The sequence below is a fragment of the Centruroides vittatus genome, unplaced genomic scaffold (genome assembly GCF_030686945.1).
Source record: "Centruroides vittatus isolate TY-2023 unplaced genomic scaffold, ASM3068694v2 contig_595, whole genome shotgun sequence".
Classification (NCBI taxonomy): Eukaryota; Metazoa; Arthropoda; class Arachnida; order Scorpiones; family Buthidae; genus Centruroides; species Centruroides vittatus.
In genome coordinates, this window is record NW_027122359.1 from 138 (window position 1) to 134,845 (window position 134,708).

The 134,708-nt window shown below is 31.1% G+C and overlaps 5 protein-coding genes and 1 long non-coding RNA gene across 6 annotated transcripts; 4 read left to right on the top strand and 2 right to left on the bottom strand.

The window, feature by feature from the left end:
- The first annotated feature begins 7,120 nt into the window (after positions 1-7,120).
- LOC136979171 (patched domain-containing protein 3-like) lies at positions 7,121-47,844 on the top strand. The gene is made up of 5 exons (XM_067275099.1): positions 7,121-7,171; positions 11,376-11,891; positions 25,170-25,651; positions 44,593-44,922; positions 46,620-47,844. Exons 2-5 carry the CDS (start codon positions 11,383-11,385, stop codon positions 47,840-47,842), a joined length of 2,544 nt encoding a protein of 847 aa, XP_067131200.1. The 5' UTR covers positions 7,121-7,171; positions 11,376-11,382; the 3' UTR covers positions 47,843-47,844.
- Positions 47,845-51,097: 3,253 nt separating this feature from the next.
- On the bottom strand, positions 51,098-51,566 carry LOC136979148 (uncharacterized). The gene is made up of 3 exons (XR_010881347.1): positions 51,487-51,566; positions 51,275-51,371; positions 51,098-51,208 (listed from the first exon to the last, which is right to left on the bottom strand). It is a non-coding gene; the product is annotated as an uncharacterized lncRNA (long non-coding RNA).
- Positions 51,567-54,525: 2,959 nt separating this feature from the next.
- Positions 54,526-55,229, top strand: LOC136979149 (toxin CSTX-20-like). Its single transcript, XM_067275076.1, has 4 exons — positions 54,526-54,615; positions 54,689-54,785; positions 54,953-55,071; positions 55,149-55,229. The coding sequence occupies exons 1-4, from the start codon at positions 54,559-54,561 to the stop codon at positions 55,185-55,187; spliced, it is 312 nt and encodes a 103-aa protein (XP_067131177.1). The 5' UTR covers positions 54,526-54,558; the 3' UTR covers positions 55,188-55,229.
- Positions 55,230-58,024: 2,795 nt separating this feature from the next.
- On the top strand, positions 58,025-65,438 carry LOC136979180 (zwei Ig domain protein zig-8-like). The gene is made up of 7 exons (XM_067275112.1): positions 58,025-58,121; positions 60,937-61,025; positions 61,139-61,346; positions 62,327-62,638; positions 64,624-64,784; positions 65,132-65,336; positions 65,434-65,438. The coding sequence occupies exons 1-7, from the start codon at positions 58,067-58,069 to the stop codon at positions 65,436-65,438; spliced, it is 1,035 nt and encodes a 344-aa protein (XP_067131213.1). The 5' UTR covers positions 58,025-58,066.
- A 35,519-nt stretch (positions 65,439-100,957) lies between these two features.
- On the bottom strand, positions 100,958-101,858 carry LOC136979181 (nucleosome assembly protein 1-like 4). The gene is made up of 3 exons (XM_067275113.1): positions 101,566-101,858; positions 101,404-101,472; positions 100,958-101,333 (listed from the first exon to the last, which is right to left on the bottom strand). The coding sequence occupies exons 1-3, from the start codon at positions 101,856-101,858 to the stop codon at positions 100,958-100,960; spliced, it is 738 nt and encodes a 245-aa protein (XP_067131214.1).
- Positions 101,859-122,493: 20,635 nt separating this feature from the next.
- On the top strand, positions 122,494-124,199 carry LOC136979183 (patched domain-containing protein 3-like). The gene is made up of 2 exons (XM_067275114.1): positions 122,494-123,223; positions 124,072-124,199. The coding sequence occupies exons 1-2, from the start codon at positions 122,494-122,496 to the stop codon at positions 124,197-124,199; spliced, it is 858 nt and encodes a 285-aa protein (XP_067131215.1).
- Positions 124,200-134,708: the final 10,509 nt, after the last annotated feature.

A 134,708-nucleotide genomic window follows, 5' to 3' on the forward strand; every position in this document is an offset into this window, starting at 1 on the left:
ATATTAATGCATTAAGAGATTAATAGATTAGAATAAAGAATAGATTTTGACAATATTTGCGTGACGTGTTTAAGTGTTTAACTTAAGTTAATAATTTAGATTAAATGATAAATTTATATATATATATATATGAATAACATCTGTCCATCAGTCTGTTTCTTATATCATTCTGCACCCATTGACCGATCTGAATCAAATTTAATCCTTCAAAAGATATAGGCTATTTAAAACCTGAATACTCTGATTTCTTCCCCTTCACACATTGTGAAAATTTAAGTCTATTTCATTAATATATATGTAAGCGCTGCGTAATAATGACGCCACCCAATGCCTTCCAGAGGATATATGAAGCCCAGCTTGCTTCACATAACCTCAGAGCTTGCTTGTTTTGCCAATTAGAGAGGGTTTTCTTTGCTATTTTTGTCTTTTGTTTTGAACAAGTGAAATATTTAGAATGTTGTTTTATTAAATTAATAAAAACAGACTTAAAGATTTTGTTTTTTTTTTAGCAAACGTAACATGATATTTTAAGACTAGGAACCACTACGAGTTCTAAAATTTCTGTATGCTCGGGAAAAATTTTTACTTCTTTGGTCTCGACGGTTCTGAAGGCTCCATACGGTGCATGAACCATAATTATTCTTAGTGATAATTTCAAAGTATACAATTTCTTATAATACCATTCAAAGTTTAATGAGAATATTAAAATCTTTTTGAGCTTTTAGATTTACTTTACTTTCATAAGTTTAGGTATAAAGAGGACTTCAGCATAAAGACAATTCGCCAAAAAGAAATGCGTCATAGGTTGACTTTTTATGGAAAACTCCGCGTGATCAGCCCATTTTTCAGACCTACGATCAATGATTAATGTTTTTGTCATTGAACTCTTATCAGTATGGGGTTGCAGGAAGTCATTTGGGCTTTTAAATTAATTATTTAAATCTGAGGTGTGCTAAGTAAGCAAACCAATAATATACACCGTTGGTTTGCTCACTTAGCAGCTTGTTCCTTTCCTTAGATGTATCTTTGAAGGTACTAAGCTCCCGATCAATTCTGACGTACTACAGTAGCTTAGAAACTTCCGTAATTGATGCTATTAGAAAGACAACGATCACGTTATTTCTTTGCATTTTATAGCCAAATATCTGTTTATATTCTTGTATTTATAAAAATATTTAATAAATATAATCCACATATGCTCTTTATTAAAAAAAACAATAGGTTTTGTTTTGATATTTTAGAAAGAAAAGAAAATGTTTAAGTTTTCAAACGGAAATTTATAAATGAATTATAAAAATATATCAATAAAATGTTTATATTTATCATATTATATAACTTAATAATTATAGAAATATTATATATGTTTTATGGATGACTTTTATGCAGTTGATATTTTAATTATTATTATTATTTTTTTTTTATTAAACTACAGGTATGAGCCGAATAACGAGCGCCCCCAAAAAGTTTACGTTTTTGGACTTAGGACCCTTTATAACGTCGAGAAACAAAAATAATAATAATAATTATTATTCGGGGATAATTTCCGTATGTATGAATGTTAGTGTTGTATTGGGTGGGGGGATTTTGTTTATCTTTTAAAGCTTAACGCATGTTCATTCTGTTTCGTCTAAAATTATATTTAATTCGAAAAATCATTATACAAATAACGTTGAAAAGTCCTTTCATGTTTATGTTGATATTTACATCTGAGGCAAAGCAAATTAATTGTATATAATTTTTTAGTGTTTCAGTTTAACACTCTAAAGTCAACACTGTTGTTTTCAGAATTTTAGTGTATTGTGAATAGAATACTAATGACAACTTGATTACTTCCGTTATAAGACAATTTTTTCGTTAAGGCAGGACACGAACGTGAAATACAGAATCTGAATCGTAAATAAATACTAAGTAATTTAGCAGTAGATTCAAAAAAAAGAAACTATACTACAAAACAAAAAAAAATCGAAATAGCAAAATTATATTCTTATCTAAGTTTTCAGCACTCGTTTCGTTTTTTAACGTATTTTCTTGTTTTTTTAAGAATTACAAGAATTTTTAAAGTTTCAGACAACAATGATTTAAATGTCTCAAATACATAGTGTTTCAAATACTTAAACACTTAGTTGAAATTTGTATTCGTTATTTCCATTGCTACAGGCAGCTACCGTAGCCAGTCTTGTTTTTCCCGTGTACTTTTGTACAGATAAATAAAAATTTGACTTGTAAATCAGGTTTAAACAACCGACCTGTTTAGCAACGTCCCAATAGTTAATTATACAACAATGACAATTGGCAAATACGAGTAGCAATTCATTAGATATTTACGTGACAGGTGTTCATCATAGTTTCTATTAAATAAAAAAATGTGTACATAATAAACTAAACTATGTTACTTATACGAATTTTAAAGTTTTACATTTTTGAACCTATTATTTTATAATATTTTTTACACTGAAATATAAATATCCAAACCATATACTGTAGTTATATATTAACGCCAAACGCTTATCGGATATACAACCCCTACTATTATCATTAACCAAATTTACACTCTTCTCAAACAACAGTGAAATAATAATCAAACCTCGACAAAAAAAACCATTAAAAATTCCGCTTTTATTAACTTTTACAAACGTTTTCGGCCATTTGAATGACCTTGATTTCTAGAAAACGAAATTTGTTCGGAACGATATTGAACGCTCGAATTCTCAAAAAGTTAATAAAAAGCTGCATTTTTAAAGGTTTGCTGTCGAGGTTTGATTATTAACCAAATACTAGGTAATTTGGCGGTAGAGGCAGGTGTTACGCGCTATCTCTTCCTAAATTTAAAAATTATCGTTAAATTAATATTCGAATAATTAATTTACAAAATTCTGAAAGAAAGAAATCGGCCCGAAGCGGGACTACAACTCCTTCTTACCGTACAATCACGTCGGCAGTTACATTAACAAGATCTTTATAACTATACTAATAAGCACTGGAAAGAGATTAGACAGATCCGGATAGCGTAATTAGAAAACAAAAGGCCATGATGCCTTGCCATACAACAATGGAAAATAACAAATAAAAATTACAACTTTTTACTTTCTGTTTACATAATACGTGGCATTTGAGTTCTTTTCGTTTAAAAGTTTACAAATTCTTACAGTTATTAAAGCAACAATAACAACAAAACAAATAAAAATAAAACATAAAATATAAGTGCAAACAACATAAATATGAATATAGGTTTACTTTTAAGATTAACATTTCTGAACTGCAGTTTAAAAATTGTGGACTTATAAATTTCTATATTCGTATGTGTCAATTCGTCCGTCCGATGTCATTCCTAACTCTAGTAAACAGAGATAGGGAATGAAAAAACGAGACTAGATACAGAAACCGTAGAATTAGGAGATCCCGATTAACTATACAAGAATGTTTAATGCAAAACGTGAAGTCGCGGTATTTCAATAAAAAATTTTTTGCTGAAAGCAATTAATTGATAAACGGAACGACTCCTTTGCTAGCGAAAAGGTATGATGTACCCGGGCAAGCACTAATAATTTAGGGGAAAGAGCATATATTTGAAATTAAATAAATGAAAACTATGATTAAAAATTGCAGCCCGGCATTGTGACGACGTCACAATAAATAATTGCTCGTTTGTTTATAGTATGCATATAACTTGTAGGGAACCCGTTCTGAATCAACGGATTCCGCCCCGTCGGTTCGTCACACAAAATTAAAACAGTCAGATATTTCTACACAAAAACTTTATTCTATACTCAAGGACCACCACTTCGCCCTTCCTCTCTCTCCCGTGTCCGGAACTCCTCTCACTGTCCCTGTTCCTGCCTTTTTCTTCCTCCTTTTTTTATCGTTCTTTGTCTATATTTATTATTTCTTTTTACAACCCGTTATTACCGTGTGCAAGTGGATTTCACCCGTTCCAATAAAACCGCAAGTGAGGGAGGACGAGGAGGTCCGATATCACTACATAATTATTAATTATATTTATTTTAATTTCGTTGTTTGTTCCGAATAAATCTACACGCATGGTTTAAATATAACGAAAGTAAAAATATTTTGATTTTATATTATCATATTTTTATGAAATAAGACAATTTGTAAACCAACGAAGTAAGTTAAAAATGTTTGTTACTCGCACATGACGTCAGGATATGTTTCAAGGATGTTGTACCTGAAGCCAAGACAAACCGGTCTTAGTGTTTTCAAAATCAAATTTTACGAATATAAAAATTCGAAAAAAATTAAAGAATCCGATTTTAAAACTTCTGAACTGTGCCTTAACAAAACAATAAAATACGATTCTAAAGCAGAAAACTGCTTGAACTACCTTATTTTTGGAAAAGGGTTTTTCATAAAAAAGCATTTTTTTTAGCGTCATGTGCTGGAGATCGCATGCATAATCAAAGAGGAAACCATCAGTCTTTAACTCAAACACAATTAGTTCGATAATTATGACTTAAAACGCAAACCGAGAAGAAATGTATGTAATTTTATTAAATACTAGCTGTTACCCGCGACTTCGCTCGCGCGGATTTTGCAAGCAAACCCTATTTACATTCAGAATTTCAACAACCATAGTAATTGTTATTTAACACCTACCGCTGAGAATGATGATAATTGTTGAGAATCAAACGAACTGTTTTTAATTTGATAAATTTTCTGGACCGTTTACAATCGTTCTATAATCGAATCAATATGCAAAAACAAATTCGAATTTAAAACCGTTCGAACATTTGGTTAAAACATCGAAATATATAAAAATATTTATAACAATGTCTGAAATGTTATCAATTTTATACCCCTAAGTAGGCCCTACTCAATGAAAACTAAACGTAATTAAAAACAAAAAATCGCATCTAAAATAGTACAGCAGAAGCAGTTTTTCAAGTTAGGACTTAATGCTCTCCCCTCTCTATCCCCCGCGGGGGGAATTTCGAAAAATCCCTTCTTAGTGTGGGTTTTCACGGCATACCCTAACTGTGTACTAAATTTTACCTCTTTAGGTTCAGCGTGCACTATGGGGGTTGCGTCAGATAATGTGTTATCGGAAACGTCCAAAAGCTTCTAAAATAATATAGAATATTATGGAACATTCTTAAAGGATCTAAAAATTATTAAAGTAATCCAAAACTTTTCAGAATATTCGTTGTTTGTTTTTGTCATTTAATTTTTTTTAAATTTGATTATTTTAAAAATTGTACTATAATGTAATATTAATTTAAAAAGAAATGAGAGGGAGGAGGTTGTAGGGTTGAAGAATGAGAGCGAGGACAGAAAATATGTGTTAGAATTCTACGATATTCCAGAAAATTCTGGAACTTTCCAGAAAAAATTGGAACATTTTCATTGAAGCGTCACGCATTTTCGAAGTCAACCACTTTCAACCCCCATATATATCTCTCACACCCTCATAGCTATCGAGACGCAACTACCATAGTGCACGATGGGAGACTTGAGACTACTAACCACACACAAACACCATTCATGTGAGATGTGTAGTTTTGGCTGCAGAGTTAAATATAGGCAAAAAACACGTCCATTTATATATTATATATATATAGATAAAAATAAAGTTTAATTTATTCACAACGCACAACGGAGTTAAATCGTTTATAGCACAGAAAAAATGGCAAGCGCAAAGGAAACGAACATAAAACAATGAAGAAATCATGACAGTGAACACAAAGAAAAATTATTACGTTAAGATAGATTTAATTAATGTTTAATTATAAACATTTATAAATAAATATTTAGTCGTAAATATCAAAATTCTTTATACAGTATCAGTAGCCATCCTGTGCCGAATGCATCCTCAGTATCTATAAATATATATTTAATATTTAAAAAAAACTAATACATATTTCGCAAACTCGAAAGTGTTTTTATAACACTCCTAAATTACTAAGTTAAATAATATTTTTATTGTTATTGCATAACTAAAATTTATAAAATGTAAACATACACGTATTCAAAGATTATTAGTTGATTTAGCCTTGAAGAATTCTAGGACATTGGTAATTATAAAACTTGCATACATTTTTTATATTTTAAAAGTTGAAAATTTTTCATCTGTTTAAAATATGAAATATTTCAGTATAAAATTTATTAAAAATATTCTAAATTTTCTCATGTCAGTAAATCACCCAACGATATAAATATTTTTTATTACAGGTATACCTCGCCTTACGTAGGTAATTGGTTCCAGGAGAGGCGACGTAAGTCAAATTTACTTGTGTAGTTACGACTTATAAAACGCCAATAATGAGCATTTAAAGACCGCTAAATAAGACAACACAGAAACACAGATTTTTTTTTTCATGTTTCGTTCTCTAGGATTTATGATAATTATATTAACATTTACTGTGAATGTACATATTTTAATATGATTTTATGTGCTTATAACGCTTTTCTAGTGATATTACGAGTTTAATATTTGTGGCGGACGGATGTAAAGTCGAATAAAATGACTTAAACTTGATTTTTATTTTTCCATATACTTTTTTGACAAACGACGTATAATCGAGAACGACGTAACTCGAGGTATACCTGTATTTATAGTCTTTGCCATGATTTACGTGAGGGATTTTATAAAATAATGCAAATTTTGCAAAAAATTGTTCACTTTTAAATCTTAAAAAATATTTTGTTTTTTAAACATTACACAAATTACAAAATTATTAACAGATTTCAAAAATCATGAAAAGATTTTACGATTACAGAAAGCGTTGAACGAGTGAAGTCCAATAATGTAAAAACTTTAGGACGGACATTTTTATATATAATAGCGGGAAAGTAACAATCAAATATAAGTAATTAATATCGTATAAATGATTAAAATGTTTCTACATAAATTTTCCTTCAATTTTTAACTTATTTCTTAAATTATTTAATTATTAAGATTTGATGTAAAAATAAAAATTTGATACGTGTATGTAAAAGTAATAAACTTCCGCGTTCTAACTGATAAATAGGCTACTTTCCAAGATGCGTAATTTCTGATAAACGTTCACAGAATTTTAATTAAAACAAAAAAGTTCCAATAACCGGTTGAATATAGAATTTTAAAAACCGATTAGCGATGACATTGAAACTCAATTGTTGTTGAGCGACATTAGAATTAATACATTTTAGAAACTCTGCTGTGTAAAAGTATTATCAGGTAAGAATCGTGAAGTTTTCTTAGACATGAGATTATAGAAGATTCGGGAAATGTTATAATAATCTATAATATACTTAGCAAATTAATAAGTAAGTTTATTTATTTAGTTAAGGATAATTAAGTTTTCATTTAGTTAGTTTTTTCTATATACAATACAACTTCTGTAGCAGTTTTCAAAAGCCACAACTAACATAAGCGACTCTTTCATAAAACGATATGCATTTCGAGGTTTTATTCCTTTTCTTTCATTGTCATTTCTTAACAAGTTTCTATATAACATTGTTTTCAATATATTATTATATAACAGTGAAATTATTTTATATGAAATATTATGAAAGAGTACGTGTTGTTGATTGCTGCGACTGAAAATACTGCTATATGAGTTTTATTTTTACAAAATTTCCTACGGATGTACTCTAAAAGTGAGAGAAGGGACAGCAAGGAAGAAGGACATATTTACAGTTCGTTAACAAGAAATTTTGTATTTTTATCAAATTTATAATTGTTGTCCAGGCAGTAAATATTATTTAAAGTATATTTTATGATCTCGGTCTGAAATTAGTTGTGTCTTGCACCCTATACATTATACTTTTCAATGAAAACAACTGGGTTATGCGAGTTATCTGTTCTGTAATTCTGTTCTGGAAAAATTTCTGAATTGAAATTATTTGATTTCCGGTCGAGACCGGAAGTTTGTATTAGTTAATCGGGCCTCTTGCCCTTAGTATCTGTTCGAGGATATCGTTCTCGAGTTTAAGGAATGACAGACAGGCAACAGACAGGGGACAAACGACAGTGGAAATTTATAGGTCTACGATATTTTTCAATTTGAAGCCGAATTGATTAAATTTAATAAAAGTGAACAAATAGTAATAATGGAATTGTAATAATAGTACTAGTCGAGACGTTAAAGAATGATATGTATGAAAAAGTTAGTAATAACTCGTTACAAAACTTAAAAAATAGCGTTAAGTCTGAAATTGAGAAGTCAAACATAAATAATATACTTATTAACTTAGTTAACAGATGACGCCTTACTCTAGTTGCAAATTACTTACTATTAATCGTTAAATTAACAGAGGTATAGCCCGATTATTTAAGGCGATCGTTTCGTTATATTTCTATATAGCCCACATTTCAAGCTTCCCGACGTTTGATATACTTTTTGTATAATTTAAAATTATTTCTTAGGGATAAATTGAATTCATGTGATAATTCTTAGTACAATCAGTACAGATCTATTAGTGAAGTTGCGGCCGAAGATTTCTTTTCTGAAACGTGAACGTCGATCGTCGAGCGCCGCTATCGTGTAAGCGGCGCTCGACAATCGACGTTCACGTTTCAGAGAAGAAAACTTCAGCCGCAACCTCGCTATTATTTCAAATATTGTAGACTATAAAAAACATTACATGAATTTATTTCGTTACGGCAACGGGACACGTGAGAAACGTCTACAAAAACTGAATCTTACCGAGTGGTCTAGCCCCTATTTAGGTGTTACTAAAGTGAAGAAAATTCAGAAAACTCCACGTGACTTGCCCGTTCGACAGGCAAAGATCCACGATTAACTGCCAGTGTTCTGTAGTTTTATTTACTCCGCCAATGGTGGGATTCTGCTGTAAGGAGATGGATCATTATAATAAGAGCTAGATATGGCATTTTTTGAAAATTACGAAAGTATAAAAATTTCTGCAAAAATTTTATTACATTTTAAAAGTTATGTATTGTTAATTATTGTGTTAAGAAAGAAGCACATAGATTAATATATAATGTTTTTTTTTATTTTAAATCGTATAGGCCTATTTCTACATAACTGAATTTTTAATATTCATTTTATGCATTAAGAACATTAATGCGAGAAGGGGCCCTTAAATATAAAGTTAAGAACTCACGTTTTAGGACACAGCCGTTGGAGTGCTTTGCTGATATTTACTGATTAAAAAAAAACAAGTTGTTTTATAGTTGTGAATTTTTTTAGTGGTGACAGATTAGCAAAATGTCTACAATACAGAATAAGTACAAGAAATATCAGGATATTTATAAAAAAATTAACTAATAGCGATTTTTTAAATACAAAATTACAAAATATAAAAATAAGAAAAGTTTCACCAAAATATTTAAAACAAGTTGTATTTATACTTTACGATTTAGTTGTGTTTTACGGTATTTATACTTGAAAAATAAACCAACAAGGAGTTGCTCAAGTTTCCCGGCAACAATCAATATTTTGGTGGCGCCATCTTTTATCATATTTTATTAAAACTATATTTATATTTTTAACTGTTACAAAATGGAAAAAAGCTTCATTTTGAGGCAAGGGATGAGTTAAAAAAAAAAAAAAAACTAGAAATGGTAATAACGAGTGAAATCCTCGTTAAGTCTGACCCTACTGGAGATAAACACTACCCCATTATCTTTCCACTCCTAGATTTTTATCACCAAAATATAGTACCAAAAATCCCCCTAATAATCAAACCTCCCTGCAAAATTTCAGAAATTTTCGACAAAAAGCACGTGAGTTACTAAGCTTCAAACAGGGTCAAAAAATCGTTTCCCCTACATAAACACGCACTAACATCCATACATAAAGAAATTATTCCCGAACTGTTTTGCATTTCTCGACGTTCCACGCTTTCCTAAGTCCAAAAATGCAAAAATCTTGAAGTCGTTATTTGACCGATTGCCACACTTTTCCTCTCTTTTAACAGCAGGGAAAATAATATCACAAAAGGAAAAGTATTAGAATTTTTGAAATCATATCTTACTCTTGGAATATTAAGCTTATATTATTACTATATTATACTAATAAAATAATAAATTATGTAACAAAAAATATCAATGCAAAAATTAGCTGTAAGTATTTTGAGGTAAAAGTCATAAAATGGCCCGCCAGTGGCCAAGCGGTTTTGTACTCTGAACACTCTGCGCCTTGCCCGTATGTTTTCCGAGTTTTCTCTACATCTGTAACGCCTGAATAAAGATCAGTTATCCTTACAAGACCTCTACGAATGCATTATGTTTTGCGTAACGACCATTGTAAACGCATACAACTACTATTACATAACAATTACGTCGCACTTTACCACGGGACGATATAACCTAGATGTTCATGCCCAATTAGCTAATACAAGACAAGAAATGAAATATCGCAAAATATTTCACTGACTTAAAATTATAAAAAAATCCTGTAATTTTCGTAATTAATCTAATTGTTTTTTTACTCCTTAATCATCGACATAAAGACTTTAGTCTAAAGTATTTTTTATTAAATTTCAATTGATTAAACGATCGAACAATATTGTTCAACTGCGGTATCAAATGGCTGTAAATTACGAAGAAACAAACTGTGTTAGCCCAAGATATTGTGTAAGCCCGAGCTTCATAGGTCCATATAAGTTGACGCCGTCGGCGTATGCTCAAGAACTACTTACATTTTGAAATAAGATTGTTAACAATATTCAACCGTTGTCATTACTTTTTCTTGCCTTAAAATAATGTTTCATTAAATTTGCATACTCGAGTGATTCTTTAGTAATACTCAACTGTAAAGTTAGATTCTAAAAATATAAATATATATAAAATTTTCACACTTACTGATTTAATATTTTTGTGTAGTTACGTGTACATATTTCGATATTTTTAAAATGCATTTTATGTTATGATCCATTCACATAATTCGAAGAATCCACGCAAATATTATTAAGCTATTCGTGAATATTTTGATGACCTTCGGTAACGTTTAAAATCTCGTGGTATACTTAGTTTTCATTGTTACTTTTAAATGGTGAACAGCGAAAGAAATAAATCAATGCGTTAAAATGCTCCAATTCATACGAAATAGAAGAATTATTTTGCTTACTTTGCTGTTTGTCACTTTGAAACACTTCACATTTGATAGTGTTGAAAATTTGTCGCTATGTCTCATCGCGTTTTGTTTATAAGCAAAAAATTATTCTAATTTGTTGCGGTGTTGACCTTTTAAGGTAATTAAATAAACTGAATTTAAGTTGTAGATGGAAATTTCATTTATAATTACAAAATTGCGATTTAAGCTATAAAGCGTTCAATCACTATGGAAAATGACAATTTGCAATTCTTACTATTTCAAATATTTTACAATTATTTTTATTATTATTATTATTGAACACAAAATCGTTTTTTATATTCATATCAATAAATGTTAATTTGTAATATTTTGTTACAGAATAACGATGAAGAAGAATATTAAAAACAGCTTCACCTGTTGGTTTTCTCGAATAGGATATCATATCGGGTCCCATCCTCAATTATATGTTTACATTTTCTTATCGATAACGATTGTGCTGGCAACTGGATTTTTCAAATTACACATTGTGAAGAAATCCGAATATCTGTATACTCCGATTAATGGAAGAGGAAAATTGGAAAGGAATTCTGTCAAATCAATGTTTTCTTTGAATGCCAGTGGTAATTTAGGCATCTCTAGACATACTAGAAATAGTAATAGAGCATATTTTATTGCAATATCGAAAAACAACGATTCTCTTTTGCATAATAATGCTATATTAGATTTGGTAAAATTAGACCAAATTATTCGAAATATCAGCATATTTTGGGATAATAGTTTCTTTTGCTATGAAGATCTCTGTCTTCGGAATAAACAGAATCGATGTCCTAGCAATTTCCTTGCTTATTTATTAAGAAAATACGAAGATTTTAAACGTGGAAGAAATTTTATAAAGTAAGTATTATTTATTTTTCTATCCTATACAAAAGTTTGTTTAAGCGGAGTTTTTTAAATAAATATATATATATATATATATATATATATATATATATAATAACCGTGATGTACAGTACAATTAAATTAAATGTCAGGGTGATACAAAAAATCTGGATTGTTTTTACAGCATAATATTTTATCAAAATATTAATGTAACTATTAAATATTATATATAATTTTAAAAGAAATTTTATTTACAATAGTATAAAAGTGATAAACGCGATCATATGGCCCATGGTTGGCGACGTCGTAAGTTTGTTTTTACAAGAATCGGGGGTTAAGCGACGAGGCTTATCCGGTTTCCAGCAATGGGAAGGTGAGTCCCGCTCACGTGGTCAGTAGATGGCAATTTAGTAGGGCAAAAATCGAGTGGGAGGTCGCGGATAAGTCGATAAAGTGTTAGCCGTGTTCGAGTAATCACACATATTTAAGACTCTAAACATATTTAATAAGGATATTATATAACAAAGATACATATATTAGTAATAATGATAATAATGAAAATAACAGTAAATAATAATAAAGGCGCTAGAGATGACACTAATCCTTAACAGAGTTATTACTAAGGCGGTTAATGGGGTTTAGCGCTCATGTTCGCGATCAGAGAGAGGCTTTTAAGCCCTTTTCTCTATCTATTCTTAACTAAACCTCGACCAACTGAGGGAAGAGAGAGATTTCTATATAATAAGTCAAGAATTACCTCGCTATCTGTTGTCATCGGCTTCAATTAGAGTCGAAGGCAAGTTGAGGAAGGCAGTTGCTTAGTCCTGGTCTCGTATCTTTGACGTCACTGTCCTTAATGGGGGTGCGAGCCCTTTTTATACCAAATTCAAGGGGTGTGAACTGTCATATAGTCAGGATTTATACACACACCTGTTGGTGTGTTCATGTCTGGATCTGGCTAGTACGGATGCCGGGAATTGAGATGTTTGTTTAAATTACAGACTTAAGTGCTTCGCAGAAGTGACTTAAAATATAAATTTCTATAGACATGACAGTTCTCACCCATCAATTAGCATGTATCTGACAATAACTATTGCAATTTTGTCTACAATTTCAATATTGTTTATGTCCAATGTCGGGTTCAACGACGATCTATGTGATTTATTGCTGTGGCCACGTGTCACGTGCAACAAAAGGGGGGATGAAAACATCGCTTATTCCCGTCTTGTTGATTCTATCGTTTACCGAGTTACTGTAATAGAAACGATTATTTCCTTCTTGTTGATATATATTTTTAACAATTATTTCGTAAAGATCGTGCGGTCGTAACCTTGGAAGGCCTCTTTAAAATTCTTACTTCAAATTCTTCCATAAAATTAAAAAGTTTATAAAAGGAACGATACTATTCAAAAACGGAAAGGGGGGTTTCAGACCCTCTCATTTTGATAGACTCGCAACTTCTCTGAAGTGAAAGTTTAATTCTTCGATCGATTGTGCGATCCTTGCAGCTGCATCTACCTGGCTAACTGCATGTTTGTTGTCAAGTTTTTTCGTTATTCTCTTTGCTTTTTAACATTTTTAAATGTCGTTTTTTAAACCATTTTTCTAAACTGACTAACAAATGTTCGAAAACTTTACGTGCTGAATCTCGACTTTTAAACGAGGTCTTGCACTTTTCATATTTTAAATATATTTAGTATTATTTTTCTTCAGATTCATTTAGTTAGTTTATATGTGGGCGTAAACGGCATATCCCCCTCTTAACTGTACTTTACTGATAAAAAAAATCATATTCTGTCAGTTTTCTTCTGTAAAGGTGATCAACTTTGGTATTGCTTTTGTTAAATAAATCGAAGACTTTGCAATCTTCCTATAAATATAAAATATGGCGTGAAACATTAAATAGAACAAATTATATTAGAGAAACATTTTGATTATACGATAATTCCAGAAAAATAACAATTAGGTTAGAATAAAATTACTTCAGTGCATAAATACACAGGTCCTATTACAATCGAACTCTTTTTGAACAAAATCGAAAAGTTACAACACCACGCAAGAATTTTCAAAAATTTTATATAATGCATTACTAGCTGCAAGTATTTTTTATTAGGAGTCACGGAAGTAACTCTCTCTCTCTCTCTGGTAAAACGTCACTGACTGACTATACAGGAATCAGAGTTGTCGATTTTCGAGTTTCTTGGAGTCGATCACTACGACCCCAAGCAACTTAAAATCGACAACTCTGATTCCTGTATAATAATTTCCTGTATAGTAATTTAGAACTTAAGTAATTTCGAATATGTCGTTCGAAGGTTCTTAGGTAGTTTGCAAAATTTCCAGATTTTTGTATAATGCAGTTACCGAACTATAAGCAATTAAAAAGTACATACAAATATCGCCGAATAAGTTGTATTTCCTTTTTTTCATCCGGCATTGCAAACGCTAATAGAGAAAAGAACTACTTGGGCTAAAAAACTCAAATTTTAAATTTACACCTTTCATGTTATCAGTGAGGTGCTCGTGTAACTTTCGTGTCGATAGGTCAAAGTTTACGGTAGTTTCCCCACAGAACTATTTCAGTTTTATTGCTTAATTTCATGATTACATAGATAAGATTGCATGGAAATACGTCGGACGTTCAGCGCCGCTTTCCTGTAAGCCTAGAAGTTTGATAATGGCGTTTGGAATGTCAAGTATGATTCCACTGACTTTCCAAACGCCATTGTCTCTCAAAAACATCGATGTAGAGAAAAGAACTGCTGCAGATGAGCGAAGTCGGTGGTTTTTTCTATTAGACTAAAAATAGTATCTATATAGCTTCTGGTAAAGAAGCAAAAAATATGAAAATTCGTAAAAAGTAATGCATATTGGCTATTAATTAATAAAAAAATATTGCAGAAACTAGAGAGGTTGAGGCGCAAGTCAAACGTTAAATTTGTACGGCTAGCAGAAGTACACGTTTGACCTCGGGGCGCTCGTTCACAACATCACGTGATTCAGTGAACACAAAAAATTTCTTGTGAGTCAATACTCACGAGAAATTTCTTGAAAAAATGGCGAATACATTTAACATTGAGGGTTACCAGCGAAGATAAATAAACAAATTAAACTATTTTAAAGTATTTATAGGATGTTTAATAACACTAAATAATTATTTTTAATTAGCGTCGTGTCTCCTACCGGACGATCGGACGATAGAACTACCTCATACTTTTGTCCAGGGAAGAAGCGACTTATATAAATTCGAAAGCAGCTCGGAAAATTAACTTTTAGAAAATTTACAAACGTATTACGCTGTTAGTGATAGAAGATGCCGTGGAAGAACAAACCTACCTTAAGATCAGCTTATTATGAAGACAAATATATGTAAATTCTATAGGCACTTCACATCACTTGCTAAAAAATTGAATAATTAAATAATTTCCGGATTAAAATCATCTGTTTCTTTACAATATTAGAGAGGTTGCAGCCGTTGTATTCAGCCCAAAACGTGAACGGCGGACCGTCGAGCGCCGCCATCTGGCAATTCTATACGGTCGATAATCAAGGTCCTACAAGAATACAAGGTTACCTCATACCAAGGTCCTAGAATAAAAGGTTAGCTCATAGAGAAGAAACGCTTCTCATTGGTTGCTTATTTGACGTCATTCCTAGTCGAAAACGAAATATCTTACTATGTCCTTATGATAAAAACATTACCGATCAGAGGCTTGCTAGCTTTAATTACACGCTATTATTTCATTAATTACGATTTATATTTTATTAAATGTAAATAAAAATGGATTATAAATAAGAAAAATCCGGAATATTGAGCAAATCTTCGTAATTTTTACGTGTAAAGTTGAAATTAAAATGCGTTTTTCTAATTTGTAAATGAAATCAATTTTATCTATTTTATGATATTATAACAATAATAGTTTCTTAAAAGATTAATTTTGGTAAATCCTACGTAGGTGATTTATATATAAATGAATTAATTTAATTTATATCATCAAACGACTTCTTTTTTAAAACTAAAAATTATATTGGTCTATTTTTTAATTTTTAATATTCATGTACCAAAAACGATATTATTTACTCATACATATACAAAAATAACTTTATAAAAAGAACAATTTTTTATGTTATAAACATATTATTGATATCAATATATACAAATTAAGTGTTATGTAAAAACAATTAAATCAGGTACAAAATTTTTTTAATATTTTAAATATTTTTTTTTTTTTTTGTATTTTCTCACAATCCATCCTGCTAAATATTGTAATCCATCATTTTTTAATTCTACATTTTCCTGAGATATCTCACATAAATCATCATCATTTACATTGCATAAATTTTCAGATATTCCTTGTTCTTTAGAACTAGACATATCTGAAACTTCTTGCAGTAAATCTGCCTCTTCAAACATTTCATTTATTAAATAATTTTTAACTATCTGATCTTCTGTGTTTAATTTATTTTGCAATATTCCTGGTGATTTGCCTAAAATTATCATTCTTACTCTATATATTACTTCGAGTGGACTAGGATGATCATATAAACCACCTCTAGTTTGAATCTGTGAAAATAGGTTTTCTAAAGAATCCTGATTTACTTTACATGTTAAGATATAATGGTATTTAGGAAATTTTGAACTAAGGTTGAAAAATAAATCTTTGATAGATTTAATAGATATAAGCATTCCTTTTTGAAATGTTTGAAGTGATTGTTTAGATACACATCTCATACTTTCAATTATTCTGTAAGTATTATCAAGTATATTATTTTGTTCAGTTATGTTAATGCCATAAGCACATTTGGAGGGATAATCAATTTTGTAATGAAAATTGGGTGTTGAACTATTCATAACATCAAACCATGCATTAACTGATGATATAAATTCGTAAGCTGCTAAGGCATTTTCAGTTTTAATATATCTTTTAATAGCAATAACTGTAGAGTTAGAAAATAGTATATATTATTTCCATTAGATGGATGTATAAATTTAGTATTAAATATATTTATCCCTAATTCCTTCCATAATCCTATATTTTGTCCACCACAGTCACTAACAACAGCAACAACAGTATATCCTGCATCAAAAAGTTTTGAAATAACAGTAAATAACAGTTTTTTTTTTCATTTTAACATCAAAATCCAAGTAAACTGGTTGTTTCCATGATGCAAATAGTCCTCTTGCCATCATTACTAAAACTTGATTATTGGGTCAAATAAATTTATTATAATTGATTTCTTAAGTATAAATATGATCTTATGCTTAAATATCTCAAAATAAATGCCAAATTCATATCTTTTTCTTCCATTTAATTTTCTTTTTTCTCTCCAGCAGATTATATATTGTGTTTCTGTAAAGGTACCTTTCAATATTGATATAACAAAATCTTTTTTCATTTTTTTTCAATTTTTCATGTTCTTTTTGAATGATGACAGTTTTACTTTTCAACAATTTCAGATTTTTTTGGATTGCTTGCATTCTTATATCAATATGTTTAATCTTCATTTTTAAAATAGAATTTTCATGTTTAAATTTAAAATTAAGATCTTCTAAAGTTTTACAATCGTTACATTAGTTAAGATATTCTTCTGGTTTATCCTGTTTATTTACATCTAAAAGTTTTTCTATCAGGCTTTTTCCATTTTTTCTTTTTAATAAACGATTCTTTCTTTCATTTGACTGCTTAATATTTTTATTTTCTATATTTCCTAAATTTACTGTCGGTAAAGAAGTTTTCTTTAGTTTAGGTCTTGCCAATAAACCTAATAATTCGGCTTTTAAATTTCTCTCATAATCATTTTCTGTGAAATGATCGGAGCAAACATGACAAGAATCTGGATTAAATTTATCTTTTCTTTTACAATTATGGATCCATTTTCTCCTTATTATTGGATCTTTCAAAAATGTAAAATAACTAACTTTCCTGTTTAATAACTTTGTTTTACAATAGGTTTTATTACAAGTTGCAACAGCACATGTTCTTGGCATCTAAAAAAAATAATAATAAAATTTAGGTATTTTTTTATTTTTCCAAATAAGTCTAATCAAGATATAATATTCTGAAGTGGTAAAAAGGAGTATTAACATTTCTTACATAAAAATTATTATACGAATAAATAACACTACAATAAATTTATACTGAATATATAAAACATTTTTATATTTCATTTTCAAGCATTTTACGTAAATATGCATATTTTAAAAAGTTATATTAATTAATAATAAACAATATTTCTTTTTTACACCTCGAATTATCTTAAAAGTGTCACCACCCTGTTACGGGGCCAGCTTATTATCTGTAGTCGTCGTTTCATCGTGCAGATACTATTTTTATACATGCAGAAAACTATTCTTAGTATTTTTAAGTATTTTAGTAATAAATATATTATATCCGTAACCATATTCTGCAATTTCTACAGAACGAAGAGTAAAGACAACAACAGATTATCAAACGGTTCTAGGAACACTTTTGTTACTTCCGTACAATTTTTATCGACATAATTATGTTTAATAATAGTAATAACGATAGATATATTTACCTTCGAAGATTATGAGTCTAAAAACGCTGAACAAAGTAACAAAAATAGTGAAATTCCAAAATTTTCTTCCCTCGCTTACTGTGGTGAAACAGTCGCTCGACCACGGATCGACTAGGGATGACGTATATCCGGAATCTGGCAGGAAGTGGCTAAATCGGCTGTATGAGCTAACCTTATATTCTAGGACAGTGTTTCCCAACGTGGGGCCCACGCCCCACAGAGGGGCAATTTGATTGTTAAGGGGGGCAATTCGAAAATGGACTCATCCAGAGTTTAAGTTAACGTATAGCCGCTGTATGCCATATTTATTGTAAATATTGATTTAAGTTAGTTTTAATTTTCTTTGTTCTTTGTTTCCCTTTCCTTCTAGAACTTCCCTTTATAACCCTTTTCCCTTGGGGTGGGATTAACAATTCTGGGAACCACCGAGAACAAAGAGATGAACAAGGCCCTGAGGCCGGTGAAAGGACATTCTTTGCCCAGACCTCGAGGTGGACAAACGTGAGTTGTGGTGTTCCAGGTTGCGTTTGGCAATGACTGGAAAGTGCAAAAGACTATGATGAAAGGATTGGATTTTATCGTGGTTACAATAAAACAGTGTGGCAATTAAGTGCAAGAAAAACTTCAAAGAACACGACAATGAGAGACCTTCCAAAAGACTTCAACGTATATGTTGGGGGCATAAGAATTTTAGAAAGGCTTAGGTGGGGCATAGCACAAAAAAGGTTGGGAAACACTGTTCTAGGACCTTGACCTCATACAGCCGGTTTAGCCACTTCCTGTCTAGGTGCCGGAAATACGTCATCCGTAGTCGAGCCGTGATCGAGAGATCGCTTTACAACAGCTAGCGAGGAAAAAAAATTTTGGAATTTCACTATTTTTATTACTTTGTTGAGAGTTTTTAGACTCTTGATCTTCGAAGGTAAATATATCTATCGTTATTACTATTATTAAACATAATTATGTTGATAATTATATTGATAAAAATTTACAGAAGTAACAAAAGTGCTCCTAGAACCGCTTGATATTCTGTTGTAGTCTTTACACAGAAGCTGTAAGCTTTACTTGTCGTTCTTTAGAAATTACAGAATATGATTACGGATAAAATATGTTTTTTACTAAAATACTTTACTAAAATATTTTTTACTATTTTAAAATACTAAGAATAGTTTTCTGCGTGTATAAATCTAGTAACTGCACGATAAATGACGACTACAAATAAGCTGGCCCATAACAGGATGATAACACTTTTAAGATAACTTGAGATGTAAAAAAGAAATATTGTTAATTATTAATTAATATAACTTTTTTAAAATATGCATATTTACGTAAAATGCAAAATATAAAAATGTTTTATATAGCCTAGGCCTATAGTATAAATTTATTGTAGTGTTATTTATTCGTATAGTAATTTTTATGTAAGAAATGTTAATAGGCCTATTACTTTCTCCATTTCAGAGTATTATATCTTGATTAGATTTATTTGGAAAAATTTTAAAAAATAGCTAAATTTTATTATTATTTTTATTTTTAGATGCCAAGAGCATCATGTGCTATTGCAACTTGTAATAACAGCTATCATAAGACAAAGTTATTAAACAGGAAAGTTAGTTATTTTAGACTTCCTAAAGGCGGCCGGATGGCCGAGCGGTCAAGGTTAGCAGCCTGTCGCCCTGGGGGACCCGGGATCGAATCCGGACGGGTCGAAAAATCCCCAGGAATTTTTCGGGGGGTGGTCCGTCCGGATATGTCCGTCCCCGTCCCCGTCCCTCACCACCCGGCCGCCCCATTGTGGGCCTGGCCGAACCCATAATGGGCTTGCTGTAAGAGGCCCTCTTAGTGCCCACTGGGCGGAAAGAGTTACAAAAAAAAAAGACTTCCTAAAGATCCAATAATAATAAGAAGAAAATGGATTCATAATTGTAAAAGAAAAGATAAATTCAATCCTGATTCTTGTCATGTTCGCTCTGATCACAGAAAATGATTGTGAGAGAAATTTAAAAGCCCAATTAGTAGGTTTATTGGCAAAACCTAAACTAAAGAAAACTTTACTACCGGCAGTAAATTTAGGAAATATGGAAAATGAAAATATTAATCGATCGAATCAAAGAAAGAATCGTTTATTCAAAAGGGTTAATGTTACCTTAGGTATACAAAATGGCGGCTCGTCTCTGACTCCAGCATACAGACGCGAGGAAACAGTGGGGACACACGTTTTCTAAACCTAACCTATTCTAATAATTTAGTTGCTAATAATTATAATAATTTATTAGAATAGGTTAGGCTTAGAAAACGTGCGTTCCCACTGTTTCCTCGCTTCTGTATGCTGGAGTCAGAGACTAGCCGCCATTTTGTATACATAGGATAATATTAACCTAAAAAAAAAATAGAAAAAAACTGACAGGACAACTTTTAGATCTAAATAAACGGGATAAATCAGAAGAATCTCTTAAATGTAACGATTGTAAAACTTTAGAGCTTAGTTTTAAATTAAAATGAAAATTCTATTTTCATTTTAATTTAAAACTGTAATAACAATAGAAACTTTTAAAAAGTTTGTACCTGATTTCTTTTAATTCTGTTTCTATGTAACACTTAGAAACATGAATATTAAAAATTAAAAAATAGACCAATATAACTTTTAGTTTTAAAAAGAAGTCGTTTGATGATATAAATTAAATTAATTTATTTATATATAAATCACCTATATAGAATTTACTAAAATTAATCTTTTAAGAAACTATTGTTGTTATAATATCATAAAATAGATAAAATCGATTTCATTTACAAAGTAGAAAAACGCATTTTAATTTCAACTTTACACGTAGAAATTACGAAGATTTGCTCAATATTCCTGGATTTTTCTTATTTATAATCTATTTTTATTTATATTTATTTAAGTAAAAATCGTAATTAATGAAATATTAGCGTGTAATTAAAGCTACGAGCCTCTGATCGGTAATATTTTTACCATAAGGACATAAAAAGATGTTTCGTTTCGACTATGAGTGACGTCAAATAAGCAACCAATGAGAAGCGTTTCTTCTCTATGAGGGAACCTTATAATCTAGGTCCTTGGTCGATAATAGTGTTTGCTACGTCTAGAATAGCGAGTAGACGATCGGTTTAAACTTTTTTTTTGTGTGTGTGTGTGTGTGTGTTTGAGGTTAAAATTACGACTAGTTAAGCATTTACAAATAATATTCTTTTTCTAATTTACTAACTAATCCTTTTCCACTAATTTTAAATGATTGCGAAGAAGATTTTAAAACTTTCAATTTTTCTCCATAAAGTTTAAATAAATTTAATTCGTCCTGATACAATTTTAACTCCCCTCATATGCTTTTCTTAGTAATTCATCTTTTTTAATTTCTTTCTTCTTTAATTTTGTGTTTACTTTTCCTTTTAACGAACCTAATGATTTAGTTCTTGTTTCTACTCTTTCGAGCATTTCATCTATTTCATCTGGTTTATTTACTAATTGTGATGGTAGAATAAAGCTATTTTGCTCTAAATACGAAGCATCTAATCCTTCATCTAAGTTTTCTGCAGTATATCTGTACTTCTTTTTCGGCGTGGATTCGGCTACAGCTTCAAAACGTTGAGGGAAATCAATGGTAGAAGGAATTGTTATATTATGAATAGCATCTTCAATAGCTTTTAAATCTTGTCTAACATCTCGTATAGGAACGCCTAATTTTTGTGTAACTGGCTTATGAAACTCTGAAAGATTTTTTTTTCGTATTTTGCTTTACCTAATAATTGTTCTTCCTTCTTCTTTCTTAATGCTCTGTTCTGCTTAGCTAAGGTAAGTAATGCTTTCTTTGTTCTTTCATCTATTTACTAAACTAAAATATCATTTAGCTCAAGCTGAAATTTTTAAACAAATAAATGATTAAGATAAAAGATTATACAGAACCTGATGAATCCGAAGATCCTAACCAGAATCCTTTATTACCTAAACATTCATTCAGACTCTTAATCGTTGGTTCATCACGATGTGGAAAAACAAATCTCTTATTAAATCTAATTTATGATCAACTAAATTTTGATGCTTTACATGTATGTGCTAAAGATGTTAATGAACCAAAATATGAAAAACTTCGAGAAAACTATGCTCAATTTGATGACTTGGAAGAAGAAGGTATATTGAGTGTTAAAAATGAAAAGTTATTATAGTTATTTAAAAAATTTAAAAAGGAATCGTTATTTTGTTCGAGCATAGAGGATATGATTGACATCGATAGTTTAGATCCACCAATAAAAAAATCTGGTTGTTTTCGACGATTGTATTACAGAAGAGATCAATCTAAAATTGTAGATTTCTTCAGAAGGAAGAAAAACGCTTCAATTATTTACGTATCTCAGTCCTATTATTCGACTCCAATTAACATCAGAAAGAACTATAATTATTTTATATTCTTTGAACTTCAAAACAGAGAAAATCGACAAATAATTCAAGAAATTGATGGTCAATTTAAAAAAATATATACAAAACACACAGAGAGAGCATACGATTTTCTGTTGCTAGATCTTAAGACGATAAATCCGAAGATGCGATATAGAAAGAATTTTTTACCTCTATAAATGGAAGAATACTTGGAAAAGAAAATATACGTTTACAGAAAGAGTTTTAAATTCTACAGCGATATTGGTTTATCGTTAACAATAGGGAAGTTTGTATTTAGCGCTTCTGGTTTAAGTGAATTCATCTTACTTCCTTTAGCAGCCTTATCTACTGTAGCTGGAGTAATCGAAGTCATTGATAAATCGTTAAAGTTATCAGAGAGAAAAGAAGAATATAAACAAGCTCTATGTATCTTCTGTTTTTGATCCACCACTAGAGGACCAGACCAGTTATAAGGTCTTGATGGTATGGTGAGAAGATTGTATCTTTGTTTTAATGTGAAAACGTCATATCCTCCATAAAAAGACTGACGTTTGATATCGTTTTTAACTTTCTGAACTTTTTCTAATTATTATTTGTCTTTTTATGAAGCTTTTCTTCGTGTTATTGTAACTGTTACTTCTGTGGTTGGTGAAAAATGGATAAAAAATAGATTTGAAAATGTATATATTTTCTTCATTGTCTTAACTTCAAAAATAAAACTGCTATATCAAGACACCGATTCTTACATTTATCATATAAAATCTGATGATTTCTACCAAGATATGAGAGAAATAATTAATTGCTTTGATACATCAGATTATAAAGAAGATAATGAATATGGAATTCCTAGAGCAAACAAGAAAGTTTTAGGTAAAATGAAAGATGAGAATAATGGTAAGATAATGACTGAATTTGTTGGATTAAGAGCAAAAATGTATGCCTTGAAAGTTGAGAATAAAGTTGAAAAGAAAGCAAAAGATATTAAGAAATGTGTTGTAAATGAGAGAATATCATTTGAGGATTATAAGGACTGTTTATGTAATAAAAGGGAGCAATATAGAACAATGAATCTAATTAGAAGTAAAAAGCATGAACTTTATTCTGTTAAGGTAAACAAGTTAGCATTATCACCGCATGATAAGAGGCATATATTAGAAGATGGCATTCATACATTTGCATTAGGTCATTCTTATATAAATGTACTCTAGAGGGATAATTTTTCAAAACGAGACAATTTAACAGAAGATCTAATAAGAGAATTGAAAGATGAAGTTAACTGGGATTTGATTTCAATATTTCAAAAGTTATCTGAAGTTTTATAAGAGAATTTAAGAATAAAGTTAATTGGGATTCAATACCTCAAACACAAAAAATTGTCTGAATATTTTATTAATGAATTTAAAGATAGTGAACTGGAAAAAAAAAATATCAGCACACCAAAGTCTCTCTGAAAATTTTATAAGACAACATGCTGAAAAGATTAATTGGCAACTCATTTCTACACATCAAACATTATCTTCGGAGTTTATTCTAGAATATGCAAATAAAGTGGATTGGGATGCTATATCTCGATTTAAAAATTTAGATAATGACTTTATTAGGTAAAATGCTCTAAAATTAAATTTAAAATCACTTATAAGATATCAAACCATATCAGAACAATTACTCGAAGACTTGGATCGATTAAATGTATTAGACTGGAAAATAGTTGTTAAAATATCAAGAATTATCCAAAGATTTTATTATAAAACATAAAAATAAAATTGATTGGTGTGATGTTATTTTAAAGAAAAGGTTCTCCGGCTAATTTATTGAAAATAATTATAAAAATATAGTTGTTTCATTGTTAGCTAGAATTTGTAATAAGTGATACTGTATGAATTTTCTCCTATATAAATGGGGACTCCAGTACGTAATTTTAATCGGTATTAACCCGCTACGGGTATTATTTTTGAAAGGACGGAAGCGGGTATACACATATGGATTTTGTTGATACACCTCATGGTAGATTTTTACATATTGATAGATAATATAGCATGCGATTTTTGAGGCTTGATAAATTTATAGGTGGGCCAGAAACGTGAATGAGTCTGTTTTTTTACTTTTGAAATTTTCCGATTTTTAAATTTTCTGATTTTGAGTTATTCACCTTTTGGTGAGCCAGAATCGGTAAATATGCACTACTCAAATAAAAACATATTTCATATTAAGTTGTTAATAATATTTTATATCGTATTGTTAAAATTATTAATAAGACTACTCGAAAAATTACATATTTGTTGTCGATTGAAACGTTTATAATGCATGACATTTTTGTTGCATTTTAATATTTTAACATTATAGTTTCAATTGTTTTCCGTTAGATACCCATACGAAAAAGATGGTTTTCAACTACGAATATCTGCCCAGCATATCGGAGGAGTATCAACAACCGACGATGGTTATGTCGTTGATTTTAAAGTATTCCGTCTATTTTACTACTTGGATCATAATTTAATAGAAAACAAACAATTAGGTTTGCAATGGGAAAGCGCATTTTTGAACACGTTATCAAGTGTAAACTTTCAACATATTGAAGTTTATATGTCCGCTGGACAAACTCACGACGTAGAACCGAACAGAAATACCGAGTTAAGTCTTCCACTTTTATTTATTTCTGGAGTAATCATGACATCATTCTCTTTTGTATCTTGTCTAACGTTCGATGCTGTAAGTAGTAAACCGTTGATTGGACTTGCTGCCTATTTCAGTCCCTTGCTGGGAACAGCAGCTGCCTTCGGATTACTATTACACTGTAAAGTAGAGTACATTGATATAAACGTTGCTGTTGCTTTCCTGACCATAGGTAAGTGCTCCATTTTAATCTTCATAAATGCAAATTTCCTATTTATCCTATATAATGTGTAATTATATATAAACTTTTACGAGTACAGATTTTATTAATAACGTATTAAATGCAAAATCTAAAATACTGAGGAAATGATTGTGAAATAATAACATACTGTATAATACAATCGCAAATTCAATAATTTATTGCATTCGTAATACAGTCAAACCTGTTTTTATGCGGTGGATAGAGACCGCATAAAAAACGCATAAAAAAATTGCACGAAACTTCACGAGTGGCTATAAAAAATACTTTTCGCAACACAATTTAAAAAATAATTTTTATGCTGTCAATAGGGACCGCATAAAAAGAGTCTCACGTAGAAAATAACTCAAAACCATACAAAATAGAATTTATTGACAACAGATGTCAGCACTTGATTGCATCGTCTCGTCTATCGTCTGTTTTACACATTTTTGTCCAGGTGGTGTTTTGTTGACTTAAAAATTAAATTATTTTATTTTTCACATATTCATGCAATAATATTACTATAATAAGTTTATTTAGCTATAATAAGTCAACGTGAGACATGACAAATCGCACGAGACTAGTCGCCAACTATACTGCACAAAAAAAATCGCATAAAAAATCGCACAAATAAAAAATCGCACAAAAAAAGACCGCATAAAAACAGGTTTGACTGTATACAATTTTAATATACATAGATATGAATGTAAATCATAACCTCAAGATATGAATGTAAATCATAACCAGTTATCAAAAAACCTATATACATGAGTAGAGCTACATCAGTTATTACAAGAACAGCATATATTAGTAGCCGAAATTATCCAAACAAAGAGGAACGTTTATGTATATTGATTAATTATAATAAATTTTTCTAAAATTTTAATGAAATAATTAAATTTTTACAAAATCTATTTCTTATTAAGATTACTTAGACTTCTTTTGAAATCAAGTGAAGAGTTGTAATTACATATTTGGAGTATTTTATAGTGGTCCCGTAGACTAGTAAGTTCTTGACAGACATAAATTATGGTGAGAAGTTTGTGGAGTAACAGAAGTAGCAATGAGGACTTGTAAAATTGATGTAAATATTATTGATTAAAAGAGAGTATTTATTTCATCGTAATTGTATTATTAGACGTTTCACATTTAAACCAATTACTTGCAATATCCTCTTAACAGTGGAACAGTCGGACGCCGAAAATTCTTAAAAATTTTCCCACGGTTTACCTCCACAACTAACTGGTAGCGCGTTTTTCTCGTTTCCGTTTAGGAAAAAAAATTTTAAACAGTTACGTCTTGTAAAGAAAAAATCGTTCTTTATTGTCACATAATTTTTTTATATGTGAATTTTTTTCGCGGTAATTTTTTGCTAAATTTTTTTTTCAAATTTATATTAAATTCTTTTTTGATTTTCTATCCGATACGATTTTTTCAAAAGTTTTTAATTTATTTTCAATTTTATATAATTTTTTAAAGTTTTAGGCATTTAAGTCATGACGATTTTTTTCAACCTTCGAATCAAATTCAAGAAAATGTAATTGACAGTTAACGAATTTCATCCACAACAATAGATGACGTAAAAGTTGTTACGTTTACAACTACGACGCCTGGCGGCCTTTCCCCCCAGACTGAAATGTGGGTGAAGGTCGTCTCGTGTTCTACTTTCTGTAGAAGTGACGTAATCATTGTAAATAAAAGAAAATTTCAGTATATCGTTTATTTAAAATTTTAAAATTCCTTGTTCAAATTTACACCGAAATATTAAAGCGAATTAAAATATTAGCATTTTGTAAATAAACTTACTTGACATATAATAAATTTAAATAAATTAATCTTTAAGAAACAACAAAACAATAAAAAAATGTAGAAATATTTTTATATTCATCTTCACATTTATAACATATGTTATCGTCATTGACCGATATTTAATTTTAAAAACAATTTTCACAATTGGCATGCATCAGAAAAAGAAAGCATAACTTCCCTAAAACACACTTCATTGAGAAGGTCCGCTTCACTCTGAAAAAGCCGACAGTTTTATGTCAGAAATCCAATGTGTGACCTACTTTCTCTAACGTAGTAAAACAAAGTAAGTTGCAGTACAACAATACACATAAACACAAATAAATTAGTAGCTCAATAATACATACTTTCATTTATATCCATATGTTATATCCAAAAGTCAGTTCTCCCAAATTGTCGAAAAATAAATTATTTTCAACTTTTCTTTTTGTAAAGTAGCATATTCTGAAAAACAAGTTCTATATTCAGCGTAAAATTTCCACCTTTTATCCGTTAAAAACAACGCAAAATGTATGGATCCACGTAATAAAAAATTATCGCAGTGAACTTCGAAAAAACCAGAAACACAGATACACCAGACTGCACTGTACAAAATTTTGCCACGAACTGATTCATATTTTAATGCACCTGTGAATAATTTCATCACATGACGAAAAGTTTTTGAATAAAAGCTAAAAGTTTTTAAAAATTCTTTCATAAAATCCGATGAATTTAATTAATACACAATAACTAGATCTGTTTAATAAAGATTAATAATTTTCCATTATAATTATGCAAATTAGATATAAAAAGATCATCGCGCAAATTCTCCCGCGAACCATGGATGACTCTTACGTCATCTGGATTGAAGTTTCCTGCAAAATAGTGAAAATTTTTATATAATTATTTTACTAATCCAGCCAAATTTAAATAATATAAAATGTCTAGATCTGTTTAATAAAGATTAGTAATGTACTATCATTAATATGCAAATTAGATATGACAAAGATCACTGTGGGAAAATTCCCGCCAAGATAAAAATAGCTTTCGGTCACGTGATCACCAAGAAATACGCCTTAAATTTAATGTTTGTGTACAAATTAATACATTTTAACTAATGTCATCGTTTAAAATTTAATGTTTCTGTAAAAATTAGTAAATTGTAACAAATTTCATCAAAGACAACAGAATAATTTTCAGCTCATAAAAACTCTACAATAAATGATTATTTCTTCGAAAGACGTCGATATGCACGAATAAATAATAAATATACAATAATGCTTTTATCCATTTTAAGTGGATATTGTAAAAATTAAGCTATTTAATTTGTTTGGCTTTTATAATTTAGTTTCCGAATATTTTACTGTGAAATTCCATTTAGTAAACAGAAACAAAGACAAGCTATTAATTATAAACAGGACAATAGAATAATTTTTACGTAAATTGAGTGAAAATACAGAAAAAAACAAATTATATCAAAGATGGGGACAAACAAGCTTACATCCCCAGAACAGAGCTTATAATTTGTTGTCAATTTCAGCCTGTTCCTACTTCGACTGTTTTATGTTGGTAAAAAGTTAATGTTTTAAGATGTTCTTAGTGAAGAAACATAAAAGTATCGAAATATAATATTCACACACACAAAAATATTTATGTATGTCGACATTAGAAATTTAAAATCAATTATAGAATGTCCTGGATAGAGATATCGTGTGATTGTCTGTTTCTTCTGTCTTATTTTGTTTTTCTACGTGAAAATAAGATATCTTTTATAACTATTGATAATATAAACATTTTGTTTCTTTATATATTACCTTCAATTACAGCTGCAAACTTTAACACATGGAGCATGTGAGAAAGTATTATTGTATAGATTATTATATTTTTATGAATACAACTGAGACTCGTGACAATATATATTAACCTACTTTAAGTGTCAATATTTTATTTAGAATCATTTTAAACGTTATTATTACATCAAATTATGAAATGGAATGTTCCAAGTATAGGAGTAAGAGGGAGGGGAAAGAAGCCATGCGTGGGGAAAAAATGAGTTTTTATCTAAATTATAATAAAATTTACTTATATTTACGATAAATATCGATAATTTTCTTTTGGAGAAATGTATCTTGATAAAATTAATTATCTATATGAATGAAACTTTCAATAATACATTAGATACAATGACTGACGTTCCTTTCTTACCCTTTTCTGTAGTATGTCTTATTATTAAACATAGTTTCCTAGATTATAGCATAATAATGTGTAAAAAAAAAAATGGAAAATTCTGTTAATTTGTAAACGCAGATACTATCACATAACAAGCATACTGTATCCTCTGTATATTTAAAGTCAGTTATTCGCGATTGAATTTTTCTAAATAAGCCTGTTTAATCCGTAATTTATTTGACAGAAAGAAATTGTTTATGGCCGTATTTTATTTATATAATGTTTTTCTCGTGATATTATTTCTAATATCGGAAAAAAATATACATTTCTAATATGGACATACATCAATATTTTTAATTCTGAATATTATATTTCGATACTTTTATCTTTCTTCACTAACAACAAAGTACTTTTATTTAAAAAAAATAAGTTTTTACCAACAGAAAACAGTCGAAGTAGGAACAGGCTGAAATTGACAACAAATTATAAGCTCTGTTCTGGGGATGTAAGCTTGTTTGTCCCCATCTTTGATATAATTTGTTTTTTTCTGTATTTTCACTCAATTTACGTAAAAATTATTCTATTGTCCTGTTTATAATTAATAGCTTGTCTTTGTTTCTGTTTACTAAATGGAATTTCACAGTAAAATATTCGGAAACTAAATTATAAAAGCCAAACAAATTAAATAGCTTAATTTTTACAATATCCACTTAAAATGGATAAAAGCATTATTGTATATTTATTATTTATTCGTGCATATCGACGTCTTTCGAAGAAATAATCATTTATTGTAGAGTTTTTATGAGCTGAAAATTATTCTGTTGTCTTTGATGAAATTTGTTACAATTTACTAATTTTTACAGAAACATTAAATTTTAAACGATGACATTAGTTAAAATGTATTAATTTGTACACAAACATTAAATTTAAGGCGTATTTCTTGGTGATCACGTGACCGAAAGCTATTTTTATCTTGGCGGGAATTTTCCCACAGTGATCTTTGTCATATCTAATTTGCATATTAATGATAGTACATTACTAATCTTTATTAAACAGATCTAGACATTTTATATTATTTAAATTTGGCTGGATTAGTAAAATAATTATATAAAAATTTTCACTATTTTGCAGGAAACTTCAATCCAGATGACGTAAGAGTCATCCATGGTTCGCGGGAGAATTTGCGCGATGATCTTTTGTATATCTAATTTGCATAATTATAATGGAAAATTATTAATCTTTATTAAACAGATCTAGTTATTGTGTATTAATTAAATTCATCGGATTTTATGAAAGAATTTTTAAAAACTTTTAGCTTTTATTCAAAAACTTTTCGTCATGTGATGAAATTATTCACAGGTGCATTAAAATATGAATCAGTTCGTGGCAAAATTTTGTACAGTGCAGTCTGGTGTATCTGTGTTTCTGGTTTTTTCGAAGTTCACTGCGATAATTTTTTATTACGTGGATCCATACATTTTGCGTTGTTTTTAACGGATAAAAGGTGGAAATTTTACGCTGAATATAGAACTTGTTTTTCAGAATATGCTACTTTACAAAAAGAAAAGTTGAAAATAATTTATTTTTCGACAATTTGGGAGAACTGACTTTTGGATATAACATATGGATATAAATGAAAGTATGTATTATTGAGCTACTAATTTATTTGTGTTTATGTGTATTGTTGTACTGCAACTTACTTTGTTTTACTACGTTAGAGAAAGTAGGTAACACATTGGATCGCTGACATTTATACAGAAAAATTTATACTTAAAGAATTTTGTTTTGATAATTATTGCTTAGGGTTTATGTCGAAAATATTTTTCATTTATATTTGTAATTACAGTTAATTCGAATAGTAATGGCGCTTAAATATTTATAGGATTAATTGAAGTTTTCGAATTTTGTTTGAGGAAACTGAGGAAGGCAAGAGTATCGACAGTTGTATAATGAACTGAATTTAAGTAAATTAGGTGACTTTGTATGTTTCGATGTAGTTTTTTATAATATTACGATATACGAACTTTCGATTTTGTAAATTGTATTATACTAAAAAATAAAGTTTTTCGTTATTCTCCTACTTAATGATGTATTTATAATGTTTCTGAATTAAATAATACTTATTAAATTGAAATCCAAGCTTTACAAAGTACTATGAATATTAGAGAAGACCGTTTTACTATAAACTACTACGTTTTACTACAGCTTACTCTAATGTTGATTCTACGAAAAGTAGGTCAGACAAGGACCGTTAGACTAATGACGTAGGCTGTTTACTTTTTCCGGTTGCATCGGTGCTCTCCCGATAGCGTCATTTACAGAAGTCACACCTACTTTTTTCTGACGCGAGCCAATTAGGAATATTAATTTTTTTAACCAATCAGATGACGGCGGGAAATTTAAATTCGATTTATGTCGATAGATGGCCGTCTAAAATTTCATATTTATTTTAATTTTCTCTCTTTTATTGTAATTTCTCGAGAACTAAAGGATATTCCAAAACAAAGTTGGAGAACCCAACTACTCGTGAAAATTCTACGACTTCACGAAATGGTCCAGGTATTTTATAAGAATTTTTTAACGACTATAGTCGTCCTTCACCACTGCCACTCGATCGTCTTGGACGACTATTCTCGTTCTTCACTGTTAAGAGGATATATAAGATTGAACAAACGGTAATTGTAGCAGATCGGTATACCACGAATGACAAGTACTTTGGTTTAATAAATTTTGATCTTTATTTATTGCTTGAGAGATTGCAGAATTTATTAAAAGTGTATATCCAAATTTCTGGTCTTGAATATTATCTTGAAATAAAAGCTCTAATACTCCAAATGTATTTAGAATTTTAATTAATTTATATTGGCATAATTGATTAAATTTACAATTTTTGCTCTGGTTAATATTTTCATGATGTAAATAAGATAAATTTACGAATGACAATGTATTATGTTTATAAAAAAATTTAATTGAACGTTTCAAAAGGAAAGGGAATAGCCAAATACGATTAACTTCCTGTCGCAGGGCATAGCCTGGAATTGTTCTTTCTAGTTGAAATAGTTTGCGTAAATAGTAAATATGAAAGTACTCCAATTTATAAATGTAGTCTAGAGTCCAAATCTGACTTGCGTACCATATAATAGACATAATAGTAGAATTAAATAATTTTATATGGATATTCAAATTGGAAGTTTTCAGTTTAGAACATACAAATAGTAAGTTATCAATGGCCTGCTTTCCTTTGGCTTTCATTTTGTTAAAATGTGCTTTGAAAGTTAAATCTCAGTCAAACTTGATTCTCAAGTAATCTATTTCATTTACAATTTGTAGTAACGAGTTTTCATGGTATATTTTAGTATTTTTTCAGATATTTTGCAATTATTTCGGAATATCAGGACCTTTGTTTTCGTCGGATTTATTGTAAGATATAACGAATGAAAAAATTTATTGAGTTGATTGATTTTTTGTTGTAATGAAAGTTTTGTTGGGTCCAGAAGAAGATCGTCAGCAAAAAGAATGTAATGAAATACCCTAATACCAATTATTATTCCGTCAGTCGACTCAGAGAAAAGATGATCGATGCCTATGAGGTAAAAATTGAATAAATACGGAAAAAGAGGATCTCCCTGAGGAATACTACGGAACAGAGACAATGATTGAGAGATATTGTTGCCTTGTTTTATTCTGATATTATAGTTTGAATATGGTTTTCGAACTGCAGAAGTAAAACGGTCACCCGCTCTACTGGCTTTCAAGCTGTGTATTAATAGTGGAACATATATTGAACAAATGCTTTCTGAATGTCAACAAAGGAGGCATAAACTTTTCTGTTTTTTTTAAAAGATGAAGTTGAACTATCATTAATAAAGTGAAAATTGCTAATTCGGTTCCTTTATTTGTAATAAATGCGTAATGAAATTCGACTTCTAGTTCCATAGTTTTAGTCCATAATTGAAATTTGCTTGCGAGGATTATGGTAAATCATTTCCTAATAGTGGATAACAATGTTATAGGTCTGTAGTTTTCAGGGGAGGATTGATCGCCTTTTTTTATAAATCCTTGTAAGAGTGGCTGAGTTCCAGGATTCAGGGTGGTAACTAAATTTATACATGCTGTTAAGTAAGTTTAGTAATTGTGCGATAGCGATTTTAAAAATTCGGTTGGAATGTTATCGTTGCCCGGTGTTGTTTTGCTTTTTATTTTATTAATAGCTTTGTTCAATTCTGTAATATTAAATTCAGATTCTAAAATGTTGTTGTAGACTTCCGTACTTATAATTAAAGGTGACTCTATATGAATTTGTGGAAATCTCTCAAAAAAGTGCTTCCAAGTATCGTAGTCTATTTTAACAGAACTTCCAGTTGGGTTTAATTTTTGACGAAATCTCCGTACAACATTCCAAAATGATTTACCATCATTATTATTTTTAATTAAGTTTAGTTCAATTTTTCGATATAATTCGAAAATAATTTGACTTTTTGGTGTTCAATAAATTATTGTACGACCGCTTGGCTTTTTTTTGTAGTTTTCAAAATTAAGATAATTAGGATTTTGCCTAAATTTATTTAATTCCTCTTGTTTTTTCGTTCTCATTTTGTAACAAGAGTCAAACCACATTTATTTGGCTTTATTTAGAAAGTTTCTTTTATTTTTATTAAGGCATATGTAGTCGTTTAAAATTGTCACCATTATCTTATATATTATTACATTATTAGTATCCGTTATTTTCGGGATGGTAAGCATACGATTATCAATCTCTGTTCGATATTTTGACACTTTATATTTTATTCTAGGGCTATTTTTAAATTGATTATTATTATTCTTTGTGGAGGTTAATAAAAATTTTGTTATTGTGAGAAAGTGGTCTGATATATCAAATGAAGTTATCATGAATTCCGTAGAGCAGTCCAGCAGTACATATTGTATAATCAATTGTGGATTTACCAGTATGGGTTGAGCAGGTGTATTCCGCAGGAAAATCTGGTTTAATGCGTCCGTTCAATATAAATAGTTTGTATTCAGTTATTAATTCTATTAATCTTTTCCCCATATTGTTAGTCTGTTTGTCCTTGGATTTTCGGTAATTATGAATTAAATGATTAGAACCCTTATACTTAGTGTCCATCGTTTCACCAATTCTGGAGTTGAAGTCTCTTAGAACAATAATGTACGGGGTTATATGGTACCATGTATCGATCTTTTTGAAGATTTCATTAATTGCAGTTAGATCACCAGGTGGCACATAAGTTAGCATTATTATCAATAAATTACTATTCTTATTTAAAAATTTGTTTTCGTTTATAGAAATGAGAAGTGGAATATAATTAATAGATTTTTTTACTTGGATTATTTTACAATAGTCTTTTTCTATCAAGATGCAAAGAACTCTTCTTGGGCGACCTGGACCTGCTGATTTACTTGCTAAAGTGATTACCACCGTAAATTTATTGAAGAAGTTAGATAAATAAAATTTTTTCAGTTGTAATCCAGGTTTCTGTCACAGAGAAAATGATCGGTTTATATTTGGCCAGCGTAAAATTAACAAATGGAATTTTATGTTTAAGTCCCTGGCAGTCCCAGTTTATGACAGAGATTGGATTGTTATTTTCGAGATTAGAGTGATTTTGCGTTTGACTTTGTTTTATAGTGTATCGGCTATTAGATCTTATTGAGTTAGAAAATGGTAAAAATGAATCTACAAAAACCAGACTTTTCTCATTAATATTATATGTAATTTTTTATTTTCCTGTTATTATAATATTGTTATGTAGTTTAGCTTGTGGATTTAGTTTTCGAATTTTGTAAAGCGTTGAAAGTAAATTTTTACGTCTGATCCTTGAATTTTTTGTAAGGTCTGATGATATCTGGATATCTCCCCAATTTTCAAGTTGGTTTTCTTGTTTTTTTCGAATGTAGGTAAAGAAGACACAATTTCGAAGTTGATTATTGCTAGAGATTATTTTTAAAGTCAACTTAGGTACTTTCGTTAATTGAATTATCTCTAAAATATCTTATTGAACCATTTTATGAATATTTAATAATGAAACAATAAATTTATAAATTTCTTCCTTAATTAATAATAGCCCTCGAAGCGGGATAATTGTATAATATGATATTATTCCGGTTATGATCATTAGTTATACTGTCCATTTTAAATTGTGTGAAGTCTTTTTTGATCTGCAAGGTTCTGTTGAGATAATTTGGTGATCTGTTCTTCCATCTTTGTCTTTCTTTGGTTTCACGTAAGTTTTCATGAATTAAATGCAATTCCTCCTTAATATTAGTAATTTGGCTAAATAGTTTATTGTTAGATACTTTTATAAGATTGGAAATTTTGTTCCATGAAACTATCGAAGAAGTGTCTAACAGATTATCCGGGTCCTGTGCTGAGGTAGATGATAAGAGTGGCTCACCTGAATTTTCTTGAGTGTGTTGTATTAAATCTTCACTAACACTCTCATACTCCTCGGAATTAACATGTAGATGCTTATCCGTTTGTAAATTAAAATCCGTAATTAACTTGGAACTTGTTGCTGTGAAGTCGTTACGTTTACTCACTGGTTTGGTTCTGTGAAGTGGTGGTCTTCCCCGCTTAGTTGGAGAACGTTGCATTTCAGTTACTATTGTAGTTTTCTTATTAAAGTAAATATGTTAGTCTTCTTTAACATTCAAAATCAATCGTGTTAATCAAATTGGTAATTTTAGAATTATAGTCACAAGTGAAGTGCTTGACAAAAGTCACCAGCCAAAACAAATGAATTATTAAAATGTAAATTGTATCGCGGAAATGTTAAGAAAGATGAAGACACTTATTTTTTAATTCAGCGTTTTTTCTATTTTATCTATATGTGAAATAATTAACTTTCACCTGGTAATCTTTTTCAATGTATATAAATGAGGATGTTTGTTCGCTATACATGCCTACGCCGTTCGACGAGTTGCTACAAAACTCGTCAGTTACGTTTGTGTACTGCTAACTTAATGTCGAACATCTCACCCCAAAATATCTATTGGAATAGTCACGTGATTTGGATCTCTATTCGGTTTTCTGGTTTGCACGTTGCGTTTCTATTGGCAAAAAAACTAAACTAATAAACTAAATATAATTCTTATAAAAAAGGATATAACTTTAAAATATATATCTATATATATAATCGAGACGAGTTGATAATAATAATAATAATCAGTGCAGAGCCCAAACGGTAGGGAGTTGAAAGTTGAAATTTGGTACACAGTTAGGGTACTGTACGTCACGAGAACGCACACTAAGAAGGGATTTTTCGAAATTCCTCTCCGCAGGGGAGAGGGACAGGATTAAGTCTTAAGACTTCCATCAACAATGGAAGTGTCAAAAATGGAAGTGTTACGTAACAATGGAAGTGTTAAGAGAAAGCGACGTGCAAGACGCAGATGCAGTTTTTTTCGTTTTGCGAAAAATCGAACATATTTTTAGACCCATCTAAAAATTTTCTAATTAGTCCGGAAACAGGGGACCCAATTCTTGCATTCTGTGAAAACGGTTAAGGTTGACTATAACGTAATAATCTTAATCTTCGCTATCGTTACTTTTGCCCGAGCAACGCCGGGCCTATCTGCTAGTAGTATATATTATATTCACTTAATTACTGCGACAAGTATTTAGTGAGAAATGTAAGCGCTGTATCATTAGTGATACAGCTAACACTTGGCCGTGTTCAGTAACGCAGAAATCTTACTAAGTCTAGTTATGCTGCGATGTTAAACTCGTTTCTAATTGCTGCTTGAATCCTCCCACCGCTAGAATTCTAGCTAGTTCAGTCAGCTTCTTTTATCTAACTTTCTACTAGTGACATCGTTGTTTTTGTCTCGTCGTACGATTTGCAAGGGCTGCTCGTGTTGGACTAAAAGTATTTTATTATAACAATTGCAAAGTTATTTTCCCATTCTAAATCAGTAACTCATTCTGAAATGACTTCGAAATGTAAAATTATCATACTCGATATTATAGATTCGAATACATTTTAATGGAACATAGCAGTCTATTTCGTTGAATACAATTAATAATTACTTCATTAATTTCATCACGATTTGACGCAGCTTCCATTTGAATAATTGTATTAGTTACTTCAGTCTTTTCGACCAGTTAGTTTGCGACAATTGTTGCGATCGTAAGTTTAACTTCTTTCACCATTTTGCCCGGTTGTCTAACTAAGAATAATTGTTCAATCATGCTCAGAACATTCTTAGCTCCGCCCACTAAGTCACTCAGAATTCTAAGAATAATTGTTCAATCATGCTCAGAACATTCTTAGCTCCGCCCACTAAGCCACTCAGAATTCTAACTAAAAATAATTGTTCAATCATGCTCAGAACATTTTTAGCTCCGCCCACTAAGCCACTCAGAATTCTAACTAAGAATAATTGTTCAATCATGCTCAGAACATTTTTAGCTCCGCCCAGTAAGCCACTCAGAATTCTAAGTTAGGTGTTCTGTGTTACTGTACACGGCCCTGGTACTTGGCTGCGTGGAGAGATGTTTTGCCCCTGTACAGTACATCATACTTTTCTTGTTAGCAATGTGGTCGTGCCGGTTTTGCATCTATCTCTGTGTAGGGGAAATTTTTGAAATTAAGTAACGTTATTTCCTTTGAAAATTAAAACTTCGTATACTCTGTATAGTAAAGATGTGCCGACTGCTTTTACGCCTTCCATATCTGGTATCGACGTTCATCTATCACATTTTGTTCTAGATAGTAACAGAAAACAGATAGACATCAGACGACACTGGGAGTTTATAGATCTACAATGTTTTCAAATTAAAATTTTACAAATTGCAACCAAATAAATACCCTCTAATAATCAAATCTATAAAATAACCAAACAGTCGTGGGTTTGCCAACGGACTGGCCACAAGGACTTTTCCGGATATTCCTCTTTAGTAACAACTAAATAGGGACCAGGTTTACATGACAGTCTTTCTGAAATGCATCCTCCTTGGAGATCGCTCACATGTCACATTGCCGTAACCAAATAAATAAAAACAATTATAATAATTTTTCCATAAACGCGATTTTTACGAGGACATACTTAACCAGACAAAACTTAAACATCTCGCTCCTCCCCTGATTTCATCTCCCCTTAGTAACTCATTAACCCATTGTTCCAAACTTCCTACTGATAATGCTGAAAGATGTTCTAACTTTCAGTCAAATTAATGTAACTATTCAAAAAGTTTAAAAAACCAATGGGATCGGTAAAATTTCAATTCTAAAAACTTTAAATTAAAATCCAAGTAAAAAGCTACTCTTTAAAATCCGACTTCGAGTGAGTTAAGAAGACAAAAAAAGGACGAAAAGATGCTATACTTTCATAATTTTATTGATTCTATTTCCCAAATGCATTTCGCAACGCCTCATCAGTGGGTAGTTGAGTTTTGGTAACCTCCGTTCCTTTTATGCTGGATGATGTTTTCCCAGCATGCGTCTATCTGCATACCGTCATTCAGATTGATTAAATTTGCATATTCTTTTATACAAAAAGTTCTATTATTCTACGTTTTAAACAATCTTCTTCTTTATAAAGTATTTTTATATTATTTCTATCTATGTTACAAAAATTATTTTTATAATGTAGGTACCACGGCGATTCTTCTCTTTTTAATCTTATTGCTGCCTCGTGCTCTTTTAAACGTACTTCTAACTTCCTTCCGGTAGAAATAATATAAAAATACTTTATAAAGAGGAAGATTGTTTAAAACGTAGAATAATAGAACATTTTTGTATAAAAGAATATGCAAATTTAATCAATCTGAATGACGGTATGCGGATAGACGCATGCTGGGAAAACATCATCCAGCATAAAAGGAACGGAGGTTACCAAAACTCAACTACCCACTGATGAGGCGTTGCGAAATGCATTTGGGAAATAGAATCAATAAAATTATGAAAGTATAGCATCTTTTCGTCCTTTTTTTGTCTTCTTAACTCACTCGAAGTCGGATTTTAAAGAGTAGCTTTTTACTTGGATTTTAATTTAAAGTTTTTAGAATTCAAATTTTACCGATCTCATTGGTTTTTTAAATTTTTTGAATAGTTTCAGCACTTTGAGAATCGAAGAATGGGGATAGAGGAGTTACAGCGACAAATAAACCGATTGACGATAGATGTGAACTACTTCAAGTGCTTCTTACGAGAAGAACATACACCGGTAACCTTCCGTTTACCCGAGTCTATACGTTCTAGTATTCAACTAGGTGATGTCAAGAAAATAGAAAAAATGATTATGAAGTCAGCAATCAAGATAAAAGGTAAAAAATTATTTTTACTAAGGAAAAAATTAAAAGAAATGAAAAGATCTAGTGGAAATAGAGTAACTGTCAATAATTTAGATTCTTATTTGATAAATAAAAATAAGAAATTGAAAATTAAATTTGAGTATCCTACTGAACTAGAAAAACAAGATTGGTTGAATAAATTGGTAATTAATCTTACTTCTGTAAATATACCACGGGATTTTCTGAGATTGTTGTCCTGGGGACTTAATATGAACTTACCAATGTACGCTAAACCTTATCCGATAGTAGCAGAAGTTGAAAATGTTATACGGAAAATATCTGGATCCAACGAGGATAAAGCACAGCTACGAGCCAACTTAAGTAAAGACTTGGGCAAGTACAGAGGTAAAAATAGTTATATAACTGATAAAAAAGCAAATAAAATAATTAAAAAATCAGAAAGATTAATTAAGTTTTTTAAGAAACATAACCTTTCCATAGTAAAGGCAGATAAATCGCATCAACTTGTTATATTAACAAAAGAAGAATTACAATTTAAGAAAACTGAAATAGTCACGTCTGACGAATATGAACAGTTGCCAATAGATCCGTTAAAGGAAATAAAGAAAAATCTTACAAAATTAATGAAGAAATATAAACAGGAAGTCCCAAGTCACCAGGTAAAAAAGATATTAGACTTTAATAATATACGATATCCAAAATTAAATCTAAGAATTAAGACTCATAAACCTGGTAATATATGTCGACCATTGGTGGATTTTAAAAAAACAGTTTTATATAATCTTGAATATTACTTGAAAATCTACTTGCAGAAAATCGATAGATCACTCTACAGCATAAAAAACACAGATGAATTAATTAATGGACTACTAAAAGGTAAAATTAAAAAAAGTCATTGTCTTATGAGTTTAGATATCAAATCCATGTATCCATCGATAACACTAGAAATGATTAAAGAAACCATAAATAGATATAATATACCTGAGCACATTTTAATTTTTATTGAATTTATATTTAGAAATAATCAATTTTAAAATTTACACAGACTTTTACCGACAAAAGAATGGAATCTCTATGGGATCGGTCGTCGGACCAAAACTGGCTGATAGCTGCATGATACCGATTGATGAAAATACACCCATACCTCGCTTTACGGCCTAGATACGTTCCACGAAACTTGGCCGCAAAGCGAAAAGCCGTATAAGGAATCAATTATTCTAATACAAATTCATACAAATTCAATGGGATCGGTTCCAAATTTGTTAAATATATAACATGGTTTATCATTCAAAATGCATTTTATCTTTTTATTTCATTTAAATCAAAAATACATACATAACAAGTACATACATTTGTACATAAAATAATAACAGACTCCAAAAACCAACAATAATCTATAAACAAAAATGAAACAACTTCATGTTACATAAAATATGTGTATGTTTACATACATATTTTTTTTAAAAATGGCTTTAATCTGAAGACGATGAAGAAATGGTAACCTGCAGATCACTGTCGTCATCATTTTTCGCTGGTAAGGATGGGCTTGGCTTACAAAAATTGTCCAACGTTGTTTGTCTTGCCTTCTTGTCTATTTCGTTCTTCAGTGATTTATAACAGCTAATGGCTGAATTAATTCCTCGAGAAACTTTAGCGCTACGTTCGACGTCAGGATCGTTTTCAAGGAGGATGTTTATTCCTTGTTCGAAACTGGAAAAAGCTTTCGACAAATTTTTTGATGTTAGCTGTTTGGATACAACAGGCTCTGTCTCTTCATCAAATGCCGGTTCTGCTTGCAACTGAATGAGTTCCTCATATGAAAGGGGTTCCCTATCAGCTTCAAGTAGATCAAGCACATCACGTTCGTTCAAACCTTCAAAGCCGAGATCATGTGCTAGATTATAAATTTTTAATTTGTACTTACATACATATGTACAGTACTTACGTACCAAAAATGTCCCTAATTGTTTCCAATTTTTCCAGTTAATGTGTAACAATCAGTAATAAATATGTATATAAAACACTCACAGACAAGTCTAAACCAGCCGCTTTATGAGCACACACTGAATAAGGCTCGTAAACAAGAGGAAATAGCAAAGAGTGTGCATCGAGATTGCGCTTGCGCAAGATTGGCAACATGTAGATATATCGACATCGAAAAAAAGTTTTTTTGCCGTTATAGCGAAACATTTTAGGCCGTAAATCGAAAACGTGCCTTAATTGAAGAGGGCCGTTATAGCGAAATGCCATATAAAGAGCGGCCGTATAGCGAGGTATGGGTGTATTATATTCATCAGGCTCAAGTATAGAGTACTACGCACGTTACGTTGATGATATATTAATTATATATGACTCACAAATAACTTCATCCCAAGATATTGAAAGCTATGCAAACAGTTTGAGTAACAACTTAAAGTTCACCAGTGAAGAAGAACAAAATCAGGAATTAAATTATTTGGATATTACTATATTGAGAAAGGAAAACCGATTGCTATTCCGTAAGTACGAAAAATTATGTAATACAAAAAAGACTATATTAATTACAAATCATATTGTCCCGTAGAAACCAAAAAAAACGTCTTTACTATGGACCTCAAAAAAATAGTAAATAGGACATCCTTACAAGAAGACATAGATAAAGAAATAAAACAACTTTTTAAAAAATATTTATTGAATGATTATCCAAAGAATTTATTATGTAAGTGGTACAATCAATTTGTAAATTACAGATATATAATATTATCAATATGATTCTTTACATTTATATGTTAAATTTCCGTATGTACATAAACTTTATGAGAGATATAAATTAATTTTCAAACAGTATTCTATATGTATCGTGGCAAAACAAAAGAACAAATTGTTGAATATAGTTAATGTCATAAACAAAGATGATGCCAATATGTTAAACAAACTTGATGTTGCAGGTGTAATTTATAAATTATCTTGTACTTGTCCACAAACGAAGTCTTACGTCGGAGAAACCGGAAGGAAGTTAGAAGTACGTTTAAAAGAGCACGAGGCAGCAATAAGATTAAAAAGAGAAGAATCGCCGTGGTACCTACATTATAAAAATAATTTTTGTAACATAGATAGAAATAATATAAAAATACTTTATAAAGAAGAAGATTGTTTAAAACGTAGAATAATAGAACTTTTTGTATAAAAGAATATGCAAATTTAATCAATCTGAATGACGGTATGCAGATAGACGCATGCTGGGAAAACATCATCCAGCATAAAAGGAACGGAGGTTACCAAAACTCAACTACCCACTGATGAGGCGTTGCGAAATGCATTTGGGAAATAGAATCAATAAAATTATGAAAGTATAGCATCTTTTCGTCCTTTTTTTGTCTTCTTAACTCACTCGAAGTCGGATTTTAAAGAGTAGCTTTTTACTTGGATTTTAATTTAAAGTTTTTAGAATTCAAATTAATGTATGGTACGTGCAACGATTTTAAGGCACAAAGTAAAGCTCGAAGTCTTTTTCTGTTCAGTTGTTTATTTTTCGTAATTATCATCATAGCGACATTGCTTTATTCAAACTTCTCTGAGTTGTAGACTGCGTAATGTGTACTTTATATACATGTTAAGTCTTGCTGTGAAATCTGCTTCCACTATTCTTAATTCTTATGTCAAGTTTCAAAGGTTTCCTTTACGTAGATGTTTTTGCTAAGCTTTACTTTTTTAACCTGGTTTTACCAGATTATTTACAGGATTCCATAAAAGCAATTATTCTTTTTTTACAAGATTTGTTTTATTTATAAAAGTTTTATATGAAGTGTTTTGGCGTTAAGGTTAGCAACTTCGATCACATGCGGAAACATCACAACACAGATTACTTTTCAAATATTAATAATAGACCAGTAATAATTAGTAGCTGTTGACTAACATCTCTTCCTGGAGGAAATAAACGACTATCTTTGGTCGAATTACTTCAATTTCTTACTTGAAATTTATGACAACGTTAATGGATGCATCGGATCACTTTCCTACAATAACCAAATTTCGACTATTTTCAGCAACAATAGTCCAAAAATAACACTAGTCCAGTAGTCCAAAACAACAATAGTCCACTAACAATCAACGCAACAATAGTCCAAAAATAAAATAATTTCAAAATATCGGATAGAGATTGATAATCGTTTTATTGCCATTCCGGTAATAACTAGTACTAATAATGAAAAAATATAATATTGTGTTTAATAATAACCATATTAAACGATTACACATGCGTTAATAAAAACAAAAACAGAAGAAATATTCAAAATAAAGCTAAAGAAGAGTGGTTTGACTCTGACTGTTATAAAATGAGAATGATATTTAATTAATATAAGTAAAAAGGATATCTTACGTAAGGGTTTATTACACCGAGTCACCAAGCTAACACATTTTAAAAACAATTTATTTTTCTACTGTACACAATTCAACAATTTTTTGAAATGTTTTATATTGGTCACTTGGTATGATAAACCCTCACGTATGGTAACCTTTGTAATAATATAAATCAAATACTAAAAAATAATATAATAATTAGAAGTACGAAGTAATCTAATGATCTTAATGTTTATACTTACTTTTTGTCCGGGCAACGCCGGGCATACCTGCTAGTTTATACTGTATATATTTTGTATTCTTGTACTCTTAAATTCTGACATTATACTTATATTTAGTAAAAGATTTAGCAAAAATGTTTATGCAGGTATCGGGATGGACGATTCTTTCGTATTGTTGGCTGCCTGGAGACGAACGAATAAGAACCATAGCGTCAAAGAAAGAATGAGTGAAACCTTTTCTGATGTCTGTATTTCCATAACGATGACTTCATTAACCAATTTTATATCATTCATTTTAGGAGTAATAACTCCTTATAGAAGTATTCGTATCTTCAGTATATATAGCGCCATATCCGTGTTATTCGACTATATTTATCAAATATTTTTCTTTGGTGCGGTGATGGCAATCGACGGATACAGAGAAAAGCATAACTTTCATTCTCTATTTTTATATCATGTTCGTACAGATGTGACAGGTAAGATTTTTATATTTTATTTATAAAAAATTATGCAAGATATGAAAAATCTTCAATATTTGTTTATGTCTTTTTTGTAGAACATAATTCTACAAAAAAAGAAAATGTTACGTCTCATATCTAATATTTCATGAATTTGAAAGGAATTAATATTATGGAAAGAACAGACATATCAGCAAATAGTTTTTCTTACTTGCAAAGCAATTATATAAGATCGTGTTTAGAAATAACAACTGATTGGTGTGAAAACAGGAAAAAATTAAATAATTGTCAGTAAAATGTATTTATTATATGACTCGTTAAAAAAACTTGCTTGTTTTGATTCGTTTTTATACAGTCAAACTTGTTTTTGTGCGATTTTTATTTGTGCGATTTGTTTTGTGCATTTTTTGGCGGTATATGAAAATTTCAAATTGGAACATAATTGACTCCTGTAAAATTTTTAAAAACTCTATTGGTTGTTTTCTATGACATCAGCAGGTTTTTTCATTTTTTATTCAGAAAAATTTTTTTCTCATACGTTTATTTCGGTTCCCTCTTATTTTAATAGCATAAAAACCATAAATATTATGTTATATTTGAACAGATGCGGTAAGTTAGCTTTCCTCCAGCTTTAGACTGCAGGTGTAAAATTTCACGCCTTGTTAAATGAAATAACACTTCCTGCAGCTATATTTATCAAATAAAATCATTATCTAACGATTATTTTTAACTTTTTAATGTTAGATTCGTATTTAAGTGAAAATAATTAATTAATATAAAAATTAAAATTCTTAGAGGATTTTTTCCCCATTAGGTGTTGCAGAAAAAGGCCCAAGGAGTTAAAAAAGCAATTCCTAGTTATTTCGTACGGTTTCGAGTTATTTTCTACGTGAGACGTTTTTTATGCGGTTCCTATTCACCGCATAAAAAAAATATTTTTTTAATTGTGTTGCGAAAACTATTTTTTATAGCCACTCGTGAAGTTTCGCGCGATTTTTTTTATGCATTTTCTTTTATGCAGTCCCTATCCCCCGCACAAAAACAGGTTTGACTGTATTTGCTTTTACGGCTGAAAGACGTGCAGAAAGAGAAAGAAATAATAATAATAATGAAAAATGTGCTATAAAAATATTTACGATAAAATTTAATAAAATAATTGAAAAAAAAATTTTGTAGACAATTTATCTGTAACACAATGCATTTTATTGAATGCAATAGTATCTAAGATTTAATGATTGTGTTTTCCTATTTTTAGTGTACAATTGAACTGTATAAAACAAAATATTTGATTTGTACAACAATAATACATTATTTAAATGAAACTAAACAAATAAATAAATACATTATTACTTTAGATGTTTTGGAAGTTATAAATCGAGAAAGATATTAAGGAACATTTAAGAAATATGAAATAACGCTAATATTTGCTATTACTATTTCTGCTTAAATACGAAAATAAATTCCTGAAGTTTTTGCAACATTAATTAATTTAAATATGAACATTACTGTCAAATAATAGTCTAATATTACACAAATTCTCCAAATATATATTGTACTCGATAATACTCATTTTACATTTTTGTAGCTATTAGCACAATTTATTGCATTAAAATCGAACAGTGTATTTAAAGACATACAATAAATTAAATATAGGTTTATGATTAGTTTATCATTATTATATAAATATATTTAAACGGAACTTTTACTTTTTGTAGAAAAAAACTCATCAAGTATCGAAAAAATTCTGAAGGTTCTGAAGAAAGTGAAAAGTCTCCCCGAAAAATTTGGTGGTTTTTTGAGCCAAACCATTATCAAATTATTAGTAATATTTTCATTCACTTGTCTAATAGCAGGGGCAATTTATAATATTTATTTCATAAAACAAGGAATGGATTATACTAATATTTTTCCATTCCATTCTTATGGAGGGAAATATATGAAAATGCAATATCAATATTTCACCGATTATCCTTACACAGTACAAGTAGTATTCAATCAAACTCTAGATTATTCAAATCCAACCGTTCAAATGGACATAGAAAACATTTTAAAAACATTCGAAAGTGTTCCTTACGTGACTGGATCCAATTATACAGAATGTTGGTTGAGAGAATATTTGTCTTATATTCGTGATTCTAGAATTAATTACTTGATTAAAGATTTTGACGTAAACACAACGCAGGGATTTCTAGAAGGACTGAAAAAAGTGTTTTTAAAATTTCACAATGGAATATTTGAAAGTGATATCGTGTGGAATAAGGAACGTGATCAAATTATAGCTTCGAGATGTTTACTTACATGTCGTAACGTCAGAAGCGGAGGTGACGAAAAATTCTTAATAGAAGAATTACGTAAACTTGCAGCTGACAGCAAATATGATATGTTTGTTTATAACTATTGGTTTGTGTTTTACGATCAGTATTTAAATATGCCTGCAATTTACTTAAAAGCCGTAGTAATCGCTATTTTGTCGGTATTTGTAATATTTCTTATATTTATTTCTGACATATCTTCCAGCATTGTTGTTTTATTTACTGTTATTTGTATTCAAGTGGAAACTTTGGGTTACGGAAGTGCATGGAATGTGAGTTTAGATCTGATTTCTGTAATGTTTTTAATAATGAGCGCGGGATTTTGTGTTGATTACTCGGTGCACATTGCTCACGCTTACAAAAATTGCAAAGAAACAGATCCTAATGAGAAAATAAAAGCATCGTTGCAATGCATTGGATATCCGATTGTTCAAGGATGTTTATCTACTTTCATCGGAGGAATAGTTTGTATTTTCGGACCGTCTTATATGTTTATTGTATTTTTTAAGGTAATTGTTTCAGTTATGATATTCTCAGTGTTTAACGGTTTAATTGTATTACCCATTCTTCTTAGTATCGTCGATTCCGTTCATATTCCTTGGAAGAAGCAAATTAATATTGTCTGATCACTTTGGATATATTATTGCTGTTTCTATTATTGAATTGTTGAAAATGTTTGTATATGAAGTTAAAATTTATAGTAGTCAGTCACATGTGCTGTACTTAAAACTTATATAATTAGTCAATTTAACATTGTAATTCAGTAAAATTGAATATCTTTATCATTGTGTGGAAATGAACGAAACTTGGCAACTTGGCAATAATCATAAGTAACAACCAGTTTACAAATTTTTTAAATAAATTTATCAAAGGTTTAAGTAGAGTTGAGTGCTTTATATCTTCGTATGTTCAAATCGAATTTTAGACTGAACCGAAGACATTTAAAATCATTATTGTGCTTGGTGAACTAAAAACTCTAACATAATTTGCTTGTAAGCAGTTTACATTTTATAAGGGAAATTTTAATTGATGCTCTGTATTGTTTAATTTACTAATGTTCGCTTCATTGTACTGTATTTAAAAATTATGAAGTAAGTACTAATTTTAATGCATCAAAATTTAGATGTAAGATCCTGAATTATGCTTGTGTTAGAATAACAGAGTTAGCGTAGGCTTTATACGGAAACATTACATAAAGTTAAATATAAACACTGAAGTACCGTACATATACTTAGGTATATATGGTCAATATTTCGAAAACGTGGACAAAAACGATCGTTATTCAAGAAAATTTGACAAGAGCCTCACCAAATTTGGAATGATGGATAGCGCGTGTCTCGTTTGCTTACGTCGTTACAATGCAAAATTTTCTTTCGGCTTAAGCATTTTGTCCTTATAGTCGCTTAAATATTTGAATTTGTTCATACACCATTACTAGTGAATACTAAAAATACATGTAGGCATGAATTACTTATTAAAAGACATAATAGTGAGGTTGAAGCCGAAGCTTAAACGTGAAAACGTGTACGTCGGACGTTCAACGCCGCTTTCCTCTAAGCCTAGAAGTTTGGCAATCGCATTTGGAAAGTCAGTGGAATCATGCTCGACATTCCAAAGGCCATTGTCAAACTTCTAGGCTTACAGGAAAGCGGTGCTGAACGTCGGACGTACACGTTTTCGCGTTTAAAACTTTTGCCTCAACTTCGCTATTATAATATAATGTAATACGTTTGTACTGTACATCACATACTTTATGTATATTCCAACGATATTATAAAGCAAGTACTACCATCGCCGACACTTTAGTGCAGTATTTGCATACATCTGAAATGACTTTAACATCATTTATTAAATATCGCGTAATAATATAATTATTAAACAAACAATTGATATCCAAACAAAAACGTCTGACACGTAAAAAATTTGCCAAGTAGAAACTTATAACAATTTAAACGATAGTCAAAATATTTTTTTGCGTCATGTTTATCTTTATCAAAGTAAAACTCCTAAAAAATATTTTGACTATCCTGTAAATTGTCATAAGATTTTTCTTTTCCAAATTTTTACATAATAAATTATACAAAACTGCTTTTATATAATAATTGCAGAAATATACGAGTATAAATCATAATGTTTAATAAAAACGTTCTGATAAGCAGCAACATGCTAAAAAGTTAGTTGATTTTTCTACTGAGCAAACTCCAAGGGGAACTATGAAACAAAAAAGTCGAGAACCGCTAATCTACAATATTTTCAAAATGTAAAAATAATTACTCACTGAAATTGAAGCATTTAATTAAGAAATACAGAAACAGCTGTTCAACCTAATAAATTTAAGTCAAAATATCAAACTCTGACATTTTATCATTAAATTTATTAGTTACATAAAAATACAGTTTACTTCTTTATTCCTGTTTTTATTCATCAATTTATAAGATTTTCTTTTTATAGCAATATTTTGTACTCTTCAATTGACCTTTTCTTACAATTTGACAATCGTTTTATCTGCATCTGTAAACTTTGTCATTTAAATCCTAAAAAAAAAAAAAAAAATATTCTTATATTGAACTATTAAATAACTGAATTAATTATAGAAGATATACAAAAATAAAATAAAATAAAACCATTTATTAAATTTTATCAGATGTAAGATATCTATTTATAATTTTTATTAAATAGTTTGAAATTCACATGTTAACCATAAAATAAAAAGAAATTAACTAAATCAATATGTCTCAATGTCCTTACTTAATTATATTATTATTTCCGTCTATTAGTACTTATTTTCTATTATCAGGACTTATTATACTGGCGTTAAGGATAATGCAACACAGTTTCTCAGATCAGAAATTTTGTTTTATTTTTGTATACCTGCTTTGTTTTGTATAACAGGAATTTGTTTTATTTTTGTATACCTGTTTTATTACTTGTTTTATTACTTGTTGTATACAGGTATACCTCAAGTTACGTCGTTTCGAGTTACGTCGTTCTCAATTATATGTCGTTTGTCAAAAAAGTATATGGAAAAATAAAAATCAAGTTTAAGTCATTTTATTCGATTTTACATCCGTCCGCCACAAATATTGAAGTCGTAATATCACTAGAAAAGCGTTATAAGCACATAAAATCATATTAAAATATGTACATTTACAGTAAATGTTAATATAATCATCATAAATCCTAGAGAACTAAACATGAAAACATCTGTGTTTCTGTGTTGTCTTATTTAGTGCTCATTATTGGCATTTCCCAACGTAATTTCGACTTACGTCGTAACTACACAAGTAAATTCGATTTACGTCGCCTCTCCTGGAACCAATTACCGACGTAAGGCGAGGTATACTTGTACTTGTTTTATTTTTGTATACCTGTAGGAATACAAAAATAAAACAAATTTCTTGTATACAAAACAAACATATGCAGGTATACAAAAATAAAACAAATTTTTGATCTGTGAAACTGTGTTGCATTATCTTAACGCCAGTATAATAAGTCGTGATAATAGAAAATAAGTACTAGTAGATGGAAATAATAATAGAAATTAACTAAATTTATCACTTAAAAAATTGTATCATCTGTGCCAGTTAAACCCTAAATATATATCTATATTTTTAAAATTTATAAGAAAAAATATTTTTTTTTTTAATTTTCTGCAAAAAAAGTAGATAAATATAAATTTATAACTGAATACATTTTAGAAAGATATGTTTTAAATTAATGCAATAAATACTACACAATACGTCGAGAACAGAACAAAGCACATTTAACGAAGAAATAATTATAATTATATTTCATTCTAAAAACTAATTTTATTAAAAAGTAAAAAAAGGCAAACAAAAATCATACGAATTCACATAAACTTTTTCTAAAAGTTAAACTTGCCTTTCCAATTTTGCATTCTAGACCTTCGGGACACATACAACCCAGAAAATGTATATCTAGTGTTATATTGTACGCTACTAAAGGCTTTGCAACAGGTTCGCACATATCTCCTGTTAATAAAACATTATTAAAAATATATTTATTTAGTGACTTTATCAAATTTTACGGTATTTTACCTTTTTGAGGTCTTGTAAAACAAACCACGTCGACAAACGTAGAAGCACAACATTCAGATTCTTTACAGTCGCTGTGTGATATACATTTTTGCAAAGCCTAATTTTGAAAAATAAATTCTTATTACTCATCATGCTAATTACGTATTTTGAATGTTAATCATTAAATCTACAATAAATTAATGAATATTTATTAGTTTCTATTCTATGTATACCTGAACTACCACAAATAATCCAAGCGCCAGAAAAAAATGCTTTATCATTATTTTTAACGTTCTTTAATAATTAGCTCGAAATTTCAAAAAGTGACAATTTTGCTAGTATTTAAAATATATAGTGGTTTTTATCTTTCCTCCTCCCCTTTAATATCTACAGATGTTGAAATTTCCACAGTGTTTTTAAAAATTAATCTAGAATCTATAAAATTAAACACATTTACTCGATAATTCTGTCTGGTTACGGTCGTTAATAGTAGTTTGTATGACTATTATATTATTTGAAAAGTAAGACAGTAAATAAAAATAAGTAAATTACTTTAATGAAATATAATTTATTCTCAAATAAAATCTAATACTCAAGAATATCAGTAGCAATTTTCACATTTTCGTGGAATAAAAAGAAAAAAATTCTTTAATTTTTGAACATGTATATAATTTTATTATAAAATTTTAAAACAAACTGTGCTGTCATCTAGTGTTTATCTTTTAACATAACTGTTTCAACATCGATATGCAGCCTGAAGTATTGCGCGCCATTTTGGTTCTTACGTGTTATCGGACGTATTTTTTATTTTACAAACAAAATAAAAGCGAAGATAATATTTCTTTATTAAGAAAAAGTAGTGTTGAAGCTTAATATTTATTGATAGTGTTAGGAACTACTATCTGCCTCTATTTTTTTACAAGACAGGGAAAAAGCTGTCTTCCTGTCGATGGCTCTAAACACAATATACTTTGTATCTACTATTCAGTCGTTTATTAATTGTTTTATTAATTTCTGAAATCAAATATTTTAATGAACATCGGAGAGGAAGAATATCAAAATTTCACGGTTATCCCGGCATTATCTTGAAAATAGAGCCGAATTAACTTTATATATTAAGAGTTTCCCGTATTATATTCTACAAAAACAATTTATCTTATATTAATTAAGCTTTGTCAAAATAACATTATTTCTTTACTTTTTAATAAAATCGAGCCTTTTCAATCAAAGATATTAATTAAGTTCCAAGATATAATTATTAACCATAACCGTATAACCATAAGTAAAAACAACCGCTGGTTACAGGTAGGTGGTCGTTGTTAGAGGTTCGACTGTTTATAATTATTATGTAATAAATATTTTAAATATAATATAAATTTATATTGAATAAACTTAACATATTTTAAACATAATTTATATTGTATTATATTTATAAAAACTTTATTTTCAATACAATTAAACTTTCAAAAGCGTAGGCTGCCCTTAAATTTATGAAATAAATTATAAAAATCCTTGAAGAAAAACTGATAGGAGAAATTATTTATTGTCTTTTTTGGGGCTTTATCTAAAATTCTCTCATTATTTTATTCATTAAAATTCTGCAAATAAAGCCTAAAAGTTGAATACGAACGAAAGATTTTGGTTTCGATGATGTAAGGTATTAAAATTTATTTATCCATGTAATTTATTTAATTTATAACGATTATTTATATTTAGAATAATTCAGAAATAAATACTTATTTTTTGTTTAGCGTATTTTAATTATTATTGAGTGAAATATACAAAACTAATTATTCATAACAGTTATTAATTATTATTAAAATAATAATAAAATATGTAGATGTATAAAATGATGAAATATATTTATACACTGTAATAATAATTATATATAGTTTATATAATGTGTATATATATAATTTCTAGATATTATACGCATTGTTTTCAATGTTTATTAATTTTTAAATTATATAAATGTTATTATATAAATTAATTATGTTGCATCTTTTAAATACTGTTGCATGTAGTTCACACAAATCTCCTAGAAAAAAAAATATATATATATATACATATATACATACATACATATATTAAGTTAATATAATATATTTTAGGTTACTTTATATATATAAAGTAAACAATATTAAACCTTTTTGTGGTCTTTTCCTGCAGAAGACATCTACAAACATATGAGCGCAACATTCTGTTTCTTTACATTCATTCTGTGAAATGCACTTTTGCACCGCCTGCAGCTTTTACAAACTAATTATTGATTATTTGTAAGTAATAAAAAATACTATCATATGAAATGTAGACTTAATAAATGTAATAAGTATTGAATAAAAATCGTACTTGAACCGTGATCAAAATTTCAAGTACTAAAATAAAGTATTTTATTAACATAGACATTTCAGCTATGCTGAAAGATAACTTATTAGCAATTTAGTTAATTTATATGATAAATATTTATCTCTTTTTATTATTTCCACAGCTGTGAAAATTTCCAAATCGGTTGTTGATTTTTTAATCAGTATTAATACGAATGTGTAAAATATATTTATATAGATACATAAATTTATTTAATTATATTCATATCTGTATACTTAATGTTGTGACTATGAGCAATAACACAGATAACACAGATACATTAATGAGCTAAATAAAAATTACAAATATTTGAATATTTTACATTAATCCCCAGACAAATGTCTTCTAGAGTCTTTCGATTTTAAATATCTTTAATTTGAACACAATACAACATTGTTTTTAATCAAAACAAAACATTCCGTATAATAGAATTACTATCAGTACAGATATATAATACTCATTATCGATTTAATATAACGTTGTCAACAAGTTTTAATTTTATTTCTTGAACTCCATGTAAAGAGGGTGAGTGTTAAATCTTCTTAAAATGACAACAAATAACATGTTTGGTCCAATAATCTAGTAATTAACATTAAAAAAAATGCACATGAAAAGTGTCACAAAGTAGCTCTGATTTACAGTATATAAATTTATACAAAAACATATTGAAAAAAAAATATACGTAATAAATGAAAACATTTAGGAAAAGTAAGAATAACTTATTTCGTAACATAATGTAATTTACTTGTAAATTTAAAATAATTAATATTCTATTTAATTCTTAAAATATTATTAATTAAATTATTATCAGTTATAATTGTATCTCGAAGATATCAATAGGATAAACAGCTGTTAGAGATCCGGTTATTTTATATAATATATATACTATAAAGACATTAGTTGGCTTGTTTCGATTAGTTGTAAGATTTAACGAATTCATCATGAATATAATATTTTTCCTTGTGCTTTTAGCATCACTGCTTTTGCTTCCATCGTTTGTGAGCTTAATTTTTGTTCCTCTAGATTTTTTAAATTCTTATGCTTAATATTTTAATATTGCTAATTTTACAGGATGCAACCTTGTGCAATGGAAATGATGATTGTGAACCTCACGAATGCTGTGTGCAAAACATATGGGTTAATTACTGCAGAAGTTATAAAAAAGAAAGTATGTATGACCATTCACTTGAAATATTTTAGATTTAATTCAACTTAATTATGATCTGCTTGCTGTATAATTTATGATTATTTTTTTTATTTTATAATATAGATATATATATTATAATTAATTAATTCAAAATAGGTAGAAAAAGTATATTAATTTTCATTTTCTAGATGACCATTGTCATGAAGAAACACCTCTAGTGCATAAAAAAGATGACGTTTACTTACTTGCTTGTCCTTGTGCTGAAGGACTGAAGTGCGTACCAGAAAAAACTGTTAATATGGATGGCGTAAGATTCATTTATTTATGTAAACGTTATTTATTCTATACGAATTTAATTCATTTTTTAAATTTTTTTTTTTCTAGGAGACAAAACATCTTTTGCCGAAATGTATTCCAGAATAGTTCTATTTCATTTATACTGTAATAAAATTTATGCGAGTAGAATTTCCGTTCTTCAATATATTTCATTTCAGCTTAATAACGCATCTTTTACATTTTTCAATTAATCTAATTTGTATTTTAAAGATCTTTATGAAACTTCATGAGATTAATTTTGTGAAAAACTAACTAATTTTAAGGGAACAAGAACTAATTTCTCCCTTTCGCTTTTGCTAACCTAAAATCTGTGAAAACATAAAAAAGGATAAAAGTTTCACTCTATATTTTTACCTGAATACACCATTCTGTCACAAACATATTTAATGTTATCAGCAGAATTTTTATAAACAATAAGCGTATATGAAATATCAATAAACCAATGATCAATGATTTTGAACATAAATTTATTATACCGCTATAATACGAACCTATTAAATTTTGTTATGCTATTTTGTTTGTTTATTCTTTTCAACACGGCTTATGCAAGCAATCTCAAAAATTATTTGAAAATATTAATTTATTCTTAAAATAATTTTTAAAATATAAATAAAAAATAATATAATAATCATTATTATAAAATAGCAAACATGTTTTCAACGTGTATAACATTTAATATCAAACTTCATCAAAAATGATTTTATTATTTCAAAAAATAAAATAGAATTAATAGTATAACTGAAAAAATAAAAAGTAAAATAAGAATTACAGCCTATTCGTGCTTGGTAAGTGTATTTATATAAATAAAACATCACGTTTATTATTATATCGACAGACTTCTCCAGCAATTAAATAATATAAACAGAAATAATAAAACTAAATAACTTGTCTCCGCCTTTTCAATTCAATACACTTATTTGTCATATGCAGTCTCATTATTCACTAGTAATACATTAATTTCTATTAATTGTATTGTGTTCACGTGTCTTCTTTCGATTCAGACGTTCAAATTAGTTTATCTGTTAAATTTAATAACTGAAATCCGAAAGAAATTTCTGGATAAATATCAAATTTATTCTTAATGATTAATTAAATGAGATTGATTCGAGGTGATGTAAAGTAAGTTAGAATGATGTCGATGCGATCATCTTGTGTTAACATTGTCTTGAAACTGAAAAACCCATTATATTACGTAATTTATGAGACACCCCATATACGCATTTAGAACTCAACTCGAACACAATCAATTTATAACTATTTTAGATTGAATTAGTTAGCCTAATAGGGTTGTAATAAATTGGAAGGTTTATCACATCAGGGGCTGACTGGAATAAATAGACTATAGAATATTCCTTAGGCTATAGAATATTCCTTAATTTAGATTGAATTAGTTAATTCAATCTAAATTAAAGTTGCTGGCTAGAAATTTTATTTAATATTATAATATTCTTGTCTATACATTATTTTACTTTTAATTCTTAACAATAAATTGTTTCAGAAGATTTATAACTTTTATATAGATTTTGTTTGTATGAGCGTAGCCATTTTATTTTATAAATTTTATAAATAATATCTATTATTTATAAAATTTATTTATAAATATCCTGTTATTACATCATAGTATGAGAAATCGTTTTATTTTTCTTTACAAAATGCATATTTATTAATTGATTATAAATACTTTTTATTCAAGAATTATATTAATTCATAATTTTTATATAAAATGAATTATTTATATAAAAATTATGAATTAAATTAAATAATTTGATTAAATTATTAAATGATTAAATTGTTTAAATCAATTAATTTAAACTAAATTAAATTAAAATTAAATAATTAGATTTAAATTAATTATTTATCCTTCATTAAATGTTAATAATATTTATTTTGGACAAATAAATATTTGCTTAAATAAACTAAAGTGAAACTTAAGAGACACGATGATATTAGTGTCATTCATTCTTCTAAGCATAATACTTAAATGATTAAATAAAATATTCTATAATAAATAATTAAAATAAAATAATTATTCTAAATATTCAACAGAAAAAGCATAATTAAATGTCGAATCGTTCTTCTCCTACTTCCTCCTTCCTCAAATATTCTCACAACTGAATAAACATTACTTTGTATTTAAAATGGCCAACCATAACATTCCTTATTTAATAAAAGATAGTAATGTTTTTAAATTTTAGTTTAATGTAATTTAATATAATTTTTATTTGACTTACTTTACATAAAATATAAACACTTTATTTGCAAAAATATTTTAATAAATTTTACCGCTTTTTAAGTAGAAAATTATTCAATTGAGTACCAGAAGCTATTGAATTAATGTTTTTACTTTTATAACATTTAAAAACGTAAATGATTTCTTTTTGTAAAATCGACTTCTTATATTATATTGACTAATTTCGTATGGAAGTGAATAATAATAAAAAATTATAAAAGAATAAAAAAAATATTTTTCTTATATTAAATAGATATAAAACTGTTTAATCTTAAATTTTGTTAAAATTCCTCAGCAACAACTAACATTAAAACAGTGATTTGTTGCCTCGGCAACAAATCACTGTTTTAATGTTTTATTTTAACAAACAAGTAACAAGCAGGTTTTGGCATTGCGGTACAATAAATATTATCATATCTACGAAAAATTACTACTTAGAAAAAAATTATATCAAAAATTAAGAATTTTTCGATATACTTTATTAACATTAATAATTTTAATTTTAGTTTTTTATAATAAATACAATATATACAGTAATTTTTATTAGTTGGAATCGTTATTTTTGTAATACTGTTGTAAACGAACAAGTGCGCAAAATCGATGTTTTTTCACTACTTCGCATACGTATTCGACAAAACAATTGTCTCGTACTAGTTCACAATCATTCAGAAGACTTACAAGGTACTATCGGTTATTTGCGATTATCTTAAATATTTAATGGTCTCGACAGGAAAAAATGAAATTTTACATATTTGTATATTTTCTCCTATCTGCTACTGTCGAAAAAAGAGGTAAAGATTATACTTAGTATTTTTCTTATTTCAAATAATGTTTTCTTGTAAATATAAATTAATATTAAAGTATAGTAGTAAACAAGTAACAAGCAATTACTGAGATATTTAATCTCAGTAATTTAAATTTCAATACTCTTTATATAAACAGCTTTACAATGATATTTTTATGCCTATTAATTAGCGTTTAATGTATGTAACACAATTTAGATAATATTTACTTTTAAATATTCTTATTTATAATTACATAAGTATATATCACTTCTTACCCATCGATATACAGGATATATATACATATATATATATATATTGTGTACGATGAAAAAGTTTTAGTTACATTTTACATGGTGCAGCATAATAGTCTGTTGGAAATAGGTGGGTGAGCGTAATTCAACTGTTATAATCTCCGTTTCTATCGATCGGGAAATATGAACTCTTTAAATATAAATTTGTCACATACAATAAAATATTCGTTATATAAATTATTTTATTTTAAACTTTGTTGTTTTAGCACATCTCAATTAAATTCCTAATATTGCACAATAGTTTCGTGTAACAATTATTAGATAATTATAAATGGATAATATAGATTATTACTAAATTGTGAATGTTTTTCACGTGTCTTAAACATTCCAAAATAATTAAGCTATTTATTTTTTAAGGATCTTAAAATACTTGCAGAATAAAAGTAAAAGCAAATAAGAAGATGAAGTAGTTAACCATGTTTTAACCAATATAATGGAAACGTTTTTATGATATTTATTAAAAACTCCTGTGCTTTTTGTCGAAAATTTCTGAAATTTTGCTGGGAGGAATGTTTATTAAGGGATTGGTGATATTAAATTTTGGTGTTTAAAGGTCGAGGGAGCGTAGAGATAATGTGGATCGTGTGTATCTCCAATAGGGTCGAACTTAATGACGATTTACTCGTTATTAGCATTTATAATTTTTTATAAAACTCATACCTACCTTCAAAATTAAACTTTTTGCCATTTTATAATAGTTAAAAATATAAAAAAAATTTTTAAATAAAATATGATAACGGCGTCACTAAAAGTTTAATCTGTTGTCGGGAAAGTTGAGCAACTCGTTGCTATTTTATTCCTTATGGGCTGTCCCTCTGTACGTTCTGAATATGCTCGCAACCCTCACGTCATTTTGGGAATGGTTGAATCCATAATCGGAATAAATGCTCTGTGATGCTTACAGGGAGGAATGAATCGAAAATTAAAAAAATGTAAATTATTTTATATTTTACAAGTCTATATATTAATTTTTGTTTTAAATATTCAATTGATTTTAACATTAACAACATATTTAATATGTATTTTGAAAAACGATATAATAATATAATTATAAAAATATTTATCATAAATAATTCAATACATTAAATATGTGCATATTATTTTGTGTAGTAATAATTTTCATACTTAGTAACTTTTATCTTAATCTATAGGATAAGTCAGGATTAGATGTTGAACTGAATTAAATGGTTAAATCGTGTAATTACTGTATAAACTGATTGTTAGCACAACATATAGATATACTATGTTGGATCGAAGTCATGCTTGCTGTGTTTGCCGTTTACGCGCAATTGCTATAAAAATAGGTGAATAAATCGAATGTTTCTGTTTCTGACTTGCATAATCTTTTACACATATTTATGTTTACTGTAGACTCGAAAATTAAGTTTAGATTAGCAGAAGATTTGTTTCTTGTTAGAGGCTTGAATAATGAGTGTAACCTGTACTCGGTCAAAATCAACAGAGCTGGCTTTTGCACAAGGCTCATCCATATACTGTTCATCAACTTCTAAGGATGAACAGTATATGGATGGTGATTTACCAGAAAATTATACAGGATGTTCTAAATCCACCAGACTTTTATCTATGGGGAGCAGCAAAATCTGTATCGAGATCGTCCGCGCACGCTGAACGACTTGGAAGTAGTGATAACAGCATTCATTCACTGTATTTCAAGCGAGCAACTGATAGCGGTGTTTAGAAACAAAAGAAGGATCTAAGCCTATATTAATGCTTACGGGGGTCACTTTCAACATTGTTTAGAATTGTCATTCATATTTACCTCCCGTATTGTATATTGAAACATATCTGTTAATAAATATATAAGTGCACAGTAACTTTTCGGACACCTTGTATTTTGTATTATTGAATTTGTTTTCGAAAAACACTTATTTTGCACTAAGACAAATTGTGTTACAAAAAATAGGAACCACATAACGATTGTTTTGCCGAAATATTTATTTTTCTACGGTGCCAGTTTTTACAAAATGTTTATTTCGAGCCATGAAAGGGTGCTATCGAAGAAAAATAAAATACTTCGGCAAAACAATTGTTGTATGGTTTCTGTCTTTGAGAGAAAATGTAGAACGATGATTAGAAATGTTCAACACTTACCCAAAATTAACTAAATTTATATATTTTGTCCATTTAGCTGTTTTCTGTATTAGTTGGGTTATCATAGCGTTAATCATTGTAAATTTTTTCTTGACTCTTTTCATTCTGAGAGCACTACTATGACATTTTGTCATGTTCATGATGGGTTCAGGCAAGCCCACCATCTTCAGGTAATGAACAGAACCGTTAAAATATTAAATTGTTATTAATAATTAAAGCAGTAACACTTTTTCTATCTCTACAAAAGAATCGAACGGCATTACAAATAATTTTATTTAAATATTCTACAATTTAATTTCATTTACCGTGTTATATTAAATCAAGCATACCGATTCGAATGTAATGAAGATTAGAAATATTTAAAATGATAATTTAACGAAACTTTTAATTATTTTTAGATGGAACTGATCCACAAGAAAACGTTACAGCAGAAGTCAGTTCATCAGTTTCATTACACTGCAGGATAAAAAATTACAGAAATTATGAAGTAAATTTCTTGCATTTTTAAGTTTTATTTATGAATTTTGGTGTTCAATTCATATAAATTTATTTAAGTATAAATTAATAATTAATTTACTAATGTATTAAAAACTTTAACAGGTGATGTGGATGAAGAATTATTCAAAGCTATTAACAATAAATTTTGATACTTACACAAATGATTCAAGATTTCGGGTCGAGTATGAAAATCGTACAAATGACTGGATTTTGAAGATAAACAATGTCAAACAAGACGATTCCGGAAATTATAAATGCACAGTAAAATCTAATCCAAATTCCTATTACTATGTCAACTTAACAGTTCTCGGTAAGTTTCCTTCAATGCGTGATATTCAAAATTTCTTTATAAAAATATTAAACAAATGGCTCCTTCAAATAATATTATGTAATTAAATTATTTCTATTTAGCTATATAATTAGAAGAAGAAATTAAACGAGCTAAACAGAGATAATGTATGCGTTAATTCGAATAAAATGACATCAGTGCTTTTATCTTCTAACAAAGATTCATAAAGCTTTTCGTCTTGACAAGATAATAAATAAATAATTGCTAATATAATTTATTTATTACATTCAGATAAACAATTCAATGTTCATTTCAGCATTTAAATAACTTTTTCTTGTTTATCCATTACAATATCAAATTATATACTGCAAGGACTACATTTCTGACATTTTCAGCTCTTGTTTAGATATTATAATGAGAAAAGCGATTGTATTAATCAAAACAGAATATTTTATTTATTATTCTATTTAAAACAATACGGTATTACTGCAAGTTCACTAAATATTTATTTTTATGAAGAAAATCCTTGCAGACATTCATAAAAATTATACCTCGTATATGTTAGATATTTTCCAATACAGGCATTTCGATATAGGGATTCATTTTATTATAATTCGTATTATATTCGGATTATATCCGGATAGAAGAAAGGGGTAATTATTAATTCGAATATAATATATTACGACGTTCGTTCCAGGGGATTTCCAGATCTCACACATAATATAATAGTTATTGAATAGTTTTATATATTATAACTGATCTATTTATTAAAAATTATTATAAATAGGTTTTATTTAAACTAAATTAATATAGGAGAGTCTCTGCGAGAAGAGTGGCTAAAAATCACCATCTTCTCTCTAATTTCATCCGCAAGTTAAAGCAGTCCTATTAATAGATTATAGTCACAATAGCCTAATATTAATAAAATACTGTAATATTTAAAGATGCATTAATTAAAGTGTAATATAGTATAATAATTTTAGTTTTATTCTTTCTTCTAGAACCCAAGATTTCAATCGATGGAAATTCTATTTTGTTTCTCAAGGAAGGAAGTTCATTGGTTCTAAAATGTAGAATAAACGAATTTATACAAATTCCAAAAGATATTCACTGGTACCATAATCAACGTATAATTATTGCACAAAACAATCAAATAGAAATTACAGATGAAACCAATAATAAAGGCAAGAAAAGTGTGAAGTTAATTAGAAAATTACAAATTCGAAACGTAACAACAATGGATTCAGGAAGTTACACTTGCCGCTCTTCGAATTTTCCGAGTAACAGTAGCGTCATGGTTCATGTTTTTAACGGTAATTAAGTTTTTATTAATCTAAGGAATTGCTGATTAATTAATAAATATATTATTTATCGTTCTAGTAACTCTCTATAAATATTGATTTAATTATTAATTTAAAGTTATCATTAATAAAATGACAGAATATGATTAGTCTTTGAGGTAGAACTTGATTAACTCATAGATATTACATAATTTGTACTAAAGATAAGTTGTAACGAAGAAAAGTGATCATGTAGCCATCTAAATTTAATAATTATTACAGATGGGCGAATACTATCTGCAAATACTCGAACACTAGAGAGTATTTAAACCCCGAGGCTTACCATTTACAATTTGCTCCCGTTTAATTAAATCAAAACAGACTTACAAAATTTCGTCTATTTCGCCTACAAAGGATTCAACTCTGATTAGTCGGTCGGAGGAGAGAGTCCAGAGAAAGTTCGAATGTCGCTGTGGATGGATGTAGACAATTAGTTCCTCGGTGATTATTTAAGTCTTATGGATCGATGACTCCGAGGCTCTTTCGTCTGGTGAAATCTTGGATTACATGAAAAGTTAAGATTGGCTAAGGTGTCCGTCCACAAAAGCACAACAAAGGAAACTCAAACTTTTAAGACGTTGGCTAGTATCTGCGTAGCAATGGTTTAGTAGAAAGAGCGGCTTCGGAACGAGATGTGTTTTTGCGTATTAATTCCTCGGAACTTAAATCATAGAGAAAAAAAACAGATATTGAGGAAAAATGTCGTGTCATCGAGACACGAGCTTTTAAAGGGTTCGCTTCTCGATTCTGCATTCTAACTGCACGATGAATCCTTTCATCGCTTTCCTATTGGTCCACTCTTGTGTCCAGTTGACAATTCGAAACCTTTCGGGTCGCTTGAGAGGTCAGAATCGGTGCTCAATCCGATACCGATCGGATAGTACTCCTCCGAACTTTGAAACTCTCCCTCGTAATTCCAGCCTTTTGTTTACCTTTTTGAGAGAAAGAATTTTTAATATCCTTCGTAAGACATTGTGTCGTCTTTATTTTTGAATGGTGAGAAGAGTTTAACTATTTCGTCGAATATTCGTTAACACTTTAACACCAAATTTCGAATTCCGTCCGGAACCTCACTCTATAAATTAAGCTACTTAACAACGATTTCAAGTTTTAATTTAGGTCACTTTTAAGTTTAATTATGTGAACATTGGATTCTAAAGTATTCTTTCCTCGTGATACATTACATTTTTGTCTGTTTCCTATCGTTATTTTTTTCATTTGTTCTTTGATTTAATAGAAACACTATTTTTGTGACCTCATATAAATGATGTGTTTTATTATCTTGGGTGTTTTGTCACGTATGTGTATTATCTTTACTCTCTTAAATTTCATACGCATTTATTGTTATCAAAATCTTTTAGTATGAGACTAATGTTGTCTAGTTACTACTGCATTCTGTAAAATGACTTTGCCGGTCAGTTCATTTTGCGTGTACTTTACATGTGATCGATTTTCCTGTAGCACATGTGTATTGTTTAATTTTATGTTAGTAGGTTAACACGAATACATTTGTGTCCATGATCATCAGACGAATGGAAGGACCAGGCAACCCAAGGCCCACGATGTGTAAGAAAAAAGAAATCTTAGTGACTACAGAGCAGAAAGAGTTAGAAATGAAAAATCTAGGAAAAATAAATTCTATTTAAATAAAATATTCTAAATCTATCGTACAATTTTATGTAGAATAAAACTAATTAGATCGAACTAAGTTAACATTTCAGAACATACAGGTAGTTAAATACAGTTTATTTAATTTTAATCAATAACATATTCTTTCATTTATTAATTCATCATTATTAAAAGTTAAAAAAAAACGTTTAATAATTTAAATATTTTTAACTCTGAAAAGAATTTTTGATGCCTGAACAAAATTCGGTTAATAAGAAATTTAGATTTACAGGGAATTTTTAAGATACGTAATAATAATATAACATTGTTTTTTATTTTTATGATTATAGCTTTTGACAGCAATCAATCATCCAGAATATACGACTATAATCAAACAATATTTATTGGAAGGCCTCCTTCGTTCGATCCTCAAACTCCCAAAACTGTCACTTGTTACATAGGAGATACGGCAAAATTGCACTGTATTGTCAATAATTTGAAATATCACATGGTAATACTTTATTTTCTGTGTTTTTTTATTATTTTATTTTTAAATCGGCCTTAACGTTTTAAATTTTCATACTAGTAAGATGAATATTATAATGAAAGGAAACTACGAAATAGCTTACACAATATATAATTTTTAAACTGAAAAATATGAGATTATATATTAATAATATATTTTGACAAATGTTATAACGGGATCAACCCGATTTCCAACGGTAATGATTAATTATAAAATCAATCAAATTTTCAACAATTTCTATCGTGGATCAAATATTCCAAAGAACATTGCATTTTAAAAATATTTTTTTTTTTTAAATTATGACAATAAATCATTAAAAGTTTAATTTATAGGTGATTTGGAAAAGAAGAAAGGATCATTCTTTGTTAACCGTTGTAAATAATAAAGTGATCTCAGATGAACGATTCGGAATCACAAATATCGACAACGATTGGATTTTAGAGATAAAGAAGGTAAATTTCAATGATGGTGGATATTACGACTGTCAAATCCCTTCTAATTCCACAATAATACATCCAGTTAAATTAATTATTTTGGGTAAGTGTAATTATTTGAATATTTTCAAAAATTTTATATATTGTTATTTAAGAATTTAAAAGATTATCATTTAATATAATATTTTTTTAATTCGCAGATTGATTTTTTATAGAGAAACATTTCTGCTTGAGATTTCTTCCTGACAGGTTTAATTATTATATAGTCCAAATATCAAACAAAAATTTAATTGTAATTTATCATTTAAATTGTTTTAAATTTAAATAATAAACGAATTCAAATTAAAACCTGTCTGTTTTAATATTAATAAGAATAATTTTGAAAGGGGTTTTACAGTTTTGGTGTCAAAATTTCACCGATCACCATACTTTTCCAGTTTTGTACTCTATAAACAGCCGGGAAAGTAAATTAATAAAATTATTTCTTCTGAAGAGCGAATCAAATGTTTATACTTAACTAAGAAAAAATAGAAAATTCGCTTATTACCCACAATAGAAATACACGTTTAAACACTACTACTTCTTCTTGTATCGAGTGTTTACTTTAGCGGTTTTGTCATATGCCAGATAGCAATAGAAAGGGTACAAAACTTCTAGGGTTAATTGAAATTTAAATTTAAAGCAAATCAATTGTAACATAATATTTTTAAAAGTGTGGTAAAGTACCTGTTTGTTTTAATTAATTTGGTTATATTTCATGCATTTATAACACTTCTTTGCAAAGTGTTAGTTTCGGTTGGCGGTGACCGAACATTTTGCCTCTAATATATAGGCCTATATAGAATAGATAAAGGACTGGTAATAGATATTACGAGTATATTATATATAATATTATATTCTCTTGTTTGTCAGTTTCTCGGGCCCTAGTTGGGTCCTATATATCATTCGATTCAGTCTTTTTCGTACTTTTTAACGGTGTCATTGCTTCTTTTTTCTGACTTACCGTTTTTGTTCTATAACAGTGTTTCCTATCTGAATTACGGGCCTAATTGCGGGCTTTCTGTGTCGCCGGTGCTTCTGATACTCTACTGGCGTTTACTACGCTTTGTTCTCTCCACGATTTGCAAATTTCAGGCTCCTAGCTCCTTCCATTGACATCTTATTGTCGCAGTTATACTTGCATTCACCTAACTGACCCTAATTCGTTTGATTGTTTCGCTGGTTTTCCGGGTCGTGGTTGGTACGTTTCTCTGGCTTTATATATCATTTGGATTCACTTTTTGTGTGTGTACTTGCGAATGTCTACGCGAGGGTCTCGTAAACCTGGGATCAAGCAGCCAGTATGCAAGGGCTGCAGTCATCACCAGAGCCTGACTTCCTACAGCAATGAGGTCCTGAAGGAACTGAAGGAGTACATTAATGACAACAAGGGCTCTAATATTGAAAATAAGCGCAATGTGGATTTTATAATGGGATGTTTTGACAGAGTTGTTAATTATCTCATTGAGAACTCCTCTGGAAAACTTCTTGTAGAGTTGAATGAAAAGGTAGACGCTCTTATTGAAAAGAATATGACTAAAGATGTTCTATCCTCTCAAGAAGCTGTTTTAAAAAAGCTGACTGCCCTTGAGCAGAAGGCTTTGCCTCCCAAACCAACTGCACTTTTGTACAGTACCATCGCGAAATCTGGCATTGCAAGAAGTGAGGCACGTAACATCAAAACCCCACAAGCACCAAGAGATGTTTTGCTGATTTATGGTAAGGAGGAAAATCAGACAAGCGAATCTGTGCGCAAAATTATACAAAATAAGATTAAACCCTCGAAATTACATATAGGGATTGACAAAATCAGAAGAATTAATAGCGGTGGATTGGCGGTTGAGTTGGAGGGCCGCGAGGACGCTGCCATTCTGGAGCAATGCATTAAAGAGGAGGTACCTGAACTAATAACAAAGAAGCCAATGAAAAGATGGCCACATCTGGTTGTCTACTCTGTCAACAGAGACATACCCAAAGATGACTTAAATACCTTAATTTATAAACAAAATAGTAGCCTCTCCGAGCATTTCTCCGAGGAAGAATTTCTCCAACAATTTAAGATTAAGTTTAACATGGGGAAACGGGAAAGTCCATATAGAAACTGGGTGGTGGAAGTTTCTCCTGAACTGAGGAAACACTTACTAAAGCTAACAAAACTCAACATCGAATGGTCCCGCTCCCGTGTTGCCGACTTTTGTCCTATATTGCAGTGCTTCAGATGCTGCCAATATAACCACTCCACTAAAAACTGCCCACAAAAAGATCCTACTTGCAGTCATTGTGCTGGAGAGCACTTATACAGGGACTGCCCCAATCTGGAAAAGACACCTTGTTGCTGCAACTGTAAACGGTATAAAAATAACCACGACAATAATCACAATGCTCGGGATGGCGATTGTCCTATCAACTTAAAAATCAAAAACAACTTAATCCTTCGCACTGATTATGGATTTTAGTGACCATAATTATATCAGTTTATTGCAGATAAACCTAGGAAGGAGTATTGCCGCCACTTCTCTTCTCAGTAACAAGATCTTAAATTATGATCTGATCTTGGCACAAGAGCCGTACTGCAAGAACTATTCTCCAGCATGCCTACCCACATTCTGCCCAGCTCTAAGGACAACAGATGCTTTTCCATGGGCAACTACTCTTGTGCCTAATACCAGCCTCTCAATTCTACACCACAAGACTTTTACCAGTAATTACATCGTTACAACCGAGCTGGTGATCAACAACTCCAGGATTATCATCTGCAATATCTACTTCCCCAATGATGCTAACTCTGTGAACTTCATTAATAATCTCCAAAACATTATTGATCAGTTTAGGGACACCCCCCTGATTATTGCTGGTGACTTTAACGCCCACTCTCCCACTTGGGGTGGGGAGAGGATAGATGAGCGTGGTGACCTCTTTGAAAATTTTTGTTCTACCAACGATTTCCTCATTCTTAATAACCCACTATCCCCACCGACTTTTTCATCACACAGGGGCGATAGTTGGATCGACATCGCTGCCTGCAGCAGTGGGCTATTTCCCAGGATCCAGGATTGGAGGGTCCTCGAAGAGGACAGCCTCACCGAGCACTCTTTTATTGAGTTTAAGATTCTTACTGACAACAACAGTTCCCATCCTATTGTTAACCCACGGCTGTCTTACTGCTGTTCTGGTGCTAATTGGGATGGAATGCATGATTTTCTGGTAGCTCATCTTGTGGACTTTTCTTTGGATGACCCGGACAACACTAGACTCCAAATTAATAAGAACATTGACATAATCAATGAAGCCTGCAACAGGTTTATCCCTAAGAGGACAATTAAGAGAAAAAGGGTCCCATGGTGGACGCCTGAACTTAGCCAATTAAGAGAAACTAACAGGCAACTTAGAAAGAGGTATCAGAGGTGTAGAGACGACTCTACCAGGCTCACTTACAGGACTGCATTCCTTGACAACCAGAAGTATTACAAACAGGCCATCAGAACTGCAAAAACTGAGAGTTGGAAAAGGTTTTGCACACAGACGTCAAACAACCCCTGGGGATACATCTCCAAGATGTGCACGAACAAATTAAGGCATACTAAAATTCTAACTGATTGCAACACTGAGAGTAATATACCTAGTGACTTTCTCCATACTCTGAATGTACAAATAAACGCTTACTGTCCCGATGACAATCACATGGACGACACTGCCTGGCAGAAACAACTACGCCTTGAGGCCAACACTCCATCCAGATCCAACCCTATGCCTCCCTTTACTTTTGAAGAAATTGAGGATGTCTTCTCTAACCTGTCTAGGGGCAAGGCCCCTGGGCTAGATCAGATCACCAGCGAAATTGCTAAGCATATTTGGAGCATAATCCCTCAACAACTGTACAACCTGTATAATGCCTGTTTATGCTATGGGATCTTCCCTGAGAGTTGGAAACTAGCCAGCATAGTTCCAGTCCCTAAGGCTGGTTCCTCTTCTGAGACCAGACCCATTTCTCTATTGCCGATCCTTGGCAAAGTATTGGAACGCCTCATTTATGGTAGGCTTTGCTGGTACGTTGAGCACTACAATCTCCTGAACGATGCACAATATGGCTTCAGACCGCAACGGTCTGCAGAGGATGCCATCAGGATGGTCGTTGATACAGTTGACCAACTACTTGATGATCACAAATATGTCCTGGGGATAAGTGTCGACATTTCTAAGGCCTTCGATACAGCCTGGTGGCCACTTGTCATTCATCAATTAAGAGCTATCGACTGTCCCGCTAATATATTTCACCTACTTCAGGACTATCTCCGCAACAGAAAAGCTGTTCTTCATTGGGGACAACACTCCGTTCAAAAGAGCATTACAAGAGGGTGCCCGCAGGGTTCTGTCTGTGGGCCACTCTTATGGAATATCACTTTCAACTCTTTTCTTGGGGAAAGTTTTGGCCAGGATAAATTATACGCCTATGCGGATGATGTCATACTCCTTATGGGTGGACGTTCTCGTGCAGACCTGGAACGCAGGGCCAATTTAATGCTTGGAAAGGTCAATAACTGGGGCACGGAGCACAAGCTGCTTTTTAACCCTGCGAAAACTAAAGGTATTGTCTACAACAGATCGGGCAAGCCCAATCTTTATTGCCGCCCCCCACACATCAAAATGAACGGTAAAACCATCAAGATTGAAAGAGCGATTAAATACCTCGGTGTGATTATGGACCACAGGCTGTCATGGGATCAGCATATTGAATTCATAACTAAACGAACTGGACTTATTACGCAAGCCTTCATGCAGGTTGCGAGGAATAGCTGGGGACTCTCCAGTGAAGCTATGAGCACCATCCATGACCACATATATGTTCCTATGATTACGTATGCTTGTGGCAGTTGGGGGTGGGCTGCACAGAAAGTGCACCCCAAAAGAAAACTTATCTCTTCACAAAGAAAAGTGTTGCTACTAATTACTAAGGCATATCGCACAGCCCCCACTCATAGCCTACAAATTTTGGCAAGAAAACCCCCCATTGATCTGACCATCTCCATGAATGTCAAGCTGCACCATGCCAGATGGGGCCTCGACATTCAAACCAATGACAGTTGCATCCATTCAAGTGCCATTGAAAGACCATACCGATATTGCAACATACCATGTCCTGGGACCTACACCAAGATAAAGTCCTCCTCCCCACACCTGGCCAAGATTGAACTATACACTGATGGTTCCAAAATGAACGATAGCATTGGCTGCAGCTTCGTTGTCTATGAAGACAGCAGGGAGATTCATCACGACTGCTTCCGTTTGGACAGAAACTGTTCTGTTTTCCAAGCGGAGCTCGTAGCTTTACGCACGGCAATCTCTTGGAGCATTGCTAACTATGCTAATACCTCCATCCACATATATACTGACTGCCTATCTGCTTGTAACATCATTGGGAGCAACTCGCTTCATCATCTTGCCTGCGAGATCAGTGACCTCGTTACCAATTCTAACAACCATTACAGCATCTCCTGGACCCGTGCCCACCAGGGGACGGTAGGGAATGAGAGAGCCGACTTCCTTGCCAAATCGGCAACCTCTAGTAACTCAATCCCTATCATTTACAACAAAATAAGTAAACGGTGTCTACGCCACATACTCTGGACAGAATGTCTTCAAATCTGGCAGAATAATTGGAACCAAGAAAATCAGTGTACGACCTACAAGTTTCGCGCCAATAAGCTGCCTCGACTTGTTAGATTATGTTATTAATTAACTCAATTTCATATTTATTTCACGTTTTCACTTCGCGGTCCTTCTCTGTTCTTTTTCCGTTATTTACACGTGTAGATCATTTCATTGTTATCCACATTTGATATCATCACTTATCACAAACTGCCATGACAGTCCAATCTGTCCGCTACAACTGGCTAGAATTAACGCGATTGACGAAGCGTAGTGCAGCGGGCCAATACAGAGCCGGGTCCTTGACATAATGCGGTTTGCACGCCAATTTTCGAACGTCTGTTCATTAAGCCAAATAGTTTGGCCGAATATTCGCTATTCGGCTTGAGGACGAATATACTATTCGTTGCAACATTAGTATTTATTAATTTTAAACCTACTTATTAGTTTTTTTAAAGTTTTCCTCGTTATGGCATGTCACAGATTGTCAATAATTAATATGTAGCCTAATTGTGACAGGACTCTGAAAATTCTTTACTTGAAAGAACCTGTAGTATATGGAATAATTGTGCTTATGCTGTTTTAATTTTAACTATGCCCAGTAGCTTCAATAACTGCATTATGCCAAGTTGCGCAAGTTGGACAAGGATACAAACGAGTACGAAGTCTGCAAGTATGAAATATTTCTTCATAATCCTGGTTATTAAAGCCAAACGAACTTCTGAATTATCAGGATATAAGCTCGATGTCGCTATTAAAGCAGCCGCAGCCGAGGAAGACATGTCAAGAATACTAGAAAGCAGAAGTACTACTACAGTCTCGAAAATGAACTAGAAATCTTCCAGGCTACAGGTGAAAAAACACAACATCTGTCTTCTCTTAAATGCATTAAACACGATTCCACTCACGTCAATTGAATCGGAAAGGGCATTCTCGGTAGCGGGACTTTTTGTTACTAAAAAAGAATCAGATTGAGTGATCGTAATATTGATCATCTTTTCTTTTTAAAATCTTATTATAAAAATTTGCAATAATAATTTGTATTGTGTTTTATTTAAATATTAAAAATTACCTTCTAACTTAGAAGTTTGATCTAAGATCATTTTATTCTTTAAATTTTTAACTCAGTTCAAAGCATATTGTTGTTGTTGTACGCGGTTTCCAGCAAACTATAAAAAATTTTTTCTATTTGTGAAAATTTCTACGTAATTCAAAGGTAATTTTTATTATATATCTTACACAGCATTATTAAAGTGATTTTGAAGGTTGCAGAACGTATTAAATTTCTTTAAAAAATTAAAAATGATTATATCATTTGATTTCAAGATATTTTGTATATTTTAAAAATAATTAATTCTATCCCGGGATTTCCCGAGATCCCGGGAAACAGTTCACTTTTATCCCGGAATCCCGGGACAAGCAAAAGACCGGGAAATGACAAACCCTAACTCTTATAGACTTAACTTTCAAACGGACTATAGTGCAAAAATTATACTGAATATTATCGGTTTTCTGGGAAGATACACAGCCCTTTATTGTGTTAAGTCCTATAAGTTGCGTGTAGTGACAAAGTCTGCTCTCGCCCATACCATTCATTTATTGTTACGTGCAATTTAACATCTCTTGTACAAGAGCATATGTTTTAAATTAAATACATTAAAAATACGATTAAAGATTGTAGTCCGGCATTGTGACGATGTCACAATAAATAATTGCTCGTTTGTTTATAGTTTAGTGTTTTATTATTATCAATTTGTAAAAATAGTACGTATAGAATTAATATTATACTTAAGTTAATCTCAATAATTATTGAGAATAAATCAATAATAATAATTTAAATAAACACAGAGTAAAAATATGTCTATTTTATGATATTTATCAAATAAAACAACTTCTATACCCCATCGATGTTAATTTAAAATGTGTATTACCTTATATGACGTCAAACAAGGACAGTACCTGATCTAGAGCAAACCGGTCTTAGTGTTTCGTCATTGATAAATTTCAAAATCGAATTTATTAATTTAATTACTTTAAAAATTCGAATACAATTATCTAATCCGATCTTCAAACTTGCGCACTGTACGTTAATGGAAGAATAAAGTACGATTCTAAAGCAAAAAACTGCTCGGATTTATTTCTTTTTGTTTTCGAGAATTTCCCATAGAAAAAGCACTGTTTGTAAACGCCATGTGCAGGACCAAAGAAGTTTCAGTCAGTGTTAGATATGGAAAAAACTAATTACAATGATTACGACTTAAAACGCAAACCGAAGAGTAAATGTAATTTTATTAAATATACGAACAGAATTCACTTTATTCACAAAGCATCACAGACATAAACCTGTTTTACCATAGAAATAACAAAAAAATCTGAACTTAAAGATTAATAATTACGTTGAAATTGTTTTTATTACTTTTTCAGAGACAAGGACATAATTCAGCACTGTTACACTTTTATTATAGCACTACTGTTTCGTAAAATCGGAAATCTTTTTATAATACCCCGAAATTATTGGGAGAAACAATAAATTAATGATTTCTGTTTCTTATTCATACTTTATTTTTCTGTATTATCATATACTTAAAGTTCATAAAAACTCGAACGATATTATATTTTTCTATGTTTATAAATTTATTCAGCCTTGTAGAGTTACAGGCCACTGATTATTATCAAACTTTAAATTATTTAACTTAAATCTTAAATTTTAGTGTTTCACCACTAAAAAGTTCTCTTTGTTAACTTTAATTTCTCCTGTTAAGTCATTTATAAATATTCATCAGTTATTTGGTATATTAAAATAAAAGAAAAATGAAATAATAAATGAATCTGCATTAGCAAATATTAATAAGTTGTTAAATATTAAAAGCTAGACTCTATTATATATAACAGAGAGAAAATATGGCGTTCGGTTATAAAATGACCTTCTAAGATGTTTACATCTTTAAAGTAGAAACCTCGGAACGTTGAGGAGCGTTAAATTTCGAGTATTTTTCTCTATGTATGAATGTTAGTGTATGTGTATGGCTCGATTTTTTAACCCTGTTTGTATCTTCTGTGTTTTTTTCGAAATTTCTGATATTTTGCAAGGTGCTTTGTGTATTAGGGGAATTGATGTAATTAAATTTTGGTGATTAAAGGTCGACGGTAGGTGAGATAAAGAAGGCCATATCTCGAGAAGGGTCGGAATTAATGACGATTTTACTTTTTATTAGCCTTCAGAATTTTTTTAAATAAGCCATCCTCACCCTTAAAATGAAACTTTTTGCGATTTTATAATAATTAAAAATATAAAAAAGTGTTTTTGAATGAAATATCATAAGCGATGACATCACCAGATGTTTCCGGGTCAGTTAAGTATCTTGTATCTGGATTTTTTCAAATATAAATTATTTGTGTATAAAATTTACTAAAACGTTCCTGAATTATAAACATTTTTTTTTTCTAGTTACAGTCTTTGCCTTATTTATTCGAAGAATTGTAGAAATTATTGCAAACTTTGCAAGAAATATTCGCACTTCTAAAATTAATATATATATAGATATTAAATATCATTCATAAATTAGCAATTAAGTAATTTGCTGATTTATGAAAAGGTTATTGTATGAGTTCACCTCACTGTTGAAAATCAGATTCATTAGTATCAATTTTATACGATTTATTTAATATTATATCCATATAAAGTTTAATAACTAAGGGAGGAAATCATTTAAAAATATTACAAATTGCCGACTAAATACAAATAAAAATAATAAAACATGAACTAATATGTATAAATGAGCTCATTATTTATAAATCATTCATATAGTAAAGACGGAATTAAAAAATTAATGTTTTAAATTAGAATCTATATTCTCTAGACTAGTGATTCTCAACCTTCTTAGCTCCACGACCCCCAAAGAGTAAATACAAATAAAATTAATATTTCGCGACCCCCACCCAAACGAATAAAAACCAATTAAGGAAACAATTTGATTTTGTGTGTTTCTAACGTAAATCCACGTATGGAGAAAATTTTAAATAACAAACAAATGCAACCATTACATTAATTTCTTTTCTTTACATGTGTACTTATTGTAAGTAAAATGTTTATAAGTTTATAATAAATTATTTTTTTCTCATAAAATGATTTCATTGTTGTTTCGCGACACCCTTTAATATCACCGCGAACCCCAGGTCGAGAAACGCTGCTCTAGACCAATGTTTTTCCTTCTTCTTTATCTCAAGGCACACTTGATCCTATAATTAAATTTCCGCGAAATAAATCACGTAATTTAAAGTTGTGTTTGTAAACATTCTATCGTCATGTTACTTGTTGCTTACCTTAATTCGGTTTGTCTATATTTTTTAATTAAATAAATTAAATAAACCAGCAGCAGGTTACAGCAATATTTATTTAAATTAATTATTGTCATTTATATAAAAAAAGTATTAACATTAAGTCTAAATTTGCATTTAAAAGTGGCACGATAATTGCCTTTAGAAACCTGCCCGATATACTGCTATTTCGAAGTAAATTAATTTGAACTAAATATGAACAATTATAGATACATTTTTGATTTAAAGACAATTTCATTTTAAACGAAATAACCCGGTGTTGTGCACATATTATTTTGCTTACGAATATATATTTTTTACTACATTATGCATACATTTACTTGATATAACAATGAAAAACTCGTATAATCAATTTAAAGAGGTTTTAATTTTGACACGTACACTTATTATTCTTTGGGCTTCTTTCGAAAATAATATATCTAATTAATAACTTTCAAAAATTTTCGCGGCACACCTACGATTCTCTCGAGTCACATCAGTGGGCCGCGGCACACTGGTTGAAAATCACTGCTTTAAAGCTTATTTATATGAAAATTAATTACAACTTTTCAAGATTTGTTCTAGGATGGTAGAGGGTGAGTCGAGATACTAGTGCTTTGGAGCACAGGTATTACTCCATTGCCCCTCTAGGAAGCGACACCAGCAAACGACCCGTGAGTTGGTAGCCAGAAGATCCGGTCGGATTTGTCGTCCGCAAGATTTAACAATTTTCGTGTCGTATGAGAAATCTCATGCCTGGCAAAGCAATACTATTCGTTCGGGCGACATCAAATTCCTAGATATTTAACCGGACGGCAAACATACAAATCACGTAGAAGGACCTTTAGTGGGTTTCAATTACTACGGATTCACGACGCTTTACTGTATTCACGTAATTTCCTGAATGACGTATTTTCGTAAAATCATAAATGATTTAAGAAAAATCATTTACGATTTTGTTAAATTCTTCATTTTAAAGCAAATTTTAAAAAATTAAATTAACATTAGACATTTTTGACTTTTATTTACATTTTTATTTTGAAGTCGTCCATAAAATGAGTGTTAGTGTTATAGTGCAATTATTATTCAAATTTCCGTAATTTTATGTATATCCTATAAGGTTAAATGAAGAAAATCAAATATAGGTTATTAATAATGTATGCATAATTTGATTGTGCGAATTTTTACAAAAATTTTCGTTTAATTTTTAGATTGTTTCTCGAATTTTTTTAATCATTAAGATTTAGTTGCAGAAGGAAATTTTTATGTAGATGTTATATGACGTGTTTTAAACCAATAAATATTTATAATGTCAGTTGGGAAATTTTTCAATGTACTAGAAGTTGGCAGAATTTCAGTTAGAAAAAAAAAAAACAATTCGAAAACCGGTCGAATATAGAATTAGAAAGAAGAGTTTTAGATTGAAACTCGTTGTCAGCATCCGACTTTTGCGTTAACACAAAAGAAGAAAGTCTTCTGTACGAAAGTGATTTGAGGTAAAATTTGTTAAAGTTTTCGTAGAATTAAGATCATAAAACATTCTGGAATTCTTGTAATTAATGTAAAACATACTCAGCAATCTTAATTGACGATTCTCATTTCTTTTCTTTAAATACTCTAGATAATAATACGAACTTATTCTTATATAGTTTTTAAATCAGTACTAGCTAATATAAATCTAAGTTATGTTATTGAAAATTATTTTAAAATTATTTCTCTTTGGTATTAAAATGTATAGAGTACTAAAGGTTTGAAATAACCTTTAGCACTTTAGTAGTTCAAGTAGTTCAAAATGATTATTGAAATACCGTAATTAAGTTTTATTTTTTGAGTTTTTGTAATATGCAATTGTCGATTCTTTTAAACTATTTCATATGAAAATGTTATTCTTATAAATTAATTGTATTAATTATTAATGAAACCATATTATTTTAATATATTCGAAATTTTAATAGTTTTATATACTTTTTGTATATGCTCTATCTGCTTTCTGTCTGAATATTAATTTTTGCCTAGAGCCATTTTTGCTCACTAGGAGCGCTGGTTCCTAGTGAGCAAAAATGGCTCTAGGCAGAATATTACTGGCGGCTAATTACAGAACGACACCGTAGCCGTAGTTCTGTTTCTTACCAAGAGATGTCGCTACTTCATGACGTCAAGAAGCTCGACAAGCATATTTCTAATTTACGGTCGGTTGTGACGTCACTGAATCACGTGACGGAACGCAATCGGTGTAAATACTGTACACCACAGTCAGAATTAATTTATTACAAATAAAATTTGCTACTGTTCGTTTCTTGAACGACAAATTTGTGTTTTGTCTAATTTTCAATGTTTATATTGTAGCTTTAAAAAATGACTATTATTTGTTATTTTTTATCAAAATATTTAAAATTATACAGTTTATTATAAAAGTTATTCTACAGAATATATAAACTTTCCTTCTTAAATTCTTTTAATCTCAAGATTTTCCTGCTGAATTTTCAGTCTCTTACTCGAAATTTTTGTTTTCTTTTGTATTATTTAATAAAATTATTCATTGCTTTTTAAAAATAATTTAAACGTTTTATATTAGAAAATTTGCAATATTTTATTTTACAATTGACGTTTATCTTTGAAATGTTCCACAAAACCAAACTCAATTTTCTCCATAGGCATCCTTATTTGATTTTCACGAGATTTTTATAAAAACCTAACCCTGGCAAATACCAAATTTAAATGCATCTTGCGTAATTTGAGTAAAGTCTTTTGAATCGGTAGTTTAAATCCATCAACAAATTATCATCGTCAGTAAAATATTAGTGAACTTTTTGTAGTCTCATTTAACAGATCTGCAATGATTTATTTGAATGCTAACTAAGAAAAAAAAGCTATTCATAAGAAAGATGGTTTTCTTTATGAAAAAGATTTGTTGAAAATTATACATTTGCAACAATTTTTTTATACACAATCTGTTATTGAATGTTTTTTTTTTTGTAGGTACATTTCTGAATTGAGTGTAGTCATGATTCCATGTGCCAGAGACGCACGAGTACAATTTATAATTTCCATGATTTTTAGACAGTACCACACAGTTAACTTTAGTTGTTCTCAACTCCTCTGTGGCTTTCCATTCGTAGAAATCTGTCAAATACCGTAAATAATATTTTTATTTACTACTGAATGAGCTGTTAATATTCACGAAAACAATTATTTTAAGATGTATTAATGAAATACAGCATTTTTAAAATTTCAGAACAGAATTTACTTGCCTTTCATGTATTTGAATTCCAACTACACAATTTCGCAGACAAATCCATGTACGGGTACAGTACTTTCTTCATATGTTCTCGTAATCGAAGGGAAGTACAAAATCCTTCAGAACATGAAGTCTCACGACAGAATATAGTCTTTCCTCCACCAGGATTTGCTGTGTTCTAATCTTAGATGCTTGTTAGTAAGATTTCCTTTTGAGAAGTGCTTATCTCAATAACAACAAGTATTTTCTGATATATCCAATGCAATATTCTGCACAACGATTTCTTAGCAACGTAGCGGAGATATTTCAAAACTAATTATCAATGATAAACTATGGTTTTAAAGATAAACTATGGTTTTAAAATATCGACAAAAAATTCCAAGCACACCTTACAGTACTAGGTCCCGATGCTAGCGACATCTCGTGTTGGTTCAGTGAACGAACACATAACCCACTAATTAGTTGAGTTGTTAACCGTGTTTTGGTATTTTTGAATTTTATACGTGATCAGGGCCGGATTTTAGGCGATTGGTGCCAATCGGGCCCCGCGCTTGAAGGGGCACCACATCACGTCAAAATTTATATATTTAAAAATAGTACATGATACAAAAATAAATATTTAGGTATATTATTATTAAAAATAAAACAACATATTTCAATATGTAAATTAACAGTTAATTAATTTTGTTATTTAAAGTTTGAGGGGCCCCGCAAAAAAAAAAAAAAAAAAAAAAAATTAATCGGGCCTCGCACCTATTGGATCCGGCGCTGTACGTGATGTTCCATTTATAATGTATATTCCATTTTCGTATGTTCTAACCTGATGATGGTCTATTGAATAGACGGAAAAAGTTCGTTTTGTTTTTATTAAACTTCCTCAGCAACAAATAGGGTGTTATTGACTTGATTCTGACTTAAGCCATAATTACATATTTAAATAAATTACAGCGAAAAATATCGATTTTAAAATCGTTTATTTTAAATATTTTATGTTATCACGATATTATTAAATATAAAATATTTTATGTACTGATATGAATCAATGTTATTTTATAATATTTTATTACAGTATAACAATGAAGAAGAATATCAAAAACAGCTTCACCTGTTGGTTTTCTCGAATAGGATATCACATTGGCTGCCACCCTCAACTGTACCTTTATATTTTCTTGTTGATAACGATTGTCCTGGCAACTGGATTGTTCAAACTTCATGTTGTGAAGGAAACAGAATATCTGTTTACTCCAATCGATGGAAGAGGAAAACTGGAAAGAAATTCTGTCGAATCAATGTTTCCTCTTCATATCACCACTGACATTGACATCACTAAGGTCACTCGATTGGAGAATATGGGAACGGTTATAGCAGTGTCTAAAAACAACGATTCTGTTTTGAATGATAATGCCATAGTAGATTTGGTAACGTTAGACAAAATTATTCGAAATATTAGCATATTTTGGAATAATAGTTTCTTACGCTATGAAGATCTCTGTCTTCGATCGAAGCAGAATCGATGTCCTCGCAATTTCCTATCTTATTTAATAGGAAAATACGAAGATTTTAAGCGTGGAAGACGTTTTATGAGGTATTTATCATTTATTTTTTCATACTATACAAAAAATTACTTTATGTAGTGTTTTGTATGACAATTGTCGCTTGATGCTCAAATAAACTTTACACATATAAATCTAATTATAGATACATCAGTGGTAAATTTAGGACATTTCGGACCTTCCTATGTAATAGTAAAGACAATTCTAACAGAAAATACGAGCAAATATATTATTCTACGTACTTCTGCTTAATATAGATGCTGTATATTCTAGATATACTGTATATAAATTCACTTTAATCCAAAAAATTTGGTTGATTTTCTCACAGCAACTTCGGCTATGTAATTTAAGACTATATTGTATAAATTTAACACAGATTATTCATATGCATTGTAATTTCACAGTCCCTCCTTAGTGCTGCTAAAGGACAACAATATGTTAGAAATCCGACATCATTATTATCTTTTATACAGATTTTACAATAACACTTATATGTTTTAGAGAGAAAATAACATAAAAACTTCATTTTCACATTTAGGTTTTTTCCATAAATACACATAAAAAGTTTTTTACATTACACAAAATATAATCATCAATACATATTATAAAAGTAAGTGTACAATGTGCGTGCCGCTAAAACTCAAAAACGAGTCCCGGTACGATCAAGGGTGTGGTAGCCCTCTATCCTCCATCCATGAAGAATGTTCCCGTTTTTACCTGAAGGGCGTGCTGTTGAAGATATAAGGGCTGGAAGTTTTGCCCTCTAGAAATTTCTAGAACAGTCGAGAGTATTCGAGAGCATTCCATAAAATCAGAATGTTCCGGAATGGTCTGGAACGTTCGGGAACATCCCGGAACATCCCAGATCATTGTGGAAAATTCCAGAACACTCTCGAATGTTGTGGAATGCTCTCGAAACATTTATTCGTGAAGGATTACAATTATAATCAGAAACTAATCTTATAATGTAAGCGAGATGGGTTGATGATAATACTAATAATAATAACAATAATAAGCGCAGTGCGCAAACGGTTAGGAGTTGAAATTTGGTACACAGTTAGGGTACGTCATGAGAACGTACATTAAGAAGGGATTTTTCGAAATTCCTCCTCCCGCGGGAGAAAGGGAAAGGATTAAGGCTTATCCTAAACAACTCAGTTTCTACTGTACTATTTTAGATGTATTTTTTTTTATTTTTAACTGCATTTTAGTAAGGTACCACATTTAGTAGGATACCACGTGGGGATGAAAGAAGTGTATTACTTAACAATGGAAGTGTTAGGAGATAGCGACGTGCAAGATTTACAGGCTAGATGCGCTTTTTGCGTTTTTGCGGAAAATCGAATATACTTTTAGACCCATCTAAAAATTCTCTAATTAGTCTGGAAACAAGGACCTAATTCTTGCATTTTGTGAAAACGGGTAAGATTGGCTTTAATGTAATAATCTTAATCTTCGATATCTTCACTTTTTGCCCGAGCAACGCCGGGGGCTTATCTGCTTGTTTACTATAAAATTTATAATAACTTTAAATCTTACTTTAAATTTACGTCCAGTTTTATGTATTTACTTTGTTTTCATTTGTTATAAAGATAATGATGACTACACGCCAGTTTTTTCACTTAAAATATTGTATAAGTGTGAACTATTACAATACAATTTTAAAAAACTATAAAAAGGTAAAAATGATACAATTTTACTTACAATTGATATAATGCCTGTTAGTGTATAGGTTCACAAACATGTCACACATTAATATTTATCAAATCTTAGCTATTATTAAATGTTAAAAACTTCGGCTTTAGACAAGAAATTTTTAAAGCTGTGGACCGGATATAAAGTATCCGGTCCACAACTGTATCCAACCTGCTGACCTCCAGTTTGCTTCTCCTGGGCTAGACCGTTTTTCGCAATAGCCTAATCTATTGAACTGAATAATTCCTCGTCGTTTTTATGTATATAATAAAAACGTTTATGTCTCTGTTCTAAGCTTGTTGATCAAATATCTCCAAACTTTTCACACTTATTCTGTGGGAGCTTGAGGATAATACAGACTTTCATGAAACATGGATACTTCCTTCTTTCAATGATTTGTTCTGCTTGGCACTTCGTGTTAAACAACAGTAGTAGGCTAAAATAACCAAACTTTTATTATGGTTTTACTTTCCTGGCTGTTATGGAATCGTGTCAAATTTGACCTGCCGAACCTTTTGCAAATCTCCATGTTTTGAGACCTCCTATAACCAAAAAGTAAAAAAGTACGATAAAAAATTCCATGGGTGTGTATGTATGTGTTGACGTCTATTTCACTTAATATCTCGGGATGGAGTAAAGGTTAAGTAAGGAAATTTGGCATGGTTGCTTGTTTAGTAGGGTCATCTTTGCTATTAAATTATGGGGGTTACAGGTCGAGGGGTGAAGAGAAAGTAGGTGATCACGTGTTACAGAGAGTTCGGAATTACTTTTTATTAACATTTACAAATTTTTATAAACACATCACTACTCTTAAAATTAAGATTTTTGCTATTTTATAGTAATTTAAAAAGAATTAAATAAAATCTCATAACAGCTGGGAAAGTTACGCAAATCGTTGATGAATTTTTTATTTATCGGATTAATCTTTTTTTATCTTATAATATATAAATCCATTTTATATAAATAAACATCATTGTGATGTATAAAATATCATTAAACCCTTAAGAATACGTAAAATTTTTTGTGAATGTATGAAAAAATATGCGATCGGTTATTATTGCTTTTTAGTTTAAAACACATTCAAAATCATAGTTATTATCAACATGACAATAAAAAAGCCATTTCTACGCGTTTAGATGCGTAAAAACTAAAATTTTCTCTTAAATATTTCTGTACTAAAATTAGTTTTAATAATGAAAAAAAATATCTACAACGTAATGAAAAATATTTTCTAGTCTTACTATCTTGTATACAGGGTGCATAGGAAAGTCCCTTTAACCGGAAAATTCTTGCGAACGGAGAGAGCTACAGCTATGCAAGTGAGGTAACGGTATAGTAAAGCGACTATGCCCGACTTAATGCAAACGACAGCAGCGCCCCTAGTGGCGAAAATTGGAAGATAGGCAGTGCAAATCGAAAACGAAAACAGATAGAGCAAACTTCCCAATTAGAAAGGTTTAGAACATGAATTAGTTAGTACGAAACGACATGTGGTTCACACAGGTAAGATAAATTGTCGCCTGTATACCGAAAAATGTGCGAAAGCGATGCACGCCATTTTGTGTGACGTTTGAAAGGAATGCCATAGGTATGAAGAAATACGCACAATTTATTGCATAAAATACGTACTTATGTCAATACAGTTTGATAACATTACACAAAAATCAAAGGAAAAGCAAATTGTCACACAGTGATGATAAGTTAATGTCGAGTATGTTCGAATTTGGAAGGAAATATCTTATTGTAGGAATAACTCCGACGGCTGCATGAACGTTTGCAGATTGCATAAATTTATGTATTTCATAGACATAAAAAAATAATATATATTAAGTATTACCCTGAATAACTCGGACTTCTACTGTACAATTATAGATGCGGTTTCTGCGTTTTTGTGGTAAATCGAATATATTTTTAGACCCATCCTATCTTTACTTTTTCCCGAGCACCACCGGGTTCATCTGCTAGATCAGGGGTGGGGAACCTTTTTGTTCATGAAAGCCACATTACAATTCATCGTCCCTTATAGAAGCCGCATTGAAGTTTTTTTTTTGTCATATTATCCCTAGGCTTAGGCCGCTAAGTAATTTAAAAGTTATGTAATAAAAGAAAGACAGTCTATATATGCGTGTGTGTATTGTAAATTTATGTATAATAACTATAAAAAAGAATAAAGGTCTTAAAAAATATATATCAACATTTACATCACAGGCCGCAGAAGGCCACACTTGATGGCCAAAAAGGCCGCATGCGGCCTTAAGTCCGCAGGTTCCCGATCCCTGTGCTAGATTATAATATTTTCATGTTTCTGTAATAAAATAATGTAAATTCGTGGTTTTATGTTTTGAAATTTTAATATTCTATTCCTATTTATTTTTTGTCTAGGTATCCGATCGAGAGAAATGGCTTTGAAATACGATTACCTGCTGTGTATATCGGAGGAGAATTCGAAAATTATTATGGTTTTATTGAAGATTTCAAAGCACTTCGTCTGATTTACTTCTTGGATTACGAGTCTATAGAACAGAAGCAGCTGGCTTTAAAATGGGAAAGCGCATTTTTGGACACGTTATCAAATGTAAACTTTCAACATATTAAAGTTTTTATGTACGCTGGACAAACTATCGATGTAGAAGCGAACAGTAATACCGAGTTAGGTCTTCCACTTTTATTTATTTCTGGAGTTATTATGGCATCATTCTCTTTTGTATCTTGTTTAACGTTCGATGTTGTAAGTAGTAAACCATTGGTTGGAATTGCTGCCTATTTCAATCCCCTACTGGGAACAGCAGCTGCCTTCGGGTTACTGCTGTATTGTAATGTAGGATATGTTGATAGCAACGCAGCTGTTGCCTTTCTTACCATAGGTAAGTAGTTCATTCTTATTAATTTTCATAAATGCAAGATGAATTATTTTGAAACTAACTTTTTAATAGTTATGACTATAAAAAATTCTACAAATATTTCTTGTAATAATCAATATAATGCAATTCTATAATGATACTAAAGTACAGGGCGTCATTCGTACGTAGACAGAAGCGGGAATCATTCTTAAACGATACCCGATGCCATTCAGTTTTCCAGTTGCGACGACGACGAGTGCAGCACTGAGTTGAACGGTTAATGGCACCCTCATTGCTGATAGCCTCGTGTGCAGCATGACTTTATACAACCTGTTGCGAATGGTTTGCGTGAACACAGATGCACCTGTGGACGGTGAAGACGGGCTTCATATGTTACGTGCCATGGCTCCCGACTCCCTGTTAGAAGAATTTGCCAATCTATGCGCTCTATGGTGCGCCGGTGCGCTAACTCCTTCTTCGGCATGTTCGCAAATGTTTCTGCATCCATCATGTACGCATGCACGCATCACTGGATGGTACAATACACGTAGCAAATGCCGCATTTATATACGAAGTTTGTGAAGCTCTACAATACGGTTTCGTTCCCCGGCCATTAATTGATGCTATTCAGCTGGCGGTTGTCTCCTAAATATTTTCTACACTTGTATGAAGTTTGGCTGCAGCGAGCTGTCGCTGATAGCATTTAAGATCCGAGCCGGTTGCTGATCTTTAAAGCCCGATTCTGGGTATCACAGATGACTCGATGCATACGCAAAGTTAATCGTATGCATATCTTTGTCGCCTATACCATTTCTGCAATTTTCTGGTGGCTATGCGCATTCTTTTGTAGTGTTGAAATTTCACGTTGAGGAATGTATTTTTTGCTTTTATTATTGCTAACTGTAGTGTACTTGTTTGCTGTAGTGCTTCATACTTCGAAGCAACTTCCAGTAGGCCATTGGAACTTTGAATCGTTCGAAATAAGAGTTAATTTTTCACATTAGAAATAATAAAAGTTAATTTTTATTTTTTTAAGTACTGTATGATAAAATAAAAATTACATTTTAGTGTACATCGCAAGAAAAATAATAGTAGGCCTACTTGATATAAGTATATTTTTTGTAACTCTTTCCGCCTTGTGGGCACTGAGAGGGCCTGTTATAGCAAGCCCATTATGGGTTCGCCAGGCCCACAATAGGGCGGCCGGCTGGTGAGGGAAGGGGACCAACATATCCGGACAGACCATCTCCCGAAAAATTCTTGGAGATTTTTCGACCCGTCCGGACTAGATTCCGGGTCCCCCAGGGCGACAGGCTGCTAACCTTGACTGCTCGGACATCCGGCCCCCGTTGGCATAGTTTAAGGGAATAAACTATGCCAACAACACTACAACTCAAAAGTTTCGGTCACTAATTGATGCCACATCATATTCTATAGGGTGGCATTAATTGACTTATATTAAACGGGGTTACTAAAGGGGGTACTAAAATATAAATATAAAAGAAAGGAAAACTTTTAATTGGGTTATAATTTAAAAAGTTTGTAGACCTCTAAATTACCACTGTTGTCAATCTGCTCATCTGTCTGTCTTTCCTAAATCTCGAGAACAGTGTTGGATAATTGAAAATCATGACAATATATGTTAATTTTAGAGTTAGGTGACCCTGATTAACTATATCTGAATTCAAATACAAGAAGAAAGCCATGTTAGTTCAATACAAAAATTCTCCCCTGAAAGGAGTTAGATAAATGACATGCACGACTCCATTGCTAATGGAAATGTATGATGTATTGTCCAGGGGCAAGACACTACAATACTAACTTGAGGTGGAGTGAAGAGCATATATTTTAAATTAAATAGATTAAAAATTTCAGATTAGTATTGTGACAATGTTACAATAAATAATTGCTCATTCTAATTAAGAAACTTGTAAGAAAGCAAGAACCACAAAAGAGATTAATAGAGACATACAAGAATGACATCGGGCATACACGAAGTGTTTAGCTGGCAGAAAAGAGGATAAGGAAAAAACGAGGGGAAAAACGAGGAAGAGGAGATAGACGGTAGAGAAACGTAGGATTCCTCTGAACGGCGTACAATAGGCTACAGTACCTTCTATGTTTGATGTTGGCGTGCAATTTTTAGGCTGTAAGTCCCCCGAAGGGTCTAAAAGAAGACCTGAATATAGCGAATACTAATAATTAAGTGCCACCACGAATATCTAACTGTAGAATTTAGAGCCAAGTGGGTAGCTGTTTGTAGAAAAGCTTATATTTACTTAGTACTAATAAAACTGAAAATTGTAAATCTTTTGCAAATCAAATTGCAATTGCAAATCTTAATACTATTTAACAGCTAGACAGCCACTACGAAAAGCAAATGAACACAATGACTAACTGGACGAGATGAACTGACCAACAGAGACAAACGAGCAAAACCGCAAAATTTTATTTATTTAATTATTTTTTAAACGTTAACTTACTCTCTAACTAATCTAACCTACAATAAACAAGGACGAACTTAACCAGACGACTAAAGCTAACAAACCCTCATTTAATTTCACCTAACCTATAATAACCTAACCGGAAACCAAGCCTATAGTTTTTAATCTAACTTACAACTAGAACTAACTAAAGTTAGACTGAAAGGAAGAAAGAAAATAAGAATTAAAAAATACATTTTTCTCTCTGTATACATTGTTTGGTTTTTTGAGATTTTTTAGAAAATTCTATCTCATTTTTACAAATGTTTTAGAGTTGTTTACTTTTTAGTCCACTTAAAAGTCAGAAAAAGAACAATAATTTGAAATTTTCGTGCACTTTTTGAAAGTACAATATGTAAGATTGAAAATATACAGAGTTGAAAGGCAGCTATATACCTACAGGTTCTCAAGAGCCCCACTAAGGGATATGAATGCGGATAGATGATAGAACATTGTACGCGTGTGAATAAGTTGGTGCGGTTTGCAAGGTCAGTTGTACCCTTCAAGAATAGCAACTCTCATTAAACTATCCCTAATATAATTGTACCTTTTGCAACGGAAAACTAAGTGAAGTGGTGTTTGGTCCTCCTGAATACCACAATCGCATTGTTGATATTCAGGAGGTTTGCGGCTTAAGTCGGATTAAACTACAAAAGTGGCACCCACTTTGTCAGCCAAGGTTAAATCTATGCAAGTATTGCTTAAAGTTGCCGTGTCCTGTAAATAGCTGAGTGAGGGTGTAAATAGAATAAAAGTGGCAAAGAATCACAGTCGTGTCGACCTTGGAGATGAAAGTGTAGGTGAGCCTACCAGTGATGTCATGATACTAGCTGTCTTGCCAGAGAATGAAGATTGGTTTCTTCACGTGATTGTTGATGTATGAGGTAGGAATGTAACTGAATGTGTTAGTGACTAAAGACTTTGCAGCTTTCCGCGCGTTTCTTTATGCAGCGCTCGAGAAGCGCTTTACAGCGAACACACTGTAACTGGTTTCTAGTTGGCCAGCACTACTTGTGACGTCATTTCGCTACACTCTCGCTGCATAAAAAAACCCTGGTAATGCTATCAAGCGGGGCCAGAGTATGTGCGTTTGCACCTTAAAATAAATAATTGAATTGCATAAAAAAACACGGGCTTGTTTGACAAGACAGTCAGCGGTCTTGTTGCAGAGAACCTCCGCATGACCCAGGACCCATTGGAAATCTATTCTAATATTGTTGTTTAAGTCATGTTCTGCAACTGGTGTGCCATCACAAGGTGTAAGCTGTGACATAAACTTTTACATATTTTATTAATTTCAAGTTTTATTTGTATATTTTTATCTCAGTTGCTGTGTTTCTTATGCTTATATTTCATTCTCTGCCACAGCACTGATGAAAGATGATGATTGTTTATTCTTTATTACAAGCCGCGCATTTTTATGTATTCTAAGAAATTAAATGTAAAATAAATTTGTTCACAGGTGTTAATGTCTGTTTAATAATAATAATAATAATAATAGGTTAGTAACATTATGTAATTCTATTAATAGTATCATATCATACGTTTTAGTGGAGAATAACATTTTGGTGTGCTGTGTTGAGTCATGAGTGTGCCGCAAGTAGAAAAAGGTTCCGAAACACTGGTCTAAGTGTCTGAGAATGTGGCGTATGAGATGGACGAGTTTTAAGCGTCTATCAGACTTCGCAATCCTGTGTAATGCCGGATGCACACATGTGGCGTAGCAAGGAAAAGCGGCAGAATGACGTCACTTTTTCTCGCCGCAGAAGTCGGTTTTCTGCCGCTTTTCTCGTGCTGCAAAAGTTGGTTGAATTCTAACTTTTGCGGCGACCGCCTCCAAGACGCGTTTCTATCAGCCAATAACAGTTCGTCTGACAGTCACGTGAGAAAATAGAACCACGTGGCGGACAGTTCAGCACAGTTCATTGTGAAAATAGAAGAAAGAGAGAATATAAATATGGCGTTCCATATGGAATCATTTATTCGAATGATCGAAAATTATCTTTTCCTATATGACAAAAGCAAAAATGAATTTCAAGATGTTTCTTTTAAACACATATTGGATGGCAATAGGAACTGTTTTTAATATTTCGGGTAAGTTCATAAAATTTTTAATATAAACTTTTATATATACTCGTTTACAATGTTATATTTTTTAGCTGAAGAATCCATAAAAAAATGGAAAAACTTGAAAGACAGATACACCAAGTTAAAAAATACAATAAATAAATTGAAAAGAAGTGGTGTAGCTACTTCAGACGTATATAAAAAAACATTGGAAATATTTTGACTTATTAGATAGTATGTTAAGAGGCGGATTAAGAAATGAACACTTAAAGTAAGTATTAACAAGTTAACACTATTTTAATATATTTTGTTTTCATTAAAACTAAATGTTGTTTATCTTGTAGCATATATATATATATTAACAATACGTATAATTATATATATATATATATATATATATATATATATATATATATTAAGCTTAGTGTTTTTTGTCCACATGAAAGCTAAATTAACCTTCTTATTAATTTATAAGAAATTCTGAGATTTCTAGCTTAAGGTTAAGTTGCTGATAAAATGATATAGAAATTCTTTTTGTTTGTCAATAGTACAAAGACAATTCCAACAAATTAAACACAATGCATATGATTTTTTATAAATTGTACACATCAGAATGATATAGAATAAGTTGCAGTGATTAAATGTTTACATATAATTGTAGCTATAAAAATAATAAATTTTCAGTTTACTAATATCTGATTGAATTTTATTTCATATATATGTAATTTTTCTAATTTTTATTTTAGAATTCTGATTTGGAGAAAGAATCAATCGATCAGTTGCCAGAATTTCTCACACAGAATAGGTATTTTTATATATTCTATATAAATTGTAAAGATTACAAACTGAAACGAAGTGTTATTTCACTATGTCTCTAAATATTAATAAATTACATATATTTAATACTTTTATAGCATGCCTGAATTGGCAGGGGCAAGCGCTAGTACAAGTGTATTACCCCAACCATTTGTACATAGCCGATTTCAGTCCTCTCAAAGGTTAAATTCAGTAGAACCTCGACTATCCGGGCCTCTATTATCCGGATTGTTCAAAATAAACCAAAATTGTACGAATTTGCTGATTTGCACTTGGCGAATTGCGATACTATTTATGTACTGTACGTACGTGATGGAATGCATGGAACAAAATTTCGAAAAGACCATTAGTAAATTCTATTAACAGTAGAAAGTGGTATAGGAGACATTGCGAAAGCAATAGCACAAATTTCAATGTGTTGAATGTGACGAAGAAGATGTAACCGAGTGGTTAAAAGTATTCGCGATTTAGCAGCTTCAAAAAGAACAGCTAGCTTTAAACAAAAATCGTTAATAATTGAATTTCTTAATAAAAAAGAATTTAATATTGAAGCTATATGTAAATCTAGACAAATAAAAGTTATTCATACTATATGCACTGTCAATTATTATTTTTTTCGATTATCCGGATTTTTCCTTATCCGGACTACCTTTATCCCCAATTAGTCCGGATAATAGAGGTTCTACTGTATATATATATATATATATAGTTTCGTAATTTTAATTTTTTAATAAATATTTGAAATATTTTCTAAAATGTTTGTTTTTATTTCATAATTTAGGAAAAGGAAAAGAAATGAAGACGATGATCTTGAAGAGATCATAAAACAAACTTCTAGTGGCATAGAAAAAAATATATAGAAGAGAGTGAAAGTAGCCACGATGAAGTATTTTATTTCATCAACAATATTGGTCTAAGACTAAGAAAATTTGATAGAAAAAAAAAATGCTTACAGTAATGAATAAAATTGAAAATTTTGTTTTTGAAGAAGAAATAGAACTTTTACAATAGTTTAAATAAAAAGCATGTTTTCTAAGTTCACTTTGTCGTTGCATGTTTTTCAATAAAATGACAGTTGATAAAATATGCATGTAACCCCGTATAACACGGCACTTCTATAGCATGGATTCACTCTAACACGGTTCGAGAATTGGGTAAATCCCTCGTACAATTATGAAATGTAATAAAAACCATTAAAAGCGAATTTATCTAATTTGAAATTAGGCAAATCCCCGTAAAACAGTTCAATAAACGTGATAAAGCTTAAATGCGAAAGATGCCTCATTTGACATTTTCATTCGAGCGCATACGTACTATCAGATTTTCATGCATATTTTCGTGAACTATTAGTACTTAAGTACAGTATGTAAATTTTCTTTTCCCATCTTCTGTCGATACACGTGGTCTTTCTGGAAAGTTGTTTCAGTATTGCCAGATCTCGAAGCTTCTCGTTTTTGTTGCCAGATATTTTTCCCTTATTCCATACTTGCTTTATTTTGTCACCGGTTCTTAGGCATTGAACCGCGCCTCCGACCGTTGGGATAATCTACACCAGTGGTTCCCAACCGGTGTTCCGCGGAACACTGGTGTTCCGTAGGCATCTCCCAAGTGTTCCGCAGATTTAGTCGCAAATCGGAAAGTGTACAATCGTATTCGAGCCGCCGAATATCAAAAAATTAAAATCATAAAATTTTCATAAACTTAAATATATATGTACAGTACGACTCGTACTTATGGAGTGTACTACTGTTTCGAATAAGATAAAGGCAATGATAAAAACTGAATGAAATATGTAAAAAACATCAGACACAAGTTTCCCATTAAAGTTATTTAGGTATATTTTTTCCTGTCTTAGAATTGGCGTTAATAATATTAGTAGAGATTTTGAATTATAATTGCTCAATTCTAATAAAATAACTGATGACAAGCTTATGTATTTCATATTAACTTAAGTAAGTGTTCCGCTAAAGAAAATTGCTCACAAAAGTGTTCCGCATCCTAGAAAAGGTTGGAAACCACTGATCTTCACCTTTACAAGTATACTTTAAATCTTTAATTGGGTCTTTTTTTTGGCTACGTAGTTTAAATATTTTCTGTTAATAGCGCTTAGTAATGGCGATGAAAACATTGTTTAATTTATATTAATGTGTATCACTTCTTAAGGAAATTTTAATAAAAATATTTATCTTAACAGTGAAAATATAATAGCATGTTTTTTAATTTTTGAAACCTAACCCCCCTTTTCGTACTAGTTCTTTGTTTCGTATAACGCGGATTCGCATAACACGGCAATTTTTTGGAACATAACTCCCGTGTTATACGGGGATTACCTGTATATAGCTCGTATACAGTCTATGATATATCATTTAGCCATGTAATCTTTCTATGGGTGTAAAATTATTTTAATCGGATTTTTATATTATCTACTTAATGATTGTAAGAATCGGCTATATAATCTGGATGTAATAGAGAATAAATTTTTAAAAGAATCTGTGATGGTTGAGTACAAAAAGTACAGAATCGGTAATTGAACCTAACTCATAATTCGTGTCACAATAATTCTCAAGATTATAAAAACTCACCTGAAAATGAATAATGATAAATCGATAAATGATTACACATCATTTATTTTTTTATCGAATAAAACATGAAAATTAGAAATGTATATATATAGAAAATGTAAATCAATTAATTGTTTTTAATAAAAAAATTGTTAGATCCCGGAGGTGTGAAGAAGGACAAATGATAAAGACACTTTACTTTTTAATTTTGTATTTCTTTTACATATTTGCCAATTAACTGTCGTTTTCGTAATTTATTTATATATGTATTTATACACTAGTGTTGACATGTTAAAGTTTGTATATGTTTTAAGATATGTAAATAATTTAATGAAATTTGTTTTTTAAGGTATCGGAATGGACGATTCTTTCGTATTGTTAGCTGCTTGGAGACGAACGGATAAGAACCACAGTATTCCACAAAGAATGAGTCAAACCTTTTCTGATGTCTGTATTTCCATAACGATAACTTCATTAACCAATTTTATATCATTCATTTTAGGAGTAATAACTCCTTATAGAACTATTCGTGTCTTTAGTATATACAGCGCCATATCCGTGTTATTTGACTATATTTATCAAATATTTTTCTTTGGTGCGGTGATGGCAATCGACGGATATAGAGAAAAGCATAACTTTCATTCTCTATTTTTATATCATGTTCGTACAGATGTGACAGGTAAGAATTTTATATATTTATAGCTACCTTAATATTCGTTGCTCAATTTAAATGATGATCGTTAAATCAGAGAGGATTGGCGATTGTATGGAGGGTCTCTTTCTGTTCATTTGCATGGGCCGGGAGAGTTCGTTTGTGGAAGTCCACTGAACTTGGCACCTAGTCGTCTGTTACTCCGAGAACTAATTAATTTATTCGCTTTCCTTTGGACTTCGTATGGGACGACCGCTTGGAACTTCGGTGTCTCCACCTTTTATGCCTGGTACCTGGGAAAATGATCATGTGATTGACTATTGACATGTCGAAGGTTATTTCCCAGGTGCGAGCAAAGGTTTCTTCCGTTGACTTCGATGACGTTTGAGTGCAGCTGTCCCTCTTTCACAATGAGATGTTTTCTTTTTGACATCTTGTGAAAATTCCTCTCCGTTTGTTTATAGAGAACGTTATTTGATCCGTTCTAGTGCGATGTTTTTTCTAACAATTGCGTTAAGAAATTAAATTACAAAGTTGTAATTTTGCGCCAAATTCGCTCATTCCTCCGCTCAGGCCCGTAGGTAGGCCCATAGGTAGGCCCGCGGGCTCACAGAATGCATGGAGAACAAAGCATAAAGTGTTTTGACACCCAAACTGCCTCATTCCGCCATACCTCGGACGATACTGCGTGATAATGATTAGATTATTTGATAAGTAGTGCTACCACGCGGCCAATTTAAGTTATAGTCAAACCCACTTTTCCTATTAATTCATTTTTCCTTGCCATATGGAAATTGAGTGTAAGTCAAACATTGATTTCTTTCTTTGGTTATAGTTTACCTAAGGAACCCCAATAGCCGCACTTCCAGAATCTCGATAGCATTTGTGATTAGAAATGCAAATTTTTAATTTTCGCGAGTCTGAGGACATACGTTCTAACCTAACCTAACCTATTCTAATAAATTACCAAATTATTCTTTTCTTCTGTTTGCTGGAATCAGGGAACACGTTCTAAGTTATCCTAACCTATTCTATTTCCTAATAAATTACTAATAATTTGGTAATTTATTAGAATAGGTTAGGTTAGGCTAGGTTGGAACGTGCATCCTCAGGCTCATGAAAATTAAAAATTTGTATTTCTAATCGCAAATGCTATCGAGATCCTGGAAGTGCGGCCGTTGGGTTAACCCTTTTTTTTATTTATAGTTCTTTAACTCTGAACAGTTTGTCCATAAATAAGTGTGATATATTCGAAAAGTCTTGATTGTATATTTATTCGTATTAGAGATAACGGGAAATATTACGTTTCGTGTGTGAAATTTCCTTAACAATAAAAACTAGTATTACAGTAATAATGATATAAACACTTCACAAAAAGAAGTGTTTGGAGTGTTTGTATACTTCAGTTCAAAAGTGAACGATTGTCAAATAAACGAAGAAATCAACTTTAAGATAATAAAAAAAATAATTAGTAATAATGTTGTAAATTGTGTTTACAATATTAATATAGTAAATATGTTATAAATAATATCACGAATAATCAATGAATTTAAAGACGAATTCATTGAATATTCAGCATTTAATTCATCAATCAAAAAAATGTAATTTTATTTAAGGCAATAGCCTCGAATATTAAATATTAAATTTTAATGTACTCGTGAAACTTTATGAGTGTGACTTTCTGTTCCTGCGTTACTAGAACTGTATAATTCAAAAGGAACCTCACAGAGATTCGTATTGAATTACACAGTTCCAGTAGCAAAGTTCTGAAAAAGAGATAATTTTAATCAATATCTTAAGTGATAAATGAATATCTAACTATTTTAATTCTTTGAAAGCTAAAAATGGCAAAAAATTGTAAGAAAATGTTCAGAAATATGAAATACATTCATATTTGGTGTTTAGTATTTAATTTTAAATTCGCAGACAATTCACTTAAGATAAGTGACGTTAGTTAATTTACTGTATGTAACAATTTCATTCTTATATGCAGTTTTGTTGTTGTGTAAATTCTCTAAATATTTGTCAACTATTGGTTTTATATTTGCATAGCTACTTAAAAAAATATTAAAAAATATAGACAGTAAATTTAAAATATATGATAATTTTAGCATAATAAATAAATGTATAATACTTTATCATTTGTTTATAAACATATTTCAAATGAAATTATTCTTATTTAGAAAAAAAATCATCAAACTTCGGAATTGCATCGAAAGTTTTGAAGATAATGAAACGTTTCCCCGAAAGTTTGGCAATTTTCCTAAGCAAACAGATTATTAAAGTACTTGTAATACTATCATTCATTTCTTTAATAGCAGGAGCAATTTATAATATTAATTCCATAAAACAAGGAATGGATTATACTAATATTTTTCCGTACAATTCCTATGCTAGAAAATATATGAAAATGCATTATCAATATTTCACCGATTATCCTCATAGAGTAATGCTAGTATTTAATCAAACTCTAGATTATTCAAATGCAAACGTTCAAATGGATATAGAAAACATCTTAAGAACATTCGAAAGTGCTCCTTACACGACTGGACCCAATTATACACAATGTTGGTTGAGAGAATATTTGTCTTATATTCGTGATTCTAGAATTAATTACTTGATTAAAGATTTTGATGTAAACACAACACAGGGATTTCTAGAAGGACTGAAAAAAGTGTTTTTAAAATTTCACAGTGGAATATTTGAAGATGATATCGTGTGGAATAAGGAACGTGACCAAATTATCGCATCCAGATGCGGGATTTTATATCGCAACATCAAAAGCGGAAGTGACGAAAAATTCTTAATCGAAGAATTACGTAAAACTGCAGCTGAGAGCAAATATGAAGTGTTTGTTTATAATATTTGGTTTGTATTCTACGATCAGTATTTAAATATGCCTGCAATTTACTTGAAAGCCGTAGGAATTGCTATTTTGTCGGTATTTCTTATATTCTTTGCATTTATTTCTGACATATCTTCCAGCATTGTTGTTTTATTTACAGTTATTTGTATTCAAGTGGAAACTTTGGGTTATGGAAGTGCATGGAATGTGGGATTAGATCTGATTTCTGTAATTTTTTTAATAATGAGCGCGGGATTTTGTGTTGATTACTCGGTGCACGTAGCTCACGCTTACAGTAATTGCAAAGAAACAGATCCTAACGAGAAAATGAAAGCATCCTTGCAATTTATAGGATATCCGATTGTTCAAGGGTGTTTATCTACTCTCATCGGAGCAATAGTTTGTTTTTTCGGACCGTCTTATTTGTTTATTGTATTTTATAAGCTAATTCTTCTAGTTATGATATTCTCAATGTTTAATGGTTTAATTGTATTGCCCGTTATCCTTAGTATCGTCGATTCAATTCACTTTCCTTGGATGAAGCGAATTAATATTGACCCTTCCCCTTGAAGTAATTATTATTGTTTGTATCATTGAACTTTTAAAAATACAATGTGTAATGAGAAAATTTATAAAAGTTAAATAGATGTATTGAAATAAAATATAAATAAAGTATTTAGAATAAAAATTTATTTTTTATTTGTCTTTATCCTCGTGATGACATGAATAAAAGTTAATACCGTTGTGATTAATTAAATAATTGTAAACATTTCTAGAAAACAAAATTTATGTTTATAAAATGGTGAAGAAAGATTTGGAAATATTCAGTATTTTGCGACTCAGCTTTTACAAAAATTGTTATTTTTCACAAACTGAACACTTTTTATAACATAATTTGATCGTAAATTTACTCTACAAATACATTTTAAATGGTAAAACCTTAAAGTAGGAGAACTCCGTCCCGGACTAAAGGATAGCAACAGCTTGCAAACTCAGGTTACATAATTAGGAAGCGCTAAATTTAAGCGACTCGGTACTCTGCATAAGCAGTTAATTTATATTTTTGTTTTAAAACTTCTTTGACTTACATAATAAACGTTGTGCAAAGTATAATACGAATACGTACTGTACAGTACTTACCAAGGTCGTAGTCAGGATTTTCTCCAGAGGGTCAAAAATAAGATAACGTTGTTTATTAAAAAATGGTTTTATTTAAACATTCGAAAACGAAAAAAGTAATTAGTTGCAATGCTATTCGAACCTATCTAAATCTTATTTCACCACTATCCTACGGGGGTTCTGCCTAAATCTTGTGAAAATTTCTTTGTTAAATTTATTTTTAGCTTTCAGAACCTTTTTATGCAAACTCATCATACAAAGACCGACAAGCCGATTTTCTGTCATTGTTGACCGTATTCAAGTTTTTATCCTGCGTAAGGTGCTGAAGGATCTTTCGATAGTGCAGATTGTGCAGTGCTGTGCAAGTGAGATAAATCAATTGTTCTACCCATCCGTTTTATGGATGGGTAGAACAATTGCGTTTATTTAACTAGTGCAGCTAGTTCTCTCCTTCAGTTTGGCATTTGGCACATTTTTCCTTTTCATTGGTTGTACCAAAGTTCAACTTCACCGAGGAAATCATTCAAATTGTAGTAACTACAAAAAATTGTATTTTTTAAAAATATCCTCAAACGTCATATCAAGCATAAAGTGAGGATGCAACGTAAGTAATGATAATGCGGGCAAGTTCTTCTCAAAAAACCGCTGTTCCAGAGACATTATTAATGAATCGATGTACGGAATAATTAGTGTTATTCTCCAAAACTCTCTAGGAGTCTTGCTAGTGGATTCGATGTTTCTGATGATTTATAACTAGCGGCATATTGAAATCTATTCCATGATGCTCGGCGATTGTTTCAGCCTCTGCTATAACACTTTGATTTTCAACAACGGCATTTCCGCGGTTTTTTCACGACGTCTGTGATTTTTTATGTGATTTGCTCATTGAATTAAATCCACCCACTTTTTGATTGAAGAGCATTTGGCTCACTGGTGGCCAAGTGGTCTTCGTACCTTGAACACTGGGAGTTCGGTCGAGGGTTCGCGCCTCGCTCTGACGGCCTGGGCACGTGGAATTTTCCGAGTTTTCTTTACGTCCGTAACGCCTAAACAGGGGCCAGTTTTTCTTAAAAAGACCTCCCGGAAGGCATCGCCCCTAGGCAGATTGCCCAAGTGTTGCGTTGCCATAATTTAAACAAACTGAAGAGCATTTACCACCAGTTACAGGAGTGCTGAATATTTTACTATGAGACAAACCTAACAATGAATTCTGATTTTGTAGCAGCGCAATGCAGTTGAAAAGCTTTTGTCGTTACATTGTTACCATCCGTTGATAGTTTTTCAAACGCTATAACGATTTGCACATTATTTTCCTTGAATGTGGATATACTTTTATATTTTGAGACCAACGGGTTTCACAGAGCATTGATATATTCGGTATGCATTTTCGACGAAGTGCCGATTCTCGAAAGAATCTTATTATTTCTTTTATTGTGAAGACCGTAGGTTGTATGTTGTATCACTGCTACTTCGTTTCAGTCGTTTACAATTAGTTTCGGTTTGTGACAAAAATGTATTATTGGAATGAAGAAATAGCAGAATTGGTGAAAAATAAGAGAAATTTATATTTAAAATGGCTAAATACAAAAAGTATAAAAGATAAAGTAGAGTATAAGAAACTTCAGGCGGTTATTAGGAGAAAAGTATTGCAAGAAAAGAACAACAATTGGGAGAAAGTTTGTAATACCGTACACATTTATAAAGGTGGAAGACGAAATACTGAAGCATGGAGAATTTCGAAAAATTAAAGGAATGATAATAAGAGAACCAATACTATTCAGTACATATTACTAAATATATGGGAGGACTATTTTAATAACCTTTTAACAAAAAACAGAAATGAATATATGATTTATAATATAGAGAATGAAGACGTAAGAGGTAATATGACTATATTGAGATAAATAATTATACTTTCAAAAAGTTTTATAAATCTTTAAAAAATAATAAAGCTAGTGGCATTGGTGAAATAACAGCAGAGCTAATTAAGTGTGGATCTGATAGATTACTTAGAATTTGCAAAACTTAATGGAACGATGTATAAATGAAGATATCCCACAAGACTGGAAAGTTGGATATCTGTCAGCAATTTACGAAAAAGGCAACAAAGATGGGTGCAAGAATTACAGAAGTATTACTGTTACATGCATTGTACAGTACATTCAGCAGGATATATGGAAAATTATTAAAATATTACTTAGAAGAGGAATACAAAGATATGAAAAATGAGGAAGAAGCAGGTTTTAGGAATGGAAGATCACTTGATCATATTTTTTATGTTAAACAAATAATCAAGAAAAAAGTTGCTAGAAATCAAACTAGGCATACAATAGTATACCAATTAATTAAAAAATTATGGCAAATATTGGATAACAACAAGAAATAGGAAAATGATAAATATTAATAAATTATATCATAACTCTAATGTTAAAATTAAAATAGCAACAAGATTATCTGAAGGATTTCTGGTTACTAACGGTTTATGCAAAGGTTGTTGTATTTTCCCCAACATTATTTAAAATTTACATTCAAAAGGATATGGAAATATAGAACAAAAAATATAGTAGTATGGGTCTAATGCAGTGATTCTCAACCTTTTCTTCGTCACGGTACACTTTTAATAATTTAAAAATTTGGCGTCACACACAGTTACTTCGGTAAGTACCGCAGGACGTCATAACGGTGATTTTTAAACGCGGTTGGTTATATAGGTCACATTGTCTAAACGCTTTGGTAACTACCGGCAGTTACCGGTAACACCGGTTACAATTTCCAAATGCGCCCTAGGAAGATAGAACCTATTGAACAACTTGTCTGACGTCGCTTATGTACTGTACGGGAATTCGCAGTGGCGGCACATTTCAAAAATCTCGCGGCACACTAAAGTGCCGCGGCACAGTGGTAGAGAATCACTGGTCTAATGGTTGGAGACAATACTGTACATACATTATTATTTGCAGACGACCAATTAGTTATAGCTGACGATTATGATTTAACATATATGACAAGAAAGCTGAAAGAAGAATACATTAACTGGGGACTAAATATAAATATGGGAAAAACTAATTATATGGTAATTGGAACTGAAGACATACATAATTTAGTTTTGGAGAAAAATGGAAAAATTGAACTGATTAAAGGATGTGATGAACTTAAATATTTAGGAACAAAAATTACTAATGATAGTCGGATGGAAATTGAAATTAGAGACAGAATTATGAAAAGAACATCTATGATAAGAATGTTAAACGGAATCTTATGGGATAAACAAATTTTTAAAACAACAAAAGTAAACATATATAAATCATTAGTTCGAAGTGTGATAACATATGGAGCAGAAGTGTGGGTATTAAATTCAAAATTTAAATCTAAATTAAAATCCACAGAAATAAACTTTTTGAGACGATCCGCTCAAAAATAAAGTAAGAAATGAGGAAATTAGGAAGAAAACGGATTGTCAAAACTCTATAGTCGATTATATCCATAATAAACAATTAACCTGGTATGGCCATGTTCGGAGGATGGAAGAAAGTAGACTACCACAACACATATTGGAATGGATTCCGGCAGGCAGGAGGAGAGGAAGGCCACGGACTACATGGATAAAAGAAGTAATAAAAGCTATGGAGCACAAAGGACTGACAGAGGAGAATTATCAAGACAGAACAAAATGAAGAAGAAAAGTTTGGGTACAGGAAGATGCTTAAGCATTAACCTGAACAACAACAACAATAATAATAATTTAACTTAAAACGAAAATTATTTTACATTTTGAAACAAATTGATGATCTTCATTCAAACGTTTAAAATATATTAATGAAATATATCAAATATAATTAAAATAGTTAAACAATTAAAATGATTCGGAAAGAGTCGAATCATCGTCTGAATCGTCATACTCTCCGTTTTCTTTGGTATAATAAAATGTAGCCCGATGAATGATTTTCTTTTTAATATATTGACCAATCGTCAAGTCATCTTTAAACGTTTTTCTTTTCTCCACCGAATTGTTTTCTTGCTTCAACGAATTGAAAAAACCAAAGAAGGAATATTTACGAACGGTCTCGGACGTTCTTTCGGTTTCATTAATCTTTTCAGCGACGGATCGAGTGATATTCTTTTTTTTTTCTTTCCAGTCGATATCGCATGGTTGACATTCCACGAAATGGAAAAATTCTCCCGAATCTACTTCGCATTTCATGCGATATTCTTTCGTCAGCAAGGAATTACTAAAATATTCGTTAGGTTCGAAGTAAACTCTAAGACGAAATCTATCCGATTATTCGAAACGTACGGTACTTCACGGTTACGCCATTCAGAGGTTTCAAAACGAGTTCTTCCTGCTTGTTTATCATGGAAGACAACACACTAGAATTCAGAAACGCCGTCAATCAAAAATTTGGAATTCCGAGGTTTTCTTCCTGTTCGTCCCTTTTATTTTTGTTCGAGTCGATGTCTAACTTTCCTTCTTCCATTTCTTCTTCGATGTCCACAGGTTTTTTCACTCCGTTGATAAGTTCTAACTTGATTTCGAAGAATGCTTTATACATTTCTGCGTACGTCATCTCTAGCAGTTGAGGTTCCTTGTAATAATCCACTTTTATATTGTAGTGATGAAAATGCAGATTTTTTAGTTTCGGGATACGATTCTTCACGTCGGGTGTTACATCCCGAAGAACGTTGGACAAATAATTGCCAACACTTTCATCGTTTACCTTGTCCGAGGCTTCTATAGCAATGGCATTGAGCTCCATTTCCTCGCTAACCGTCGAAATACGGCACACGTAAAAAAATTTTTCTCGCTCATCGTTGACTTGTACGCTTCTCTCAACTTTGTCGTTTGGAATTTCAAAGGTTTAAATTAAGTTGCTTTTTAATGCGTATTATTTTTATGTGGTTTCATACAAAAAAAATGCGTAAAGTTCTACATTTTATGTAACATATTACATTCAGGATTAAAAAAAAACTTTTCCAGATTTTTTTGCACGGAAAGCCTAAATATGAGAACATTGAAACAGTGTTATCAATGGTCTTCTTATGGTTAGTGTTTATGTGTATCGTTGTACTATAATTTACTTCGTTTTACTATGTTACAAAAAGTAGGTCACACATTTGATTGCTGACGTAGACTGTCGGCTTTTCCATAGTGCAGCGGACTCTCTCAGGGAAGTGTCATTTACAGAAGTTATGCTTCTTTTTCTGATGCGTGCCAATGAACAATGTTGTTCTTTAAATTAAATATCGGTCAATGAAGATAATATATGTAATAAATCTGAAGATGAATATAAAAAATAACCAATCCCATCAAAGAATATTTAATGAATTTACGCTTTCTCAATTTGTTTTCATTATTTGGGTGTAGTGCATATATTGGAAAATCTTTTAGCTATATTTATAAAATGGTGACGGTCGCACGGGCTCCTTCCGTAGTCCTGCATTTCAATTTTTGTTGCTACACAACACTCCTTTTGGATTGGTAACTAGACTTTCGGTAGTACTCAACTAATAGTTACTCTTACGCTACCGTAAATCGAGCGCGTTTAAATTTGACTGATTTTCTTCCTTTACTCATTATCTCTGATGAGGACGATATGGAAAAACACTTTCTGGTCTAAATAAAGTTATTTAGCTTGAAAATTAATTTAAGAAGAATTAAAAACGTAAAATGCACTTTTAACGTTTGTTTGTTATGACTGGAAGACGTCACCTCTATTATTATTATTATTATTAATCAGGTACAAGTGATTTGTACCGTACATACACAGAACCGCTTTGCACAATTGGGTGGTAAACTACATACAGTCATCATTGTATTAAAAAAGATGTTAAATGCGCGTAACAGTAAATGAATGGTATGGGCGGGAGTGGACTCTGTCACTATTCGCAACGCGTGGGACTTAACACAATAAAGGGCTGGGTAGCTTCCCAGAAAACCGAAAATGTTCGGTATAATTTTTATAGTCCGTTTGAAATATAAGTTCAATAAGAGTATTTAAGGACCTGTAGATTTCTTCGTCTTGCAAGAGAAGACTTATTATATGGCCAATCTATATGTTTGTAGTCTAAAATTTGCTGTAAGTCCTTCCTTTCTTTTCGACTATAGGACAGTCGAACAGATAGTGGTCGCTTTCAGCGGTTTTTTCACAAATACAGCTCTTATCACTATCAGTAGTTTTGAACCTGTGTAAGTAGCTTTGACAAGAACAGCCATGGTTCGTTATAAAGTGAGTTGTATTGTCATCGATTTCGAGCCAATTCATCTTGTAGATACTTCTAATGTCTGGTAAGTATGAGTAAGTTGTTTTATTATGGACGTTGTCCTAAAACATTTTCCATTCATTTAAAATATAGTTTTTTATAGCGTTGAATTCTGTCACAGGTAATAATTTGTTGTATATTATGGTGCTTTCTTGGTTGATGACTGCCTTCTGTGCTAATTCGTCGGCTCTTTCTTTGCCAATATTTCCCTGGTGTCCTCTCAGCCAACTAAGGGAAAAGGCACCATTTGAATTTTGTAGCATGGTATTAATATTATTCGTAATCGGGTTAGTATCATTGTTCTGAATTACGTAAATAGCTGCTTGGCTGTCAGAATAGATGTTAACGTTATGATGTGGGTATTTAGCAATATAGTCTTCCACTGCAGTGGCAATCGCCAGTAGTTCTGCTTGTGTAACACTGCATGTATCATCTAATTTGAGAAGTTTAAGTTTACTCTCAATTTCCGTATATTTATGATATATTACATAATTGGCACACACGTTATTGTCATTTTCAGACACATCTGTGTGTACATCTATATGATTGTCTGTCAATTGTTTAGAGTAAAAATATTTTCTTTTACTTGGGTTTTTGATAAGTGCGTAAGAGATCTTCCATTCGAAAAACGTTTTTTTTTTTTTACGTCTCTCATTTCCGATGGTGATGTCGTTATCGTGTTTCAGTTTCCATTCTAACGCGTGATATTTGATTTCGTGATCCATGGGAGCTTTCCTAGCAATTATCTGGAGGCTGTTAGTAAGACTCGTTCTGTAATCTTTGGTGAGAATCAGTAGTCCTTTCCTTTGGGCTATATTAGTTTCCTTTTATTATGAGTTTTGTGAGTGACTTCTTCCCAAACTGGGCAGGCATAGGTAATTATTGGGATAAATATCATGTTATAAATTGAGTCCATAGCATGAGAGTGAAGCCCCTAGTTGCTTTTAGCGATCTTAGAGAAAGATTGAAAGGTTAATTCTTTATATATATATACAAATGTTCTGAATACGTGTGGTCGTAAACAGCTTAAAGTCAAGTGTAATCTCTAAATATTTATTGTTTTCCTCTATTTTTATACTTTCTGACCCCATCCGAATTGTCGGTACTCGGTGCTCTCTTATACAAGTTTTGAGCGCCTGGTTTGTTCCTGTAGTTTTTCCTGAATTGGAGATCAACTTGTTTTTCCCTTTTCATTCGCTTATTTTTGACATAGCCTGCTTTCCTTTCCTTTCGAGTTCTACTCTAGTGTTACACGAGTGCGTCATCCGCATACACAATAATTTTGTTTTGTCTGTTGTCCTAGGTCAAAAAATCATTTAAAAAGACGCAATTTAGAAGCGGCCCACAGCCCGAGCCCTGTGGACAGCCTCTATTATACTCATTCTCAAAAGTAATATTTCCTGTTTTGATGGCAATAGTTCTTTCGTGAATATATTCTTTCATCAGTAGATAGATATGTGGAAAATTGTATTTGCTTGAATGTATGAAGAATCGGTGGCCACTATGCACTATCGAATGCCTTCCGAATGTCTATACTAAGTCCCAAAACGTATTTATTTCTGTCAAGTACACCTTTAATGTTATTGACTGCCATGCCGTTCATCTATATAAAACCTTTAATTGGAAAACGTTTGAATTGAAATATTAAGATATGGATTCGGTTTGCAACTGAAGTTCCAATATAGTTAATCCGAGCCTCCTGTTCAAATGGTTTTCACATTCTTTCTCGCCATTAATTGATCTAAGTCCGTTCTCGACATTAACAAAAGACTTCCGGTCAGACAGCAGAGGGATGGCGTTGCGAATTTGTAGGTCTACAATATTTCAAATTGTAGCTGAATTAATTAATTAAAATTAAAATGGAAATCAAATCAATTAAAACATATTTCAGAAAGTGTGGATAAAGTACTTGTCTGATTCGGTTATATTTATCCAGGCAGAGAAGAGTCTCTATTTATACCTCTTCTTTGTAAAGAGATAAGTTTGGTTTCGATTTTGGTTGGCGGTGACCGTACACACACATTCCGTTGCTTTTAATATATGTATATATAAAACAGATGTACTGTACATATAAATAATATTAGATTATTTATAATACTAGCAGACGAACCCGGCGTTGCTCGGGCAAAAAATAACAGCAGCAAATATTAAGATTCCTAGATCATTTCGTACTTTTAACCGTTCTATTATATTATATTATAGTATTTGATTTATATTTACAAAGGTTATCGCACGTAAGGATTTATCACATAGAGCGACCAAACTAACACTTTAAAAATTCTTTAAATTGGTGTACAATGGTGGAATAAAGATATTTATATTATTATTTCGTAATATCAGAAGTGGTTTTTATAATACTCCGGAATTAATGAGATAAACGATAAATTGATCTTTTTCTTTTTCCTTAATGTTATTTTTCCGTGTTATAAATTTTAGTTATGAAATAACACGGAGAAACAACATTAAGGAATAAATTATACACGTGTTCAAACATTATTAATTGATTCAACCTTGAACAATTCCTGGACATTGGTTATTATAAAACTTAAAATTTTTATAAGAATAATTTTAATATAATTTTTAAGAAAAATAAAAATATTTCTTGTTTCAAATATAAAATATTTCTGTATAAAATTTATTAAAAATATTCTAAATTTTATTTTGTCAGTAAATCACCGGACGATATAAAGATTTTTTTATTATTCATAGTCCTTGCCATGGTTTCAGTGAGGGATTTTAGAAAATAATGCAAATTTTGCAAGAAATTATTCGCTTTTAAACCTTAAAAAATAATTTTTCTATAAACGTTACACAAATTGCAAATTGCAGACAGATTTCAAAAATTATGGAAAGATTTAACGATTACTAACAGGATAAATCCAAAAATGTAAAAATACTTGGGAGAGTTATTTCTTGACCGATCGCCATACTTTTCCTCTGTTATATATAACAGCCAAGAAAGCCAATTATTTGAATATGATAATTTCTACGTAAATTATCCTTTATTTTTTAAATTATTTATTAATTAATTTAATTATTAAGATTTACTGTAAAAATTAAATTTGATATATACAGTATATGTGAAAGTTATAAAAACTCGCATTTTAAGCGATAAATAGAATATTTTCCTGGTAACATTATTTCTGATAAACGTTCGTAGAATACTTTAATTAAAAGGGGAGGAATTGGAAAAACCGGTTGAGTATATACTTTAAAAAACTATTTTTCGATGACATTGAAACTCTATTGTTGTTTTCGACATTCGTATTAACACATTGTAGTAAATCTGCTATGTAAAAGTGTTATCAGTTAAGCATCGTGTAGTTTTCGTAGATATGAGATTAGAGAAGATTGGGAAAATTTTATAATTAATCTACAATACACATAGCAGAGTTAATACGTAAGTTTATTTATTTAGTTAAGGATATTTAATTTTTTTATTTATTTCGTGTTTCTTGAAACTTCTGTCGCTGTTATTCGGAAAGCACACTTAACATTAAGCGACTTTTTTATAAAACAATATGCATTTCGAACCTTTTTTCCCTTCCTTTCAGTGTAATTTCTTAAAAAATTTCTATATAATATCTTATTCAATATATTATTATATAACACTAAAAATCTTTTATATGAAATATTATGAAAGAGAACTTTTTGTTGATTGCTGCAACTGAAAAAAACTGCTGCATAAATTTTATTCAATTTACTCAAAAGTTTTTAAAAATGTTCAATATAGGCTTCCTCTGACATTTTAAGCATCAATTGCAGAAATTATAAATTAGTAACACTTAAATTTATTGAATCGCAGAAATCATAGCGAGCGAGCTTACTTGGCATGGATTCAAATTAACAAATCGCTGGTACACCTTTATTCGAAGTAGTGAGTTAGCGGATTTGAAAGAAATTTTCGGATTAACAGAAGTTACAAAATTGTGTGTGGTAATAGACACCGAAATTTAAAATTAGACCTACAGCGGGAAAAAACGGTGATCAAATGTCATCTCTATGTTAAATGAGAAAATTTTGTTTTTAAGTTAACTTTTTTCTTAAATATTTAAAATTTTCAAACACTAATGATAAGTATTTTCTATTGTTAAAGATATTAAAGTATCACTTCAAGATATAGTAAGAAATAAACGAAATAAAAGTAAAGTATGTACTGTACAGTACATATAAAACTATTATAGGTCTAGAAAATAAGCTTTTTGGATGATGATAAATTAGAACGAACAAAAAGTATCGTGACATCGTCACAATGTCGAGCTGAAATTTTTAATATTCTAAATTTATTTAATTTAAAGTATGTCTTTTGATAAATTTGGAAAAATTACAAAATTAACTACAGACGTATTCTAAAAGTGGGGGAAAGGACAGCAAGGAAGAAGAACACATTCACAGTTTGTCAATAGAAAATTTTGTAATTTTTTCAAATTTATAATTGTTGTCCAAGCAGTAAATATTATAAATATTATTAAAATTTTATTTTATGATCTCCTCAAATTAGTTGTGTCTCGTCCCTATACATTATACTTTTCAATGAAAACAAGAAGGTTATGCTAGTTATTTATTCTGTAATTCTGTTCTGAAAATATTTATGAATTGAATTCATTTGACTTCCGATCGAGACCGGAAGTTTGTATTAGTTAATCGGGCCTCTTGCCCTTAAACTTTTCATATCTGTTCGAGGATATCGTTCTCGAGTTCAAAGAATGACAGACAAGCAACAGACAGGGGACAAACGACAGTGGGAATTTATAGGTCTACAATTTTTTTCAAATTGAAGCCGAATTGATTAAATTTAATAAAAGTAAACAAATAGTAATAATGGAGTAGAAATAATAGTACTAGTCGAGACATTAAAGAATGATATGTATAAAAAGGTTAATAATAACTCGTTACACAACTAAAGAAATAACGTTAAATCTGAAATTAAAAAGTGAAAAATAAATAATATAATTATTAATTTAGTTAAGAGATGGCGCCTTACGTCTATCTCTAGTCGCAAACTACTTAGTATTAATCGTTACTTATAGCCTGATTATTTAAGGAGAACGTTTGGTTATGTTTCTAAATGCATATCGAGTTTCGCGATGTTTGTTATACTTTAAGAAATAATTCTAAATTATACTGAAAGGTAAATTGAATTCATATCATAATTCTAGATATAGTTCAATCAGTACAGATCTATTAGCGAGGTTGCGGCCGAAGTTTTCATCTCTGAAACGTGAACTTCGAACATCAAACGTCGGGCGCCGCGATCTTCTAAGCAGCGTTCGATGTCCGACGTTCACGTTTTCGAGATGAAAACTTCGGCCGCAACCTCGCTATTATTTCAGGTATTGTAAAGCATTACATGAGTTTATTTTGGTTACGGCAACGGGACACGTGAGGCATGTACAAAAATGGAATGCTTCCCGAGAGGTCTACCCCTATTTAGGTGTTACTAAAGTAAAGAAAACCCGGAAAAATCCACGTGACTTGCCCGTTCGAAAGGCAATGATCCACGACTAACTTCCACTGTTCAGTGGTTTTATCCACTCTGCCACTGGTGGGCTTCTTCAATACGGAGATGGATCGTTACAATAAGAGGTAGATATAGCATTTTTTTGAAAATTATGAAACTATAAATTTCTACTAAAACTATAAATTTCTACTAAAATTTCTACTAAATTTCTTATATTTTAAAAGTTGTGTTGTTAATTATTGTGTTAAGAAAGAAGCATATAGATTAATATATCGTGTGTCTTTTTTTATTTTAAATCATATATGCCTATTTTAAAATTTTATTTTATGCATTAAGAACATTAATGCGAGAAGTAATCCGTAAACATAAAGTTCAGTACTCACGTTTTAGGACACAGCCGTTAGAGTGCTTTGTTAATATTTATTGATAAAAAATAAAAAGTTTTTTAATTGTAACTTTTTTAGTAGTGATAGGTTAGGCAAAATGCGTACAATACAAAATAAGTACAAGAAATATCAGGATATTTGTAAGAAAATTAACTAATTGCGATTTTTTAAATATAAAATTATAAAATATAAAAATAAGAAAAGTACCACCAAAATATTTAAAATAGGTTGTATTTATACTTTTTAATTACAAACACTGGCATTAAGTGCCACACCAGTGGGCGAGTGGTCTTTGTTGCCGCTCATAGCAGTGGTGACCGGACCCTAAACACTGGGAAGTTCGGTCGTGGATTCGCGCCATGACTCGGACAGGCTGGCTGCTAGGAATTTTCCGGGTTTTCTCCTAGCCAATAACGACTGAATAGGAGGACAGTTTCCCATAAAAGTCCTCCCGGAAGGCACGGTTTCCCGCGCGTACGTTTAGGCCGTGAGATAAACGGCTGGCTCTTCGGTCGCGAAGCGATCATACCACCACCGTTCGGAAGAAAGGCGAATATAAGGCTATAACCTCCATATGAACCAGAGAGGCGACGAATAGAATAGAATAGAACTGGCATTAAGTTATGTTTCAAATAATTTTGAAATTTTACGATTTAATAGTGTTTTACAGTATTTATACTTGAAAAAATAAATCAGCAACGAGTTGCTCAAGTTTCCCAACAACGATTAATATTTTGGTGGCGCCATCTTTTATCATATTTTATTTAAAATATTTTTATATTTTTAAGTATTATATCAATAAAATGGCAAAAAGCTTAATCTTGAGGCTAGAAATGAGTTTTATTTTAAAAAAAACTAGAAATGCTAATAACAAGTGAAATCCTCGTTAAGTCAGACCCTACTGGAGATAAACACGACCCCATTATCTCTTCACCCCCTGGACTTTTAATTACCAAAATTTAATAACGTCAATTTTCGTAACAAACAAACCTCCGTTCAAAATTTCAGAAATTTTCGACAAAAAGCACGGAAGTTGTTAAGCTTCAAACAGGGTGAACAAAATCTCTCTTTTTTCTTCCACGCACACTAACATCCATACATACAGAAATCATCCTGCATTTTTTTTTTTTTTTTTTTATTTCACGACGTTTTAAGGCTTCCTAAGTCCAAGTATGCAAACATCTTGGGGTCGTCTTCTGACCGATTGTCATACATTTCCTCTCTTATAACAGCCGTGAAAATAATATTACAAAATAGAAAGTACAGTACAGTATTAGAATTTTTAAAATCATTTCTTATTCTTGGAATATTAAGCTCTATATTATTGTAAGGTAGCCGACCCGGTGGTGATAGGAGACTTGGAAACCCACTCCTCGCCACCCGTGTTAGGTTGCCGTCTTTTAGATAGATTCAGTTAATTTCGCGTCAGGATGAACCTTGGGGAGCTCGTGTGTCAGCCGTGACAGAGGAGACAAATGATGGCAGGTGTTTTACAAAGAAAAAGCCGTTTATTTGTTAACATTCATGCTTACTTCGACAATTGACATTCCTTCACTAGTCCTTCGGTGAGGCGGAGAGGCGAGGACTTCGGCGTCGGTCGCAGCCTCGGGGCAGACGAGATGAGATCGCTGGGCTGACAGACGATCGAGGATATGGTGCAGCGGAGTTCTATCTTGATGGCAACGACACAACTCAATACGGACCACGATTGTTTACGGAATATCCGAGGAGACTCTCTTTCGACCTTGAAATCCCATTTTTATAGTTTTTCTCCCGCTATTCACACTTCGGATTGGTCCTTCGTCCCATTCCTCGCTTCCCGATTGGTCTATCTTTTGTCTCCAGGTGCAAGACGAAACGTCTTCGGGTCGAGGGTATGGTTGCCACCTATCCGGGTTTGACCCGGAGACTCCGGGATTCAGTGAGTTACCTCTGGGCTCCGAATTAATTAATATTTCTCCGGGTTGTGCAAGTTGAAATAAATATGTACAAAATTATATGCAAACCGTCGCGTATATTTCTTCCCCCGTGTGCTACTGTGGTGGTCGTTGGCTTAAATACATAACGTCTACAACTGGCGTAGGCGCAGTGCTGCTGCATGATATATAATCGTACTCTCTCTTTTGACTGTTCTGTCAAGAGATATCTATTGAAAGTGACATGATATTGCCTGCATAGGGGACAGTTTGATAATCAGTGTTCGTGTTGGTTGATGATTAATGGTAAGTTATAGAATATAGTTACTTCTATAGTCCCGCGCTCTAGTCATTCTGGAGCAGGTTAAATAGCGTTACATAACGATTCTGTTGACCCTTTGATTTTCGGATGTTTTTTTAAGTCTCCAAATTTTTTTAAAAATTTTTACCCGAGCGAAAAAATTTTATAATGATTTTAATCAACCTTCAATGATGTACGATTAGCACTTAGTTGTTTTTTATGGGATTTTTTAAATCAAATTTCATTCATCGTTTTAAAGTTCTAGGGCACGGATTTTACTTCGGTAAAGTTATTTAAAGCTACTTTCTGATGTCAAAAACGACATCCGTTAGTTTTTTAATTTTTTAATTAATAGATTTTATTATATATACGTTTAATTAAGTCCAGGGGTCTGAAATCGCAATAAAAAGTGTAATTTTTGGATAATATTTAGAAATATACGGCCAGTTACTATAGTATTCACCCTACTTTAGAGCCTTCAACTCCTGAGACTTCCATGGAAACGTCCCGGGTTTTTTGTTTTTTTTTTTTTTTTTTTGGTTTCTTAAATCATCTCCGGGCGAGACTAAGTTTTGAGATGGCAACTGTAGTTGCGGGAAAGGTCCGATTCGAGGTGTCTATTTGATACCTCTATGACGACTCTGCCAGGCGATTGTTTATAAAACAATACCACCTGCACTCATAATTCAGGCCGTAGTTATACCATTTTTTTGACGTCTAAGAATTTAACGATCATTTTCATCTTTCATTTATCAAAATTCTCCTTGTTTTTGTTCGAAAAGGTTTATCTCGGCCAACATTTTATAAGCTCGCGAGTCAATAATCTGCCTATTTATGAGCCCTCGAGTTCGTCTTCCGCTACGCCCTTGACAGAAATTTGACACATACTCGAACAGTTCCGAGTCTCGTTGTTTACATCTGGCGTCATCTAAGAATTTCGAGGGTTACTAAAGTTCGAACCTCGTCTGGAAACCCACATTATTACTTTATTATACTAATAAAATAATAAATTATCTAACAGAAATATCAATACAAAAATTAGCTGTTAGTATTTAAGTTAAAAATCATAAAATATTTCATGAACTTAAAATTATAAAAAATCCCGAAATTCTCGTAATTAGTCTAATTCTCTTTACTGCTTAAACTTCAACGTAAAGACTTTACTGTATTTCTGTTTTGATTTTAATTGATAAAACGATTGAACAATATTGTTTTACTGCGATATCAAATGGCTGTAAATTACGAAGAAACAAACTATGTATGAGCCCAAAATATTGAATTAACCCGAGCTTCGTGGGCTCATATAAGTTGGTGTCGCTGGTGTTTGCTCAATAAGTATTTACATTTGGAAAGACGATTGTTAACAATGTTCAACTGTTGTCCATTACTTTTTCCTGCCTTAAGAAAATGTATCATTAAATTTGCATGCTCTATTGAGCATAGGTTTGTGTAGTAATCCTGAAGTGTAACGTTAGATTCTAAAACTACAAATATATATAAGATTCTCTCGCTTTAGCGATTTAATATTTTCGTGTACTAACGTCTACATATTTCGATATAATACAAAATAAAGTTGATATTATGATTCACTCACATAATTCGAAGAATCTATTCAAATATTATTAAGCTATTCGGGAATTTTTTGATGACCTTCAGTAACATTCAAAATCTCCTGGTATACTAAGTCTTCATTTTTACCTATAAATGGTGAACAACAAACGAAATAAATCAAGATGTTCAGATTTATACGAAATAGAAGAATTATTTTGCTTACTTTGCTGTTTGTCACTTTAAAACACTTCACATTTGATAGTGTTGAAAATTTGTAGTCATATCTTATTGATCTTGTTTATAAGCAAAGAATTTTTCTAATTTGTTACCGTGTTGACCTTTCGGGGTAATTAAATGAACTGAATTTAATTTGTAGATGAAAATTTCGTTTATAATTACAAAATTACGATTTAAGCTATAAAGCGTTCAAGCACTATGGAAAATGACAATTTGCAATTCTTACTATTTCAAATATTTTACAGTTATTATTATTAAACACAACATATTTTTCTATACCAATAGAAATAATAAGTTAATTTGTAATATTTTGTTACAGAATAACGATGAAGAAGAATATTAAAAACAGCTTTACCTGTTGGTTTTCTCGAATTGGATATCATATCGGGTGCCATCCTCAGCTGTACCTTTACATTTTATTATTGATAACGATTGTCCTAGCAACTGGATTCTTCAAATTACATATTGTGAAGAAATCGGAATATCTCTACACTCCGATTAATGGAAGAGGAAAATTGGAAAGGAATTCTGTCGAATCAATGTTTTCTTTGAATGCCAGTGGTAATTTAGGCATCTCTAGATCTACTAGAATTAGAAATATATCACATTTTATTGCAGTGTCTAAAAACAACGATTCCCTTTTGAATGATAATGCTATATTAGATTTGGTAAAATTAGACCAAATTATTCGAAATATCAGCATATTTTGGAATAACAGTTTCTTTCGCTATGAAGATCTCTGTCTTCGGAATAAACAGAATCGATGTCCTAGCAATTTCCTTACTTATTTATTAAGAAAATACGAAGATTTTAAACGTGGAGGAAATTTTATAAAGTAAGTATTATTTATTTTTCTATCCTATAAAAAAGTTTGTTTACGCGGAGATTTTTAATATATATATAACAATCGTGATGTACAGTACAGTACTGTACAATTACATTAAATAATGGGGTGAGACAAAATATCTGGATCGTTTTTATCGCATAATATTTTTTCGAAATGTTGACGTAACTATTAAATATTATATACAATTTTAAAACAAATTTTATTTAAAATAGTATAGAACTAATGAACGCGATCATAAGGCGCATGGTTGGCGACGTCGTTTGTTTTGATAGACTCGCAACTCCGTTGCATGGCCTCCGTGTCAATTTGTAGCAATTATTTGTAGGAAGTTTCGTGGAATTTGCTGTCAACTGCACTTCCTTTCTCTAAGTATGTGAACTTCGGTCAGGTGTCAGGCAGGTGACATAACTTATGTCCTTTATGTAAACACTTGTCCACTTTCCCGCTTCACTTTCTCTGCTGCTCTCAAAAGGATTAGATGTAGAAATAAACTCTCTATTTGTTAATGTTAACTTTGGATTGTCGGAATCATTCATAATACTCCAACACAATACTTTAAAGTGGAAATTTTTATTTTTTGGGTCGATTGTATGGTACGTTTTTCTCGCTAACCTTTTCTGTATACTATTTGTGCCAAATATGCAAAGAAATCTTTAATTGACCCGCATTGTGTCAGATTTAAATGAATATATTTTTTCTTGTACAGTACATTAATAATGGTTTTTGCATTGAAAAACTCGGAGGACGAATTTGCGTTGTGAGACGAATCTTTGTCAGACTGAGATGAAACAGCCATTTTGTTAACGCTTGTTAAGAAAAGGAATTAGAATTTTTTTTAGAAATTCGTTTTGTTACGGTCAGCATCAATTGCTAATGAGTACTCTTTAAAAATGGCTACGAAATAGCTGTTGGTGAAATTACAATGTACAGTATAATGTTCGCTTCAAATTCGTTTTTAAATCTGTACTTTCTATCGGGAGGTGCTTGATATTCATTGATCGTGTGAAGTAAATTTGCATGCCGGTAAGAGAAAAGTACTTCTCGTCGTCCGAAACGAACTTTTTTTTTAATTTTTTACGAGCCATCTGCATTGCGTTTGGATTTCGGCTGTGTAATCTGGAGTCTCTTCTTTTTTCTTTTCTTTATGTTTATCTTTTTAAGTGTCTTACCTATGTTCAATGACAATTGAACCTTTTAGCTACTTCTACTGGCTAACTGCATCATTGTTGTGAAATATTTTTTGTCATGCTCTTGTAAGTTCGCCGAAATGGGGGATTTTATTCCAACTGTCGGGATAGCTAAGGTCTATACGTATGCGGGTGGCGATTTTGAGGAGGCAGAAAATACAAGTGTTTCACAAGGAAACCGTTTATTTAGGAGACAATGCTTACACAATTAAGTCGATGTTCGGAAGTCCAAAGTTTGGTTTACGAGTCTTCACGAGTTCTTTTCCCTTTTGTTTTCAACGCTGACGGAGCCTCGGGGCGACGTCTAGTCAATGTTCGATACGAAAAGAAGCACAAAATAGCGGCGAGCTGAAGCATACAAAAAATTGGAAGAGGGCGACGATCACAACAGATGTATTCTAGAGAGAAAGCTCTTTTTTTTCAAGTCGGAGTTTTTATAAGTTTTTCGAGATCCATTTGTTGCTAATTGGCTAAACTTTCTTCTCCTCGCTTCCCAATTGGTCTCCCACCTGTCTCCAGGTGTAAATGGAACCTCGTTCAGGACGCGGGAAAGGTCGACACCATCTTTTAAACTCTGATCGCGTTTAATCAATGACCATGACACCCACGCTCATTTTAGAATTCTTCTAGTTTCGTTTTGATTTCTAAACTGCGTCTGAAATTGTTAATATTTTCCGTTTTGAATTTTCTTTATCTAAAATTTTGTTTTTCCCGCTACTCTTTATCAGCGTCGACGTCAAGGTCCGGTGTCGCCAAATCAACAATTATACAACTTGTTTTCTTTACTGTTGACCTTAATAAATTTTACACTCTTCTCTTTAAATGCAATTTTCAGGCCTCACACTCTTCACTTTATAGTATTCATATCAATTGGCATTCTTCCAGTTTCTTGCATCTTTTTTCTCATTTCAGATATTTCGTGCTCTTAAAAATTATTATACAGAGTTGCATGCCCTTTTGCTACAAAATTCTCCATGATTATTATTTTATATATATTCATATATTTGCGGGGGTTTCCTTTATTTTAATGCAAGGCGTTCTCTTGATATATCATCTTTTATAGCTTTTTTCCCAAACTGACTTACGAATGTTTAAAAACTTCACATGCTGTATCGCAGCTTTTCAAAGAGGTCTTGCACTTTTTATATTTTAAATATATTTAATACAATTTTTCTTTGTTTATTTGTATATGGGCATAAACGACATAGCCACCTGTTAACTGTACTGTACTCATGACAAAATCATATTCTGTCAGTTTTGTTCTGTTAATTAAAATGATCAAATTTAGTATTGCTATTGTTGGACAATCAAAGAGCTTACATTCCTATAAATATGAAATAGCGCATGAAATATTAGATAGAACAAATTATATTAGAAAAAGCTTCTTATTATACGTAAATTTTGAAAAAGAACAATTAAGTCAGAATATAATTACTTCAAAGCACGAAATACACAAAGCCCTAGTACAATCCAACGATTTTTATTTAAAATAAGAACGTTACAACAGCACGGAAGAATTTTTAAAAATTTTATTTAATGCATTACGCATTACCATCTGCAAATATTCCTTATCGAGAAATATTGCAGTGACTCTTTGCTTAGTAAAAATTCACTGACTGACTATAATTACAGGAATCAGAGTTGTCGATTTTAGAACATCGATTCTTCTGACCCCAAACACCTGAAGTAATTCCGAATATGTCTTTCGAAGGAAAATTGTTGTCTTAGGTAATGTGCATAATTTCAAGATTTTCTATAATGCAGTTGCCGAAATATAAGCAATTAAAAAGTGCAAAAATCTCAAAAAAGCTGTAGTTTTTGAACCTTTTCCTTTATCCGGCACTGCAGATGCTCGTAGAGAAAAAACTACTGGGACGTTTTAAATTTTAAACTTAAGCCGTTCTTGTTATCTGTGAAGTGTTCGCAAATAATTTCGGGTCGATGGGTCAAAGTTTACAGGGTTAGTTGTATGCTTATAAGTATAAAATTACACGGAAACAAATGAATTCTATTCAAAATGTTACTCAGAATTACGAAAGCTCAAATTTATGCGAATTAAAACTTCTTACAAGGGTTTTTCTAAACGGTGTATGGAAAGCATCGATCGGCGGTGGCCGATCGCCGATCGATCGTTTGTCTTGAAGTAATAATACAATTATTAAACAAACAACAATTGATATCCAAACAAAAACGTCTGGACTAAAAAATTTCGTCAAGTAAAAATTTACGACAATTTGGTCGATAGTCGAAAGTTTTCTTAGCGCCAAACTTATCTTCACCAACGAAAACTCCTAAAAATATTTTGATTGTCAAGAAAATTGTTATAAGTTTTTACTTAGCGAAATTTCTAACAAAATGAATTACACAAAATATCTTTTAGATAATATTTTATGAAAGATGTAAATCATAGTGCTTGAAAAGATTATGCTCTACAAGGATAATACTCAAATCTGGCGATCCAGCAAGTAAATTATTTAATTGCAGTTCTTTTGAAATTACAATTTTTGATTGTAACTGCCATTCTCGCTGTTACCTATGCACTGGAGAGCGTATGATTTAGATGATACTATTTTAGCTTTTGTGCATAAAACTACAGATCGTTGCAAAGATTCACTGTTATCTTAATAGCAGGAAGCTTTAATCGTGAAGCTATCGGTGCTTTGCAAAGAAATTGAAACACTAACACTTCAACAATTGGAAAAGCTATCCGTGATTTTCAATAAGCAGTACGTTTTCTTATATCTTACGAAAATTCTGTTATTATGGCTTGAAAAACATCGATGTATGAAGAAACTCGTTTGGATGTTTCTCTGTCATCTTTACAATTTTAACCAATTTGAGTAAACGGCTAGGTGTATTTTATTACTCAATTGACGCAATCGGTAAGGTTAATTAGTGAAGATACTTTTATAAAATGAATTTAAATTCTATGTTTGCTTGCGACATGTTCGGGTGATTCAAATTTTGATTTTAGTGAAAGTGCAGCAACGTAAAATGCAAAAGTTGCATTGTGTTGCTGTTCAGTTAAAGGAAATTTTGCATATGTCTAAATAATTTTTTAAGTATATAAATCGCGAAACAGAAATGTAGATAAAAGGACGGCTGCTAATGACCGATGTTTATATTCTCTATAAAACTAAAACTAGTATCTATACAGCTTCTGCTAGAGAAGCAGCAAGATATAATAATTCGTGAAAACTAATGCAGATTGGCTATTAATAAAAGATTTTGCAAAATGTCTATCTGATACTTGTACCTCTAGAGCAGACCTTATATATTTTTCAAATGAGTTGGATGCATTCAAGAATGCAACGGTCCTATCTTGTGATACAGATAGAAATTTCTGTCATTTAATAAACTGTTTTAGTGGAAACGAAAATTTTTCCTACAGAGTAATTTGAAAGCGATGCTTGTAGTTTATTACGGTAATAGTTCAGGAATAAATGATTTTGAAATAGTAAAGAATATTTCCACTGGTTTTAACCAAACTTGAGTATATAAACTGTATTTCATTATGTGTCATTTGAATTACTTTGATTAATATTTACGCTTTTTTAAAAGCGTATTTTCAAAAAATTTGTCTAATTTGAACGTTTTATTATCTATTTTGGCTGTTTATTTATATGCTTTTCAGTGCATAATTGTCCTAGCTTTGGTTTTTATGTAATTTTAATTACGTAATGCTCAACAGCCTGAATAAATACTGCATAACTTAAATTTCTAAGATATGAGAATTGTGGAAAGTAGTTAATTGAATTCAGGTTGATCTGTCATGTACTTTCAGGCAATCCTTGCAAAAATAGGTGTAACAGACAATGCAAAAGGTAAACGACAGTGGGTACCTATCAATAATTAAACTTGTAAACTGAAGTAAATGAAGTAACTTTACAGGACATAATGTACTGTACAAGAAAACTGATCAGGCCTAGTTGGTCGTAGGTTCGCGCTTCACTAACAGGCAGGTCATGTGGAGTTTTTCGGGTTTCCTTCAAGTTTCCTTCCCAATTTCGATAAACATAACCAATAAAAATACATTTGACAAATGTCACTTATAATATTATATACCGTATTATTAAAATTATAATTAACACTACTCGAAAAATTACATATTTGTAGTCGATTGAAACGTTTATAATGCATGACATTTTTGTTGCATTTTAATATTTAAACTTTATAGTTTCAATTCTCTTCCGTTAGATACCCATACGAAAGAAATGGTTTTCAACTACGAATATCTGCTAAGCATATCGGAGGAGTATCAACAACCGACGATGGTTATGTCGTTGATTTTAAAGCATTCCGTCTATTTTACTACTTGGATCATAATTTAATAGAAAACAAAAGGTTAGGATTGCAATGGGAAAGAGCATTTTTGAACACGTTATCAAGTGTAAACTTTCAACATATTGAAGTTTATATGGCCGCTGGACAAACTCACGACGTAGAGCCGAACAGAAATACCGAGTTAAGTCTTCCACTTTTATTTATTTCTGGAGTAATCATGACATCATTCTCTTTTGTATCTTGTCTAACGTTCGATGCTGTAAGTAGTAAACCGTTGATTGGAATTGCTGCCTATTTCAGTCCCTTGCTGGGAACAGCAGCTGCCTTCGGATTACTATTACACTGTAATGTAGAGTACATTGATACGAACGTTGCTGTTGCTTTCCTGACCATAGGTAAGTGCTCTATTTTAATCTTTATAAAATATAAATAGGAAAATTTGCATTTATGAAGTATAATTATATATATACATTTACGAGTACAGATTTTGTTGATAACGTATTAAATGCAAAATCTAAAATACTGTCGAAATGATTGTGAAATATTAATATACTGAATAATACAATTGTAATGTTACTATTTATCCAGTTGTTATGAAACAGAGAAAAAATGTTGTAAGTTGTGAAGTTTGATCTTCAGATCTTTTGCATTTCTTTACCTTTTAAGGTTCTCAAACTTAAACAAACATGAAATACACGAAAACAAAGTTCTTTTTATATATACAAATAGGTGTGTATGTATTGATAGATATGAGTTGGCCTGTATATTGCTTTATATCACAGGATCCATATAAAAATTTGAAATTTTTAAAACTACTGTTTCAGATAACGCTACAGTGAACAATATATATTACAAATAAAAACAAATGAATTGTTAATATGTAAATTGTATCACAGAAATGTTCATTGGATTCATTGGTTGGCAGCTTATCATATAATATTCTACTCTGAACGGAACAATTTGTTATAGTTAATATTAGAAAAAACGCTGTCTGCTTGACCAATGAAATTGGGCCATTTCGTATCATTTGAGTATTGCGATAAACGTCAATAATGCATTTGATTAATATAACTACAAAGGTTATCTTACATAAGAGTCTATCACAGCAAGTGACCAACCTGACACATTTAAGAAAGTTTTTAATATTTTATACTGTACACAATTTAGAAATGTTTTAAAATATGTTAGATTCGTCATTTGGTATGATAAACTCTTCCATAAGATAACATTTGTAGTTATATAAATTAAATACTATAATGTATCATCATAGTAGAAGGGTTAGAAATGCAAAAAAATCTAGTGATGTTAATGTTTATACTTATTTTTAGTCTGGGCAATGCAGGACTTGCCTGCTACTTTATATATATTTCGTACAGTTATTCTGTTAATTTCGGACATTTTGTCTACATTTTAGTAAAAACTTTAGTAAAATTGTTTATGCAGGTATCGGGATGGACGATTCTTTCGTATTGTTGGCTGCCTGGAGACGAACGAATAAGAACCATAGCGTCAAAGAAAGAATGAGTGAAACCTTTTCTGATGTCTGTATTTCCATAACGATTACCTCATTAACCAACTTTACATCATTCATTTTAGGAGTTATAACTCCTTATAGAAACATTCGTATCTTCAGTATATACAGCGCCATATCCGTGTTATTCGATTATATTTATCAGATATTTTTCTTTGGTGCGGTGATGGCAATCGACGGATACAGAGAAAAGCATAATTTTCATTCTCTCTTTTTATATCACGTTCGTACAGATGTATCAGGTAAGATTTTTATGTTTTATTTATAAAAAGTTATGCAAGATATGAAAAATCTTCAATATCTGTTTATTTATATTCTACAAAGAGGAAATGTTACGTCTCATATCTAATATTTCGTGAATTTGAAAGGAATTAATGTTATGAAGAGAACAAACATATCAGTAAATAGTTTTTCTTATTTGCATAGCAATTATGTAAGATCACGTTTAGAAATAACAGCTGATTGTTTGAAAATAGGAAAAAATTAAATAATTGACAATAAAATGAATTATTTATCATTTGAATTTTTAAAGAACTTGCTTGTTTTGATTCGTTTTTATATTGCTTTTACGGCTGAAAAACGTACAGAAAAAGAAAGATAAAAAATAGTAATGAAAAATGTGCTATAAAAACATTTACGATAAAATTCAATAAAAAATTAAAAGAAAATCCTGTGGACAATCCATCTGTAACACAAGCATTTTATTAATGCAATAGTATCTAACATTTAATGATTGTGTTCTCCTATTTTCAGAATGCACATGAACTGTATAATACAAAATATTTTACCTATACGAGAATGATACATTATTTATATAAAGATGAACAAATAAAAATAAATACATTATTACTTTAAATGTTTTGAACGTTATAAATAGAGAAAAACTTTAAGGAACATTTAAAAAGTATGAAATAACGCTAATATTTGCTATTACTATTTGTGTTTAAATATTAAAATAAATTTCTTAAGTTTTTGCAACATTCATTATTTTAAGTATGAACATTACTGTCAAATAATAGTCTAATATTACATAAATTCTGCAAATATCTATTGCACCGAGTAATACTCGTTTTACATTTTTGAATCCATTAGCAGAATTTCTTGCATTAAAATCAAGCAGAATATTTAAAGACATACGATAAATTAAATATAGGTTTATCACCATTTTACAAGTATATTTAAATTATACTTTTTCTATTGTAGAAAGAAAAACATCAAAGATCGAAAAAATTCTAAAGGTCATCAAGAAAGTGAAAAGATTCCCCGAAAAATTGGGTGGTTTTTTGAGTCAGAACATTATAAAAGTATTAATAATATTTTCATTCACTTGTCTATTAGCAGGAGCAATTTATAATATTAATTCCATAAAACAAGGAATGGATTATACTAATGTTTTTCCATTCCATTCTTATGGTGAGAAATATATGAAAATGCATTATCAATATTTCACCGATTATCCTCATAGAGTAATGCTAGTGTTTAATCAAACTCTAGATTATTCAAATGCAAACGTTCAAATGGATATAGAAAACATCTTAAGAACATTCGAAAGTGCTCCTTACACGACTGGACCAAATTATACAGAATGTTGGTTGAAAAAATATTTGTCTTATATTCGTGATTCTAGAATTAATTACTTGATTAAAGATTTTGACGTAAACACAACACAGGGATTTCTAGAAGGACTAAAAAAAGTGTTTTTAAAATTTCGCAATGGAATATTTGAAAGTGATATCGTGTGGAATAAGGAACGTGATCAAATTATAGCTTCGAGATGTTTACTTACATGTCGTAACGTCAGAAACGGAAGTGACGAAAAATTCTTAATAGAAGAATTACGTAAACTTGCAGCTGACAGCAAATATGATGTGTTTGTTTATAACTTCTGGTTTGTATTCTACGATCAGTATTTAAATATGCCTGCAATATACTTAAAAGCCGTAGGAATCGCTATTTTGTCGGTATTTGTTATATTTTTTGCATTTATTTCTGACATATATTATAGCATTGTTGTTTTATTTACTGTTATTTGTATTCAAGTGGAAACTTTGGGTTACGGAAGTGCATGGAATGTGGGTTTAGATCTGATTTCTGTAATGTTTTTAATAATGAGCGCGGGATTTTGTGTTGATTACGCGGTGCACGTTGCTCACGCTTACAGTAATTGCAAAGAAACAGATCCTAACGAAAAAATAAAAGCATCCTTGCAATGCATAGGATATCCGATTGTTCAAGGGTGTTTATCTACTGTCATCGGAGCAATATTTTGTATTTTCGGACCGTCTTATTTGTTTATTGTATTTTATAAGGTAATTCTTCTAGTTATGATATTTTCAATGTATAATAGTTTAATTGTATTGCCCGTTATCCTTAGTATCGTCGATTCAATTCACTTTCCTTGGAAGAAACAAATTAATATTGTGTAATTACTTTAGAGATATTATTGTGGTTTCTATTATTGAATTGTTGAAAATATTTATATATGAAGTTAAAATTTATAGTAGTTAATCATTGTACTGTACTTAAAACTAATATATTTACTCAATTTAACATTGTAATTGAATAATACTGTATATCTTTATCATTGTGTAGAATTGGATAAAACTTGGCAACATTCTGAATAAATAGTCATAAGCCAGACCAGTTTTGAAATTCCATTTATAAATTTATCGTATATTTAAGTACAGTTGAGTGCTTTAGATCTTCGCATGTTCAAATCGAATTTTAGACCGAATCGAAGACATTTAAAACAATTATTGTGTTTAGTAAACTGAAACGTTTTTCTAACATAATTTGCTTGTAAGCAGTTAACATTTTATAAGTGAATTTTAATTGGTAATATTTTAATTCATGCTCTATATCGTTTAATTTACCAATGTTTGCTTCATCGTACTGTATTTGAAAATTATGAAATAAATACTAATTTTAATGCAACAAAAAATGTAGAATTCAATGCTTTAGATCTTCTCTTTAGATTTTTTTGAAAATACCAAATCTAAAAAATATAGGTATTTTCAAAGAAGTTTACTGTAGACCTAAGGACCTGAATACTGTTTCTATGAAAGAGTATAAATATGACGACTGTTTAATTGCAGAAGAACAAGAAGGTATAGGTGGATGCAGGCAAGACATCTGAGCGTCACCAATTCCTTTTTTATATATTATCTATAATTTTAATTTAAAATGTTTTGTGTTTTTAAAAGGACTTTTTAGTAACTTCCGGCGACAAGTAGCCTAGAAAGAAAGGTCAGTCGCCGAAAAGTGTATTGTCTTGGAACACAGAGAAAATAAATGGTGATCTCTTTTGGGCAGATTTTGTCTATTTTTATTAAACAACAACTCTTTATCGCACGAAAATTTACTGAGAACAAAAAATATTAAAAAGTTTTGTTTGTTCTGACTTTGAATGATTACTTTTAAATAAACGTATGCTATTCATTTTACTATGTATTGTACCGTACATTTATATAGATTTCCTCTAAATCCCTAGATTTTCTCCGGTCCTCAGGAGTAAAATACCACCTGGCTTTTGAATCGGGTAAACCATTCATAACATTGCGTACGACCTAGAGCAACGCATCCATAAGTTTGATTCAAAGGTCGAAATGTTTCCGTAAAGTTTTCTCCAGTTTTCGCAAAACTTAACGTTGCAGCAGTGTTCTCCTGAGGAATCGGCCTTCTACAATGTAATAACTTTGTTCTTCGTATGGTTTATTGTACACGCGGTCTGGCAAGGTTTGTCGTGCCGTTTTAGTCATACTATCTTTAGGCACTGTTACCATCTATAACACGCGAAATCAAGTGTAAAATATTTTGTCTTCGTGGCACTACTTGTACAAGCAATTTTTTCACAAGGCTCTTTATTATTTTTATGGTATTTTACAACTGTTTATGTCAATTTTATGAAAAAATGTCAAATAATTACTTACAGATATTTGTCCCGAAGTACAATTATGGATTGTACCTTGAGACACGAACCAATCCAAACGTTTTTGTAAATTTTAACTTCCGCCAGATGAAAAAAAGATGTTATAAGGGAAAAGACTTGGATAAACTTACAATATTAGCTCTATCAGTTAACAAAAATGTGTCATATGCTGGAAATGCAGGTAAGTATAAAGCTTAAATGTTCTGTAGAAGGCATTTAAATGATTGAAAACCAAAGATAATCTCATTTTTGCATTAAGAAAAACAATAGTCATTACAAATATAGGTCACAAACATTACTACTTACTAATTTTTTTAGGATTAATACCGCATTTCTGAGAGTAATTTTCAAAAAAGGTGCAATCTTCGTGCACCCAGAATCGACAGGTAACGCATTGAATCCAGTCTAAACCATAACGACAAAAGTAAACCAAATGATATTAAATAAATAAAAATAAAAATAAAAAATATAAATGTGTATATTTATTGTTTAGTTGGCTGATGAGGGGCAGGAGCCCGAAACGCCTAATGTAGAAAGCGTCCTAACTGAATAAAGATGAAAAATTTGCCTAATGTTTAAGTTCGTCACTACATTGTGTCTGTGCAAGATATTAAATATAAAACACGGTTTCACTAGAGAGAAAACAGAAAAAATTAATTAAATATTTGAGAAAAGCAATGCCTTGTACCTTGGGACTGTCACAACGTACAAGAAATTCACTGTCCCAAGGTACAATTTTCTCTTGTTTATAACAAAATATGGTTATAATTTTTGAATTACAGAAATCCAATGTTATTTATTAAAATAAGTGGTTACGAATGTAGTCATCAACAAACTGTACCTTAATTAAATTATTTAACTCAAAGTATTTCGATTAAAACCGATATCCAAATGGATTGCAATAAAACAACACCTATAAAAATTACACCACGTGTCACAGCGGTGAAACGATTCAAAATGGCCGACTTTACGTCATGCATTCTGAATGTTGTAATGAAATACAGTAGCTACTAGATATCGCTACTTACTACTTCTCAATGTATTATTTTTCAAATGACGAGCTTGTCTCGAAGTACAAGGTGTCCCAAGGTACAAGGATCTCCCCTATTCATTAATATTTTTTTAAACGTTTGAATGAAGATCATCAATTTGTTTCAAGATGTAAAATACAGTGATACCTCGGTTTTCGTCGATAATCAGTTCGAAAACAATCGGCGAAGTCCGAAACCGAGGCAATTATTTCAATATGAATTAATGTATAACCAATTAATTCGTTCTAGAGACTCCAAAATACATATCAAACACATATTTTATAGAAACAAATATAGCGTTTAATATCAAAAACAATAAGAAATTATTATAAAATGGATTTTTATATCCATTTTATATGGAAATTTATATTTATATGAATAAATAAATATTTTATATGACTAATGTAAAGAATAAATGAACATTTAACATGGCACTTCCCAGGAGAAAGCTAAAAGGAAAGCAATGAAATTTGGCGTATTAAAATTCTCAGCATCAATTTAGTGAGATTTCGAAAAAAAATTCATTTTTCGTCTTTGAAAATACATTTATTTAAATCTCAGAAATAAACCCATTTTTCCATTTTATTACCGGAGGATGATCGCATCTCTCCCCCCCGGAGTCGTTTTTTTTCTCAGGGAACTCATCGAATGCGTCACATGGTTCATAGAATATTTTATATGTACAGTACATACTTTACTTAATAATGGAATAATAGAAATTACTATTGGTAAAAAAGAGTAACGTGGCTTGGGAACATAAAACGGGGAAAAGTCAAGGACAATGGTCGTCGTCGAGAGTCCGAGGGACAGAAACTGAGTGCCGGCCAAGAAAAGTATCACGAATATCGAACTATCCTCCGTCACGGATTATTGTTCAATCCTCCGATACGGATTATTGGTTAACCCTACGATACGGATTATTATTCGCCCTCCAGGAAAAGGACATTCAACCCCGTCAACAGAAGAGTCTCTCCCACTTAGGATCGCCGCTCCGTCCGAATAACCGCCCGAACATCAATCCTGAAAGACGCCCATTTGCAATCAAGGTATCTATATAATCACGCGATTAACTGGAAACTCTCTCTCTCGATCGTCCATTTATGTATTCTGTTTATGTTAATTAAGTCGGTTGTTTAGTTGTTAACCTTGCATCCGAGTCAATCACTTCCGTCTCGCCATCTCTCACACCTCTTTTCCCGAATCCGATCGCCCGCGCACGTGACCACTCGCGGGAAAAACGAAATTAACGACCACTTAGGTTTATGTGTCTACCTAGAAGACACAGTGGTGTCAGTCCTGACGAATTAGTCATCGCAGTCTTCGCCGACGCAATGTCGACACTTCGGTCCCGTGGTGCCGAAGCAAAGGGGGACTTCGCGCATTGTCACAAATGCATCAATAGATTTTGATATTATTTGCATGACGTGTTCATACAGAGACAGCTTAATTAATGAAAGAAAAGTTCCAAAAAGTTTCAAATAGTACTAATTTTTTACAAAACTGTTTGTTTATATATTTAAAGCAATAATAATTACTATCATTTTCAATATTTCCTATTACAGAAGTATAAAAAAGTAAATATTTTTCACAGAGGAAATACAAATAATACAGAGTAAATTATTTCCTGTACTTCAATCAAACTTTCTAAAATGATTTTTAAAATAAATTACCTAAATATTTCTACTGAATTAACCACACATTTACACTTGATTAATACAATAATACATAACATACTAAAACTGTATCTAGTCTAATATTTAAAACAATAATTCAGATTTATAAATAACAGTATATATATATATATATATATATATATATAAACATAATATTATTTATACATAATTGTCTATATTCTAAAGGGACAATTTGAAGGCCAAAACGTCGCAAATATAGTTTGTGTCAAACGTTTGAAGAAACTTGATGTAATATAATTGATAAACAGAAGAAAAATTTCGATATTTCTTAACTTATCAATAAGTGTGGATACAGCAGCATACCCAGGATCTGTACTAGAGAGGGCAACTCATATTAGTTTCGAGAAAGTGGGGAGGGAGAGTGAGATTTTACGAGAGATGGCTCTAGTCTTGTCACAATATTCATTATTCAAAACCAATACTAAATTGATACGTGTCTGTGTGTCAATTACTACACTTCAATTTTTTTTCAAGGGAAGGGCAGCTGCCCCTTCTTGCCCCTGGCTGGGTATGTAGCAATATTATTAATTATTACCTTAAGATAGAAAGCTGAAACTTTGAAAACATAACTAAGTCTGACGACAATGGTTTTAATGACGTTTTAATGGTGATCCTATTCTTCATTTTTATATCGCCAACCCGAATCCAAATAAACGCAACAAAATGTAGAATTTAATTACGTGTATGTGAAATCCGGAATTTATACCGATTTTTCCCTGATCAATTTTCCTTTTTCTAACAAACGCGAAACACAAAGAAACAATATTGCTAAAGGATTTTAATTTCCCCTTTTGTTAAGGTAAACATTCGCCTATCTTGACACTTATTCCCACACAAGACTTAAAGTTTATAGTTACCATCCGATTTCGTCATATTATTTAGTTCTCGAAGACAACTTTAATCTCCACACACACTTTTACCTCCAAAATCATTAATCATGTGACAGTTTTCCCACCGCAAAACTATAAAAGCCACTTTTCTCCCCCCCCCTCCGGAGAGTGGATTCTCGTCCGTGAACGAGTCGCTGTGGATATAAATTTTTCTTTTGTGCCTAACGGATTTATTTTGTTTCCTTAGTGCCTATATACGGATTATCAAAGAGGTATGGAGCCAAATTCTGTGAACTCTCTCTCGGCCCCTTCGCCCATTAAGGATTAGTAAATTCACTCGATGTTACACTATTGTAACGTCTATTTAGATAACCAATAAACCGTTATTTCGTTGTTAATTGGTGTCCTCCTTTATTCGTATATCGCCTGTCGCCTTATCGACGACACTCCTCCCTCTTACACTCGCCTGACGAAAATATAGTCCCGTCCTCTCGAGATAAAACTAAAGACAAATAAGCCATCTCTGACTAGTGGGCAAGTCCCTCCGACTTCATAGCCGATCAAAAAAAGGTACGACGTCGTCATATCTCCTCGGTACTCACATGTATTTGTTTAATTGGTCAATTAAAGCGTTTATTTTTAGATATTTTAAAATTTATCAAAATTTATCTATATTCAGAAGCTTTAAGACTTCGATATGTGATAAAATACAAACATAGTGCACATTATTATCTATAATAAATGGATTTGACTTATTTCAACAATTAGAAAATGTGTACAGTAATATCTCGTACATCGAACGACTTAGGTTCGAAAAATGAAAAACATAAAATAAACTTCAGAAGAAAGAATATAATCTCAAATTAGCAATAATGATAATTAGCAATATTAGCAATACTAATGACAACTTGATTACTTTCGTTATAAGACAATTTTTTCGTTAAAAGAGGACACGAACGTGAAATACGGAATCTGAATCGTAAATAAATTTTCGAGAAATGTAAAGAAATACTAAGTAATTTAGCAGTAGATTCAAAAAAGAAGAAACTAACTTTTATAGTACAGAACAAAAAATATCGAAATAGCAAAATTATATTCTTATCTAAGTTCTCAGCACTCGTTTTGTTTTTTAACGTATTTTCTTGTTTTTTTAAAGAACTACAAGAATTTCTAAAGTTTCAGACAACAATAATTTAAATTTTATATAGTACTTAAACACTTATTTTAAATTTGTATTCGTTATTTCCATTGCTACAGGAAGCTACCGTAGCCAGTCTTGTTTTCCCATGTACTTTTGTACAGATAAATAAAAATTTGACTTGTAAATCAGGTTTAAACAACCGACCTGTTTAGCAACGTCCCAATAATTAATTATACACCAAGGACAATTGGCAAACACGAGTAGCAATTCATTAGATATTTACGTGACACGTGTCTATTATAGTTTCTATTATATAAAAAAATGTGTACATAATAAACTATGTTACTTAGGCCTATACGAATTTTAAAGTTTTATGTTTTTGGTCTTATTATTTTATAATATTTTTACATTGAAATATAAATATCCAAACCCTATAGTTATATATTAACGCCAAACGCTTGTCGGATATACAACCCGTACTATTATTGTTAACCAAATTTACACTCAAACAGCAGTGAAATAATAATCAAACCTCGACAAAAAACCTTTAAAAATGCAGCTTCTATTAACTTTTACGAAAGTTTACGGCCATTTGAATGACCTTGATTTCTATAAAACGAAATTTGTTCGTGTGAGAACCGGGGGGAGGGGTAAAAGCTGCGTGCTTTTGGCCCCACTTATCGGCGCGGATCGGTGAGATCCGTCACTAGGTCAATGGATGGCTGTAGGAGGGCTGAAGTGAGTGGGGAGGGGGTGAACAAGTGACCCGGAATAACAGGAGACAGGTTTTAACATAAACAAACATTTAATAAACTAAACTAAGCTACAGGAGATTGAATATCAAACATAACTTCCGAAGAGGACTTCCAAGATGCACCGCGTGTAACAATCTAGGCGCGGGATGTTCGAACCGTATACCACGCACTATAAACTAGGATAATCTATGAGACAGGAGGATAATTATCAGTATGTTTCCGCTATAAAGCGCGTAATGATCTGACAATCTAGGCGCCGATCATTGGAATCGTTATGAGACCTTACATCTATTTTACAAGTATTTCACTAGAAAGAGATGGAGTCACAAAGCCAGTGTATACCTCGGGTATCAGATCCACTTTATGCGGGCCCGTGAAGTTTTCGCGGATCGAGAGGTGTGTCGGAAGGTGTGGCGGAGTCTACGGTCTTCCAAGTTCGCTATCGGCGTTCCTCGTCTCGTTTTTCAATGCCGTCTCCTAATGTCCGCTGTCATGTCTGGCCGTTGTTGACGTCCGCCTTGAGGCCGAGATCAGACCCCTTTTTATATCCGACGGTACGGACGGTGACAAACACATCAGGTGATGTGTGCACGTATGACTAAGAATTGTTGATATCAACTGTCCCGAATCGAAGTTTCTAGCTTTCCATGACCGGATGGAAGGGTCGGCAGGTTAAGCTTTTTGTTGGGACTTATATGATAACTGTTATTTTTAGGTGAATCATAGACTTAGTCATAAGTGAGAAAGTTTAGTTCGAACCTCTCAACAAGGTGACCCTTTTTCTACTCTCACTCGCGGAACCCAATTATCTTTCGCTAATTGGTTAGAGAAGAGGTCTCATGAACATGGCTATCGTTAGTTGAACCCTCGGTGGGAGGGGAGGAATTTTCTCGGACACCTGGGACATCTGGCGAAAAATGAGAAGGCCACTTCTTTGCGGCGTCATAGTAAAAAGGTAAAACAAATGAGTCATCCTCTTGACCTCTCCGACGAAAGTCGGAGAAGAGAGGGAAATTAATAATTAAAAATTCTAGATAACGCGGAAAATCTCACAGTTCGGAACGATATTGAACGATCGAATTCTCGAAAAGTTAATAAAAAGCTGCATTTTTAAAGGTTTCTGATCGATTTGATTATTAACCAAATACTAGGTAATTTGGCGGTAGAGGCAGGTGTTATGCGCTATCTCTTCCTAAATTTAAAAATTTTCATTTAATTAATATTCGAATAATTAATTTACAAAATTCTGAAAGAAAGAAATCGGCCCGAAGCGGGACTACAACTCCTTCTTATCTTACAATCACGTTGGCAGTTACATTAACAAGATTTTTATAACTATACTAATAAGCTCTGGAAGAGATCAGACAGTCCGAATTGCGTAATTAGATAAGAAAAGGCCATGATGCGTTGCCATACAACAATGGAAAATAACAAATAAAAATTACAACTTTTTAATTTCTGTTTACATAATAAAAGGCATTTGAATTCTGTTTGTCTAAAAGTTTAGAAATTCTTACAGCCATTAAAGCAACAACAACAACAACAAAATAATAATAATAATAATAAATGAAATATAAGTGCAAGCAACATAAATATGAATATAGTTTTAGTTTTAAGATTAACATTTCTGAACTGCAGTTTGAAAAATTGTGGACTTATAAATTTCTATATTCGTATGTGTCAATTCGTCCGTCCGACTGTCATTCCTAACTCTAGAAAACAGAGTTAGGAGATGAAAAAACGAGACTAGATTCAGAAACAGTAGGGTCAGGAGATCCCGATTAACTATACAAGAAAGTTTAATGCAAAAGGTAAAGTCACGATTTCTCAATAAAAAATTTTTCCCTGAAAGCAATTAATTGATGAACGGAACGACTCCTTTGCTAACGAAAATGTATGATGTACAGAGGCAAGCCACTAGATATTTGAGGAAAAGAGAGTATATTTTCAATTAAATAAATGAAAACTATGATTAAAAATTGCAGCCCGGCATTGTGACGACGTCGCAATAAATAATTGCTCGTTTGTTTATAGTATGCATATAATTTGTAGGGAACCCGTTCTGAATCAGCGGATTCCGCCCCGTCGGTTCGTCACACAAAATTAAAACAGTTACATATTACTACACATAAACTTTATTCTACACTCAGGGACCACCACTTTTTCCTTCCATTCTCTCCCGCGTCCCGAACTCCCCTCACTTTCCCTTTTCCCGCCTTTTCCCCCTTCTTCTTATGGTTCTTTGTCTATATTTATTATTCCTTTTTTACAACCCTTTATTACCACGTGCAGGTGGATTTAACCCGTTCCGACAAAACCGCAAGTGAGGGAGGACGAGGAGGTCCGATATCACTACATAATTATTAATTATATTTATGTTAATTTCGTTGTTTGTTACGAATAAATCTACACGCATGGTTTAAATACAACGAAAGTAAAAATATTTTTATTTTATATTATCATATTTTTATGAAATAAGACAATTTGTAAACCACCATGTAGTTAATTAAAAATGTTTGTTACTCGCACATCACGTCAGGAATTAGGATATGTTTCAAGGATGTTGTACCTGAGCCAAAACAAACCGGTTTTAGTCTTTTCAAAATCGAATTTTACGAATGTAAAAATTCGAAAAAAATTAAAGAATCCGATTTTAAAACTTTTGAACTGTGCCTTAACAAAACAATAAAATACGATTCTAAAGCAGAAAACTGCTTGAACTACCTGCTTTTGGAAAAGGGTTTTTCATAAAAGAGCATTATTTTAGCGTCATGTGCTGGAGATCGCATGCATAATCAAAGAGGAAACCATCAGTCTTTAACTCAAACACAATTAGTTCGATAATTATGACTTAAAACGCAAACCGAGAAGAAATGTATGTAATTTTATTAAATACTAGCTGTTACCCGCGACTTCGTCTGCGCGGATTTTGCAAGCAAACCCTATTTACATTCAGAATTTTAACAACCATAGTAATTGTTATTTAACACCTACCGCTGAGAATGATGATAATTGTTGAGAATCAAACGAACTAATTTTAATTTGATAAATTTTCTGGACCGTTTACAATCGTTCTATAATCTAATCAATATGCAAAATCAAATTCGAATTTAAAACGGTTCGAACATTTGGTTAAAACATCAAAATATATAAAAATATTCATAACAATGTCTGAAATGTTATCAATTTAATACCCCTAAGTAGGCCCTACTCAATGAAAACTAAACGTAATTAAAAACAAAAATTCGCATCTAAAATAGTACAGCAGAAGCCGTTTTTCAGGTTAAGTCTTAATGCTCTCCCTCTACTCCCCGTGGGGGGAATTTCGAAAAATCCTTTCTTAGTGTGCGTTTTCACGGCATACCCTAAGTGTGTGCCAAATTTCACCTCCTTAGGTTCAGCGTACACTATGGGGGTTGCGTCAGATAATCTGTTATTGAAAACGTCCAAAAGCTTCTGAAATAATATAGAATATTATGGAACATTCTTGAAGGATCTAAAAATTATTAAAGTAATCCAAAACTTTCCAGAATATTCGTTGTTTCTTTTTGCCATTTAATTTTTTTAAATTTGATTATTTTAAAAAATGTACTATAATGTGATATTAATTTAAAAAGAAATGAGAGGGAGGAGGTTGTAGAGGTGAAGAATGAGAGTGAGGACAGAAAATATGTGTGAGAATTCTACGATATTCCAGAAAATTCTGGAACTTTCTAAAAAAAACTGGAACATTCTCATTGAAGCGTCACACATTTTCGAAGTCAACCACTTTCAACCCCTATATATATCTCCCACACCCTCATAGCTATCGAGACGCAACCACCATAGTGCACGATGGGAGACTTTGGGCTTACTAACCACACACAAACACCATTCATGTGCGATGTGTAGTTTTGGCTGCAGAGTGAAATATAGGCAAAAAACTCGTCCATTTGTATATTATATATATATAGATAAAAATAAAGATATAAAAATTTATAATAAATTGCGGTGGTGCGTTGTCAATGAATTAAAATAAAATTTAAATTTATTCACAACGCACCACGGAGATAAATCTTTTGTAGCACAGAAAAAATAGTAAGAGCAAAGGAAACGAACATAAAACAATGAAGAAATCATGACAATAAACACAAAGAAAAATAATTACATTAAAATAGATTTTAATTAATTTTTAGTCATAAATATTTATAAATAAATATCTAGTCGTAAATATCAAAATTCTTTATACAGTATCAGTAGCCATCCTGTGCCGAATGCATCTTCTTC

Bases quoted from the DNA above. Each gene is read 5' to 3' on its own strand.
- LOC136979149 (XM_067275076.1), top strand. From the start codon at position 54,559: ATGAATATAATATTTTTCCTTGTGCTTTTAGCATCACTGCTTTTGCTT. The intron at 54,786-54,952 runs GTATGTATGACC...TTCATTTTCTAG, and splicing joins CAGAAGTTATAAAAAAGAAA to ATGACCATTGTCATGAAGAA. The intron at 55,072-55,148 runs GTAAGATTCATT...TTTTTTTTCTAG, and splicing joins AAACTGTTAATATGGATGGC to GAGACAAAACATCTTTTGCC.
- LOC136979171 (XM_067275099.1), top strand. From the start codon at position 11,383: ATGAAGAAGAATATTAAAAACAGCTTCACCTGTTGGTTTTCTCGAATA. The intron at 11,892-25,169 runs GTAAGTATTATT...GTTTTCCGTTAG, and splicing joins CGTGGAAGAAATTTTATAAA to ATACCCATACGAAAAAGATG. The intron at 44,923-46,619 runs GTAAGATTTTTA...TACTTTTTGTAG, and splicing joins TGTTCGTACAGATGTGACAG to AAAAAAACTCATCAAGTATC.
- LOC136979183 (XM_067275114.1), top strand. From the start codon at position 122,494: ATGCATTATCAATATTTCACCGATTATCCTCATAGAGTAATGCTAGTG. The intron at 123,224-124,071 runs GTAATTGCAAAG...TAAAAAATATAG, and splicing joins GCACGTTGCTCACGCTTACA to GTATTTTCAAAGAAGTTTAC.
- LOC136979180 (XM_067275112.1), top strand. From the start codon at position 58,067: ATGAAATTTTACATATTTGTATATTTTCTCCTATCTGCTACTGTCGAA. The intron at 58,122-60,936 runs GTAAAGATTATA...AATTATTTTTAG, and splicing joins TGCTACTGTCGAAAAAAGAG to ATGGAACTGATCCACAAGAA. The intron at 61,026-61,138 runs GTAAATTTCTTG...AAACTTTAACAG, and splicing joins AAAATTACAGAAATTATGAA to GTGATGTGGATGAAGAATTA.
- LOC136979181 (XM_067275113.1), bottom strand. From the start codon at position 101,858: ATGGAGCTCAATGCCATTGCTATAGAAGCCTCGGACAAGGTAAACGAT. The intron at 101,473-101,565 runs GTTAGACATCGA...TCTGAATTCTAG, and splicing joins GAAGAAATGGAAGAAGGAAA to TGTGTTGTCTTCCATGATAA. The intron at 101,334-101,403 runs GTACCGTACGTT...CGAATATTTTAG, and splicing joins CTGAATGGCGTAACCGTGAA to TAATTCCTTGCTGACGAAAG.